Below are 110,441 nucleotides of genomic sequence, written 5' to 3'. Positions count from 1 at the left end.
AGAGACTAAAAAAAAAAAAAAAAAAAAAAAAAAAATCAACTCTTCTTGAGACCGTAAGAGATAGGAGGGACATGGGACAAATCACTAACCCCAGGACTGGAGAGAGTGACAGGCAAATACAGGGAGTCATGGCTCACTGGAGGGCAGACTCAGGAGCAGGAGCAGAAACCACTGTGGGAACTAGTGCTGGTATAGGTAAACCTGAGCTATCCTTGACAAATTGCTCGAGGCTCAGTATAGACAGCCTGAGAGTTAAAAACTCCAGGAGGACTAGTCATAGGGGGACCTCACACTTCTGTGAGATTTACCTCCTAGAGCTTAACTAGGTTTTCACAGTAAATACTAGAGAAAAAATCCCCTCATGCTTCTGGCAGAGAGAGGAGGAAAACAAGCCACTCTGAAATAAAACAGAATACTCTGCTCTTCACAACAAGGCCTGCCCTCAGGAGAAACTAATTTCTCCTAAGCCCAACCTACTGGGGTACTATCGGACCTAACTGAACTGGGGAAAAGGAAATATCCAACTCCAGACCTTCTAGCTATCCTGTCCCACCTGAGGGACAACTGAGGAGCACATGTGAAGGTCACAGTCCAGAGGCATTGTCTTATGACAAGATGAAGGTGGAATCATAGGACAGTAGAACACTTCTCCTCCCCCAACACCTCACTGCCATATTATTAAAGGCCTAATTGTAGTTTTTCCCTTAACCCAGTACATCATGTCCAGTTATCAAGAGAAAAATGACAAGGCATACTGAAAGACAAATATTAAATTTTAAGGGATGCCTGGGTGGCTCAGCAGTTAAGCGTCTGCCTTTTGCTCAGGGCGCCATCCTGAAGTCCCAGGATCGAGTCTCACATCGGGCTCCTGCATGGAGCCTGCTTCTCCCTCTGCCTGTGTCTCTACCTCTGTGTGTGTGTGTCTCTCATGAATAAATAAATAAAATCTTTTTAAAAACTTAAATTTTGGGCAGCCCCGGTGGCGCAGCAGTTTAGCGCCGCCTACAGCCCGGGGTTTGAACCTGGGGACCCTGGATCGAGTCCCACGTCGGGCTCCCTGCATGGAGCCTGCTTCTCCCTCTGCCTGTGCCTCTGCCTCTCTGTGTGTGTGTGTGTGTGTATGAATAAATAAAATAAATAAAATCTTTAAAAAACAACTTAAATTTTAAGAGACAGAGCAAGCATCAAAACTAGATATGGCAAGGATGTTAGAATTATCAGACCAAGAATTTAAAATAACCATGATTTATATGCTAAGGGCTCTTTGGATAAGTAGGCAGGGTGTAAGAACAGATGGGCCATGTAAGCAGAGGTGAAAAAGCCAAGAGAGAACCAAAAAGACAAGCTAAAGATTAAAATACTTCCATAGAAATGAAGAATGCCTTTGATGAGCTTATTTGTAAATTGACACTAGGGAAAGGATCTCAAAAAAAGTCCTTGGGGGGGAAAAAAGGGAAAGGATCTCAAAAAAAGTCCTTGGGGGGGAAAAAAATTTCCCTTGGAAATGGAAAGAGATATAGAGAATCTAAAAAGAATTGACCAAAAAAAAAAAAAAAAAACCCTCAGCTGGAACTAAGAACCTTAAAACAAGGTTGCAGGGTACAAGGTTAGTAAACAAACATCAATCGCTTTTCTGTATACCAGCAATAAACAAGTGGAATTTGAAATAAAAAACACAGCATCATTTGTATTAGCACCGAAAAAAATGAAATTCATATTTAATGAAATATGCGTATGATCTGTATAAGAAAAACCACAAAACTCTGATGAGTGGCATCAAAGAAAAACTAAATAAATGAAGAGGTATTCCATGATCATGGATAGAAAGCCAAGAGAGAACCAAAAAGACAAGCTAAAGATTAAAATACTTCCATAGAAATGAAGAATGCCTTTGATGAGCTTATTTGTAAATTGACACTAGGGAAAGGATCTCAAAAAAAGTCCTTGGGGGGGAAAAAAGGGAAAGGATCTCAAAAAAAGTCCTTGGGGGGAAAAAAAATTTCCCTTGGAAATGGAAAGAGATATAGAGAATCTAAAAAGAATTGACCAAAAAAAAAAAAAAAAAAAAAAAAACCCTCAGCTGGAACTAAGAACCTTAAAACAAGGTTGCAGGGTACAAGGTTAGTAAACAAAAATCAATCGCTTTTCTGTATACCAGCAATAAACAAGTGGAATTTGAAATAAAAAACACAGCATCATTTGTATTAGCACCGAAAAAAATGAAATTCATATTTAATGAAATATGCGTATGATCTGTATAAGGAAAACCACAAAACTCTGATGAGTGGCATCAAAGAAAAACTAAATAAATGAAGAGGTATTCCATGATCATGGATAGAAATACTCAAAACTGTCACAATTTCAGTTCTTTAGCTCATTGGTCCTAGCAATCTGTTCTATTGCACTAGAATGGTAGGTTGTCTGTTTATTTATCATTTTGTTCTACGGCTTTTGAGCTGCTCTGTGAAGCCCTTGGAAATGGAAAGGAAGGTAATGAATGAAATAATCTCAGGTCCCAGTCCCTGACTTCAACCAGAAGAGCATATCTCTAATTCTTCTGGGGACAGACTTAGGTATAAAATTTTCCTTCAAAAAAGAGAATACTGGGCAGCCCGGGTGGCTCAGAGGTTTAGCGCCACCTTCAGCCCAGGGCCTGATCCTGGAGACCTGGGATGGAGTCCCATATTGGGTCCCTGCATGGAGTCTGCTTCTCCCTCTGCCTGTGTCTCTGCCTCTCTCTCTGTGTCTCTCATGAATAAATAAATAAAATCTTTTTTAAAAAATGCAGTAAGATACTGATACACAGTGTTCATGGCAGATCTATTGCTAATAGCTTAAACTCTAGAAATTCCAATATCCAGTAGAATGGATATATAAATTGTAGAATAATCATAATAGAATACAAATCATATAGGAGAACAAAGGAACACCATTCTAAACAATCTATATGGATGAGTCTTTAAAAAATGTAATGTTGAATAAAAGAAGCCACACACAAAAGAATACATACTAATTGATTCTAATTACATAAAGTTTAAAAACAAATAAGCAAAATTAATCTAAGGTGATAAAAGTCAGGATAAAAGTTATATTTAGGAAAAAGATAGCGATTGGGAAGAGCAGAGAGGAGCTTCTGGGCTGCTGACAGTGATCTCTTTTCTGATCTAAGTTGTAGTTTCATGAGTGTGTCACTGTGTGACAGTTTATTGGGAATATACATATTTTTTTAACTAAAATATTTGGGGTATCTGGGTGGCTCAGTTAGTTAAGCATCTGCCTTTGGCTCAGGTCATGATCCCAAGGTCCTGGGATGGAGCCCCACATGGGGGGGTTTTCTGCCCAGTGAGGAGTCTGCTTCTCCCTCTACCCGTCCCTCATCTCATGTTCTCTCTTACACATGTTTTCTCTCTCAAATCAATAAAATCTTCAAAAAAATAGTTGACATCTTCTTCAGAAAATGTATATTCAGTTCCTCCACTCATTTTTAAACCAGATTGTTTTGGTTTTTGCTGTTGAGTGGTATGAGTTCCTTATATATGTTGGGTATTAACCCCTTATCTGATATATGTTTAAATTTATTCCTAAGTATTTTATTGTTTTTGGTATTATTATAAGTAGGATAGCTTTCCTTATTTCTTTGTCAGGTATTATGTTGTTAGTTAGTATATTATCGACAAATAACAATTCTGCTTCTTCCTTTCTAATTTGGATGTCTTTTATATCTTTGTCTTGCCTAATTACTCTACCTAGGACTTCCAGCCCAAGATTTATATACTTTGATACGTTTGTGTCATTCTCCAATAAAAAATTTACTTTAAGAATATCTGGTGGCACCTGGGTGGCTCAGCAGTTGAGCATCTGCCTTCGGCTCAGGTCATGATCTCAGAGTTCTGAGATCAGATCAAGTCCCACATCGGGCTCCCTGCAGGGAACCTGCTTCTCCTCTGCCCTGTCTCTGTGTGTCTCTCATGAATAAATAAATAAAATCTTTTTTAAAAAATCTAAAAATGCCATATGTTAGTGCAGATATAGAGCAAAGAGAAGTCCTGTAAGCTGCTGGTGAGAGCATAAACTGGTACAATGATTCTGGAAACAGTTTGGCATTTCCTAGTAAAGTTGAAGGTATGCATATGCTTTGACCCAACGTTTGCATCCCTAGTTACAGCCATAAATAAACTCATGTAAATGTGCACTGGGATACATGTCCAAGAATACTTTCACTGGCATTATCTATAATAAGCAAAAATTAGGAAAAAAGTAGTCCATAATCTTGTAAAATGGATATAGAACTTGTGATGTATTCATGCAATGGAAACAATGACCCAGAGCTACACACAACAACATGAACAAATCCCACGAACATAATTTTAAATGAAAGAAGCGAGTTACAAAAAAATACACACATGGGGCACCTGGGTGGCTCTGTCGATTAAGCACCCAAATCAATTTCAGCTCAGGTCATGGTCTCACAGTTGTGGGATCAAGCACCGCCATAGGGCTCTGCGCTTGGCATCAAGTCCGCTTGAGGTTCTCCCTCTCCTTCTGCCTCCGCCCCTCTCCACCCCCACTCACACCCTCTGTCAAAATAAATAAAATCCTTTTTAAAAACACATACGTGGGGATCCCTGGGTGGCTCAGCGGTTTGGCGCCTGCCTTTGGCCCCGGGCAGGATCCTGGAGTCCCAGGATCGAGTCCCGCATCGGCTCCCGGCATGGAGCCTGCTTCTCCCTCTGCCTGTGTCTCTGCCTCTCTCTGTGTGTGTCTACCATAAATAAATAAATAATAAATAAATCTTTAAAAAAAATAAAAAATAAAAATACATATGTAACATCCCATTTAAAGTTCAAAAAAAGTTCAACTAAATTCTATTGTCTAGAGGTACATACATAGGCAGTAAAATATGTTTATTCTTGTCGAAACTTAGGAAACAAGTAGATACAGGGGGGAAAAAAGAATAATTATCCCAGAAGTCAGGTTAGTGGTTACCTCTAGTGGGACTGGAAGGTTGTTATCAGAAAGCACACAGAGATTTTGGGTGCTGGCTATGTTCTATTTTTTGTTTAAGATTTTTTTATTTATTTATTCATGAGAGACACACAGAGAGGCAGAGACACAGGCAGAGGGAGAAGCAGGCCCCCTGCAGGGAGCCCAAGGTGGGACTTGATCCCGGGACTCCAGGATCACGCCCTGAGCCAAAGGCAGGCGCCAAACCGCTGAGCCACCCAGGCGTCCCTATGTTCTATTTTTTAATCTGGGTAATAGTTACATGAGCATCTGCTCTATAATTGTTCACTAAGTCATACATGTAAGTTATAAGCCCTACGTGTCTAGGTGATCAATTTCACAGTTAAAAAACAAAGAACAATCCAATAAGTGGAAGCAACCGAAATGTCCACTGTAGATGAATAGATAAAGAAAACAGGATAAATACATACAGTGAATATTATTTAGCTCCCAAAAAAGAAGGGAATCCTATTGTATGTTACAACATGGCTGAACCTGAGTGAAATAAGCTGGTCTCCAAAAGACAAATACTTCACTTATATGAAGTATCTAAAGTAGTCAAACTCTTAGAGACAAATAGATTAGTGATAGCCAGAAGCTGTGGGAAGGAGGAGAGGGCAGTTATTGTTCAATGGGTGTGAAGTTTCTGTTTTGCAAAAGGAGAAATTCCTAGTGAATATTGCACAATAATCTGCATATGATTAACATCACTGCTCTGGGACACCTGGGTAATTCAGTGGTTGAGCATCTGCCTTCAGCTCAGGTCATGATCCTGGGGTCCTGGGATCAAGTCCTGCATCAGGTTCCCAACAGGGAGCCTGCTTCTCCCTCTGCCTGTGTCTCTCATGAACAAATACACAAAATCTCAAAAAAAAAAACAAAAAAAAACAAAAAAACACCGTTCTCCACACTTAGAAATGGTGTGGAGATGGGTAAGTTTGACATTAATGTGCCTCTGACCACAATATTTTAACTGCTGACCTAGGGACAAACTCCACACTTGTGCAGCAGATGAGTCATTCCTAAACTGGCCCCTATCCAGCCTCCTCTTCCACCATTCCAGCCGTTTTTCCATTAACCTTATGCTTCAGAAATACTGAATGACTTGTAGTTCCCCCAGTCATCCAACCTTTTCTCTGGCCCTTTGGACATATTGCTACCTCTGCTAGAAAGCCCTGCCTCCAGGATGCCTGGGTAGCTCAGAGGTTGAGCATCTGCCTTTGGCTCAGGGCATAATCCTGGGGTCCAGGATCAAGTCCCACATCAGACTCCCTACAGGGAACCTGCTTCTCCCTCTGCCTGTGTCTCTGCCTCTCTCTGTGTGTCTCTCGTGAATAAATAAATAAAATCTTAAATAAATAAATAAATAAAAAGAAAGCCCTGTCTCAATTTGTCCAGTGACAAAATGTAACCTATCCTTGAGTTCTCAGGCGGAATGCAGCTGTCGCTACCTTCCCAGGATAGACTGGAGAGCTTCTCTTCCCATCGCACCACACTCCCTCTCTCCACTGCAGCCAAAGGCAGATGCTTAACCAACTGAGCCACCCAGGTGCCCCCTATCTTCTCCTTATGACAATCCTTTTTGAAGCACTAAAAAATCCGTCCTTCACAGGAGACGTTGATACTTAGGTCCCTCTACCATGGCGGTTTCAATATGCCAGCCAAATGTTCAAAATTATATCGATCATATATGGCACCTAGAGAACAAATGAACTTTGCTATTTGTGCTGTAATTATGAGACTACAGACTCATCTTGTATCACCAGGGTCTGGCATTTACCAAATGTCCATCAAACCATTTTTTGACTGATAAAGTGAGTAAATGGCATTTTATTTAGAAACCCAGAGCCTGAGAGAAATGGAGAATTTTGATATCCAGACAGAAACAAATATCATCACTGAAAGAGCTCACATGTAAGTAAGAGAAAATGAATGAATTTGGGATGAGAAAGATAGTGCCCATCATGTGTCATGTGATTATCAAGGGAGTAAGACTGGATAGAAAAGGCCATGAAATCAGAAAGGAGGGGCAACAGAGTGGCTCATTCGGTTGAGCATCTGCCTTTGGCTCAGGTCATGACCCAAGGGTCTGGGCTTGGAGCCCCGAGTAGGGCTCCTTGCTCAATGGAGTCTGCTTCTCCCTTGCCCTCCGCCTACCTCTCCCCCTGCTTGTTCCCTCCCCCCTTTCTTTCTTTCTTCTTTCTTTCTTTCTTTCTTTCTTTCTTTCTTTCTTTCTCTCTCTCTCTTTCTCTCTCTCTCTCTCTGTCAAATAAATAAATAAAATCTTTAAAAAAAAAAAAAGAAATCAGGAAGAAGTTGAGCAACTTGAAGAACGCACAGAAATAATAGCACATGAGTTCCCAGAACATAAAATGAAGATGCAACCAACTGCCCCAGCACTCAGCTCCCACAGCATAGCACAGACAAGAGGATAACATTCTCATGGGGCTGCGATACCCCAGAGCACAGAACCACCAGTCCTCTAAGAACCACCAGTCCTCTAGGCTGGTGGAGACTCTGTGGAGGGTCCCAGAATTGCTCAGATATTGTAATAGGATTGGGGCAGGTAGGATACTGCTCCCAAGTGCCCAAAGGTGCTTTTTATATCCATTGGCTTTTTAGAGTCCTGGCACAACTTAAAAGAAGACAATTCTGGTTCACAAAATCTTCGAAGAGGTATGTGATCTTAACCATCCTAATACTATTAATAACTAACTTTGGGTACTTACTGTACCTGATAGTTTACCCAAATAAACTCTCTTATTTCATCCTCACCATTCTTATGCCCATTTACAGATGAATTGCTGGGTGTGAGAGGCTAAGAGAGATGAAAAAACATGTCCAAAATCACAAAACTAGTAAAGGGTACTATGAGGATTCCACACAGTCTCTTTCCAGAACTCTTAACTATGTACCTACTCCACCTAGCTCCCAAATGCATGGTCTGAATAAGGTTTCTATAAGAAAAGGATAACCTGGGGCACCTGGGTGGCTCAGTTGGTTAAGTGTCTGCCTTCAGCTCAGGTCATAATCTTGAAGTCCAGGAATCAAGCCCCATGTCAGGCTCCTTGCTCGAAGGGGATTCTGCTTCTCCCTCTCCCTCTGCTCCTCCTCCTCTCTTGCATGTGCTCTCTCTCTCTGTCTCTCTCAATTAAATAAATAAAATCTTTAAAGAAAAGGATAACTCTTTCCCAGGCCTTCATAGTGAGATCTTTGCATTTAAATGAAAGATGTTTGCCCTAAGAGATGCACTCCTCTCTTCTTATTTTTTTTTTAAGATTTTATTAATTTATTTGACAGAGAAGGAGGGAGAGAGAGCAAGCACAAGCAGGGAGAGCGGCAGAGGGAGAGGGAGAAGCAGGTTCCCCACTGAGCAGGGAGCTCAATTTAGGGCTCAATCTCAGGACCCTGTGATCATGATCTGAGCCAAAGGCAGATGCTTAACCAACTGAGCCACCCAGGTGCCCCCTATCTTCTCCTTATGACAATCCTTTTTGGGTTTTTTTGTTGTTGTTGTTGTTGTTTTTTGTTTTTTGTTTTTTTTTTTTTTTTTGACAATCCTTTTTGAAGCACTAAAGAATCCGTCCTTCACAGGAGACGTTGATGCTTAGGTCCCTCCACCATGGCGGTTTCAATATGCCAGCCAAATGTTCAAAATTATATCGATCATATATGGCACCTAGAGAACAAATGAAGTTATACCTGGATGATTCTGTAAAGAGATAAAGAAATGCAAGAAGAAGGAGCAACCAAAAGGAAGAATGAGTACATGGGAAAACATCCTGGAAGGTTAAATGAAGAGCCCTGAGTAGCACCCCTTCATTTAATCAAATCCACAAGTGGGAGAGCATAAAAGATACCTTGAAGCTGTGTTCCTGTCCCTTGATCCTGTGATGGCTCAGAGCAGTTGCCCCACCCCATTCTTGGCAGCAACCACGAATCAAACTTCAAGTAGGCACGTGAAAAGGACAGTTAGTACAAATAGATCTCCAACAGCCATCAGATATGAGAGGACTACCATTGATAGACAGTGCTGATTGCTGATTGACCGGCAGCATTATAAGGTTTATGAAACAAGCATCCCAGATTTAAGGGACTACCCAAGCCCTTGGGAAGGGGATGGCTTGAGGACTGCCTAGCATGACTACCGGATAAATTTAGAGGCTATTGAAAGGAGATGAGGGATGCCTGGGTGGCTCAGCGGTTGAGCGTCTGCCTTTGGCTCAGGGCGTGATCGCATAGTCCTGGGATCGAGTCCCACATCGGGCTCCCTGCATGGAACCTGCTTCTCTTCTGTGTCTCTCATGAATAAATAAATAAAATCTTTTTAAAAAGAAGAAAGAAAGGTGATGAGACAGAGCAGAAAACAACACAAAGCCAACGGTTCTCAGGTCTGCAGTGAGCCTACAACAGAGGTGAGAAAGTAAAACAAAAAGCTCTCTTGCCATCTCTTACCCTAGAGGGTAAATTCTCCCCATGAGACATTACAATCCACCTCCCCCTCAACCTTTTACTCCCCTGGCTACTTTGTTCTCTAACACCTTCAAGCACCAGCACAATTTAAAAAACAAAAACGGGAGTTCCTCATACATAAGACAGAGAGCCCAGAAGCCCTTTAACTAAAGACCAAATAGACCAAACAAGTGATCCACATGGAGGTGTGGTAGGAATCATCACTCCTGCATCCTTCTATAATTTGGTGATTGCACTAATCTCTGATGTCTCTAGGAACATAATATTGCTCTTAGTTTGCTATCTTTGTAGCTATCTTTGTAGCAAAATTCTGGTGGCTCCACTAGGTCTTGTCTACCATAACAGCTCTTACTCCGTGAATCAGGCAACCATTTTTCTGCCACTTTTTAATACATCTATTCTACCTCTGCATTCTGGCACTTGGGAATTAGTCAAAGGTTGATTTGGGAACCCATTGGGCCCACTATGAGATGGACACATGCCGCAAAGTTGTTGATCACTCCATAAACCCCTCCTCTGACTGGTGATTCACATGGGCATTTTGGGTCTTTGAGAATTCATATCAGTTCAGAGCCAGGGCCCAGTAACAAAACACCAATAACCAAAGCATGATTAAGACTCAGTTTTGGTTTTTTTTTTCTAATTCAGTCACTGGTGATATATGGAAAGGCTGTGTGTGAGTGAAGTCAAACAGATATGTGTTTGACACCTAGTTCTGATATTTATTGGCTTTGATATCTTGTCAAGTGACTCAAATTCTCCAAGCCTCATTTTCCTCATTCATAAAGTGAAAATAATAATACTTTTCAGGGTTGTTGTGAGAGCGAATGGGACACTTGTAATATATCATATTTCATTGATTCCAAGATGCACAGTATTTTACATTTTAACTTCTTTACAACACAAATGAATCTTGTAACCAATGGCATGTTATTATTTAATTAAGAACAACATTTTCCTTTCTCAAGGCACATAAAAGAACAAGAGCCCAGATTAATATCTCAAATGACAAGGGCAGATAGCATTTGTCATAAGTGTGCCTCTCAATGCCCAAGTGAAAAACCCCAACACTCCCTAGAGAACACAACTATTCTCCTTTATGCATTCTATTCCTTTCTGTAATTATTGGACTAACCCTTCATCCCACATCCCTTGTCACTCAGATTAGTGGAATGGAAAAAGTACAAGTTTCAGAATCTGACACATTAAATTTTGGATCTTGCTGCCTTGTGATATCCTGAGCTTTGGTTGAGTGCCCCATAATTGTGTATAATGATACTTACCCAGAAGGACTATTACAAATAAGATGATGCATGTAAAGTCATATCAGTGCCAAACATATTGTGGGTAATCAGTAAATTCTCCATTTTTTCTTCTTTCTTTCACTGCCACATTCTGTTGTTCTATTGATTATTTAGAATGAAGGAAGGGCTGATCTTCTGTTGGCAAACTATGGCCCTCAAGCCATATCAGCCCACCACCTGTTTTTATAAGTAAAGTTTTGTTGGAACACAGTCATACCTACTTGTTTACATCTATAGCTGTTCTGTACTACAACAGAGTTGAATAGTTTACCACAGAGACAGTATGACTTGCAAAGCTGAAAACACTCACTACGCTGCTATTCACAGAAAAGGTTGGTGATCCCTATTCCAGATTCCTACATCACCTAAACAAACCACCCGTTGGCAAGGGTATGGAGAAAAGGGAACCCTCATGCACTGTTGGTAGGAATGTAAACCACTGTGGGGAAGAGAATGGAGTTTCCTCAGAAAATTAAAAATAGAAATATCATATGATCCAGTAATTCCACCATTGGGTGTTTACCCAAAGAAAATGAAAACACTAATTGAAAAAGATACATGCACCCCTATGTTTATTGCAGCAATATTTACAATAGCCAAGATTTGGAAGCAACTCAAGTGTCCATTGATAGATGAATGGATAAAGAAGCTGCAGTAGACATACACACACACAAGCATGCGCAATGGACTATTACACATCCATTAAAAAAGAATGACATCTTGCCATTTGCAACCACATGGATGAACTTAGAGAGCATTATACTAAGTGAAATAAGTAATACAGATATAGACACCATCTGATTTCACTTATGTGTGAAATCTAAAAAAAAAAAAAAAGAACAAATAAACAAACAAAAAACAAATTCCTATATACAGAGAACAAACTGGCAGTTGCCAGAAGGAAAATAGGTAAGGGAATGGGCAAAATAGGTGAAGGGAATTAAGAAGTATAAACTTCTTTATTTGGGAATCCTTGTGTGGCTCAGTGATTTAGCGCCTGCCTTCAGCCCAGGGGCATGATCCTGGAGTCCCAGGATCAAGTCCCACATCAGGCTCCTTGCATGGAACCTGCTTCTCCCTCTGCCTGTGTCTCTGCCTCTCTCTCTCCTCTGTATCTTTCATGAATAAATAAAATAAAATCTTTAAAAAATAAATAAATAAAAATAAACTTCCTTATTTATAAAATTTATATTTATATTTTATAGTTATATCTTGTTTATATATCCTTATATTTTATAAATATTTTCTATTTATACATCCCTATATTTCATAAATATATTTTACATATATTTATATATTCTTATTCATATTTTATAAAATAAATAAGTCATGAAATAGAAAGTACAGCATAGGGAAATTAGTCAACATTATAAAAACATTGTATGGTGATGGATGGTGAGTAATCATGGGGAGCACTAAGCAATGTATAGAATTGCTGAATCACTGCATTGTACACCTGAAACTAATGTAAGATGGTATGTAAACTATACTTCAATAATAAAAAATAAAGGGCCACCTGGGTGGCTCAGTTGGTTGAATGTCTGATTCCTGATTTTGGCTCAGGTCATGATCTCAGATTCCTGGGATCAAGTCCCACCTCTGGCTCCACACTCAGTGGCAAGTCTGCTTAAGGATTTCTCTCTCTCCTTCTGCCCTTCCCCTGCTCACTCTCTCTCTCTCTCTTACTCCCTCTCTCTCTCTCAAATAATCTTTTAAAAAATCAAAAATTAAATTTAAAAAAATTAAAATATATGCCCCAACTGTGTTACTATTCTGTCTGCCTCAAGAGAGCTACATCAGATGAGAAAGGTGCATGCCTTGTCCTAGTAAACAGGATTCTTGAGATCTAACCACAGCCTCAACATTAGCAGAGAAGACAGGAGGGTTGCGAGAATTTCTGATGAGGAAGATAGCCAGGTCAAAGTGAAAGACAAAGATGTGACTAGGTTGTTTCTGTGGTTCCCAGCCTTCCCTCTCTTCTACTTTTGGAATTATAAAAGCAGGGGCAAGGGAGGGCAGAGACAGAAGAAGTTCACCATGGACACCATCACTGGGAAAATGCAAGCCCTACTTCTTTTATTGGCCTGTCTCTTGCCTCCTGAAGCTGAAGCTGGTGAGTCTAGGGTGTAACTCCCTGTCAAAGAAGACTTCAAGTAAGAGTACAAGATCCCACAGCAAGCATTCTAGGAGGATATTCCTAACTGGAAGAGTCAGACTTTTTCCCTTTAATTGATGATAGTTTTCCTGGGATGAGAAGTCTTGGGTGGAGAAAGAATCAGAAAACTGGCTTTAGAAGCTCCTCCTAACCTGCTTTCTTCAAAATAGCCACCCTCTGGTTCACAGTTCTTGGTGCTTACTCTCAGGCAGAGGAAATCAGGACAGATACATGAAGAAAAGTTTAGGGGTACATGGGTGGCTCAGTCTGTTAAGTGTCTGTCTGCCTTTGGCTCAGGTCATGATCTCAGGATTCTAGGATAAGCCCTGAGTCTGGCTCTGTGCTCAGCAGGGAGTCTGCTTCTCCCTCTCTCTCTGCCCTTCCCCATGCTCAGGCACACTCTCTCTTATTCTCTCTCAAATAAATAAATAAAATCTTTAAGAAAAATAAAGAGAAGGGACACCTGGGTGGCTCAGTGGTTGAGCGTCTGTCTGCCTTTGGCTCAGGGCATGATCCTGGAGTCCCGAGATCGAGTCCCACATCGGGCTCTCCACATAGAGCCTGCTTCTCCCTCTGCCTGTGTCTCTGCCTCTGTGTGTGTGTGTCTTTCATGAATAAATAAATAAAATCTTTAAAACAAAATAAGAAGAAGAAAGAAAGAAAGAAAGAAAGAAAGAAAGAAAGAAAGAAAGAAAGAGAAAGAAAGAAAGAGAAAGAAAGAAAGAAAGAAAGAAAGAAAGAAAGAAAGAAAGAAAGAAAGAAAGAAAGAAGAAAGAAAAGACCTAAATGACAGCTCAGAATCAAGACTAACTATTGAGTTCTGAAGGGAGACTGAGAGTTGGTTAACCAGGTGGATTGGGGTTCTGAAGACTCATGGAGAACTGAGCTCCATTAGAAGTAAGAGAGAAGCTCTGTGGGCCCTCCACTTCCACCTCCTTTTCCTCATCTCTGTCTGAAGGCAAGTGAGCCTGTGTTTAAGGACCTGAGATTCTCTCTATTTCAGTGGAAATTATCAGTGGCATTGAGTCCAAGCCAATGCCACTCCCGCCCCTACATGGTCTATCTGGAAATCATCACTAACGAGGGTTATATTGCCAGCTGTGGCGGGTTTCTCATAAGTCAAGAATTTGTGATGACAGCTGCTCATTGTAAAGGAAGGTAAGAAAACTTTGACTTACTCTCTTTTCATGTGAGGAGCTATAAGAACCAGAGTTGTACACAACTTCAAAGTAGCCTGAGGAGGGATTCTTGTGCCCTACTCATCTCAAGACGGTCAGCAATGTATATTGGAAGGAACCAGTCCATTTTCATTTGCCATCTCCACCTCTAGAGCCCACAACTTTATCCAGGGCAGCCAGGTCACAGCAGGCCAACCCTTCCCCTCTCGTCCTGGTGCCAGCTGAGCTCTCTCGGCCCCCTGTAGCTGCCAGGGCCTGACCCTTGCTGAATTGGCTATGATCCCTGGGGAAACTTCTGTCCTGAGTAAGACCTGAGTTCCTCAGGTGGCCCTGCATTGGGGAAGAAGAGAGCTTAGTGTCTCCTTGCTCAGAATGGACCCTTTCCAGGAAACTAGCATCCTTTCCTGCTTTTTTCCTCCTTCTCAACAGGAAAATTACTGTCACCCTGGGAGCTCATGACATGAAACAGGAAGAATCCACATGGCAGAAGCTAGAAGTCTCAGAACAAATCATTCACCCAAATTATAACACTTACACCAAACTCAACGACATCATGTTACTGAAGGTGCCATTAACTTCCCAGGACATCTCCATCCCCCCTTCATGAAGACCTGTGCATTTCTCATTCTCTCTCTTCCAAACCATTTTCTTGGGACCCCCCCTCCCACTCTGTGTCATCACCACCCCACTGGGGAGCAACTCTTGGCCCTGCCCAGGGAGCATCTACCACAACACACCCCCACTTTCCCTGGGATGAGAGGTCCATCTACTGTCCCTCCCTCACAGCTACAAACAAAAGCCAAGCTGACCCACACCGTGGGAACAATCCCCCTGCCCACCTGGTCTAACTTTATCCCACCTGGGAGAATCTGCAGGGCTGCTGGCTGGGGAAAAACAGGAGCTGGTGTCAGATACGCCGAGGGAGGTCAAGTTGAGACTCATGGACACCGCGGCCTGCAACCACTATTCGTTTTACAACCATAATTTACAAATCTGTGTGGGCAATCCCAGGAAGACAAGATCAGCGTACAAGGTGACTGCACATCTACACTTCCTCCTCACAATTCAGTCCCTGGGAGACAGCTTCCTCCTGGGAGGGGGAGGGGTCAGGAAATCCCTGAGTATAGTGACTGGTGTCTGAGTTTGTGGGTTTCTAGCAACATGGAAACTAAATCCTGCCTCTGGGTTCCATCCTCACATACTCAAGCCCTGCCTCTAACCCTCCCTTCTAGTCAGCTGAACAGGGCTCCAGGAGAGAAAGGAAGAAATGGAAGGGACAAGATCTAGAGTTGTGGTTCTATGCCAGAGAGGAATAAGACAATCTCCTAACTTAGGACCCCATGAGGAGCCAGGGTTCCTGATTTGACTCTGGGGTATCTTAGAGCTGGCTGGGGTGCTGAGAGATAAGGATGAGGCAACAGCTGGGAGAGGACATTCTATGCTCATGATCTGCTTTCTCTAACCCACAGGGGGATTCTGGGGGCCCCCTGTTGTGTGCAGGTGTGGCCCAAGGCATTGTTTCTTATGGACGTGGAGATGCAAAGCCTCTTGCTGTCTTCACTCGAATCTCCCCATATGTGCCCTGGATTAATAAAATCTTAAAGAATATATAGCCACAGAAGGCTGGCCAGCCTGTGTGAGAAGCCCATAGCCAGAGGCCTCCCTGGGCCGGCCCCCGTTCCACAGAGCCTGGCCCCAGCTGGAGCCCCAAGGAGGCTGTCAGAGGCACACAAAACCCCTGTTGACTGTATCCCCAGCAAACTTCAATAAAGACGCTGCTTCAGCATGTGTGTGTCAGACTCCCTTCTCCCACGGAGCTGGTCTGCTCTAACAGAGGAACTCCCCCGTGACTGTTTCTAGAAATGGCCCCAGGCCTGGGCTGTTGTTATCTTGTGTCCTTACACCAACTTCTATCTTATCTTATCATCCCCCTCAATACTGGCTTTGCAGCCAGGGGAGCATGTGCCAAAGGGGAAGGAAGAAACCTTCCCAAGCAGCTCAGGAAGGAGAGAGGAGGGATGCCTCCTCCAAGTCCTCAGGATGAGTCTGTGTGTTGCAGCAGAATCGAGCCACATGTGGGGCAAGGCCATTCTAGCTGAGGGGAGAGCCCCAAGATTATCAGTGTCAGCCTAGCCTGTGAACTACATCAGAGCCATTCAAATTCAACTGTCATTTTCCTCCAGAAATGACACAGGGTCTCAGGCCTTCCAGAAGAAGAATATCTGAGTTAGGCCAAGTTCTCCAAAGTTTCCTTCTCCAAGTTATCTGCAACACTCTGAGCCCTATACCTCCCAGCATCTGATCTGGGTGAGCACACCATAACCACACCTGCCTGAACACAGGGAAACAGGGCATGAACTCCACCTAACTCTCAGGAGCCTGCAGTTCAAGGGCTTCCAAACAGGTCCCATCACAGTTCCCTAAATACCTAAGAAGATAGTCCGGGCCCGAGGCAGGGAAGAGCTACCATTGCTGGACACAGGGAACCCAGCACATCCATCTTCCCCACTGCCTGACCCACAAAGCAAGGCTTCCAGCTTTGCCATGATGAGACAGATGTAAAATAAAGCAAACATAACATATAAGACTGATAATAAATTCTATGTGTAAAACAGGCATAAGTGAGTAAATTGATACAGCCACTGCAGAAAAGAGTACAGAGGTTCTTCAGAAAATTAAAAATAGAAATACTGGGGGATCTCTGGGTGGCTCAGCGGTTTGGCACCTGCCCTCAGCCCAGGGTGTAATCCTGGAGACTCGGGATCAAGTCCCATGTCAGGCTTCCCACATGGAGCCTGCTTCTCCCTCTGCCTGTGTCTCTGCTTCTCTCTGTGTGTCTGTCATGAATAAATAAATATAAAATCTTTTTAAATTAATTAATTAATTAATTAATCAATTAAATTTAAAAATAAAAATAGAAATACCATATGATCCAGTAATTCCACCATTGGGTTTTTACCCAAAAAACCAAAAACACTAATTTGAAAAGACACATGCACCCTTATGTTTATTGCAGCATTATTTACAATAGCCAAGATATGGAAACAACCCAAATGTCCATCGATGGATGAATGGATAAAGAAGATATAGTATATATGCACACACACACACACATACACACACACACACACACACACACACACTCTAGAATATTACTCAGCCATAAAATAGAATGAGATCTTTCCATTTACAGCAACATGGATGGACCTAGAGTATATTATGCTAAGTGTAATAAGTCAGACAAAGACAAATATATGATTTCACTTATATGTGGAATCTAAAAAACAATAATAAACGAACAAAAGAAAGCAGAAACAGACTCATAAACACAGAAACCAAACTGACAGTTGCCAAAGGGGAGGCTGGTAGGGGGATGGGTGAAATAGGGGAAAGGCAGTGCAAGACACAGGCTTCCAGTTACAGAATGAATAAGTCATGAGGATGAAAGGCACAACCCAAGGAAGATAGTCAATGGTACTGTAATTGCCTTGCATGGCAACAGATGGCAGCTACACTGTGAGCCTAGCATAATCTATAGACTTGTCAGTTCACTCTATTATCCATCTGAAATGAATGTAGCATTATGTGTTAATTATACTTCAATTTTTTTTAAATCTGTAAATATAAAAAAAAACCTAGATGAAGCTCTTTTTCTTTTTTTTTTTAGATGAAGCTCTTGAAGGCTAAAATGAAAAGACAATAGACAGAAACTTGAAGAAATAAAAAGCACTGGTGAAAAGCACTCTAAATACAAAATTTAAAAGCAATAGCAAATATTATAGTTTTTATGATTTTAAAAAATTCATAAAAATAATAATAGATCTATGTTAATGGTCACACAACATATAAAATATAATTGTGATATATATTTGTGGTATGAATAAAACATGATTGTGAAAAAAAATTTAAATACCTCTTAAAAAAGAAAAAAACAGGGGCACCTGGGTAGCTAGGTTGGTTAAGTGGCCTACTCTTGGTTTCAGCTCAGGTCATGATCTCAGGGTCATGAGACCAAGCCCCAAGTCAGGCTCCACATGGAATCTGCTTAAGATTCTCTCTCTTCCTGTCTCTCTGTGCTTCCCCAGGGCACTTGCTCATGCATGTGCTCTCTCTAGATATATAATAAATAAATAAATTTTTTTTTAAAAGAAAATAAAGGGAAAAAACATGTAAATATCTCAAAAATAAAAAAACTTATGCTGAGAATGGTAATTAAAAGATGTGGTTTGGGGGGCACCCAGGTGGCTTAGTCGGTTAAGCACCTGACTCTTGATTTTGGCTCAGGTCATAATCTCAGGATTGGGAGACTGAGTACCTCCACTCCTCCTGTGGGCCCCTGTGGGACTCTGCACTCAGCACAGTCTCCTTGAGATTCGCTCTCTCTCTCTCTGCCCCTCCCCACCACTCGTGTGCTCTCTCTTTCTGCCTCTAAATAAATGAAATCTTTTTGAAAAGATGTGTTTTTTCTTTTAGCCCTAAATCTCCCTTTATATTTGTATAATTAAATAATAGTTTTAAAATATGAAAGATAAGGAACAGGGACGTTATACATAATGTTTTCTTAGGAGACCAGAGCACAAGCTGAATCAGTGCTAAGGCCCCACCCACTCCTGACCCCTTAGGACAGCACGTTTTCAGGGCAGCTTTTCTTCCCGGGAAGCTGGACCAGTGGAGAGGTGGAGAGTGTGGACACTCTATCCTCAGCCTGGCCTCCAAGAAGCCCTGGGGCCTGTGAAGACCACGGGCAGCTGGACTGAGTCTGCAGGCTGAATCGGCCCCCAGGGGTTGCCAGGCACTGACTCTGAGCATGGCCACCACACAGACCAAACAAGCTGCTACCAGAGCGCTTGGTGGCCCAGCCACACCCGGAAGTTAAGCACATGGTCATCCCTGAAGCATCAGTTCCACAGTAGGGACGATAGTGTCCAAGGAAGGAGCCTCCCTGGCTGCCACTGAGAGCCATAAGAGAGTCCCAGCCTCACAGGGTTAACAGGAGAAACCATCCGGATAAAATGGCCTTGCCCAAACTCATGGGAAGAGGGCCTCTGGAGAGCTGAGGATGGCCACAGGGAAGTGCTGAGGAACCAGATCCTCCAGGGCCACAGTTGTTGGGGCCCAGGTCCAAATGACCAGCAGGAAAATATTTGCCCCTCCACCCCCACCCTAGTGTTAGGCCCTCCCCTGAGAACCTGGGAATTGTCTCTCCTACACCCACAGTTCCTCTGGCACCTCTCACCCTCACGCAGTCATGCACAGGGTCATGGGCTGCCATGTGCACACACTGACACAGTTGTTACTGCACACGTAGTTCATGAAGAGGAGGCCATGCAGAACTCAGGTGAGCCCTTCATCCAATATGGCCCAAGTGCTCATGGCAGGAAAGACCCACATACAGGGAGAAGACCATGTGAAAACACAGACTGAACGAGGTATCTGCGGACAAAGCGACGCCAAGGACTGCCAGCTAGGGAGAGGCACAGGGCAGATTGTCCCTCACAGCCCTCGCAAGAACTCCACACTGCCCACACCTTCGTCTCAGACTTCTAGCCTCCACAACTGAGTGGATACATTTCTATTGTTTTTTTAAGCCACCTAGTTCATGGTACTTTGTTATAGTAACTCTAGAAAATTAATGCAAGAGTTAAGGCAGAGTTTTAGGAATTTGAAATTTTGCCAAAAGATCACCATTTACTTTATTTTTTTTCATGTTTTATCTAAATTCAATTTAATTAATATATACTGTATTCTTAATTTCAGGGGTAGAATTTAATGATTCATCAGTTGCATATAACAGAGTGCTCATGACCTCAAGGGCCCTCCTTAATGCCCATCACCCAGTTACCCCCTCCCTACTATTTAATAGACGTCTTATATTAGGAGTGGGCATTAAATTCATAAAAAGCTTTGCCATTCACACATAGCAAGGAAAGACTCTACAGTGAGTGGCATAAAGAGCTTGTTAAAACCAAATTTATAGAGTGTAGCTCCAGCCTGCTTCAGAAAATTCTTTTTTTCAGTTTTGTGTTTGTTGTGGGATTTTTTACAGTAATTAGAATACCAGGCCCAACACTTCACTCCCATCTTGTCCCCACAATCTACTGTTCCCTGCTCCTGAGCCCACCCCATGGGCTCCTCGATCTTTCAGGCCTTTCCCTGCAAGATGCTGCCACCCTGCAGGAAACCTGCCTCAGAGTGAGGCAAGAAAATCACCTGGCTGCAAAGTTTAAGGAGATAGTTGCATAGGAAGGCACTTGCAGGACTCTGAGAGTGAGCATCGCCTCCATAGTGTAACTTATGTGCCTCTCTTGCTGCAGCCTAGTCTGAGTCCTGGCCACCACATTTGAAAGTAGTCATGGCTCCTGGTTGGCCTCCTCTTGGCCTCTACATAGTTCAAATGAATTTTGACTCAAGGTCACTGTCATAGGGACATTTCTTTTTTTTTTTTAAGATTTTATTTTATTTGAGAAAGAAAGCTAGTGAGAAAGAGCATGAGTGGGGGGGAGGGACAGAAGGAGAAGCAGGCTCCCTGCTGAGTGGGGAGCCGGACACTAGGCTCCATTCCAGAACCCCAAGATCATGACCTGAGCTGAAATCAAATGCTCAACCAACTGAGCCACCCAGGCACCCCAAGGACATTTCTATTCCTCAATACCAAAGTGAGTGAGAGCCACAGTTACAGATGGAGGAAAATCTAGATCCTAAGGAAATACATTTATAAAAAGCTGGCAATGGGTGAAAGCTGATAACCATTCTGTGGACTTGTAATTCACCCAGAAGATCCAATAGAAATGTAAGGTGAGCTGTACCTCTGTCCTTGTAGGTCCACAGTCTCTAGGAGTCAGCACCATATCCATGAAGAGGTCATTTATCCCAAGGCCAAGCAAAATTCAAAGACAAAAACTAACTTCTATTGCTATTGTTTTACCTGCTTTTCTTCATTTAATTCTCATGACGCCATATGCAAAAAGAAAATCACAAAAACCCCACCTCAATCTAAGTATCATACCTTATACAAAAATTAACTCAAAATGGATCATTTTATGATAAATAAATGTAAATATAAATGTACCATAATGGAAACATAAATGTAAAACTATGAAACTGTTAGGAAAAAAATAGAGAATCTTCATGATCTGGAGTTAAGCAAAAAATTCTAAGGCATGACACCAGAAGCACAATCCATAAAAGAAGGTATCGACTTCTTTTGGGCTCATCGATATTTAGAAACTTTTGTACTACGGAAGGTATCTGTTAAGAGAGTGAAACGACAAGCTACAGACTGAAAGAAAATATTTGGAAATCACAAGGCTGACAAATGACTGGTATCCAGAATGTAAAAAGTACTGACAAAACTCACGGAGGAAAACAAAAACCCAGTTAGAATATGGGCAAAAGGCATGAGCACACTTCACCCAAGAGGATTTATGGGTGGCAAATAAACACTTGAAAATGTTCAACTTCATTAGCCATCAGAAAAATGCAAATTAGAAACACAATAACACACTGCTACACACCTATTAGAATGGCTAAAATTAAAAATACTGAGGGTGCGTGGGTGGCTCAGTAGGTTAAGTGTCTGCCTTCAGTTCAGGTCATGATCTCAGGGTCCTGGGATGGAGCCCCACATTGGACTCCTTGCTCAGCAAGGAGTCTGCTTCTCCCTCTCCCTCTGCCTCTTCCCCCTCCCCCACTCATGTGCATGAGCTCTCTCTCTCTCTAATAAACAGCCTTTTTAAAAATACTGAATACCCACCGCTTGCACAGATGTGGCCCAACACGAGCTCTCATCCATTGCTGGGGAGTGCAAAATGGTATGGCCACTTTAGAATATAGTTCAGCAGTTTCTTAGAAAATTAAATATACACTTATTATATGATCCAGAATCCTATGCCTGGCTATTTACCTTACAGAAATGAAAAGTTAAGTTCACATAAAAACCTGTCCACAAAAGTTGCTAAAAATAGCAACTCTATTCATAATTACAAAAACCTGGAAACAACCCAAACATCTTTCGGCAGAAACACCAGTGAAAACTCTCGGTGACACCTAGAGGGCTGGTCCTCCCCGGAGCCACCGGGACTGTACACCACCTGTCTTTAGTCTCACATAACTTCCCTTCACGCCTCCCCCAATAGCCTCACCAGAATCTGCCTGTAGCTGGGCAGCATTTGCCACTCAAGGAAAAAAGGAGGGGCCCCTGGGTGGCTCAGTCGGTTAAGCAACTGCCTTCGGCTCAAGTCATGATCCCCAGGTCTGGGATGGAGCCTCTCATCCGGCTCCCTACTCAGTGAGAAGTCTGCTTCTCCCTCTCCCTCTGTCAGCCCCTCCCCCTGCTTCTGTGCACTCTCTCTCTCTCTCTCTCCCCCTGTCAAATAAATAAATAAAATCTTTTCAAAAAATTAAATTAATAAAAGGAACTAAAGGAATCTCCTTGCAACTAAGAACATAGGATGTAGAGAAAAAACAAGACAAATGAGACATCCTCAACATAGAATGGCAATCCCGGTAGAAGGAGGATAGCAGGCCACTCTAGGACTATCAGAAGACAAGTCACTCCGAATCCAGGAATGATACCCCAACAGCATGGCCCACAGGAAGCAGCAGTAGAGACCGTGCAGAGCCTGGCGGAGCATGGCTGAGCCTCTAGGTGCTGACTCCCCCCCATCGGCAACAACCACAGAGCAAATGAGCATCGTGTGGACCCCTGGAATGGAAATAACTATTGTTGCCAGTCTCTCCCACAGCTCAACCAGAAAAGGTAAGGCCACCAGAGCCAGTATTAATTTGGAGATGCAGAAGACGATGGCCTACCTGACCGATGCTGAGAGCGATGGGGGAGTGGTAGCATCACAGGGACCAGGAGAAGCTGGCAGGGAAAGGGGGTTGCCCAAACTCATGAGAAGGGGCACTTCTCAAACCCCAGTCTGTCGCCAAAATGGTAAATGGAAAAGAGGCACAGCAGAAGGAAATCCAGAAAAAAAGCAACCTTGAGTGGGGAGTGGTTCTTGCTGAAGAGCCTGTATGAGGCCATGAGACATATTCTGGCAAATCCAAAACTTAGGGTCACCTCCCAGGACCTCTCCATTCATCATGCTCTGCCCACTAAAAAAGGTCATGATCATTCAAAAAGGAAGTAGCATGTTAGAGGAGTCAAGGTCAAGGTATAGTAGACTAAATCAGCTTATATCCTTGCAAATTACTTTGCAGATATTGAATGTAGGCTAGCAGCAGTTAAATTCAGAAAACCTTGGTTATTTGGAAACATCACCTAGAGAAGGAGGTAGGGCTTATTGCCAGAGCAAGTGCAGTGAGCTCCAGCCTGCTTCAGGAAAATGTGGCCATGCTATAAAGGATATACTACTTTTCCTGTCCCATGGCACTGCTAGTCAGTCGGATGCAAGACAGCACAAGCCCATACAATCAGTTGTCCCTCTCCATAGTATTTCTTATAAGAGGCATCAACAGGTGTGAAAATTTACAGCCATTGTATCCCTTCCTGGCAACTGGAGGGTTAAAACCACTCTTGGTCACATGCTCAATCAAGACAGACACAGCTAACACTCGAAGAACAAGGTTAAGAAACAACCTGGCGGGATCCCTGGGTGGCGCAGCGGTTTGGCGCCTGTCTTTGGCCCAGGGCGCGATCCTGGAGACCCGGGATCGAATCCCACATCGGGCTCCCGGTGCATGGAGCCTGCTTCTCCCTCTGCCTGTGTCTCTGCCTCTCTCTCTCTCTCTCTGTGACTATCATAAATAAATAAAAAAAAAAATTAAAAAAAAAAAAAAAGAAACAACCTGGCAGGGATCCCTGGGTGGCCCAGTGGTTTAGCGCCTGCCTTGGGCCTAGGGTGTGAACCTGGGGTCCCAGGATCGAGTCCCTTGCATGGAGCCTGCTTCTCCCTCTGCCTGTGTCTCTGCCTCTTTCTCTCTGTGTCTCTCATGAATAAATAAATAAGTAAAAACTTAAAGAAAGAAAGAAAGAAAGAAAGAAAGAAAGAAAGAAAGAAAGAAAGAAAGAAAGAAAGAAAAAGAAACAACTTGGCAGGGACACCCGGGTGGCTCAGTGGTTGAGCATTTGCCTTTGGCTAGGTCATGATCCCGAGGTCCTGGGATGGAGTCCAGCATCAGGCTCTCCAGAGGGAGCCTGCTTCTACCCTCAGCCTGTGTCTCTGCCTCTCTGTGTCTCTTGTGAATAAATAAAATCTTAAAAAAAAAAAAAAAAAAAAGAAAGAAAGAAAGAAAGAAAGAACATGGCAGCTGAAAGTTCAAAGAATAAAACAAGACTATACAAAGCAGAATGTGACTGAAGTCTGGTAAATCTGATTAACCTGTACTATGTTTAGGGGGATTTAGAGGAAAAGATAAATAACCTCCATGAGGACATTCACACCACCTACCCATCAAATGGCTACACGGCAGCACAAGATAATATAACACAAAGGAACAAAAATCAATGTTTCTTAAGGACCAACCATGTGGCATTTTTCATTTAACACCATATTTAATTCTCCCAAAACCCTGTTTCACATCATCCTTCATATTTTACAGGGGCATTTATTAAGTCTGAGAACTCCAGGAACTTTCCTAAGGTCAGACAGACACTTAAGTGGCAGAAGCTGGATTCAAGCTCTCCCATCGAACTGCAAAGCTGGTTGCATGCCTTGAATGTCAAAATGAATAATGGCACAGGTGATCAATGCTTCAGGAACTCAGAGAAGAGATGATCCCTCGGCCTCATAGTGGCTAAGGAACACTGCCATCATTAAATGCCAGTGCTTTTATATCATCCCCAATGCCTTCCCTCCCACTAACCGTGAATCTTAAGCAAGACTGTCCAACTTCTACTTTGTTATCCTTAGCAATAGGGAAATCACTTAATTCCAGTGCCCACACATTCATGTTGTAGCAACAGATTATTAGCAAATTCTTCCTTATACAAAGTCAACATTTTCCTCAGATGCTGTGGAATCAGATATGGAGTCCACATTGCCAGAAACAATGGCAAACCACACCACAGGATTGTTCAAGGAAGGCCTCACAGTCTATTGGCTTGACCCAGACCCTGTAGGCAGCACCAGACACATGAACCATAACTAATTTTTCCCCAAAAACCAAACCCTCGGCCACTCACACTCATTAGAAAAATTAATTCCAATGGTGCCTGCTCCCCCAGTTTACACCTTTATAAATCAAATTGTATACCTACTCATCTGATTGACAGAGTCTCAGTCACAAGATTGGGGCCTACATGCAAGAGAAAGGAAGTTTACAGAATCCACCTTAGTTAGGAAAGCAAGAATCATAGTTGGGAGTTCCCTAACATAAGAAGGATGTTCAAGACACTAAGGATCCACTACATACATGGCAAATGTCTGCTACACTCCATCACTTGGCTGCCCAACATGAATGCACACTCCTTCTCCATACTTCACCTTCCTAAAACAAAAGTGCTCCCATTGAACGTAATCCTATCTCTTGTACAAAGGAAAATGAGGTCAACTTCCTCCAGAACTGAAATAATCCAGTCTTAGCACCTACTGCTTTCAGCTCCAACTATAGGATCTCCAGGTGATACCCATTCCCCCTCTATTTAGTCAGCTCCCCCCACCAAATTGATATTCTATAGACCATGGGCTAACCTGAAGGTTCACCACCAACAGCATACTATATGTAAAATAGGGAGGAAGGTAGAGGAAGGAGAAAAAGGAAATTGGTTCGAATATTCAAATACACACAGGACAGAGCAAGGAAGAAAATATGGACAGAGAGTGGCCTCATTATTTCTGAAATTGGCCCTTGACCGGAGCTATACCTATTCCAGTCTCTTGCCCTCAGCCAATACAGGTGAAAGAGAAGTTGAATGTTAGTGAACCTGAGCCTTGGGAACACCGTGGAACTATCACACTAGCCCTAGACTACCTACCTCTCAAATTCTAACTCCAAGAGTGAAAACTAGAAATGCTTCATTTATTTACTCCTCTGATTTTGGGTGCAACTGATACAGGACTTCTCCAGGTCCAGATTCTCCTCTGTTCTGCTGATGGTAGAATGCCCAGAGTAAGGTTGCCATCTTTAGCAAATAAAAATGCAGGACTCCCAGATAAATCTGAATTTCAGATAAACAATTTATCTTATTTTGTCTCATTTCATATTGAGATATAACTTATACCAAAATAAATGGTTTCTTGTTCATCTGAAATACAAATTTAACTGGGTATTCTGTATTATTTAAAAGACTTTTATTTATTTGTTTGTTTGTTTGTTTGTTTGTTTGTTTGATAGAGACAGAGAACACAAGCAAAAGGAGTGGCAGTCAGGACAGGGAGAAGCAGCTTGATGCACGGGGAACCCAACACAGGGCTGAATCCTGGGATCATGACATGAGCCGAAGGCAGACGCTCAACCACTGAGCCACCAGGTGCCCCTTTGTATTTTTTTTAAAGATTCATTTATTTATTTGAGAGAGAGAGAACGTGAGTGTGATCAGGGGAAGGGGCAGAGGGAGAGAGAGAGAAAGTGAGAGAGAGAGAATCCTCAAGCAGACTTCCTGCTGAGCACAGAGCCTGATGCAGGGCTCTATTTCAGGACCTTTAGATCATGACCCAAGCAGAAACCAAGAATCAGGGATCCCTGGGTGGCTCAATGGTTGAGCATCTGCCTTTGGCTCAGGGTGTGATCCCAGTCCTGGGATCAAGTCCCGCATAGGGCTCCCTGTGAGGAGCCTGCTTCTCCCTATGTCTGTGTCTCTGCCTCTTTCTATCTTTCTGTGTTTCTCATGAATAAATAAAATCTTAAAAGAAAAAAAAGAAATAAGAAAGAAAGAAAGAAAGAAAGAAAGAAAGAAAGAAAGAAAGAGAAAGAAAGAAGGAAGAAAGAAAAAAAGAAAGGAAAGAAAGAAGAAAGGAAGAAAGAAAGAAAGAAAGAAAGAAAGAAAGAAAGAAAGAAAGAAAGAAACCAAGAGTCAGCCCCTCAACCAACTGAGCCACCCAGGCACCCCTGGGCATTCTATATTTTATCTGGCAGATAAAGAGAATGAAAAATTAGTACAGGGATTCATCAGACGTTACAGATAGGTGTAAATATAACTATCCTACAGAGAATCAGAGCTTGGGGCAACTGAGGACCTAACCAATACTTACTAAGGAAGAGATGCCCCCAGTCACAAGCTCAAGCTAAGACCAAGGGCATGGTAGGATGATTTAGGGAAGGTATGTTTTCCCTGTGATTCCTTATCTCTGAATTAAATGGCTTCTGAATCTCCAAAAGAGTGGCGCCTGGGTGGCTCAGTCAGTTAAGCATCTGCCTTTGACTCAAGTCATGATCCTGAGGTCCTGGGAGAAAGCTCCATGTCAGGCTCCCTGCTCAGCATGGAATCTGCTTCTCCCTCTTCCTCTGCAGCTCCTCATGATTGTTTCTCTCCCTCTCTCTCTCCCTCTCTCTCTCAAATAAATAAATAAAATATAATAAATCTTCAAGAGAAATGACACTCTGCCTGTTATCCATCTCTTCCCTGGACTCACTACTCCTCCAACCTGGGGAAAACAATAGATATGTACTTGAGACCTAGTTACGACAGTTATGAGTTATATGATCTTGTTCATGTTAATGTGTCTGAGCCTCAATCCTACATTTGTAAAGTGACAGTAATGGTACTTCTTGGGGGGGGGGGGGGAGGTCCCTGGGTGGCTCAGCAGTTTAGCCCCTGCCTTTGGCCCAGGGCGTGATCCTGGAGACCCGGGATCGAGTCCCACGTCAGGCTCCCTGCATGGAGCCTGCTTCTCCTTCTGCCTGTGTCTCTGCCTCTTTCTATCTTTCTGTGTCTCTCATGAATAAATAAACAAAATCTTTTTTTAAAAAGTACTTCTTGGGGTTACTGTGGAATAAAAGAGTAAAACCTCAGATACTGACATCTGTATACATTCTATTCCAGAAAAATAAGTTTGAATTATAATATGGGAGTAGAAAAGCCCAGGCTCCCAGAGCAAACCACTCTTCTACATGTACATCCCCACTAGTGGGACTCTGTTTCTCTTTGGCGGTAGAGCAGAGAGGGCTCTGGATTTGGAATCAGGAAAATCTATTTCTGAACATAATACTCAATAGCCAATCCATAAAACTGAGCTAATAATATCCATTTCACAGACACATTATGTAAATATATCTAAGAGTTGGGACAATAAATGATGCATAGGCTCTCAAAAAATGCTAATCCCAAGCCATTTACTCTTGTGATGATGTGTGTAAAGTCCTACCATAGGTTACGTTCCCTTCCTTCATCTACTCTCCAAGGATCTTTCTTATGCCAGTGAACATTGGTTCAGAAGAAGCAAGAGATCCAGATCAATGTTTTTAAAATTGCAGGTAATCATATCTGATAAAGGGCTAGTTTCCAAAATCTATAAAGAACTTATTAAACTCAACACCAAAGAAACAAACAATCCAATCATGAAGTGGGCAAAAGACATGAAGAGAAATATCACTGAGGAAGACATAGACATGGCCAACATGCACATGAGAAAATGCTCCGCATCACTTGCCATCAGGGAAATACAAATCAAAACCACAATGAGACACCACCTCACACCAGTGAGAATGGGGAAAATTAACAAGGCAGGAAACCACAAATGTTGGAGAGGATGCGGAGAAAAGGGAACCCTCTTGCACTGTTGGTGGGAATGTGAACTGGTGCAGCCACTCTGGAAAACTGTGTGGAGGTTCCTCAAAGAGTTAAAAATAGACCTGCCCTATGACCCAGCAATTGCACTGCTGGGGATTTACCCCAAAGATACAGATGCAGTGAAACGCCGGGACACCTGTACCCTGATGTTTCTAGCAGCAATGTCCACAATAGTCAAACTGTGGAAGGAGCCTCGGTGTCCATCGAGACATGAATGGATAAAGAAGATGTGGTTTATGTATACAATGGAATATTCCTCAGCCATTAGAAAGGACAAATACCCACCATTTGCTTCGACGTGGATGGACCTGGAAGGTATTATGCTGAGTGAAATAAGTCAATGAAGAAGGACAAACATTATATGTTCTCATTCATTTGGGGAATATAAATAATAGTGAAAGGGAATATAAGGGAAGGGAGAAGAAATGTGTGGGAAATATCAGAAAGGGAGACAGAACATAAAGACTCCTAACTCTGGGAAACGAACTAGGGGTGGTGGAAGGGGAGGAGGGCAGGGGGTGGGGGTGAATGGGTGACGGGCACTGAGGGGGACACTTGACGGGATGAGCACTGGGTGTTATTCTGTATGTTGGTAAATTGAACACCAATAAAAAATTAATTTATTAAAAAAAATTGCAGGTAATCATCCTTTAAGTGGGGTGCTGTTCATATTTTAACGTGGAGTGGGATGGAATGAAATAGAAACTGAAAGCACTGCACCTGACAAGGATAAATATTGTTTCCTGAAACTTGATTCATTTGTATGTGTGTACGTTTATGCTCATGTACTCACACAAACATATAAATGGACATTGGGTCCTTCTTCAAAATGCATTTCCTACTCTCGGCCATAAAAGTGCATATGTTTCGGGGCACCTGGGTGGCTCAGTGGTTGAGCATCTGCCTTTGGCTCAGGTCGTGATCCTGGAATCCTGGGATCGAGTCCCACATCTGGCTTCCTCTGAGAAGCCTGCCTTTCCCTCTGTCTATGTCTCTGCCTCTCTCTGTGTGTCTCTCATGAATAAATAAAATCTTTTTTAAAAAGTGCATATATTTCTGGATGCTCCACATAAGGACTCTCCCTACCCATATTTCTGAAGAGTCTTTAACAAGCTGCCCTAACTGGGAAAGACATGATCCTTCCACCCACTACATCCCAGATAAGGCACCATGGTTGAAAGCTCATCCTGGAAGCCAGAACTTCGGGGTCAGGACTCCACTTCACCTCCAGCAAAACAGAGCGTAACTTGGAAGAAACATCTGATCAGAAAGATAGCCTAATATGGGAGAAGAAAAACATGACCATATAGTTCCTGTGGTTACCAGCCCAGCCCTTGGCTCATTGCTGGAGTTATAAAACCCAAGACCAGAAAATAGAAGCAGCATCTGCCCAGGGCAGCCTCACTGAGAAGATGCATGGTCTTCCTCTCACCCTGCTGCTCCTTCTCCTATGTTCCAGAGCAGAAGCTGGTGAGTCTTGGGGTCCTTCCCCCTGGAAACGGCAGGATCAGCACCCCAAAACCAAGTTTAGTCTGAATATAGCTGACTCATAAGCAAGGTGGCAGGATCTCTCTGTAGGAGTCCAGAGTGAAGTTCCAATTGGGATATATCCACCCAATCTCTGTAGCCTGTGGTAGTTCCCAGGGACAAGGAACCCCACTGACTAGGGGAAAGCCCAGAACAGGTGAAAGGAAGAGGGATATCTTCTCACTGTGAGATACTGGGTAGAAGGCCCTAAGTTCTCTTTATCTTCTGAGCTTCAGGGCTACACTTTATCTGTGGCCATTCTGTGACGCTGCTCACACAACCTGTGGAGAAGGTCAAGACAAGAACCTGGGGAGCTTGCCCTACACGGGCAATGCTCCTTTGTAGGAGCATTAAGGCCTGGGCAATTTTGGAGTAGGAGAAATCTGAGGTAGAAAATGCCTGAATGGCAAGAGAGGCCAGATTGGCTGTTGTACCCAGAAGAAGGAATGAGAATTTATATGGGAGGTTGTGGGTGGGGAAACCAGATACTAGAGCCTCCTGAGGGGGATGATGGGCCGAGCACAGGGTGAGGATGAGATTCAGAAGAAGCCCTTCCCAACTCCAGCCCAGCCTACGCATTCTCTGTATTCAGGCCCAGGGGCTCTCTGTTCCAGAGGAGATCATCGGGGGCACAGAGTCCAAGCCACATTCCCGCCCTTACATGGCCCACCTGGAAATCCTCACTCTCCGGAATCACCTGGCATCCTGTGGTGGTTTCCTGATAAGGCGGAACTTCGTACTGACGGCTGCTCACTGTGCAGGAAGGTGACACAACAGGGTCCTGTATATCTCCAAAAGGGGGATAGGGTAGCAGGGTAGCAGTGAGGGATGCACACTTAGGCAGCCTGAGGAGGGGCTCCTGGGACCGGGAGAGGCAAGACTTGAATTTAAGGGAATTGGTCCCATAATTGATGGATGCCCTGATCTTCAATCACTGTGAGCTCAGCAACCTTACAAAGGAAAAGGAGCCCCTAACCAAGTGTCCCTCCTCTAAAAGTAACTCCCTTCTCCTCGACCCCAACATATGAGACATATGACTTTCAGGCCACTTCCTCTCTGCCCTTTCCAAGAACGCTGGCCTTTAGTTCTCAGGGACTTGACCCATCCTTTCCATGGGAGGCAGAGAACAGGGTCTACCAGGGAAACCCCACCACTTCCCCCTTTCCTCTGATATCTCTCAAAGGGCTGGCCCTCACATAAGGCCCCCTGAATTAGGAAGCACTAACCCTGCCCCTGGATCCCCCATGGCCGACTCAGTTCCCAGCAATTCCTGAGGGTCCTGGATATTGTCTCCATTTCCCTAGTGAAACCAAACACCCCAAAAGCCACATGTGGCCCAGGGAAAGGAGGGGTGGGTAGAGTCCAGTAACCCCTGTGATAGACTCCAGTCCTCAGTGGGCAGATCCCAAGGAGGAACCCTAGACCATCACTGTTTCTCCTTGTCCTTCCTTCTCTCTCTCAACAGGTTCATAATGGTCACCCTCGGAGCCCATAACATACAAAAGAAAGAAGACACGTGGCAGAAGCTTGAGGTCATAAAACAATTCCCTCACCCAAAATATGATGACCTTACTATTCGCCATGACATCATGCTACTGAAGGTGATGACTTCTTTCTCCCCCTCCTCCACTTCCCATTCTCTTAGCTTTCTCTTTCAGGTCCCCAGTGCCCTGAAGTTTCCTCAACCTGCCTATGGACTCCAACCCCACCAAGTCCCACCCCACCCCCGAGGGGCTAGTTTTAATGTGAAACAGTTTGCCCTGTCCTCCCCCGATTTCCTCCACCTACCCCATCAGCCCTTTCTGGCACTGACAGCCCCTCCTGCCCTTCACAGTTGAAGGAGAAGGCCAACCTGACCCTGGCCGTGGGGACCCTCCCCCTCTCACCCCAATTCAACTTCGTCCCACCTGGGAGAATGTGCCGGGTGGCTGGCTGGGGAAAAAGACAAGTGAATGGATCAGGCTCTGACACTCTGCAAGAGGTGAAGCTGAGGCTCATGGACCCCCAGGCCTGTAGACACTACATGGCTTTTGACCACAACCTCCAGCTGTGTGTTGGCAATCCCAGGAAGACAAAATCTGCATTTAAGGTAATCCTCCAACAAGGGTTCTTTTCCATAAATCACTGTTTGTTTGGGGTCCAGAATGTCTCCTGGAAGAAGAGGGGGTGGGCAGACTGTCAGGTGGCCACAGGGTTTCAGATCATAGGCCTAAGGAACTGGAATCACCCCTCTCCAGATCTATCCCCCCACCCATGCAGTCTCTAACCATCCCTCCAGGCTGCGGCACTGGGCACACAGGGTGGCAAGAAGGAAAGGGAGAAGGGGCATCACACTGAGACATATAACCCCATGAGGAGCCAGGGCTGCTGGGTCTGACCTGAGGTCTCACTGTGACTCGGAATTGGAACCCACAGGCAGAAGTGGATGACTTCTCTGCTGACCTTCTGTGCTCTCTCTCTCCCTCTTTCTCTCTCTGCCCCACAGGGAGATTCAGGGGGCCCTCTTCTGTGTGCTGGGGTAGCCCAGGGAATTGTGTCCTATGGGCAGAATGATGCAAAGCCCCCTGCTGTCTTCACCCGAATCTCCCACTACCGGCCCTGGATCAATAAGGTTCTGAAGCAGAATAAAGCCTGAATGGAGCCTGGGCAAGCCTGAGGGGAAATCTGGAACCAGACCTGAGCAGGCTCTCTGTGCCACTTACTCTGGAGCTGCCTCTAGTCTCTACTGAGGCCCCACTACATCCCTCAGTCCCAAGAGGGCTCCTCCGGGTCACAGAGTCCTCAGTAAACCTCAATAAAGATCCAGCTTCCAGACTTGAATGTGTGTCCTCTCTCTGACACTCCTTTCTCCTGGCACAAAGCAACCGGCCCCCAGCCTAAAGCAGCCTACAAGTTTGGAAGGAGTGAGAGTGGGGGTGGGTGGGGAATGTGAGAGACACAGAAACAGAGAGAAAACAATGAAGAAAAATTAGGGAAAGAGAGAGGGAATCCCTGAGGAGGCAGGATCCATATTTTCAACTTAAACAAGACATTACACCAGATCCTTGCTATAATCATCAACTCTATACTAATTCGGATTTATCTCTAGTAAGATTCAGAATCACTAAGGTCAATGTGAATCACAAGCAAAGATATTAGATGTTTAGAGCAGCCCTGACCTCTCCACACTAGGTACCAGGAGTAGCACCTCTCTGCACTAAGTTGTGCCAACCAGAAGTGTCTCAAGGCATCACCAAGTATTCCCCAAGGGCGCAGGGGAGCAGGAATCATCCTCAGTGAGAACCACTGGTTTATTTTATTTTATTTTATTTTATTTTATTTTATTTTATTTTATTTTATTTGAGAGGGAGAGCGTGAGTAGGGATTGGGGAGGGACACAGGGAGAGGAAGAAGCAGGCTCCCCACTGAGCAGGGAGCCCAATGTGGGGCTGGATCCCTGACTGAGATCATGACCCAAGCCAAAGGCAGATGCTTAACCAAATAAGCCACCCAGGAGCTCCAATACACGATAATGTTTAACTATGCGATATTGGGAAGGCAGTTGGTGCCACATAGAGCCCTCCTCACAGTCCATCTCGATAAGAGAAGATCTACCATCTGTGGAGCTTTGATCTGAGATGCAAAGAAGATTGTCTCTCACTCCCTGCTGCAAAACAGAGAGCTAGAGCAGATAAGATGAGGGACAGCATCACTAGTTCTGCATAAGCAACACCCAGCCCCAAGGGCTGCACCCAAACCAGTAGGCAGTCAAAAGCCTAGAGTCTACTCAGCACAAAGGCTTCCCTTTCGAGGGACTGGCTGGAGGAAAGAAACCAGGGCAGGAGGACAGGGATGGGTACAACAGAAGCTTGAGGCTGACAGCACTCCTGGCCTCTGAGGGTCTAGTTAGTCCCTGCCCTAAGTGAGTTCTCTCTAGCAATCGTCTTTAAGACATAATCAGAGGGCAGCCCCCGTGGCTCAGCGGTTTAGCGCCGCCTGCAGCCCAGGGCGTGATCCTGGAGACTTGGATGGAGTCCCACGTCAGGCTCTCTGCATGGAGCCTGCTTCTCCCTCTGCCTGTGTCTCTGCCTCTCTCTCTCTCTGCATCTCTATGAGTAAATAAATAAAATCTTAAAAAAAAAAAAAAAGACATAATCAGAGATAATGTCTTATACAAAAATTAATGAATAAAGATTTTAATCTCAGCATTGTTAATTATTGAAAAATTAGAATCCTGGCTGTGGAACAAAGTTTAAATGGTAAATTCGTAGATTGCATATTTTTAATTCATTAAAAATTTGTCTTCAAAAACAATCATGTGGGAAAATTCAAAACTTCAGTGTAATGTAATGCAGGATTTGTTTTTCCTGCGAAGACCCCAGACTTTTCCTCTTCTCACTGTAAAATATCCCTTGACTGAATATCCCTCTACGAGGCCAAGAGAGATTAAGAGGAAGCTAACAGATCTCTGCCTGAAATATGTGATTTGTGACTGGGGCCATTATTTACTGAGTCTACATTTTGTCTGCTTTTCTGTTTGTTTAAGATTGATTTATTTAGGGACACCTGGGTAGCTCAATGGTTAAGCGTCTAGCTTCAGCTCAAGCCGTGACCCTGGAGTCCCGGGATCGAGTCCCACATCGGGCTCCCTGCGTAGAGCCTGCTTCTCCCTCTGCCTGTGTCTCTGCCTCTCTCTCTCTCTATGTGTCTCTCATGAATAAATAAATAAAATATTTTTAAAAAGAAAAAAAGATTTATTTATTTGAGAAAATGAGCAAGGGAGGGGCAGAGGGAGAGGAAGAACCTCAAGCACACTCCCCACTGAGCATGGGCACCCTGCCCTGCTCCCCAACTCGGGGCTCAATCCCAAGACCCTGAGATCATGACCTGAGCCTAAACCAAGAGTCAGACGTTTATCAACTAAGCCACACAGGCGCCCCTACTGAGTCTATGTTTTTGATTAAATGATGAAAGGCTTCTGTCCTTACTCAACCTTTCAATATTTTCAATTTATTTGGATACTTTAAGCCTTTGGAGTTTGTGTTTTTGTTTCTCCTACATGGCTTTAGGGCTATGAAACACCATGGCTCCCCAGAAGAGTTGGCTATATTACCGTTAAGTTCATTTCATCACTTAGGAAATGTTGCAGGAGTAGCAACCAAAAAACTGAGATCTTTGCTAGTGTTCATGATGGTTTTCCTGATGACAATCGTCTCCGATATTCATCTCACACATGAGCTTATCTAGGTTGGGCTTGCGGGCTCTGAAAAGTGCAGCATGACCAACTGCAAGTTTTCCACTGCTGGCCCCACCTCTGGGCTGTGAAACAGCCACATCAACGTGTTCTTTTGGCCTTTATCCTCAAAGGGTCTGTCTGTTTGGTCCCAGCAGTGACAGATGGCACGGTCACCCAGGGTAATTTAGGAAAAGTTCAATGACAGCTCTATGTGCGAAGTGAATAGGAAACCCCCCCCCCCCCCCCCCAGAGTTGGCAACGGTACGAAGCCACCAGTATCCCTGTGGCATGAAGGGGGCTGGGGGAGGAGTGGTTACTGGAACACAGAAGGAGAGCTGAAGCTCCATCTCCACTAGCTGGATCTGGAGCTTCGGGACAGGAGCTATGGGCTGCAGAAGGGCCCACAGCCAACCAATTCGAAGTGGATTCCCATGGAAGGACTGTGTGAAAAACTTCTACCATTTCACTCTACTTCTGCTCCCCAATTCCTGCCAGGGCTCCCATTGGCCAATCCCAACTGAAGGACAGAGGACAAGGGGGCTTTTGAAGTAGCCCACAAAGGTTTGCCCCAGAACAGGATGGAGAGTAAATCTAACAGATCAGAGAGGATCTGCATAATCCCAAAAGGAAGCTTCCATCGAGTCCTTTGACCTCTTCCCTGTCCCATGTCTTTGGTTGAAAGTTCTAAAGCCATCCCCCATTCTATTCACAGCAGCCTCCTTAACTCTTCCTCTCCAGAAACAGAAGGAAAAGCCAAAGGTCACATTACCAAACCAAAAGTAGCTTTCAATGCCAGAGAGCAGCAGGCCCAGGAGGGACACTGCTATGATTCAATTCTGTGTGAGACGCAGGAACTGCGAGTTTTTTAAGGCAAACCCTCAAGAGACTTCTGGTCCCTAGGTGACAGAAGGCCACCAATGGGGTCAGAGCTGTTGTAGGAGACAAAAAGACATCTTTTGATTACTGGATGACAATGAATTGCCAACAATGGCTCCTAGAAACAGAGATACAACCTGGATCCCACCATTCCATCCCAGAGAGGGGATACACTCCTGTGCTAGGAAACATAAGCAGTACCCCCCCCCCGCCCTTGATTGGACTTTCAGATGTTCCTCTAATCCTTGGCCAATGGAACCCACAAAATATCCAGCACTTCTTTTTTAAGATTTTATGATTTTATCTATTTATTCATGAGAGACACACAGAAAGAGAGGCAGAGACACAAGCAGAGGAAGAAGCAGGCTCCATGCAGGGAGCCTGATGTGAGATTCAATCCCAGAACTCCAGGATCACGACCTGAGCCAAAGGCAGACACTCAACCGCTAAGCTACCCAGGCATCCCAATATCCAGCACTTTTGAGGTCTCTTGCATATAGAATATGGCTGAGAGTAATACTTGGGAACCCAATATGCAATCATGGCTCATCTATTAGAGTTGAGAGCTACATGCCAAGTGACAAATGAAGTACTCATCCATGTCCATCTCACAGTAGGTCATCTGAGTTCTTGACCTCACCCTGTGGTCAACTCCTTGGTCTCTGAACGCATACTTGGAATGTATATATGGCACTTAGAAGTGGACAGAACTTTCATAATGATACCCTGATTTATGAAATAAGGTTCATTTTGGTAAGAAAGGCTAAAAGGAAGCCTGTATAGCTGCCTCCCCACCTCTAGCCAAATGATAAATCAGAAACAATACAACATCCCAGATGAAATGGCATAGTGTAATGGCACTCTTTTTGCTTGTTTGTTTTGAGAGAGAGAGAGACCATGTGAGCCAGTGGAAGTGGTACAGGAGAGAGAAGGAGAGAGAGAGAATCTTAAGCAGGCTCCATGCTCACTCTGATCTCACAACCCAAAGATCATGACTTAAGCTGAAATCAAGAGTGCTTAACCGACTGAGCCACCCAGGTGTCCCTGTGGTGACACTCTTAAAGACTTAAAGGATGAAAAAACAAACAAACAAACAAACAAACAAACAAAAAGACTTAAAGGATGGAGAAGATAGTATCCTGGAAAGCCAGATATACCATGGCAGATGGCAATGGACTCCCATAAACTTCAAGTGGTAGCCCCACTGCTGCTGCTATTTTGCATATGTCATATCTTTGCTAGAATAGTTTAACACAGACTCTAGCATTTTACGTGTGACCTTGGATCAGGCAAATGTGTTCTCTCAGTCCACATCAAGAAGAAGGATTGCAACAGTCCACACTCACCTGAGAAGGAAAGTGGTCTGCATTCACTATCTTGCCTCAGGATTATGTTAACTCTTCAGTTCTCTCAGGATACCCCAAAGGGGCCTTTATGTCTGGACATTGCACGGAACATCAAACAAGCCCACTATACTAAAGGCATAGAGCACTAAGAGGAGCAGAGCTTGGTAGGCCTCTTTGGATTTGGGAGATAACATATAAACACTTGGGAATACTGCTCTGCTCATTTATTGGGTGTCTCAGAGAGCTGATGACAGTGTTGAGAGAAAGCATCCCAAAGCCAGAGAGGAATCTGCTGCAGGTTCAGGCCCAAAGAATCCCAACTGACCCCATGGGTGTTATAAGCTTTCCTGATAGATAAGAGTGAGCATTTATGAAGTGACTGACAAGGCCTGACTGGTGAATTACCGCCAGCCCTCTGAGCCTCCCTGTCGTGAAGCCACACCTTCTGAAGCAGAGAGTTATTTACCATATGACAAGTAACTCCTGGAAAGCTGTTGGGCCCTAATAGTCACAGAGTATCTGATCTTGGGACGTGAGTGACTGCGATCAGACCAACTGAATTAAAAACCCTGGTTCCCAGGCATTAACTGGAGGATTAGTCCACCAGGACTGAGGACATAGTAAGGGCTCCACTAGTTACGGCTGCCAGCTGTCACGTCAAGCTTGTCTCGATAGTGCAAATCCCTAGGCAACAGTGAACTTACCTCACTGGCAGGGGTAACTCACCCTTATTATTATACAAAAATGGAGTCGTTGCCACATAGTAAGAGCAGGAAGGAGGAGGAGGCACTCCTTGAGGCTTCTATGCCTGGTGATAACTTAAACACATAGCTGTAACCACCCTACCCTGAAGAAAAGGACAGTAAGCTCAGAGATAAAGGTCTGGGTTACCCTACTGGTTAAACAATTTAAACCAACAGAAGACTTGCCAACAAGTGGAGCAGAGGGGGGTGGGGGATAGGTGCCCAAGGAGGAAGACAACTACCAATGATGACCCTAGGACCAGCTGCAACCAGAGGGCTCTGGCCTGTCCTTACAAAGTGATTACCATTTACATCAGTAGACTTTGTGAGGCATCTGTGTGGCTTAGTGGGTTAAGCGTGCCTGACTCTTGGTTTCTGCTTAGATTGTGATCTCACAGTCCTGAAATGGAGCCTGGCCTCGGACTTCCTGCTTGGTAGGGAGTCTGCTTCTCCCTCTCCCTCTGCTCGCAGGCTCTCTCTCCCTAAAATAAATATTTTTTTTTAAAGAATTTATTTATTTATTCATGAGAGACATGGAGAGACAAAGGCAGAGACACAGGCAGAGGGAGAAACAGGCTCCATGCAAGGAGCCTGATGTGGCACTCAATCCTGGGACTCCAGGATCACAACCTAGGCCGAAGGCAGGTGCTCAACTGCTAAGTCACCCAGGTGTCCCAAAAAGCACTTTCACTGTTTTTGTTTGTTTGTTTGTCTGTTTTTTAAAGATTTTATTTATTTATTCATGAGAGACACACAGAGAGAGACTCCATGCAGGGAGCATGTGGGACTCGATGTCGATGTGGGACTGCATGTGGGACTTGATCCCAGGTCTTCAGGATCACACCCTGGGCCGAAGGTGGCGCTAAACCACTGAGCCACCCAGGCTGCCCCTGTTTGTTTGTTTTGTTTTGTTTTTTTAAGATTTTATTTGTTTATTTGAAAGAGAATGAGCATGAAGCAGACTCCCCACTGAGCAGGGAGCCCCATGCAGGGCTTGATCCCAGGACCCTGGGATCATGACCTGAGTTGAAAGCAGACACTTAACCAACTGTGCCACCCAGGCACCCCTCCCTAAAACAAATAAATAAAACCTTAAAAAAAAAAGTCTTTCAAATCGATAGACTTTAAGTAAACCTCTATAAGGCGAGGGGGCTTCAGACAATCAGGTGATGGCCTTACGAGCAAAGACAGGTTGCCTGACATAGAAGAATTCTTAAGACATAGAAAACCTGTCCGTTTCCAGATGGCTGCCCTAAGGAATTCAGATTCAAGACTGCAACATCAACTCTTATCTGAATTTTGAGCCTCCTGATGTGACCTACAGATTTCAAACTTGCCAGTTCCTATGGTGGTGTGAGCCTGTTCCTTATATCTCTTATACAGGGCACTGGGGTGGTACAGTCAGTTAAGCAACTGACTCTTGGTCTCCCCTCAAGTCATGATTTCAGTCATGATCTGAGTAGTGGGGTTGAGCCCCATGTCCAGGTCCCCACTAAGCCCAGAGTCTGCTTGGGATTCTCTGTTTCCCTCTCTCTCTCTCTCTCTGCCCCTCCTGTTCACTCTCCTCTCTCTCTCTCTCTCTCTAAAATAAATAAATAAAAAATTTAAAATAACAATAATTATATCTCTTACAGATAGATTGTTGTGCCCAAGATTGCAAATCCGAGAAACCACCAAGGAGCCGATACCGATGCAAGCACACGAGGGTTTATTTGCAAGCTCAAGCTTGGGTCCAAGTATACCTGACACAGCAGAGCAGGGACTTGGACCCCGAAGTGGGTTACAGCTGGGTTTTTTATAGACTGGTCTAGGGGATTTTCAGAAGGGATGGAGGAATTTCTCAAGTTCTGTTTAATTTTGATATGGGGCTTTCAAGGGCATTGAGCTCTGTTCCCATTCTAATATGGGACTTTCTACCACAGGTGTGGGCTCTGTTGTCTTTCTGATATGGGATTACCTGCCGAGGACATTGAGGACATTCTGCATTCTGTTTTTCCTATAAAGTTCAACTCTTATTCACAGGGGCCTAAGATGGCTGTACTTGTGCTAATGCTAAACTTTAGGTGGGATGGCCTTAATTTTTCTCAGCCTCCACATTTCCCCCTCTCAGAGGAACCTAAAGAAGGACCCAATCATGGGTCCAGGTTGGTCTCAGAGTGAGACAGTAGGAATGATTAAATCATGATTCAAACCAACCTTGTTGCTGTTCTTGCTCCTGTTTGCATCTAGCCAAACCTTTTCTGACTTTTGCCATAGATTCCCGGACTATTCCTGAGTGGTCAGTAAGGAAGCAACACTCCTCATTTGGGGCAACACATAACCCCCCCTTGCTTGCAAAAGCCTCTCTACAGTTAAGATGCTCCCATCTTTTTAACCCTCAAAAGACTTTAAAAGCAAGGCTGAATTGGGTGCACATTTTTATTTTTATTTTTTTTATTTTTTTAACAGAGTATTTATTCAAGTTGTTTACTGTATAATTTCTCATGTGCCATTTTGGAAGTTTTTTATTGTAAAGACTATTCTTTTGTCTGATGACAAACAGCAGCCACACTGTCAGTGATTATTCTGGACCTCCACGTTGGATAAATTCAATTTCTTCTTGAGACACAGGTTTCCTTCTGTATTTCTGAGGTAATGTTTTTATTATTTCTGCAGTATCTGGTGGACCATGATGCATCAGCAAATCTGGTGATTTACTTCCCTTAGAATGCTGTGAAATTGAAGAAGAATGAGACAGTAGTCCTGCTGATCTCAAAACTTCTGATACATTAGGTTTAGGATTGTCTCTTCTGTCAGGGAACCTTATTAATGGTGTATGTGACTTGACTACCTGAACGACCCTGCTGGCGGACACCATCTTGCTGCCCATCATGACCCGGGTGCACATTTTTAAATGGCTAATGGGGAAGCAACATTAGTGGGGTAAGTGAGAATGGCACAGTCTTAGCTTTAGGGGATTGTCCTTGTCTGGTTGGCCTTTCCATTCTGGAACAAAGTCCTTGAGAACAGCATGTGGGTCAGCTGGCCGGACGTGGGTGTAGTGGACCCAGGGAGTAATCCCGTCAACCTTGAGAGAGGTGGGAGTGGTCAGGATCACAATGTAGGGTCCCTTCCAGCAAGGTTGAAGTGTCTGGTGTTGGTATCTCTGGACGTACACCCAGTCACCCGGCCGATATCGACGGGAGTCCGGGGGTAGCCCAGTCTCATAGAGGGCCCTCAGCTTAGGCCACACCTGCTCATGGGTTCGTTGTAACATTTGGAGGGAGAAAAAGAGTTGGTGATCAAATTCAGCAAGCACCTCGGGTTTTAAATTGGTCTTAAATTGGTTTTAATTGGTGGAGGAAAACCGAACATGGCCTCGTAGGGAGTCAGTCCCATCTTATATGGGGAGTTCCTCACCCTACCTATATAGGGCGAAGGGGAGGAGAGTCACCCAGTCCCTGCCAGTCTCCAGGGCTAATTTAGTTAAGGTCTCCCTTAATGTTCTGTTCATCCTCTCTACCTGTCCTGAGCTTTGGGGCCTATATGCACAATATAATTTCCAATCTGCCCCAAGTACTAGTGCCACTTCCCGTGTTACCTTAGAGACGAATCCTGGGCCGTTGTCTGATCCAATTCTAACAGGAAAACCATACCTCGGTAAGATGTCTTCCAGCAGTTTCTTGGTCACGGTCTGTGCTGCATGTTTGGTGGGAAATGCCTCTGTCCATCCTGGAGGACAGTTTGTGGCTGTGGGATCCTTAAGACGGTTTCCTTCCATGCATCCGTCAACCATCTTTATCCATCCTTAATTTGTACCCAAGGTAGCTCACCTTTGCTCTGCAGATCTAGGCTTTTTTAGCTGAGGCCCAGTATCCTAGAGCCGCTATGGTTTGGAGCAAGTCCCTGGTGCTTCGTAGGCATGTGTCCTGGTCCTCCACCGCCAACAGGGTATCAAATGAGCGTGCTCGGAACGGAACTCACCCAAGTCTTCATGTAAGGCCTCATCGAAGATGGTCGGTGAATTTTTGAATCCTTGTGGTAGTCGAGTCCAGGTGAGCTGGCCATTGATGCCTTTCTCAGGGTCCATCCATTCAAAGGCGAAGAGGTCTTGGCTCTTGGGTGCTAAAGGCAGGCTGAAAAAGGCATCTTTTAAATAGAAGAGGTGTATGGGTTTGGGACCTTACGGTGCATATCCTCTACTCGCCGGTTGACTTCCCTTAAGTCCTGGGGTGGCCTGTAATCGTTACAGTGTGGTTTCCGAACCGGCAGCAAGGGAGTGTTCCACGCCAATTGGCAAGGCCTCAATATGCCCGAATCCAGTAGTCGCCGTATGTGGGGTGTGATTCCCCTACGCGCTACGAGCGGCATGGGGTACTGGCAGACCCTGACAGGGTCTGCCCCCCGCTTTAGTTCTATGTATATGGCCGGTCAGTGCCAGGCCAGCCCAATTCCCCCAGTTTCTGCCCACGCTTGGGGAAATTCCCGCAGCGAATGGTCAATGTCAGTCATTGGGGCTGAGGGCATTTGGTGGAGACGATATTTGTCTTCTAAACTCAGGACAAGCACCTGAATAGGGTGCCCCTCCTTGTTTAGGAGGGTGCATAGGGTGCCCCTCCTTGTTTTTGCCCCTTTGGGGTGGAAGCGAATTTGTGCCCCCATCTTGGTGAGCAAATCCTGACCTAACAATGGGTAGGGACACTCAGGGATGACCATGAAGGAATGGGATACCCGGCCCATGCCGAGATCCACAGTTCTTCAGGTAGTCCATGAGTACTGCTTGGTGCCTGTGGCCCCTTGCACCCATGAAGTCTTGTTTGCCAATTTCCCTTGGGGTTGTAATAAAACCAAATCTTGTGCTCCAATGTCGACTAGGAATTCAACAGGTTGCCCCTCCATTCTGAGAGTTACCCTGGGCTTGGGGAGGGGTGCCGAACCCCGGCTCCCCTAGTCGTCCAGGTCCTCCATCTCCAAGATCTTGTCAGGGGCCTGAGGTCTTTTGTTAAGACAGTCTTTCACGCAGTGGCCCTCTTCTTTGCAATAAGAACATTGGTTTTTGTTCAGCTTAGGGTGCTCCCGACAGGGACCAGGGCCATCCTCCTTACCTGTCCCTGAAGCCAGCTTCTTGGGGTGCCTCCATCTTTCCTGTGGGTCGTCCATGGTTGTGGCCAGTAGGATCTTGGCCAGGTTTCGGGTCTGCCGGTCACTTAGTTTGGTTTGTTGCTCTTCCGGACTTTATTATTATAGACTCTTTCTGCTACTATAAGTCCTGCAAGCTCTTCTCTCCTAGTATTCTCTCTAGGAAGGCTGCTGGACTCTCATCCTTACCCTGTCTTACATAACCATACCTCGGCCAGATTGGGAGGCTTGCACACGACAGCCTGGAGACCTGCCATTAGAGTCTGGCAGTGGACCCGGAGTCTCTCCTTACCTTCAGCCGAGTTGTGTGCTTTGGGGAGTAAAAATGGTTTTAGCCAAGGAGGGGGATTCTCGCTTATGTCCTGCCAGACCAGGATGTAGGGCACCTGGTCAGAGTGGCCGTCCGGTTTGTCCCTGAAGATCGCGGCCTTAACCTGTAAGATAATAGGTAGGTGAAAAGTACCTTCTCGGGGCCATCCTGGAATCTCTCTCTCCATATGTCTATGCTCAGAATACAAGCTCTTTCCCTAGCATCCGAGAAGTGGGAGAACATAAGAGACAGGGGAGTGGTTTCTGTCTCCCCCATTATGTCCCCAATCCACACCAAGACACAGACAGTAAAGACGATTAACAAGGACCCAACAACACAGACAAATGCACAAACAGTTAACAAGGACATAGTAACACAGACCAGCCCACAAACAGTTAACAAGAACATGGTAACAGACAAACGTTCCTGTGCGGCTGCGGAGGCAAAACAGAAAGCAACCCGAAGGGCTGGCAGCCAGCCCTCCTTACAGATGAGGACCCCCGTCTTCCTTTACAGATGAGGACCCCATCCTCCTTACAGATGAGGACCCCGTCCTCCAGGCAGGGGCGAGGACATCTCCTCAAGACCCCCAGTTGATGGCCCACCAGCGCGCTGCCTAAGCCAAAGCTGACCCAATACACATTGGAATTCCTACAGGTAGAAGTACAGTTTAGAGCTCTCAGAGAATATGTGCGCAAAAGGTGGAAAAAGTTGAATGCACTCACCATGCGTGAAAGTCTCCAGATAGGGTCCTGGAGGTCTCTCGGATCCCGGACAAGCCCCCATATGTTGTACCCAAGACTGCGAATCCAAGAAACCACCAAGGAGCCGACGCCGACACCGATGCAAGCGCACAAGGGTTTATTTGCAAGCTCAAGCTTGGGTCCAAGTAAACCTGACACAGCAGAGCAGGGACTTGGACCCCGAAGTGGGTTACAGCTGGGTTTTTTATAGGCTGGTCTAGGGGATTTTCAGAAGGGATGGAGGAATTTCTCAAGTTCTGTTTACATTTTGATATGGGGCTTTCAAGGGCATTGAGCTCTGTTCTCTTTCTAATATGAGACTTTCTACCACGGGTGTGGGCTCTGTTGTCTTTCTGATATGGGATTACCTGCCGAGGACATTGAGGACATTCTGCAGTTTTTCCCATAAAGTTCAGCTCTTATTCATAGGGGCCTAAGATGGCTGTACTTGTGCTAATGCTAAACTTTAGGTGGGATGGCCTTAATTTTTCTCAGCCTCCATAAGATACCCAAAATATATATATGTGTGTGTACATTTTATGTAAATTGAAATGACCGCTACCTTGAAGAATCAATGACAAGGCAAAATGAACTCAGTGTAAGGCAGGAGTGGACCTGACCATTTCAGAGGGAAGAGATGATCTGACTCTGTCCCTACTCCGTCCCTGCTCACTGAAGGGTGCTTCCACAGAAGGTTTCTTACTCTAGTCATCCACAACTCTTTCCCTAAAAGCTTTCCCTGGAATAGGTGCATGTTTAGCCAATGCACACAGCAGAAGAGAAGTGGCCCCTAAAGTAGCCTCAACCCATAAGGGATGGAAACTGGTGTTTAATTAACCCAGTGTCATCACTCGGCTGATGAGACAACTCTGAGGCATGTCTTACACCATCTCCCCAAAGTCCCAGGTGAGATGAAGCCCCAGGTGTCCACAGCAGTTATCTGCTCAGTAACATACCCTGTATTTTCTTTCCCTCTTTCCTTTCCTACTCTACTTCTCCTCTCCACTCCTCTGTTGATGCTTCCAGGCATCACATCACAGATAAACTACTTGCACTCAAATCTTTGTATCATGGTGTGTTCTGGGAAAATCCAATCTGAAATATTCCCAGAAACCAAGATTTATTAAATCTGTTGTAATTAGCGCAATGAGATGTTGATGCAAAGACAATTAATTAGAGCAATGAAACAGAATTGACTCTAGAAAGAGACACATTCATCTATGGACACTTGGTCTAAACAAAGGAACAACTGCAGGATAGTGGGAAAGGACAGTCCTTTCAGAACGCACTGCTGGGCCAAGTGAATATCCATGAGGAAAATGAAATTTGACCTCATCTCACACACAAAAATCAATTCCAGGTGGTCCACACATGACAGGTAAAACAATGAAACCCCCAGACAATGTGACAAGAAAGTATCTTTTTACCTTGTGCTTTGGAACGATCTCTTCCAGGCACACAAAAAACCACTAAAGTAAAGCAAGTTTCTCAATCTTGCACTACTGACATTTTGAACTGGATAAATTTTTGTTATGGGGGCTGTCCTGTGCATTGTAAGATGTTCAACAGCATCCCCAGCTTCCCACTAGATGCCAGTACCACTGCCAATACTACCCCAATTATGACAACCAAAAATGTCGCCAAGACATTGTCAAATGTCCCCGGGGGTACAGCTGCCAGATTTAGGGAGAAAACAGAACACCCAGTTAAACTTGAATCTTAGATAAACAACAGCAAAATAGGGATCCCTGGATAGCTCAGTGGTTTAGCACCTGTCTTGGGCTCAGGGCATGATCCTGAAGTCCCAGGATCAAGTCTGACGTTGGGCTCCCTGCATGGAGCCTGCTTCTCCCTCTGCCTGTGTCTCTGCCTCTGTGTGTGTGTGTGTGTGTGTCTCATGAATAAATAAATAAAATCTTTTTAAAAAACCAGCAAAAAAAAAAATAAATAAATAAAAAAAATAAAAAACCAGCAAAATAGTATGTGTACCAAATATTATCTAGGAAATATTTCAATTAAATTTGTTTCATTGTTTATCTGACATTCAGATTTAACTAGATGTCCTGTATTTTATCTGAAAGTCACCTCTAGTAAAGAACTACTGTCTCAAAAGAAAAATGATTTGATATATTGGACAACAAGAATGACCTTTATTTATCAAAAGACATCTTTTAGAGAGTGAAAAAGCAAGCTACCAAGTGGAAGAAGATCACATATGCCCAGCTAAGGGCTCACACGCAGAATTTATAAATAATGTTTTATGAGCAATAAGAAAAAAGTCAGACCATGCAATAGAAATGCAGACAAGAGACAAGAAATTCACAAAACAAGATATCCAAATAGCCAATAAACATGTGAAAGGCACTCAACCTCATTTGCAATCAGGAAAATACAAATTGAAACGACAATGCAATACCACTACACACTCACCAGAATGGCTACAAGATTAATAATATCAGTACCTGCAAGGAGAGCAACAGGAACTCGTCTAAACAGTGCGGGAGGGGCAGCCCCGGTGGCGCAGCGGTTTAGCGCCGCCTGCAGCCAGGGGTGTGATCCTGCATGGAGCCGGCTTCTCCCTCTGCCTGTGTCTCTGTCTCTGTCTGTCTCTCTCTCTGAATAAATAAATAAATAAATAAATAAATAAATAAATAAATAAATATTAAAAAAAATATGGTCGAATTGGCTGGGTAAGGAAAAAGAGAGGTCACTGGATGGCAAGAGTTAGATATCAACTAGAAATAAGGTAACCAAAACACTGAGAGGGACTGGGAACAACTTAAAAATAAATAAATAAATAAATAAATAAATAAATAAATAAATAAATAAATAAATATATTTAAACAGTGCGGGAGGGCCTGTAAACAGACTCGACCACTTTGACAGTATCAGTTGAGAAGCAGAAAACATGCACATCCTCTGACCTCTCAATTCCACTTCTAGGAATATACTCAAAAGGAAGACCTGCATCATAAAGCATGAACAAGAATGCTCATAAGAACATGATACTTGGAAACAATCCAAAAGTCCATCCACAGTAGAATGAATGAATACAACTGCACTACGGTATACTACAGGGGATACTCAGGTAACCCGTGGCAATTAAACATTTGGGCTCCCTGTATGGAGCCTGCTTCTCCCTCTGCCTGTGTCTCTGCCTCTCTCTCTCTCTCTCTCTCAGTCTGTCTCTGTGTGTGTGTGTATATATGTGTGTGTGTGTCTCTCATGAATAAATAAATAAAATCTTTTTTAAAAATAATTAATTAATTGATTGATTGATTAATGTTTGGATTTTGCGGGCACCTGGATGGCTAAGTTGGTTGAGGCCTGCCTTCAGATCAGGTCATGAGCCCAGGATCCGAGGATTGAGCCCTGAGTCGGGCTCCCTGATCATCAGGGAACCTTCTTTTCCTTCTCCCTCAGCCCCTTGTCCTGCTCGTGCATGCGTGTATGTTCTCTGTTCCATTAAATAAAATCTTAAAAAAAAAAAAAAAGTTTGGATTTTTTGTTGTTAAGTTGTTCCCAGTCCCTCTCAGTGTTTTGGTTACCTTATTTCTAGTTGACATCTAACTCTTGCCATCCAGTGACCTCTCTTTTTCCTTACCCAGCCAATTCGACCATATTTTTTTAAGTTTTTATTTATTCATTTGAGAGAGACAGAGAGTATAAGAGAGAACACACACATAGGAGCAGGGGAAGGGCAGAGGGAGAGGGAGAGGGAGAGGGAGAAGCAGACTCCCCTCTGAGCAGGGAGCCCGATGCGGGACTTGATCCCCAGGCTGGGGTCACAACCGCTGAGCCACCCAGATGTCCTTCGACCATTGTTTTCTTTCTTTTTTTTTTTTTTTTTTTTTTTAAATTTAGTCATGAGAAACCCAGAGAGAGAAGCAGAGATACAGGCAGAAGAAGAAGCAGACTCCCTGCAGGGGCTCCATGTGGGACTCGATCCTGGGACTCCAGGATCACACCCTGAGCCAAAGGCAGATGCTCAACTGGTGAGCCCCCCAGGTGTCCCGACCATAGTTTTCTTAAAGATTTATTTATTTGTTTGAGAGAGAGACAGCATGAGCGGGAGGGGCAGAAGGTAAGGGAGAGAATCTCAAGCAGACTCCATGCTGAACCAAGAGCCCCATGAGGGCTCGATCCCACAACCCTGAGATCAGGATCTGAGCCAAAACAAGGAGTCAGGTGCCCAACCAACTGCACCACCCAGGCACCCCTGACCATATTTTTTAAAGACTTATTTTTACCTGTACCAGCCTCTTTGACTATGCTGGTTAATCACCAATGAGGATTTTTTTTTTCCCTAAATGCCTGAAAACATTAATGCAGACATTTTCTTTCTTAATTTACAGGGTGGTTACCTTTAATATTTTACCTTTCAGTTTGTCATTAATTAATTTTCCTACTGTATCTGTGATCTCCCTTCTCCCACAAGGATGCTGGATATAATTGGGCATAAATGCTACTACTAAAGGAAGTGCCGCTCACACCCTGCCTGCCTGCCTGCGGCCTCATCCCAAACCCAAGGTAAAAACAGCAGCTCTAATTCTACCCTAACAAAACCTATTCCACCCCTTCCTCAAGCAGCACAGTTTGCATGAAAGTAATGGCTGCTCTAACCTCTCTGTTTACTCCTTGGACTGGTCAGGTGATCCCTGGTGGAGAGAGCTCTGCTGTTTTAGATTCATGTTTCATTCTTTCGTCCATTCCATCTAGAATAATAGAAGCATCCTTTGGCTTCTCACCACCTCACCCCCGCCTTTGAGAGTTTCCCTAAATGGGTGCCAAATAGTACTAACAGGCCAATGAATAAATAACAGAACACTGGTAACAGTCTGCCGACCATGGCATCCCTCTGAGAGGGCAGGAAATGGAATTTCTGGACTAGTGAGGCCTCTGGTGGTACAAGAAGAGCTGTCGTTCATACTGAACATTTCCCTTCAGCCTGACAAGAGTCTAATCTCTGTGGGTGTGTCTCTGTCTCTTTCTGTCTCTGTCTCGCTCTCGCTCTTTTTCACACACACACACACACACACACACACACACACACACACACACTCCAGCACTGGCAGAGTCCATAGGAGGGCAATCCTCGGCTCATTTCATTTCTCATTCACTGCTCTGGAAACTAGACTCAGAGAGATCTCAGGAAGCACTTGGTCTTCACAGCAGGTCCAGACCAAGGACAGAAGGAGATGGGGCTGATGCTGGAGGTAAGAAGGTATCAACTCCTGAGTAAGGCCTCAATGGGAACAGATCCCTGGATAGAGGTCTGACAGGAGAGGGTGGCATCTAGAACTCTCATGGAGAAGAGAGGAGAGAAGAGAAGATGGCCCCCCCACACACCCCGGGGGAAAAGCTGGCATTCCCACAGAGGGTGAGACTCCAGGAACTCTGCTTTTTTCACCACAAAACGCTGGGGTCAAAGGAAACTATCTTTAAAGGGAGGGAAGGGGTTCTAAGATCCTTAATCTTCTATGTCTCCAGTATTAGGATTTTGATTGGATGGTCAGCGGCTTCTACCATATTTTAATAAGAAACTATGTGAAATGATAACGTGAATGCAGTTAGCAAGTAACATCCCAGAGCCTAAGAGAAGTTGCAAAAATCTGCCCAAACAAAATGAAGCAGGAGACATTCACACACCTAGAAGCAGCATAGGGGAAGGGCAGAGGTGCCTGTCACCAGCAGAGCCATCCTGCCCTGCCCCTGCCCAAGCTGAGGGAGCAGCCAGGACGCCCCCTAAGTCTTGGCTCCCTGGTGTGCCCTGGGATGATGGCCTCACCACGCAGAGGGACCATGCTTATTATTGACCACCTCTTCATTCTCTCCTGGCTTTGTCTTTTACAGTGAGCTGGGGACTGGGCAGAGGGAGGGGAGGTCCTGTTAAACCAGATGCCTTTAGACCATGGATTCAGGACAGTGGAGTTTCATCAATAACTTCACGGCGGTAAGGCAGGAGTTCCTTCCAGAGCTTTGTGTCCTCCGTGGGAGGGGATATAGACAGGGACAGTGCTAGCTCCCAGCAACCACTTCTCTCCCGGGGGCTGGTGAGGAACAGGTCCTGGCTGACCATACTCAAACTTCTTAAAGTCTTTCTTTGTCTGGGTCCTGGGGATGAGTGAGTTGACTTCTTTCTTAGCCTCTCCTCTTACAGCTGAACTAGTTACGTTGAACTGTTTGCAGCTCTCACAGTCTACCTGACTGACCCTTCAGCAGCTAAAATATTCAAAGCTAAAAGCCAGACAACAAGACATGAGACATTTCTGCCTGTATCTGGGTGTTGGTGCAAATGCAGCTGGTTTGCCCTTCAGGAAGCAAGGGTCTCTTCTGAGTCTGTAGCAATCACAAGGATTTCACTCACCAAAACGGGACAGCTTCCCCCACAGCTGCTTCCTGAAACAGCAAAAGTTGCTGAGCACGGTACCCACCACTTTACCTAAAAAATAAGAAGTCAGGTCCCCCAGTGCTCCTCCTTGACTGCTTTCCTGCTGGCCCCCACAGGTAAATGCTATCCTGGGATTTTTTCCACTTTCACTCCTATGTATTTCTTTTACTTTAACCACAAACCTGTCTCCTCAATAAAAAGTGCATTATTTTGCCTATATTTAATCTTAAAATAAATAGTATCATACTGTGAACACTTTCCTGCAACTTCCTTTTCGCTTTAACATTATAGTTGTAAGATCCATCCATGGTGAAATCTGTAACTCCAGTGCATCTAGTTATTTCAATTTCTTAGTCTGTTAAATCTATAGATACTGATTATCCCTATTATCTTACTTTGAGCTTTCCTATTTTGTCTAAGCTTTCGTTTTTTATTATTTCTTGATAACTCTTTTGAATTGATTCGATTATTCTCTTGTTTCTACTGACTTGGAAGTGCACATTTTATTTCTAATATGTAATAGTTGCCTTCATTTTTCAAATGTATATGTCACAAAGTTTAATATTATTCAGTATTGTTATTCTTCCCCAGCAACTCAGCTCCAGTTCCATTATTGGTGACTCATATTTTAGTTCTGTTTCAATTTTTACCCACAAATCAAATATTATTGTATTGCTTTATATGGCCAATATTTGCTTATATTTACACATTTGTTTACAAATTTTTTGAACATTATTCTTTTGCATCTCACACCCTCCTTTTGAGATCATGCTCTTTTTTCCTGCAAAGCTTATAAGTCTGATGATAGTAAATGCTCTCTTTCTTGGCTTGTCTAATAGTACCCTTGGTGTACCTTCATTCTTAAATTCCAGTTTGTAAACAGTTCTAGGGTGGCAATTATTTTCTCTTCGCATTTGAAGCCTTTATTTTATTACTCCACTGGCTCCTATTGCTTCAGCAAAGGTGTCTGTTGCCCATCTAACTGTTATTTCTTTTTTTTTTTTTTTTTTTAGATTTTATTTATTTATTCATGAGAGACACACAGAGAGAGAGGCAGAGACATAGGCAGAGGGAGAAGCAGGCTCCATGCAGGGTGCCCCATGCTGGACTCGATGCCAGGACCCTGGGATCACAGCCTGAGCCAAAGGCCGACACTCAACCACTGAGCCACCCAGGCACCCCTAACTGTTATTTCTTTATAGATAATCTGTCTTTTATTTCTGTCCTCTTTTAATACTTGTTTGTCTGTTTTTATAGTTTTATTGTGGTAAATAATCTATGGATTTATTTTTATTTATTCTACTTGAGATTCATTTTGCCTATTTAATCTGAATATTCATATATTTCATTAATTTGGAAAAATAATCAGCTATTAGCTCTTTAAATATTTTCTGTGTCCCCTCCCCTGTCTCCTTTCTTCTGAGTCTGCCAATAGAAGAGTTTGAATCTCTCGTTTTATCTTCTTTGTCTCTTACGCCCTCTTTTATATTTTTTACCTCTTTGACTCTCTGCTGCATTCTGGGTAATGTCTTCAAATCTAATTAACTTGGGTGCCTGGGTGGCCTAGTCAATTGTCTGCTTTCAGCTCAGGTCATGATCCCAGAGCTCTGGGATCAAGCCCCACATCAGGCTCCCTGCTCAGCAGGAATTCTGCTTCTCCCTCTCCCTGTGCCCCTCCCTGATGCTCACCCACTTTATCTCTCTCAAATAAATAATTTTTTAAAAATCGAATTAATCATTTCTTAACCAATACCAAACTTATTCACTCCATTTTTAATTTTCATTTTATTTTTAATTTTTTATTAACTTTTTATAAATTTTTATCAATTCCACTGGAATTTTTTAATAGTATGTTGTCTCTATCTCATGTTTTTAATGTCTTCTCTGGAAACATTTTAGATTTGGTAGGTTTTTTTGTTTTGTCTTTTATTTTTTATAGATTTTATTTATTTATTCATGAGTGACACAGACAGAGGCAGAGACACAGAGGGAGAAGCAGGCTCCTTGCAGGGAGCCTGATGTGGGATTTGATCCCCAGACCCAGGATCACCCCTGAGCCAAACCGCCCAACTCCGTCTGCCCAACCGCTGAGCCACCCAGGCGTCCCTTCACAATGCATTTAAATGGGAATGTGTTAAATTGTATCCAGCATATCCAGGAAATGCAATGCGAGATTTTTTAGGAGTACAGCCAACATAATGTTCTTCCAGAGGGTTTTAAATCATTCTGTTTGCAATGTGGAACAGTTTGGAGAGGAGAAACCCTTAGAAGCAGAGAGACCTACTAGGAGCCTACAGCAGAAATTTACACGAAAGAGGATAACGACTTGAAGACTAGCGGTGGCAGAGATAAACAGAAATAGATGGATCTTGGAGATATTTAGTAAGTAAAATCAGCAAGGTTTCAGACATCCAAGAAGACATGTCTAGTAGGAAGGTTTTGTTTGTTTATTTATTTATGATAGTCACAGACAAAGGCAGAGGGAGAAGCAGGCTCCATGCAATGGGAGCCCGACGTGGGATTCGATCCCGGGTCTCCAGGATCACGCCCTGGGCCAAAGGCAGGCGCTAAACCGCTGAGCCACCCAGGGATCCCTAGTAGGAAGTTTTAATAGGGGTCAAGAGGCCAGAGGAGAAGGCAGCTCAGGTGGCGCAGCGGTTTAGCACTGCCTGCAGTCCTGGAGACCCGGGATCCAGTCCCACGTCAGGTTCCCTGCATGGAGCCTGCTTCTCCCTCTGCCTGTGTCTCTGCCTCTCTCTCTCTCTCTGAATAAATAAATTTAAAATATATATATATATATTATATATATATATATATATATATATAATAAATAAAAAAGAGGTCAGAGGAGAGATTTCCCCTGCATAAGATCTTGGGAAGTCTCTGAAAAACTGGTAACTGAATTTGTTACAGAACTGACACCTGTTGGTGCACCCTAAGTCAATGTCTGAGACAGTTTTGAAGCAAAGAAAGTTTTTATTATCAGACGGGAAGGCAGGGGGTCACTCCCAAAGCTGCCTTGTTCTTTTGAGCCTAGGGACAGCTTACTATGTATGTTTGGGGAGAGAGGGAGTACTTAAGAGGAAGGTGAGGGGTTTCTTGAAACTCTGAAAGGGGGCAAACTGGAGGTATGCGTTTTTCCAGAGAATGAGAGGTTGATCAGGATCTGGTATACCAGGTACATCAGGTAACTTCAAGACAAATGTTACTGTCCAGTCCTCATTAGTTTTCTACAATCAGCGGTAAACAGGGAGTAGGGTTGAAAAAAGCAAAGTTAATGGTTGATAAGAGGTGCTAAGACAATGAAGTAGGGAACAAAACAGAAAGTAGACCTAAGTCAGTAATGCAACTAACATAACTATAGCTCTGCAGGTCCAGGAACCAGGTGTCTGGACTCAAACTGACCAACGTAGATAACTTGGGAGAAAGTGCAGGGGGAAGAAAGGAAGGTCCTAGGACCCAGCTTCCAGAAATACCAACATTTTAAGACCTGAGAGGAGGCAGGAGACTGAAAACAGACGGAGAAAGACCCAGAAGAGAGTTGCGGCTTTAGCTGACGCCAAGAGAGGAGCATTTCCAAAGGAAGCTGAAGAAACCCCACACCCCCGCCCCCGTGAGTGGGCCCAGGCCTAACCCAGAGGCAGCCCATCCAGGCGCCTCCCATGAATTCAAGCAACAAAAACATTGTTTTTCCGAGATAAGAAAACTATCCCCCCCCCCTCGCCCTGACTGGAAAAGTCCCTGAACATGGTCCTCTTGACCTTCAAAGAAATCAATCATGTCATAACCCGAATGCTATGCTACTCCCGCGGTTTTTTGCCTTTAAAAGATGCCTGTAATTGCTAATCGGGGCTCTGCCACCTCGGAGGCCGAGAGCCCCGATTAGCAAACGTCCAATAAACCCTCTTGCTTGTTGCATCTGCCTGTCTGGGGTCTGAGTCTCTGGGGCGTCCACCGGGACGCGTTGGCACCCGTGAGCCAGGGTCCAACAAAGCAAGTGTCCAGTGAAACAGAGGACAAGAGAAGTGACTGAAAACCGGGCATTTTGGTGACACGCGAAAGGCGATCTTGGCGAGAGTCAATGAACGATGAAGGCCCAAGACGGGGGCGGCGCTCACTTTAGCAACACAAATACTAAAACTGGAGCTTTACAGAGATTAGCATGTCCCCTACAAAAGGACGACCCGCACATTCGCAAAGCGTTCTATGCTTTAAAAAAAAAAAAAAAAAAGGAGTGACTTGGGGAGCTGAAAATGGACACCGCTCCTTTGAGAGGTTTGGCCACGCAGACAGACAAAGGGAGGGCATTAGCGTTCGAAGAGAAGGGCTGGAGCTGTATTTCAGAGGAGGGGAACTTTAGAAGACGGGAAGGAACCGACGAGGGAGAAGAAGCGATAAACTAAGAGGCCGGGGCGAAAGAAATCCGCAGCACGGGCCGCCGAATTCTCTGGCATCGCTACTGACCGACCCAGATTCCGACGCTTTGAGCCGACAGGCTGCGGGTCCGCGGGCGGGTCGCCGTCGCTGTTTTGTTTTGTTTCTCCACTAAAACTTTCCCTCCCCGGCCCGCCTCCCTCCCTCCCTCCCTCATCCGCCCACTCGGCCGCCCCCGCCGGCCCGGTGAGACACCGCGGCCTCCTCCAGGAATTCTTCCGGGTCGCCGGGCGGGGCCACGCCCAGTCCCAATCCCGCCCGCCCCCTCCCTCCCTGGAGCGCGCTTCCCACAGACGCATGCGCACAGAGGTCGCCATCGCCGCCACGCTTGGGGGCTCCCCCTCCCCTCCCTCCACGTCTTGCGCAGGCGCGTTGGGTCCTGGTCGCGATGCGGGTGCTTGTGGGTGAGGGAGGGCGGAAAGAGCCGGGGGCGGCTTCGCGGAAAGGTTGAGACAAAGGTTGGGAGGTGGGAGGCGGGTTCCGAGGGCGGGCGCTGACTCGCGCACGGGCGATCGTGCACCAGCCTTGGCCTCCTACCTCAAGACGCCGAATCTCCCCAGTGCCAGGGACCCGTGTCTCCTCAGCAGCGCGAGGGGGGCGAGAAGGGGCGGAGCAGAGGAGGGGGCCGGATGCGGGGACGGAGGGCGACCCCGAGACAATAAACACTTTGTATTTCCTGGCCAGGTGGCGGGACGGGCTTCATTGGGGCAGCCCTAACCCAGCTGCTGAAAGCCCGGGGCCACGAAGTGACTTTGGTCTCCCGAAAGCCCGGGCCCGGCCGCATCACGTGGGTATGTCGGTCCTCCGGAAGCCGTGGGCCAGGTCTGCCTTGGCGACGCCCCCGCCCACGGAAAAGCACTGTGTTTTCTCTAACAGGATGAGCTCGCCACGTCGGGGCTGCCCCGCTGCGATGCCGCTGTCAACCTGGCTGGAGAGAACATCCTCAACCCCCTCCGAAGGTCAGCCAGGGCCCTGGAGCGGATCCCCTTCAGAGCAGAGGGAGGACGGTGTGACCCTGATGAGAACCGGGAGCCCTGGAGAATGTCAGATTGAGAACTGAACTATTGCGAACTACTCATCGCTCCCCACTCCTCCCTCCACACCCACCTGCCCTTCTGCCCTCAGCTGTTGACTTTCATCCTCACTTATACTCAGGATGCCCAAAATGTATGCCTTTTCTTTCTTCAGGAGAGATGGACCATTTCTCTAAGCCACAAGGCAGGGGTTTGCTAGAAATGGGTCTGGATGAGCCCCAGGGAAAGAGGAAGGGATATGTTCAAGAATGTATTTAGTGGCTTATTTCCCTCTTGTTTCTCCTGCAGATGGAATGAAACCTTCCAAAAAGAGGTTCTCAGCAGCCGCTTGGAGACCACCCAGATACTGGCTAGAGCCATCAACAAGGCCCCTCAACCCCCTCAGGCCTGGGTCTTAGTCACTGGTGTAGGTATGTCCCAAATCACCACCCTTTATATTAGCCAGAGGAAGAGAGGTTGCACAGTGAGGGGCTAGCTCAGGCTCTTCTAGCTATGCATATCCCAGAGCGCTGGTCTTATCCAAGCATAGGAATTTCCTAGGCCCTCAATCCATGCATATTTCTCCAGGCCTTTGCATACTTTCGCTGAGAAACAGGGATCTCTAGAGGAAGAGGGGATAGTGGCACTGCTCCCGATGCCTGAAAAAGTCCCAACTGCTGCCAAGTCCCTGCACAGGAGGACTTGTCACACCACAGTTCTCCAGGAACAGAACTCCTGATTCTTGTATTTCACCATTGAGACTAGATAATTACAAACAATTTTAGAATATATATCAGCCACTATTCTAAGTGTTTTACACCTATAACAGCGTTTAATCCTCACAAGAATCCTATGAGATAGCCACTGTTATTATTCCCTTTTTAAAGATGCAAATAGGTTATATAACTTGCCTGAAGTCACAGGCTTAATAAATGGTGGAGCTAAGTAAATCTCAGGCAGCCTGGCCCCCAAGTCTTTACTCTTAACCACTACACTCTAGCAGCCCCTCAGCTTAGCCCTGCAACTAAAGATAAGTTACCCCAGGGCAAGAACAGGTCAACCCATGGAGTAGCTCAAAGGGAAAAATAAGGCACTGTCTTCCCATGGGAAGATCCCGGGGGGGGGGGGGGGGGGGGGGGGGGGGGGGAGCACGAGGAACATCGGGTGCAAAAAGCCAGCCAGGACCAAGGACACTGGGGCAAACCAGTGCTGTTCCACCGGCAGCTTACTACCAGCCCAGCCTGACTGCGGAGTATGATGAGGACAGCCCAGGAGGGGATTTTGACTTTTTCTCCAACCTGGTAACCAAATGGGAAGCTGCAGCCAGGCTTCCTGGGGAGTCTACACGCCAGGTGGTGGTGCGCTCCGGTGAGAACCAGGGGGCCTGGTTGGAATGTCTTCCCTGGGCTGGGGGAGTGGGGGAGTGGGGGAGCTGAGCTTTCAGAGAATGATTAGAGGCTGCCATTTCTGGCCAGCCTGCAGGTGGGAGGACCAAAAGCCCCAGAGAGCCACAGCCCTCAGCTGCTACAGAGCTAAGTTGGCATCGAAAGTGGGAAGGAACAGTGGAACTGCCTAGAGGCTGAGGAGCCTCCTGCATCCTCCCTCTTGCCTGCTCTAGGGGTTGTGCTGGGCCGTGGGGGTGGTGCCATCCATCACATGCTGCTGCCCTTCCGCCTGGGCCTAGGGGGCCCCATCGGCTCAGGCCACCAGTTCTTCCCCTGGATTCACATCCAGGACCTGGCAGGAATCCTGGTCCATGCACTTGAAGCAAGCCACGTGCAAGGGGTCCTGAATGGAGTGGCTCCAGCCCCCACCACTACAAATGCTGAGTTTGCCAAGGCCTTGGGTGCCGCCCTGGGCTGCCCAGCCTTCATTCCTCTCCCCGGCATGGTGGTACAAGCTGTCTTTGGGCGAGAGCGTGCCATCATGCTGCTGGAGGGCCAGAAGGTGGTCCCACGGAAGACACTCGCCTCTGGCTACCGGTATTCCTTCCCAGAGTTGGGGGCTGCTTTGAAGGAAGTCGTAGCCTAAGTGGGGAGGCTCCTGGCAGGGCCTGCAGCCTGTCCTACAGAGGCTTGCTGGTTACAGACTGAATAGGCTCAGGTATTCCTCTGAGACCTGAAACTATCTGGTTCTTAGGGGTTCCTCTCCCTGCCCTCCTCCTCATTGCTCTGTTGCTCCACCTTATTTAACTGATTGTCCACTGTCTCAAAGTTGCAGTCTCCTCAGATTGGGTCCTTAACCTCTTGACTCCTTTTAAAAGAATTTCCAAGTTTGGTTTCCCTTCCCTACATGTCCCATTACTATCCCAGTTATTCTTTGTGTTGTGTAGAAAATGTTCTGCGACTGAGACAATAAAGATAAATTATCTCACAGGCTTCAGTTCACCTCTCTGGCCTAGATTCTCCTGGAATTTATGTCCAAGAAAATGCCAGATGACTCTACATGGGATTTTGAATGTTCTAATGGACAACATCTCTCTCTCTCTTGGTCCCTCCATTGCCAAGAGCTGGTAATAAATCCAGGGCATGAGGTTATAAAGGTGGAGACTAGAAAATGAGAGAAATGATGATCCATTTCCAGTAGGTTCTCTTGTCACCCTGCATACTTATCCACACAGTGTCATTAGGGTACCATCAGAGGAAGAGACAAGGCCCCAGTCTAGAACAGCCTTCAATCTCACTGAACAGCAGTGAATTAATAAAGCAATCACACGCTGGTCTCCTAGATCATCAAGCTGCGGTAGGACAAAGCCAACATCCCTGTCTATAAGATGCTTAGGACTTGCCTCTCATCTGATTGAGGCCACTTAGGCATTCAGGGTCCCTAGGACAAAAGGGCAGAGGATACCCTGGCCTACTGCCCTGGTTACCTGCCATAACTTAACCAGCAGTTTCCCTAGCCCAAATTTGGGCCATATTAGCCCATCTCCTTTTGTCCCAGAGGACTATGGGCTCTTTGAGTCATTGTCACTTCCTAACTAGCTTCTTCCCAACACACTTGCCCCCAGCTCAGGTCAGTACAGGCTAGTGGTGTAAAACACCAATGGGGAGGAAGGGTGAAGACACTGGGACCCTGAGACTCTCTCCATCATCATCCAGCTCCCCACATTAGTTGCTAGAGTGAAGAACTGAGGTGGCAGTACTCAACTTGCTGTGCCACCCAGGGAGAAGTCACAGCCCGAAAAGGATCATGTCCAGGGACCTACCGCAGAGCCCAGACAGTACAGAATCCAGGGGCACCTGTCCTACTTCTTTATCTGATCTTCTACTCTTCAGGAAATTGGTGGGCTCTGCATTGTTCCTGAGGGAAGGACTGGCCTCAAAGGTAGAGGCCACAGAAAAGTACAGTGGGGGGCTGTGCTAAAGGAAGGTCTACTGGGCAGCCCCAGTGGCGCAGCGGTTTAGCGCCGCCTGCGGCTCAGGGTGTGATCCTGGAGACCGGGGATCGAGTCCCACATCTGGCTCCCTGCATGGAGCCTGCTTCTCCCTCTGCCTGGGTCTCTGCCTCTGTGTGTGTGTGTCTCTTTTGAATAAATAAATAAATAAAATCTTTTAAAAAATAAAAAAGGTCTACTGACCAATACTGTCCACAGATGAAATATACAACTTGGAGGTAGTCAGTTTCCTGGCACAGGACTTTAAGCAGATAAAGGACAGGATGTAGGAATCAGGATGGAGAGGCAAAGTCCTTCTGTGACAGTGGTTGATCTGGTGGCCAGTCAGGTACCTTCCAACTTGGGATACTTTGGTTTTCACTTTCCAGATAATTGGTTCATCTCCATATACCTCTATAAGCCCTCCCACCCCCAAACACACACACACAAAGGAGAAGTGGGGCTCAGTTTATGGAACATGTGTTCTGTAAAGAAAATGCTGGGGTCAGATCACATTAACATTGTCATTGCAGAGCATGGCTTCATCAGTTTGGTGAACACTCAACACTTCAGCAAGTGCATCTAACCAGGGACTTTCTGACACATTCGTTCATCTGTAAACACTTGAATGCAACAGGAGAGCTGCCATTTATAGGTACCCTGAGAGTATTTTGGTAATGCAAACAGTCACCCCTAATTAACCGTTTTGTAAATGTGGATTTGGGGGATTGCCCAAAAGGGACGCAGCCATTATAGGGCACGTTATACTGAGGACGCAGTGTTAAAATCTAGGGCCTGGGCCCTGGGGACAGAGGATCCTCAGCTCTGGGAAAGAGGTTTTGGTTAGGCAGCCTGTACAGCCACAGACAGACACACCTGAGACTTGATGCAAGTACCTTTCCTCCAAGGAGCTTTCTTCTATGTTATTTCTCTTCCCAGCCGCCACTTCTACCCCTGATTTACAGGCAGAAGTAAAGGCCAAGCAGCTCCATCAAGGTCACAGACAGACATAGCTGAGACCGGAAACCAAGTCTCCCTCCCTCTGCCTTCTCCACCAGCTCCCTGCTGCCCCACTGTGACCCAGACCCCATAACACTACCCTCCCTGGGGCCCAGCATCCCATTCAATGCACGCAGGAGCCCAGCCAGGCCTGGGAAGAAACCTGTCCCCGTGGCCATCCAGAGCCACAGCCAGGGGAAGGAAAGGCTTAGCTTCCTTGCCACCTGCTCTTCGTTCGCTACCCACCTCAGCCTCCATTCCAAATTCAGTCTGAAGGAGGAGCTGGTGGTCCCCATCTCCAGAACCTGCTCTTCCCAGTGGGCCCCCACTCCCTACAGAAACTCTGTACGGCAAGGTCAACAAGTTAAGGCTGAGCAGAACCTCCTGAGAGCTATCTGAGGTCCCAACTCAAGATGAAATCAAGTCACACCAACTCCGAGTGAGTCTAGGTCAGGGTCTGAGCAGCACAAGGACCCTCACAGAAAGAGCTGAGCTGGGCCAGGCTAGAGCTGATGGGGTGGCAGCCACTCGGGCAGGTGAGGCTCAAAAGTTGAGGCTCAGCAAGGCCTCTGAGAGCTGGTTGATGTCCCGGCAGTATGGCTCCCGCTGCAGGATGAAGTCCACCTTGTGGTCCTGGCCCCAAAACACCTCCAGCAGCTGACGCCGGAGCCGCTCTGTCTCCCGGGTCTTGCGAATACCACCACTGCCTTTTTCCTCCTCCTCTCTCCCTTGCTGCTGCTGATGACCGTGATCTGTGAAGCCCCTGGAAGGATGCTGAGCCTTAGAAGCCCCCTGTGCCCTGGGAAGAAGCAGAGGGAACAAGAGCGGATGAGCATCCTGAAGGGCTCAGCTGGGCGATTCCTGGCTTGGGAGCAGGGGCTGGGGACACCAAAACACCTGAAGTTCCCCCGGCTGACCACTGAGTGGCAGTATCAACCCACTTCTCCACTGAAGGGAAGCCCTGTCACTATTAGGATCTAGCTCTAGTCTAAAACATTGATTGCTTACTTAATGGTCCAGCAGACGGTGTGCTATATTCAACTGACTGTAAGTAAAAGCAACCCTCTTCCAAATAATCCACCAAAACTACAGATTAGGGGAAGCTTCCCTCCCAGCCAAGAGGGCCTACATGAGGATTTCCTGAAAAGCGGTTAAAGGCCAAGCCCACGGCAATTGGAACCACTACAGAATTAGTGGCCCAGATGAAGTCACACTGCCTCCAAGTCTCCAGGTCTGCAAGGAACCTGCAGACAGAGGGCCAGGGCTGGGGGCTGCCTAGGAGAACCTGGGGCATTACCTGACTGGCTTCTTCAGGAACTCATCCAGCGTGGGGCCATTTCGCCCTAATGGGTCATCAGGAACCATGAAGAGGTTTCCCACAAAAGTGAAGGGCAGCAGGCTGGGTGCAGAGAGACAGTGTATGATCACAGAGGGGCCCTTATGAGCCTCCCAGACAGCTGCCACCAGCACCACCAGCCGTCTACTGGCCACCATCCTTCCAGATAATATCGAGCCCCTTCCCAGTCTTCACCCAGTGGCAGAGCAGAACCGGTTTAGAGAAAGATCTGACTATGCGCCCTGTCCTCAGGGGAGGGCTCCCTCACCGCTCCCTGATGATCGCCATCCACTTCTCAGACTCCTCCGCAAGGTCCCGGAACTGATCATTGGAAACAATGACCCCATCGGTCTCTTCAGCCAGCTTCACCATGAACCTGTCTCAAAAATCACAGTAGCCATTTGGGATTCTCCAAGGGCCCAACCCCAAAGAATATTATCAGCTCCCATAACCTACTTCTGAGGATGGAGATCTGCCCCCTCCCACCTCACCTTGACCCAACCACCACGTGACTGCCAGACTCGGGTGCCACAGGTTAAAGAGGAAACAAAGACGAATCCAGTGTTGTGTCCCGATGGCATCCCCTCCACCCACCACAATCCTCCACCCAACACTTTGTGCCTCATTAGTGAGAGACAATGAGATCTGGCCCCAGCTCTGTCTTCCACTCTGCCCCACCAGTCAGTCACAAGTCCATCATGTTCTCCCTCTGAAAAGCCTTCCACTCTACCCTTTCTTCTCCATTCCTACCATTACTCAGAGCTATTTAAACACTGCAGCTGAGACACTGCAGAGTCTCCTGAGAAGGGGGTCCCCTGACCCCAACCATTTACCACCCTCCAGTCTTTCCTGACTTCCCCTAAACAAACCTCTGCCCTGCTTGCCCTTTATTTGCCAAACAAAGTCCACATGCCCAGGCCTGGAAGCTGAGGCCTTCTAGAACCTAGCTGGAGCCACCCTTACAGCCTTTTCTCTCCTGATATTCCTAATGTACTCTCAACTCTGCCAAGATCAATGATCAGATAACACCCCGTTCTCCAAACATGTCCTGTGCTGACTGCTACCATGTTTCTCAAACTATTCCCTCTATCTGGAGGGGTTTCCCTAACCTCACTGATGAACAGAATCATCCAGGGAGCTCTTAAATCATCCAGGGAGAGATGCCTAGACCCCGCTTTAGTAATTCTAATTCCACAAAACTGGGATAGGACTTATGAGGCAGTGGATGGGGGTCTTTGTTTTTTTTTTTAACACGTTCAGAAACCAAAAGATGGGGGCACCTGGGTGGCTCAGTACTTGAGTATCTGCCTTTGCCTCAGGGCATGATCCCGGGGTGGGGTCCTGGGATGGAGTCCCACATCAGGCTCCCCGCAGGGAGCCTACTTCTCCCTCTGCCTCTGTCTCTCATGAATAAATTAAAATCTTAAAAAAAAAAAAAAAAGAATCCAGTCCATCAATCAACAATCATCAATGATGATTGTTGTCGTCAATCAACAAAAACAATCCCTCTCTTCCCACAAAACCAGAAGGGGTGCTCTATGTCCTCCAAGTTGCCACTGTGTTTGGTTCAGGGTTTGTGTGGGCTCTGAAGTCGATGATCAGGCCCTCCCTAATTCCCAGCATCCCCACCTCCTGCTGCAGGCCATGTGCCTACTGCTAGCTGCTAAGTGAGCAAGTGGTATTTGAAAGATAGTGTGGCATACAGGAGACTAGTGATCAGGATTCAGGGTAACAGATGTCTGGTTCTGAGTTTCTGTCTGGGAAACAAATGAAGGACATGACATATAAATGTACATGGTATCATACAATATACAAAAGGCATTTGCAGGTTAAGGGTATTTTGCTATCGTGTTATTTCATCTGTTGCTCAGCAGTACTCTTTCAGTGAGCCTATGCCACGCACCACTGTGTTACCCATTGTAACCAGACAAAATTCCAAATTCACATTGTGCTGTCTGCCTACTGGGACCTACATAACTGTACAGACACGTGCCTTTAAAATTCATTACAACTGACTCGCTCTTCAGTTTCAATTCTGTGTCAGTGCTGGTGTGGAAAGGTTCCATATCTTGGATAATCTGTGAAATCTAGACATAAAACAGAAGAGCAGTGGGAGAAAGTGAACTGCCTTTTTATAGAATACCATTTGCTTGTTAGGGAGAAAAAGTTAAGTATTCAAAAATGATAAAATACATCATCACTACAGTTTGAAAACTAGTCTCTTCTTTAACACTGAAAATCCTACAGAATAAAGAACTTGTAGTTGTAAAAGATTTTAACTTGTTAATTAGGTTTTAAAATCTGCCCATGTCTGGGGTGCCTAGCTCAGTCGGCTAAGTGTCCAACTCTTGATTTCGGCTCAGGTCATGATCTCAGGGTCATGGGACAGAGCCCCGCATCAGGCTCTGCACTCAGCATGGAGTCTTCTCCCTCTCCCTCTGCTCCCCCACCCTACCCCCCCAACTCCCCACTCTCCCTATCTCTAAAATAAACAAATAAAATCTTTAAATTCTGCTCATTCCCCACACTGGGTGTGTACCCAGCGGAGGGAATGTGCCCTGTATTTTTCATTTAAACAATTTGACATCTTTAAGTTCTCACTTTTCCTTTGCCACGTAACAACCTTGGTCAAGAGAGTAAACTCTCTTACCCTGTATCTCTAATTCTGTATGAGATGCAACTCACTACCACACTTGATTGGTAAGTGAAGAGTTAAGAATTATCACTGTACTCTTTAAAAAAAAAAGGAAAGAAAGAAAGAAAGAAAGAAAGAAAGAAAGAAAGAAAGAAAGAAAGAAAGAAATATCACTCTACCTTTGCCTAGCACCTTGAGTGAGGCAAGCTCTTTGGCTTGCTCCTTTTGATATTCACAAGGAGGGTGACTGCATGAAGAGGACCCAGAGATAAAAAAGTTAGCCCACTAAGAGACTGGTGTCCACAGGCCAAGCCATTGAATAGTACAATATGGGGCTCAAATTCAGATCTTCCTACGATCTAAGTCTTAGGAAGTCTAAGTCCAGTGATCTTTCTATTAGAACATGTTTTGTACAGTCTTAGCATGCATGGCTTATGTCTCTTCATTTGACTTGTGATTTTGAACGTTTACGCTGGTGCTGCCAGAATGTTGTGGAATTTCTCTTCATGTTTGGAAATCTGTTGTAAGAAGGTACCTGTCAGTTACTTACGTCACCAGCTAACATAAATACAAGACATCACTCAGTTTGATGAATGAAAAATGAATGAATGGGCCAACACAGTTGTCTACCACCTGCCTCATCGCGCCTGCAGGGCAGGTTTACCAGCCCATTCCTACAGGCACACGGAGGAATAACTGGCCATTTTCCCGTTACCGAGGCTTAGACACAGCACAGACAGGAGCTTCTGTCTCTCCCCCAGGCCCCCACGGTGGGAGGGGCCTTGAATCTCAAGACTGGGGCCAGGAGAGAAGCAAGTACCTATCGTCATAGGAGGAGATCCTCTTGCCATCCATGACTCGGGAGGGAGTGAGGGAGAGCAGACTGAGCGAGTACAGCTTTTGCAGGAAGTGGCCCTCTAGAGAAACAGAGGAGCACAACGGGGTTATCCTCAAGCTGAAGCGGGGCCTCTCCCAGGTTACAAAAGATCAGGCCCAACTCACCTCTGACCTTGGCATCCTTACTGAAGCGCCACTGAGGCACAAAGACAGTTATGTCACGGTGACCCCGGTCCCAGAAGTACTGCACAGCAATGGCAATGCCGCGGCTGGAGAAGTAGTGCTGGAGGCCATGCCTGCGGTGGGAAGGGGTCAGCACTCTAGGGCCCCAGAGCAGGGGCCTCTCGGCCCATGTCCCCAAGGTCAGCAACACTGCTCGTAGCATTTCCCCCTCCCCAGGATCCTCAGGCCCACCGGGGTACTCACACCATGGCCACATTGCTGCCATCGATGACAATGTGACGGAGGTCCGGCTGGCCAGGGACATTGGCGAGGCACAGGGTGAAAGGGTCCTGCAGGGCCTCCTGGAAACGCTGAGTGCCAGTCACCAAGTTGCCCCCGCGAGTGCCTCGTTTCCATGGAGACCCACGACCTCGAGCCACCACCTGCTGCTTGTCTCCCCTGTCTCCTCGGTCCCCACAGTGCCATGGGGGTTCGGGTGCGGGCGGAGGGCTAGGCACCCTTGGGGGTGAGGCTCTCCCATTGTGTAGCCGCTGGAGGAGGGAGGCTCCCCGGGGCTGAGCTGCCCTCTGATAGGGGCCCTGGGCACCAGAAGGCTCACCCTGGACACAGAACGAACTTCCTCTGTCCTGAGGCATCCCCTCTTGCCCGAGGGCCTTTGCTGCCAGGGGTCCTACCTGTCCTGGCACTCCTCCTTCTGACTGTGATCTGAAAGCCCCTTCTTTCTCCCAGGCCCCTTCCCCAGGCAGCTCCTTCCACCCCAAATCCATCGCCCTGGGAGGACCCTGCTTCCCTCCCTCCTTCTCCATAACATGTCTCTCTCCCTTTGACTCTCGCCACCCCATAGGTCCAGGGTCCACGGACTCCCTGCCTTCACTCGAGAGAGCTCTGACTCCCTGGTACTGAGCACCCAGTGGGCCTGGGCTCGCCCTATCCCAGAGGGGTGGTGCATGGGGCCCCTGCCCCCTGGATGCCTCCCGCACCAGGCTCAACAATTCCTCCTGGACAGCCGGGGGCAGCTGTAGCAGGGCCTCTCTGTGGGCATCCCCACAGGGCTGCAGCAGGGCAGAGAAGTCTCTCAGCACACCAGCACCCTGAGAGGCTCCAGGGGCTCGCCCTGGCCGAAAGTCCCAGCTCAGCCGCTCCACCAGCTCCTCCACTCTGCTCTGAGCCATGACAAAAGCCTCGGTCAGGCCACTGACCATCAGCGAGCCGGGCGGCCCTGGCACCAGGTGAGCTGTTGTGCTCCAGACCAGACAGTCAAGGAAGAAGCCCTGGGCTCCCAGGAAGATGCAGTGCAATTTGGGTGGGTAGTGGACTTCATCCTGCAGCTCCGGGCTGCAAAGACCCTTCAGGAATTCCTAGGGGAGCAATGGAGGAGGGGGGGGGGCGGGGAGAACGAAAGGAAAAAAGGAGATTACTGGAATTCTACATGGCCCAGTAGCCTCTTTAAGCCCATTGCACCCCCGCCCCCAACCAAGTTCCAGGAAGCCTGGACAAAGCAATGGAGCCCCACAGATCCTGAAAAAGGTAAGGATTAAAAAAGGGATCAAGAATCTACTTTTCATTTTTAGCTGATAGTCTATGGTTCATACTTCCATTTAAAACTTGACTCAATTTGAGATACTATTATAGTTAACTGAATATAATTAACAAGGCTGTCTCTCTAAATATTTATGCATATATGTATTGTTTATTTCCACCATAATGATTGTCATTGCTAACTTTTGCTGAACTCATGCTTTACCCCGTTCACAGTAAGCCTAATGAGGTGGACATTGCTATTATTCACATTTCATAGATAAGGAAATGGGAGACGCCCCCACAGGGCTGGTAGGTGGTGGAGCTGTACTGGAACCTCTGGTGGAAGGAAGCAATGTGGCCTGGCCTCCCATCCCCCAGTGAATTCCTTGGTAGGGCCTGCTTGCCCAACTGGATTATCTCCAATCTCCCAAACAGCACAGCTGATTTGAGTGGAATCACCTGTCTAAGTCTTGGCAGAACCTGGCTCAACACGGCTGAAATGAAACCAAAACTCCAGATAAATACAGATTTGCAAAGTCCCTCAAAGCTCAGAGCCACTGAGGTTGCCAGTAAGACAACCAAGGAGTGGAGAGATCCTCCCCAGCAGCCCCTCCTCTCCTCTGGCTCTGTGTAGGGGAGGGAGTCATTGTTCCCCGAAGGGTCAGAGAGGGGTGTTCACCTTGGCTCTGCTGGCGTTCTCCTTGGGGCCCTCCAGCTGCAGCCAGATGTGAGGGTTCTCGGGACAGTCCTTCGGTAGGACACTCATCCCCACGCTGAAGATACGCTCCACGTAGTGTTGCTGCTCCCGCACCTTGTCCTCAGCCTCCGCAGACACGGCAAAGCGATCAGGGGACGGGGAGCCGGCCCCCCAGGTAGGCATGGCTGCTTGGCCGCCCGGCCCTGGAAGGAGGGAAGCCAGCTCAGTGCCTCCTCGTCCCCTCAGACCAAATTTTGCTCTCCCGGCCTACACCAGCTATCAACAGGTCGCACCTAGTCACCAACCTAGTAAACAACCTGGGTCCGTCTAGGAAGGGAATGTCAGATTATCCAGAACCGAGTCTTCTCTCCGGAGAGGAAGTCTTGAGCACACAAGGCTGCCTACTAGGGATGGGCATCTGGCCTTTGGAAAAGGCTGACCACAGCCCCAAGCGGGAAGAGTGGGGGGCTCCAGCTCGGTGCGGAGGCCAGAAGTGCACAGACGACAAAACTGTTCCTCTCCTCGGGGTCTCTGCAGTCTCCGGGTCCGGCGCGGCCTCCTACGGACGGATCTGGGGCTTGACTTGGCAAGTCCTCCGGAGCCCCCGGTCTGCCATTTCCAGGGCTCTAGCCCCTCCCGCCTCCCCCTCCCTCCGCGGCCCGCAGCCCGTCTCGGTGGCGCTCCGGGCCCGCCCACAGCCGCCGCCCCCGGCCGCCCCTCCCCCCGGCCGCTCGGCCCTGGGGCGGCGGGCTCGGCTCCCGGGGCCCCGGCGCGGCGAGAGCGCGCCTACCCGGCTCGGCCGCCCGCTCGGGCCTCGGGCCTCGGTCCCGCTGGCGCCGCCCGGTGCCTGCAGGCCCCGCGGAGAAGGGCGGGACGGGGCAGGATCTGGGCGGGCCCTCCCGGAGTCCTCCCCCAACGGGGACCGGTCTTCGCCTCGCGAACAGCTTTTTGAGTCACTTCCTGGCCCGGGGTGGAGTCAGCCAGACCCACCCCCCCGCCCCCCGCCCCCCGCCCCGGGCCGGCTCCGGGCCCTAGCGCGCGCCAGCCTCCGGGCTCCGCCCCCCCCGCCCCCGGCTCCGGCCCCGCCCCCGGCCCCGCCCCCGGCTCCGGCCCCGCCCACTCGCCTGCAGTACCCTCGGGCTCCACCTCCCAGCCTGCCTGAGGGGCTCGCCTCTGCCTGTCAGGCCGGTTTCTCGTGCCTTCGGAGAAAAGAACCACTCGTTGAGAGCTGGAGGCGAAGAGGGCCTTAAAGGGCCTAATCCTGTACCCTCAGATGAAGACGTGGAAGACCAAAGAGAGAAAGAGACTGGCCCACAGTCACAAGATACGGATACCGTTGGCCCAAGCACTTTCCACCCAGACAGTTGTAGGGAAGAGACAAGGGCGCCCACTTTCTTCCAGCCGCAGAGAGGGGCCACGCAGAGGGCTGTTGACTAGTGAGGGATTTTGAAGACAGGAGGAACAAGGAGAAAGAAGGGGCTGTAGGGCTGTCTTGTGCACACGTGCACACTCACACACACATTCTCACAGGCACATGTACACTGTTAGATGCGTAGCAAGTTCTCTCTTGTTCTCTCTTGCAGCCTTCAGTGCCCTCCAGAAGGGCTGCCCTGGGCTCTGGCTGTAGCCCTCCTGCATGGCTGCTTCATCCCTCCTCTCCCTCCTAGAGCCCAACTGCTGCTGTCACTTCATACCCTGCCAAGGAGGAGGGAACTGCAGTGACAGCAGGAGAGAGAAGCAGGACAGACAGAGTCGTGGGGCACAGAGAGGTATGGAGAGAGATGCTGAGCCCAGGGAACACTGAGACCCAGAGAGAGGGCTGAGGGGCGGAGCTAAGGTAGTGAGAGTCTGAGCGAAGTGGGAACTGAAAGGAACAGCAAGAAGGGGCAGGAGACAAGAGGATTTGTGGGTCACAGAGCCCCTCAGCCATGCTGGGAGCAAAGCAACACTGGTTACCAGGTCTCCTACTCAGCCCCAGGGTGCCCTTGGCACTGATGCTCCTGACCTTAGGGTGTGGATGGGCCCAAGAGGGGGCAGAGCCTGTCCTGCTGGAGGGCGAGTGTCTGGTGGTCTGTGAGCCTGGCCGAGCAGCTGCAGGAGGGCCTGGGGGAGCAGCCCTGGGAGAGGCACCCCCCGGAAGAGTGGCATTTGCTGCAGTCCGCAGCCACCACCATGAGCCAGCAGGAGAGATCAGCAATGGCACCAGTGGAGCCATCTACTTTGACCAGGTAATCCCCTTGCCCTTGTCCAGACAACCTATAAGGACCTGGAATCCACCGCCCAAAACCACTTTGCTCTTAAGGAAAAGCCCCCTTCTGCAACCAGCTGCCCCTCAACCCTACTGCCTGGCTCCCTTCCCTACACTCCCACCCACATCCCACCTTGTCCTTTCTCACTATTTCGTTTGAATCTGTGCATTCCTCCCTGTTCTTATCTCCTTGCCACCCTTTCTTTTCCTTACTCACTGCCCCACCCCACAACCCAGTGGTTTCCTGAACCCTACTCAGCAAAGTCTGCTTCCCACAGGTCCTGGTAAATGAGGGTGGTGGCTTTGACCGCGCCTCAGGCTCCTTCGTGGCCCCTGTCCGTGGTGTCTATAGCTTCCGGTTCCATGTGGTGAAGGTGTACAACCGCCAAACTGTCCAGGTGACCTGTGTGCTGGGGCCCTGTTGTGGGTCAGGAGGGGAGGAGAGGGAGGGGGAATAAGTGGAGTCCAGCTGACTCATAGGTAGACCCTCCATTGATGGGGTGGGGAGGAAGCAGGCAGGAACAAGGGAGGAAAGGGCCAGGCTAGCAGCGAGGGTGGAGGAAGTAGAGTCCAACAGTGACCACCTCTCAGCCCTCCTACCAGATTGCACTGAGCCCTTGGGAACTGGAGAAAAGAAGAAGCCCTTGGGAAAGTGGGGTCTTGGGAAGAGGACTGCGGGGAAGAGCTAACTGGACTCACCTCCCCAGGTGAGCCTGATGCTGAACACATGGCCTGTCATCTCAGCCTTTGCCAACGACCCTGATGTGACTCGAGAGGCAGCCACAAGCTCCGTGTTACTGCCCCTGGACCCCGGGGACCGGGTGTCCCTGCGCCTGCGTCGGGGGAACCTACTGGGTGGCTGGAAATATTCAAGCTTCTCTGGCTTCCTCATTTTCCCACTCTAAAGGTTCAAGCCTTTCAAGGACCAGAATCTAACCCCTGACCTCTGACTTCTGTCCTCTCCTGCCCCTAAAGCAGCATCTTTGGGGAAGAAGAGAGGTTCCCTCTGACTGCCTATATTCAACCTTCTTGCATGGGACCCTGTGCCTAACACCCAAGATGAAGACTAGAGCTGTGGTGTCTGGGGACCTGGCCCCTCTTACCTCCCCTCCCACCCCCAGGCTCCCACTGCATCTCTTTGTGCCTGCAGGGTTTGGCAGGTAGGGAGGCCTGTGCTACTTTGCAGACTCTGCTCTTCCTGTTCCTCCACCCCCAGCTTTCTGCTCAGTGCTATTTGGGGACAGGTGGCACAGGTGAGCCTGACAGGCCCCCACAGGGGCCCAGATGGACCAGCCTCAGTTGTAGCCTGCAGGCTCCTTCCTATGAGGTGTGCCAAGCATCACAGATCTTGGCCAGCACAATCAGAAGCTGAGCCAGCACCATTGGGCTAAGGCAGCAGAAGAGTGGGGAGGGCCACAGAGTGGCCCAGAGCCTGTGGCCAGTGGGGCAGGAAGAGCTTGTGCCCAGCCTGAACACAGTATACGTGTTTCATTGACATTGGGGCAGCCAGCAGGCAGTGAAGCCAGGTATCTATCTGTTCTAGGTTCCAGATGGACTCTGGCCCTCCCCTCCCCATCCACGACATGGGGTGTGTATGTTTGCTCTAGCCAAGAGTGGGTGTACTGAGCTTCCTTAGACAGCTGGGGGTAGGGGTAGAAAGTCATACATGAGCAAGTGTAGATCTCCAGGCATGGAACATGTCAGTGACAAGGCCACCACCCAGAACTGCTCCACCTTTGTGATCTGAATTTAAGCCACTCCATACGCTGACAGCCACCTCCGTTCCCCCAGCTCTTTCAGGTACCTTCACTGTACCTGCTCCAGACTATCCCTCAGACTCTCTTCTTTCTCCTGATTTGTGCTGCCTTGTCCTCCTTCTTAAACTTCCCACCATCTTGGATGTGACTCATCCCTTCAAATGCTCTCCTGCCAGTATTATAAAATTTCTCTGTCTTACCACGCTGTCCCATTCTCCCAGTATGGATGAACCTATCAGTAAAGCAACTAGAGAATGATGGTCAATGGGAAACTGCGGGATCACTGAAGAGACAAGATGCCATTACAATTTGGATCAGGGGTTACAGGATACAAGCAGGTATGTTGTTGAGAAGATAAATGTAAACTTGCATATTCAAGTCAAATAAAAAAGGAAATTAGTAATGCTTGCATTAAATAGGAAATACCAATGTGAATTTGTGGTTTTCAAAAGAAATAATTCTCTCAAATGTTGTCGCTAAAGCAGCCTGGAAACAACATCAGGAAAAATCTGATATGCATTCTTAGCACCTAGATCTTAGCACCTCAAATATTATTCACCCTTAAAATAACTCAGGGGGCAGAGCTCCTGGCTGGCTCCGTCAGTGGAACATAGGATCCTTGATCTCAGGGTTGTAGGTTCATACCCCACATTGGGTGTAGAGATTACTTAAAACTAAAAATCTTTAATAAGCAAGCAAACAAATGAATAAAAAGAACTCCGTGTTCCTTGGAGAATAGTTCCATGTCTTAAATAACTCTAGGTTTGGAACATGTTGTTAGGGTGCCTCGGTGGCTCAGTCCATTTAGCATCTGCCTTCAGCTCAGATTGTGATCCCAGGGTCCTGGGATGGAGCCCCGCATCAGGCTCTCAGCTCCATGGGGAGCCTGCTTCTCCCTGCCTTGGTCTCCCTTCTCTCTCTCTCACTCTCTTTCTCTCTCTCTCTCTCTCTCTCTCTCACTCTCTCTCTCTCTCATGAATAAATAAATAAAATCTTAAAAAGAAAAAAGGAACATGTCAATGACAGAAAGCAAGCATACTTTTTAAACTATATAAGGGAGAGCTGAAAAGACAGGAATCCGTTTTAAAATGCTCCCACCTGACATGTTTTGACAATTTGATCATCAAAAGAAAATAATAGGGGTGCCTGGGTGGCTCAGTTGGGTATGCTCCAGCCTTCAGCTCAGGTCATGGTGTTGGGTTGCTGGGATCAAGCCCCACCTCAGGCTCCCCACTCTATGGGGAGTCTGCTCCTGCCCTCTTCCCCTCCTTCTGCCCCAACCCTGCTTGAGCTCGCATGCACTCTCTCTCTCAAATAAATAAATATAATCTTAAAAAATAAAAAATAAAGGAAATAATATAATTAATTGGAACAAGTGAATTTTTAAAATCCATACTCTGTAGCGATATTCAAAAAGAAAAAAATCACTATAAAGTGTGCAAAAAGATAGTTAATATACCAAGTGGAAAAGAACAAATAGTGTATTTTTAGTTAATTCTGATAAGTAGAAGAGTATAAATATAGTAGGTATTTTATCTCTTCATAAGGCACACTCATTTCTCTTATCTGTTTAAGTAGCAAGGGGTGAACATAGAGCTGTGAGTAATTCCAGAGAAAGTTGGAACTGTATCAAGAATGAAGAAGACTGATTGGCACCATCTGGTCATATATTACAACTAGGAAGAAAGGGAGTCCAACAGTGTGTTGCAAGATGATGAATTAGCCAAACATCCAAAAGATAACTGGTCATAGCTCAAACTTGACCCATCATCTCCTGGGAAAGGGAGCCTCTATAGTACAATACTAATTACAATGAGATTGCAGTAACAGTAAACGCAAAATAATAACGGCTTAACCAAGAAAGATTGTTTCTGTCTCACATAGAAGAATTTGCAAATAAAGAGTCTAGGGCTGGCTCGCAGTTTATGATGATCACAGCTGAGTTTCCCTTCTTGCCGTTTTACCATCTTTAGCATGCTGTCTCATGGCCCAAGATGATTCCTTGCACTCCAGCCATTACATCAGCCTTCCAGCCCCCCAGGAAGGAGGAAGGAAGAAAGGGCACACCACTCTCCTTTATAGAAGCCTTCTGAAAGGTGTATCCCTCTCACTGCCTAGAATTTAGTCACATCTGGCCACACCAGGCTAGAAAGACAGGCTAGGAAGTAGAGTCTATTCCAGGCAGCCATGCTCAGCTGAACATCAGGAGGTTTGGGGGGTTTTTTTGTTTTTGTTTTTGTTTTTGTTTTTTTTTTCATCAGGAGTTTTATAATGAGGAAGAAGAAGAAACTGCATATTGAGGGGAAAACAACTAGATGTTTTTGAAAGTGCAAATGGGCTACATAAATTTGTAAATAATGACAATGACGTTGTATTGTTTTTCCATTGCTGTGTAACAAATCACCCACACATTAGCTGCTTAACACAACACGTAGCAATTATCTCACAGTTTTCTGTAGGTCAGAAGTCCAGCAGAGTATGACTGGATTCTCTACTTGCGATTTCATAAGGTCAAAAGCAAGGGCTGCCTTCCTTGCTGAAGGGGAAGAACCCACTTTCAAGCTCATTTACAGTTTAGTTCCTTATGGCCAGAGGACTAAGGTCCCTGGTACCCACCATCTTTGAGCCAACGGTGTTGGGCCAAGTCCTTTGTACACTTTGAATTTCCCTGTCCTATCCACGTCTCTGACTTCAGTGGAGAACGTTCTCTGATTTTATGTGATCATGTGATTAGATTGGGCTCACCTAGATAATCCGGGATAGTCTCCCTATTTTAACCTTAATTACATATGAAAATGTCCCTTTTACTGTGAAACATAATTCAAGTTTCCAGAGATCAGGGCATGGACATTTTTGGAATATCCTAGTCATTAAACTTTTAGATGGAATCATCTAAAGGAAAGGCATCCAGCTACAACACACTAATCACATGGAGGGACACCCGGGTGGTTCAGTGGTTGAGCAACTGCCTTTGGCTCAGGTCGTGATCCCAGGGTCCTGGGATCGAGTCCCGCATCAGGCTCCCCACAGAGAGCCTGCTTCTCCCTCTGCCTATGTCTTTTTTTTTTTTTTAATATTTTATTTATTCATGAGAGACAGAGAGAGAGAGAGAGAGAGAGGCAGAGACACAGGAAAAGGGAGGAGAAGTAGGCTCCCGGCAAGAAGCCCGATGCGGGACTCGATCCTGGACCCCAGGATCACATCCTGAGTCTAAGGCAGATGCTCAACCAGAGCCACAGAGGCATCCCCCTTCTGTCTATGTCTCTGCCTCTCTCTGTGTCTCTCATGAATGAATGAATGAAATCTAAAAAAAAAAAAAAAAAAAAAAAAAAACAAAAAAAACAAAAAAAACAAAACCACTAATCACATGGAAAAAGTGTGGGCTTGAGAAATCTCCACACTACACAAGGTAAGCACTAGCTCAGACTTTAGTCATTTTATGTGATCTGATTGTGATCCCAACCAGGTATTTGTTGATTAGTAATACAAAACTTCATTTGCACTGAGATAATGTTCTTTTTTGTATATCTATCTAAACTGAAATAGTGTCCATCTCTTGAGTCTACAGACACATTTTTATGATAAGTGTAAGTATAGGTGTGATAAATGTCATGGTCCTTGTAAGATGTGTGTGCTTTACCAAAATCATGCTTTTAGAGCAGTTAATACATTATACTGGTGATCTTATCTAAATATATACAAAGATTTAAGTTTACAATCAAAGTTTAAATAATTTAATTTGTAAAATATGTCTATTTTGATTTATTGGGCATATCAATCAGGTTTAAATGTTTAGACAATTTTGCTAAAGTAGGTATGTGAGGTAAATAAACAACAAATAAAGCACAGATGGTGGTTAGTGTTTCTCTCCAGGTTCAAAAACTCCTCAGACTTTAAGGATCCTAATAGAATCCAGCTATCCTACTTCCCTGTGCCCACATCCCAGCAACTGATTGCAGCAGAGAAAATCCCACCACTGAAAGATATGCTGTAGATCTAAATTCATGGTGTCCAGCCACCCCTCAAGCCTCCAAGCAAGTCTTCTGTGGTTTCCTCTACCAGGTATTTCTCTTTATCCTCCTCTGCATCCAACTGAAGACTTCTGTTCTCTCCTTAAACCTTTTACACCTCCCAGCTCTGCCCTCACTGTCAGCAGCAGACAGCCCCTCTTTCTACTTCACAGAAGAAGCAGAAACCCCAAACAGGAACTCTTCCCACCACCATATCTAGAAACTCACCATTCTCCTCTCTGCTTTCTCCTATCTGGCTCTGTAGAAGACGTGTGTGTCTTCTTGTCAGGGCAGCCATCTGTATGCACCAGTCATGGAACTTGCTTCCTCCAAACATCCTCTCTTCTTTTCCTCACTTCTCTCTTGCAGGTGCGACTTCTCCCTTTCTCCCCCTACCTGGCAGTTGTTAAAGAGCCTCAAGTATCTTAAATCTGAAAGAGAAAAAGACGGGTATGGAAATAAGTGGAGGTCTATAGTTATCCTTGGCTCTATATGCCCCTCAATTGGTTGGCGTCATCTCTCCTCCCCTTTAAAGTCGGAGTCAACTATGCTCACCAGTTTCTCACCTCTTAAGTCAACTGTGGCCTTCCTGCTCCACCTAAACTGCTCTCTGCTGGTCACTCACAACATCCATGTCACTAAAGTAAATGGACACGTCCTCGTCTCTTCTGTTACTCAGGCTTTCCCTAACATTTGCCCTTGTTGACCACACCCTACTACTAAAACTCTGCACCAGTCTCCCTGACTATCCACGCCTTCTGGGCTTGCCCTCTATTCTCTACCTGGTCTCCAGTTTCTTTTTCAGGCTCCTCTACCTCTGCCCATGTCTTAAATGTTGGTTTTCCTCAAGATTCTGCCCTAAGATCCCTTCTGTCCTGACACATCCCCAAAAGTTTGAATTCCCATCCATGTGCTGATGGCTTCCACATTCATTATCTCTACCCCATCTCCCTCCTAAATCTCAGACTTATACATTGAACATCCCACCATAAAGTCAACCTAAAATTATCAACTTTCCTCCCTAGATCTGTCCTCTCGGTGTGTCCATTCTCTGTAAATGGAATCTCCCTGTTGCCCTAACCCAGCCCTAACCACTGTCTTCCCTTCTTCCCTCTCCCTTTCCCCAGTAGCCAATCACGTACACCCATGGGTTCCATCCATTGTTTTCCATTCACCCTGGCTCAAACTACCAATCTCCCAGGTAGAGTTTCCCAAAAGCTTGCTTGCTTGTTTTTTGTTTTGTTTTGTTTTGTTTTGTTTTTTAGGTGAGGGAGAGGGAGAGAGAAGATCTTAAGCAGGCTCCACACCCAGCATGGAGCCTGATGCAGGGCTCAATCTCCTGATCCTGAGATCATGACCTGAGCCAAAATCAAGAGTCGGATGCTTAACGGGCTGCACCACTCAGATGCCCTAGCTCCCCAAAGCCTTTCTCCAGTTTCACCTCCCTCCACCCATTCTCCACACTGGGACTGCCATAGTGATCTATCTAAATGAACTTCACTGCTCACAGCCCTGTACGGGATGGGGGCGGTGAGTCTCAGAAGACTTTCTTAGCGTGGGTTTTGAGATGCTTGGCAACACAGCCACTGCAAACTCTCCTGCTTCATTTTCACCATCTCCAATAATGTGGAGGCTTACAAAGTAGCACCAGGTACTAGCTGAGGGAAAGTGGTACCATCCTCTGTTGGGGGACCTGGAGCTGGTGTATTAATTAAAAATATGCAGCTTATGACTTGCTGAATGAGGAGGCACAAGCCACCCACATAGGCATCCTAGGCAGGTAGCTAGCCCCTTCCCTGTCTGAGCTCTCACCCGAGGTAAGTGAAAACCCCAGGGCCATTTTCACTGAAGGTGTGATTTCAGCACAGGACACACAAAGGAAGTAAAGACACAAGATTTATGACTTTCAAATCCCAGAATTGGGGGGCCTGGGTAGCTCAGTCAATTGAGTGTCTACCTTCAGCTCAGGTCATAATCCTGGAGTTTCAGGATCGAGTCCTGCATCAGGTTCCCTGATCAGCAGGAATCTGCTTCTCCCTCTTCCCCTCACTCCACTCATTCTCTCCCTCTCCCTCTCTCTCTATATATATATGTCTGAAATAAAAATCTTTTTTAAAAAAATCCCAGAATTGGGCAAGGGGGCACACAATGAAGCAAGGGAAGAGTAATTGTCTGTCCCTGGTCCTGAGTGAATGAGCAGAAGGTAGAGAGCAGGGTAATAAACCCCTATTATTCACAAGGTGGTTGGCACAGAAGTCACTAAAATGTTTGTGGGCTCAACTCTAAGTGGTTATTTTCATAGGTGTCCCAGGAAAAGCAAAGCAGGAACTTGGGGAGGCGGCATCTTCTAAGCCCTGATCCTTGAAAATGGCCGAGCCTCTGGGCATGAGCAGGGTGGTCATACAGTGAAATGCCCAAGCAACAATTCAAAATTGCTGTTTTTCTCATCACACCTCAGATTTTTTCAAGTCAAAATTTGTCACGACCGCATACCTGGGTGGCTCAGTGGTTAAGTGTCTGCCTTTGGCAGACACGTTATGATCGTGGGGTCTGGGATCGAGTCCACGTCCAGCTCCCAGGAGGAACCTGCTTCTCCCTCTGCCTATGTTTCTGCCCCGATGTGTCTCTTGTGAATGAATGAATGAATGAATGAATGAATGAATAAATATCTTAAAAAGTCGTTCTTAGACCCACCCAAGGGAAATCGGGACCTATTTTAGTTTGTAAAGCGTCTTAATCTGCACCAACCTGAATTGGAGAAATCTTAACTGACACTATAACACATTAATGCAAGATGGGGAGGCCACAGATTGAAGGCAGATAGAGGCGATTAACTCTAGCAACCAAGTGAGTATGCTCGCGTGAGAAGCAGTGAGCATAGTTGTTAAGATGGTGGCACAAGAGCCTCTCACTTAGTAGCCACACCGTGACCTTCCATGACTTAACTTCTCTGTGCCTCATTTTCTTCCTCTGTACAATGGAAAAAATAATTGTATCTACTCCACAGGGTTTGGAAACACTGAGACCAGTGCCTGGCACAAAGCAAGTACTTGGTACCTGTAAGTTACTGTTATCATTTGGATTTAGTAGCTAAGCTAAAACTGGTGCATGTCCCAAAGATTCTTGGGCAATCTTTAAAAAGCAGGTAGGAGGGGTGCCTGGGTGGCTCAGCAGTTGAGCGTCTGCCTTTGACTCGGTGTTACCCTGGTCCAGGGATCGAGTTCCACATCCGGCTGCCTGTGAGGATCGTGCTTCTCCCTCTATGTCTCTGTGTCTCTTAGGAATAAATAAATAGATAATTTTTTTAAAGAGGCGCTGAGATCCCAGGCGCCTGAGCCACAAGCTCCTCTCACATTCTCTCTTACTGCCCTGTATTTGCTTGTTGAATCGTCACCCTCACTGAGTGTGGATACCAAAGGGGCAGAGATTCATTACCTGCTACCCACACCACACCTGGACAGGGCCTGGCACATAGTAGGTGCCCCATGGATAATGAATGACAGTGTACACACGAACTGCAGAGTTCTCCGGGAAGACATTTCCTTCTTGCCACTCCATACCCCTGCCAGTGCTGAACAGAAGTTTGGGCAGGTGAGGGGCACCTGGGTGGCACAGTCAGTTAAGCATCTGCTTCTTGCTTTTGGCTCAGGTCGTGATTTCAGGGTCCTAGGATGAAGCCCCACACACTCAGTATGGAGTCTGCTTGAGATTCTCCCCTCCCCCCGCCACACACACGCGCTCTCTCTAAAATAAAGAAGTAGGGGATCCCTGGGTGGCTCAGCAGTTTGGCGTCTGTCTTCGGCCCCAGGCGTGATCCTGGAGTCCCAGGATCGAGTCCCATATCGGGTTCCCTGCATGGAGCCTGCTTCTCCCTCTGCCTGTGTCTCTGGCTCTCTCTCCCTCTGTCTCTCATGGATAAATAAATAAAATCTTTAAAAGAAAAATAAATAACTAAAAATAAATTGATAGATAAATAAAATCTTAAAAAAAAATAAGTTTGGGCAGGTGAAAAAGGCAGCAAGGAGCAAAGTCCCAATGTTGGGAAGTTTGGCCACCGTTAGGAAAGTCTCTGAGCCTGAAGGGCAAAAGCAGCAATAGTCCAGGAGCAGGAAGAGAAATGTTAGCTGGCATGTAATTGGTGTAGTCAGCTTAGGCTATTACAAAATGCCATAGACTAGGGGGCTTACACAACAGGCATTTATTTCCCATAGTCCTGGAGGCTGGAAATTCAAGATCAAGGGGCTGACAGATCCAGGGTCTGCTGAGAGCCCACTTCCTGGCTTGCACATGGCCGTCTTCTCACTGTACCCCACATGGTGGAGATAGAGCAAGCTCTAGCCTATTTCTCTTCTTATAAGGACACTAATCCCACCATGGAGGCTCCACCCCAATGACCTCAACTAACTCTGGTTATCTCCTGTGGGCCCTTCTAATAATACCTCTAATATCTAATAACCTCCTAATAGCATCCTACTAGGGTTTAGGGTTTCAACATATGAATTTGGGGGGACTCAAACATGGAGTCTGTAACAGTGATGAATGCTTATGCCATACTCGGCACCACAGTAGCCTTTTGGCAGATTATTTCATGTAACCCTCTCACCGTCCCATAACTTGGGAATCGTTACCCTGCAGCAGATAGATGGGAAAACTGAGGCTTAAGGAAACAAGGCACACAGTAGCAGACACCGAGTCAACATCCAAACCTAATTCTATCATGTTTCCAATACAACTAAGCTGGGCCGGCACTGACGCCATTCTCTCAGGCCAGCCTTCATTCATCCAGTTCTTCCAAGACAAGAACTGGAAAGAGCACCGGCATGGAAGTACATGGCCTGGGCTCCCCTCCCACCCTGGTTCCACCTGGGTGCCAGTCTCCTCATCTGTAAAATAAGAGCATAAGCTCAGAATGGTGATGCCTGGAAACTGAGTGGCAAAAAAATTAGAGAGGAAAACAAACCATGAGACTTCTAACTCTGGGAAACAAACGGTTGCAGAGGGGAAGCAGGTGGGGGGGGTAACTGGAGGGCATTAAGGAGGGCATGTGCTGTGATAAGCACTGGGTGTTATACTATATGATGGCAAATTGAATTTAAATAAATTTTTAAAAAGAGAAGGAAGAAAGGAAAGAAAGAAAGAAAAAGAAGAAAGAAAGAAGAAAGAGAAAGAAAGAAAGAAAGAAAGAAAGAAAGAAAGAAAGAAAGAAAGAAAGAAAGATTGATTCCTGGTTGGCTCAGTGGTTGAACGTCTGCCTTTGGCTCAGGGCATGATCCTGGAGTCCCAGGATCGAGTCCCGCATCAGGCTCCCTGCGTGGAGCCTGCTTCTCCTCTCTCTGCCTGTGTCTCTGCCTCTCTCTCTGTGTCTCATGAATAAATAAACAAAATCTTTTAAAGGGAAGGAAGGAAAGAAGAAAAGAAAGAAAAAGAAAGAAGAAAGAAAGAAAGAAAGAAAGAAAGAAAGAAAAGAAAAGAAAAAAGAAAGAAAAGAAAAAAAGAAAAAAAGAAAAGAAAAGAAAAGAAAGAAAAGAAAAGAAAAGAAAAGAAAAGAAAAGAAAAGAAAAGAAAAGAAAAGAAAAGAAAAGAAAAGAAAAGAAAAAAGTGCCCGGGCCTTCAATTCTGCCAGTCAGCCTGGGAAACCTGCAGCAGCCATACCCCACAACTGCCCCCACCCTCCCCTCTCCCAGAATTGAGTCTGCAGCTAAAAAGAACTGGACATTGGCTCCGTTTGGATCCATTTATTGACAAATCGAATGAAAAAAAATCATATAAAAGGGTATAAGGTCATAAACGTGGTTAACAGTTGCGGTAGGGGAAGGGGAGAGGGAGGAGGTGGCATACAATTGCAGGGAGGAGCTTAGAGAAGCTGGGGAGCCGAGGGAAAAGAAAAAAGAAGGTACCTGCTAACAATCCCACAGCTCACTTTTCCATCTCTCAGCTGTCACCCAATCATTCTCTCCGGGACAGAATGAATAGCTGGAAATGGTTTAAGGGCAACATCGAAGCAGTTTGTCTACAAGAGTTGGGAGGTGGGGAATTGGGAGGGGATTCTGAAGGATTCTCTCCCTTGAGTGTGTTGCCAGAACCCTGTTTAAAGTGAACTTAGTCAGGAAGCTTAAACCTGGTTCCAACTCAGCCACCAACTAGCTGTGACTTTGGGCACATCACTTCCTCCTCTGGGCCTCTTCCCTTGGCTGCAAAACACGCAGATTGAACACAATGGAAGGCTACGCCTAGCTCTAGCAATGCCCAGTTCGTTGGCAGCCCGGGCTGGGCCAGCAGACTGGCTCCACTTTGAAGAAATCAACTACTTAGAGGCCCCGCCAGAGTGACCCGGTGTGCCAGCCTCCACCTGGAACTACTCTGTCGGTGGCAGCATCAGCAACTCACAGGAGTAAGCATAACCACACATGCCTGTGAGAAATTCACTCTCCCTACAAGATAACCTCTGCAGAGACTGGCTCTGAGGGAGCTGGGTCTTGCTCTACGCAGAAGGCAGGTGCAGGGGATGGGGTGATCCAACAGAAGCAGTCACACACTGTGCAGGGTCTGGGGATGCAGGTTACAGTAGACACGGGGAGAAAAGAGGGCTGTGGGCTTTGGGGTGGGGTTGGGAGGTAGAGCCATGCCAGACTGTTCATTTTAGATGCCCTGTCCCCTTGAAACAGAGGCCTGGGCCCCTTGGTCCAGCTGAAGTAGCTTGTTAAGATGCCATGCTCGGCATCGAGATCCTTGATTTCTGTATGGTTGATGCCACTGAAGCAGGGGATGGGGACTTGTCTCCATTGGCTGGAGCCAACTGAGGTAGGCTGTCTCCCCTTGCCCTTCCCCTGCTGACAAGCAGGATGCTCTATGTGGCAGGCCCTACTCCTACCCCAGCTACAAGCTTCACGCCCAGAACTGCCAGCCCCTCTTTGGCAGCAGGGCAGGCCAACCCTGGCCTGAGGACTGCAGCTACAGGATGCAGGATGGGCTGTGACAAACTCATGAATTTGTGTCAGCTGTGACACCTTGAAGGGCAAAAGGTCCCCCAATGAACAGTTCAGGTAGAGTCCACATTGAAGGAGGGAATGTAGTTCCAACTTTGAGGCCCAGAGCCACACCAGAAGTAAAGTTTTGGGAAGTATGTGTAAGATACCTCCACCCGTGTGACAGGACGAAGGGGATGCTTGGGGAAAGACACTGAGCCTGGACTACCCTTACCCCAAGGTGGAACTGCCAGAGGCCTGTATCTCACAGCCTTTGACAGATGCTCCCAATACCCCCAACTGGGGATGTCTCTGTAGGGACACTGCCCCCCCCCACACTTCAAGGCAATTCAGCAAAGCTTTGTGAACTAACTTCTCCACAGAAGGCACAACCAAGGCTCTCAGGGGACCGTGAGACCACTTCCCGGGGATGGCGTAGGCCTAGCAGCAAAAGCCCAGGACCTCGGACCAGGTCATTGCTCCAAGACCTTGAAGGACAGAGGCGTGCCACTCTTGGCGAAGGCCTTCATCAGACTGCTGGGGTAGATGCACCCAAGCTTCTCCGGAGTTGGGAAGCCCCAGACTCTGTAGAGGGACAGGCTCAGCCGGTCCCCAATGTAGAAGGGGCCCACCCACTTGGCACTGCTGCCATTCCTGGGGAGGGACAGCAAAAGGACCTGATCACCCACATTCCACTCCTTCTCCTGACTCTCCCGCTTGAAACGCCTGTTCTCTGCCTTGTCACTAGCCTTTTCGGCCACCCGCCAGTGCAGCTCCAGCAGCTCCCCGAGCAGCCGCAGCAGGAACACGTCCATCTTGAGCCCTTCAATATTGGCGCTGCTCATCTCCCACCACAGGGGCTCGCTCAGCCTCACGTCGCCCCCCGTCAGGATCTGGACCGGCGTGGCCTGGGTGGAGGAGGCCCTAAAGGCCAGGTGCAGCAAGGGCAAGGACGCAGCCCACCTCTTGCCATGCAGGAAGATGAACTCCTTGAGGGCCCTCTTGAATTCCCAGTAGGCGTCTGAGCTGGTCAAGCAGGGGAACTGAAGGTCCCGGCTCAGGGACGCCGCCTGGGCTCCCAGGGCCAGCCCGCAGCTCACCAACACGTGCCGCGCGAACTGGGGGCCCTGGGCCGCCTCCAGCCTCACGGGAACGCCCCACCTGGCAAACACGTGCTGCAGCAGCACCTGTGCCACCGCTGTGTGCGTGTAGGGCTTCAGTGGGAACGCCTCCACCCACCTGGTGTGGGGGTCAGCCACGATCAGCACATGCTTGTGGCCCTCCTCGCTTACGGTGATCGGGCCCACCACCTCGATCTGCAGGGTGGACCAGGGGGCAGTGGACCGGAGGGGCCACGGGGACTCGATCACCTTCAACTCGCCGCCTGTGACGTTTCGGGGGATGCAGAACAGGCAGCTCCGGCAGTAGTCCCTCACGTGCTCCTGCATCCCAGGCCACCACCCCAGCAGACGCAGCTTCCGGTAGGTCTCCTCGGGCCTCTGGTGGGCGCCCAGGGGAAGGTCGTGCACAGAGAAAATCAGGTCCCTCCGGAGTTGCCTTGGGACCACCCAGACCCGGGGCCTCTTCTCCCCCTTGAACATGAGCAAGCCGCTCTCCTGGTCGAGGCTGAGTGAGTTAAAGACGGAGCTGAAGGGGGAGGAGCCAGGCAATTTCTGCCCGGACCGCAGCTTGGCAATAATCTCAGCCAGTGTGCTGTCACTGCATTGTAACGCCAGCAAGTCGGGCCGCTGGCCCGTGGTGTGGGGGGACACTGCGGGGACGGGCACATCCTTTGGCAGGTTCCACCACTGCCCGCCGCCCTGCGCACCCTGCTTGGCCAATGTGTCCACCGTCACAGCAAACAGGGAGCCCCGGTAGGAGGTTCGGTAGATAAACGGGAGGGACGAGAGGCCAGAGGTGAGCGATATGATGTAGGAGAGCAGGCCTGGGTGAGGTAGCGGGGCGCCGTCCGAGGAGAGGAAGCCTCGAGCCTGCCACAGGGGCAGGAGCTCCCACAGGAGGCTGAAGATCCAGTTGCAGTGTGTGAGGAAAACCACGGGGAGGGGGGACTGCCCAAAGCGCTCCAGGCCACAGGCCACGGCCGCCAGGTGGGCGTAGGTTGGTGTGTAAGGGGAGCAAGAGAAGGAGAGGGAGACGGGGGCACTGGTGGGGGACAGCACATAGAGGCCGAAGCCCGCGCACCACTCGTCCTCCCGGTAAAAGCAATAGCCCGACATGTGGATGCAGACGAAAGTGGACAGGTCGGAAAAAGGAGGCAGAACCTGGAAAAAGCGAGGCATGGAGGAGGCGGGCGTCAGCAGTCGGTTTTCTCCCAGCAGGCCCTGGAGGAGGGTCAATTCCAGCGCCCTCTTGCCTTTGTCCTGCACCAGAAGGGACCATCGGATCAACCACGCTTTGGAAACCCTGCGGCCCTCCCGCATCTCGGGACCTACAGCGGTCCTAGAGGCGTAGGAAAGGTCCAGGACCACGGGGGTGTCTCCAATGCAGCGGGAAAAATGTTTCAGGGCCCAGGCCACAGCGTAAGGGCTGTCTCCCCCCGACTGGGGGCCCTCACTCTCCTCGTCAGGGAGGAGGGGTTTTGAGGTATAGGCTATGGGGTGCTTCCTCCCTGAGTGCTCCTGATAGACAACAGCCGTTAGGGCCACCTGGCTCACGGTCACCTCCAAGCGGAAGGGCAGCTGGGCGTTGGGGGCCGTCAGACAGAGGGCAGACACGAGGGCTCGCTTCAGAGCCAGGAAGGCCTTCTCATGCTCCCAGTCCCACTGCCAGTCTGGCTTCTGCTTGAGGAGGCTGTGCAGGGGCCCCACGAGAGCTTCATAGTCAGGGATGACATCCCGGTGGGAGTCCATGAACCCCACAAAGAAGGAGAGCGCAGTGAAGTTGCTGGGGATGGTCAGCTGGGCCAGCTGGGCCAGCACCTGCTGGCAGGGAGCCTTCCCGTCCCAGGGGATGCCCAGATAGGGGGAAGCCGGCGCCGGCAGGAGATCAATATCCAGGGCCCCGTCGGGGGGATCCTGGAGGCTGAGGCACCGGAGAATTTCCTCTGATAGGGAAGGGCACTCGGCCCTGAACACTGATGCCAGGGAGGAGTCCAGGGCATCTTCTTCAGGTGGCTCCCGCACCCCCTGCCCCTCCCTCTGCTCCCCGTCCTGCTGCCTCTCCTCCTTCTCCTCCCTGACTTCCTCTGTGTTCTGCAGACTCTCCACAGGTACAGGGTCAGCACCATCACTCGGCTCAGAGGCGCTGGCCAAACTGGGAGGAAGCGTCTTCCACACCTTCAGGAAGTTGCCAACATCGGTGTCTAGCCTACACCGGAAGGGCAGAGGAAGAGCAGAGGAGAGGCACTAAGGGGCCGAGTGGAGGAGGAAGGGGGCCCCTGAGGGAGAAAGCACATCTGCAGAGCCTTGCCCCATGGCCATGCATCCCTGAGCCTGGCCAGGTGCCAGCCTGCAGCACAGCAGAGCCTGCATCAGGACCCTGCCCGCAGGTACCTCCTCTAGCTCCAGCACCTGCCAGGCCTCCATATTAGAGATTCAGCTATGACTTGGACGCTCATCTGATCAAAACTTCATTATCCAAGTAACATTTTCAACCAGTTCTAAGCCAATGATTTGGTAAGAGGTAAATGACTGACACTTCCATCTGGCCCCTCCGATGAGCAAGCCAGGGGAAGGCCAAAACAGGGAACGAGGCCCGACAAGGGGCATGGGAGGGCACAGCAGACAAACGTCCTCCACATCACTTTCTCCCAAACCAGGGAAATGAGACTGAGGGACCTGGCCCAGGACGCAGTGGCCCTGACCACAGTCCCTGGCTGGGCCCTGGGAGCTGTGGAGTGGGCAGTGAGGCTGCTCAGAGCAGGTGGATGCCAGGTCCAGGATAATGGTCATACATGTCTAACTCAAGTTGTGAGTTTGAGAATCAAAGATAATAGATATGGAAAAAATTCACCCGTATGTACTCTAGCACAGCTCCCCCTGTTCACCATGAAATAAGAATGACGCTGTCCACTGCAGCACTGATGCCAACAGCATAATATGGGAAATGTCAAATGGCCCACAACAAAAAGTTCAGTAAGTCCATTGGATACTTATGGAATGGAATATCACAACGCCATTAAAATGAGCCACGTGCATTAAGATGGCATATATCTGGGGGAAAAAATAAAACGTAGAGTAGTCCAGATGCCAACTGTGGAAGGGTCCATGCAATATTCAAACATGTGTGCAAAACTGTAAAACTAAAAAAAACCATACCACAAGTGGCTTATGGAGGCATCAATATGTGGTAGAAGTGCAAAGAGCTGAAAAATCAAATCACTCTGCTCTTTGCTAAGCACTACTAGACAGACTTTGGCTAGCACTAAGCTTCTGATCAGCCCCAGGAGGGCCTCGGAGGCAGTGGAGGCCCGGCCCATTACCTGTTTGGCTTCTTCAGAAACTCGTCTAAGGTGGGGCCGTCACGGCCCAGGGGGTCATCTGGCACCATGAAAAGATTCCCCGCAAAGGTGAAGGGCAGCAGGCTGGAGCCAAGAGAGAAGAAATATGGTCATAGAGGAGGCCCTGACTCATCTACAGCCCATTGCCCTCGGGGTGTCTGTACAGGGCATTGAGACCCGTATCTCCTCCCAGGAGGTGCTGGTGGGCATGGCTCCAGGGCACCTCTCTCCAACCCAGCACCCCCTTGCCAGAGACTGCCTGACATCAGCAGAGAAGGAAAAGCTCAAGTCCCTGAGATCGCCTCACCGATCTTTGACCATCAGTTTCTTGGAATTATTCATCAGGATATGGAGCTGCTCATTGGTGACGATGATGCCATCCGTCTCCTCTGCCAGCTTTACCATGAACCTGCAGGAGGAGGGGTGCTGCTCACCACCCAAAAACCCTCACTCGCGGGGCCCTCTGGGGGAAATGAACTTGCAGTGACACGTTGAGGTGTGCTGACCAAAAATGCTGCCCTTGGTGGTTGGGGAGCCAGATCAGGAGCCCATCCCCTCGTCTCTGCAGCCATCCAGGGTCACCACAAGCCCCCGGGAGTGTGAAGTTGGATGCACACCCCCAAATGTACACACAAACGCAGACCCCTGTTTAACAGGCAGACATACGCATGCACAGACACGCGTATGAGAAACTGCATACTCATCCATGTTCACGCATGCATTTTTGCAGCTTCAGTTTCCACATCTGTAAAATGGACAGAAGATACCTACCCTGGATTGCTGTGAGGATTAAACTGATGAGACAGCACATTGACGTGTCTGCCTCAGGGCCTGCCACGCAGCGTGCACAGATATTCCATTATCCTTCTTCACCAAGGCACAACATTCCCCATACGTGCCAAGAGACATACATACATGTACGTACACACGCGGCACATACACACGTGTACTATGTATGTATGTATATACACCTAAACATATATAAAAACACATACCTGAATAAACAAATCCACTTTTCCAAGGACCACCTCTCCTTGAAAGAGGGCTGTGACCAGGAAAGAAAGCAAAGGCCACCTACTTCTCGGCATTCCCTGAAGGTTGCCATCCTGGCGGCCCCAAGCATGCCATTCCACAAGTGCCCAGCAGAGGGCCCTATGCGGATGAGCCATCTTCCCTCAAAGCCAGCCCAGAAATTAGAGGCACTTAAAGACCTTACCAACCCGTCTAGCTCTCAAAGGGAGGATGCCTGGGTGACCATGCCCAGCCCCTGTAAGATGCCAGGTCTTGGGAAAAGTGGGGAGGGACAGAACTTCTCAATACCCAGCCCAAGAAGTGCCTCGGTGCAGCAAGACCCACATGTGCCCACCAAGACCCACATGTGCCCAGCATCATCTCCGGCCTCGGACCGGTGACTATGTATGGCAGGGCCTTCTCTGCCCAAACAGGGGCAGCATCACAGGCTCCCCCTGTGTGTACTAGTCCTGCAGCCATGCTGGGCACTGGGTGCTTAGGACTGCCAAGTAGGTAGGCACTGGGGCTTTAGCAAGGAGATAGGGCCAGCCTAACTCCATTTTCAGAGCCCACCAGGGCTCCGACCACATACAGTCACACGCACATACCTCCTCCCAGTGCCAGGGCTGAGGGGAGGAAAAGACTGTGAAGCAGTTCCTTGAGACATGAACTTTAGCCCAAACTGTACCAAGACAGACAGACAGACATCTTGGGCAACAGCTCACTGGAAGTACAGAAGTCACCTGGGCTAGTCCTATCCAAAGTGCGTCTCAGGCCATAGGTAATGGGGGAGGAAAGCCTGTTTACCAAGGGAGTAGAGCTGCAGAGTCTCAAAGTCAGGACTCCCCCTTGGTGTTGGGAAGAGCCGATCTCGGAGCCCTGTCCACACTGTCTCCCTCCCTCTCCCTACAGAGGGCCTGTGCACCAAGCGGTCCTCTCCGACATGCCCCTCTGACATCTGGCCTCCATCTCTCCGGAGTGGGAGAGGCAGGATTCCACATGACACACCCCAGCCCCTGGAGCCCTGCAGAAAGAAGGCCTGGGACTGGCACACCTATAATCGTAGGTGGTGATCTTCTTGCCATTCTCAAGCTGGGAGGGGGTAATGGAAAGCATCTTGAGGGAGTGCAGCTTCGTCAGGAAGTGGCTCTCTGGAGGTGAAAAGCAGAAGACCGGTGCTCAGAAGAAGGGCTACAAGACACCATGGTAGGGACAGAGGCAGGGAAGAAAAAGCATGGTGACACTAGAGGGGCCGGGGCGGGGGGAGGCCGGCAGTGGGCAGTGGACAGCTCACCTCTCACCCTCCGGTTCTTCTTCAGCTGCCAGGTAGGTACGAACACAGTGACCTCTCGGTGGCCCCGGTTCCAGAAATACTGAACCGCCATGGCAATGCCACGGCAGGAGAAGAAGTGCTGGAGGCCATGCCTGTGGGGGTGGTGGGAAGTGAGGGAACAACCTCCCCCTGAGGAACAGCCTGGCATCTCTCCCACTCCCTCAGAGCCAAGCCCGGCAGTTCAGCAGGCAGTGCCACACACCCGCACCAGCACCAACGATGCCCTTCTCCCTTTCCTCCATCATCGAACATTCTGTGAACACCTACCGGGCTCACTCACCCCTGTGTGTGTTCATGTGCACTTGCGGGGTGGGGCACATATGTATGTGTGTAGGGACCTCCAGGGCAAAAGGAAAAAGAAGGCAACTTAATTTCTACACAAAGAAGTCAATTCAGGGCTGGAAGCGAACAGTCATTGCCACTTACTGTGCGCCGGGAGTGTGCTCAGCACAGATCACTACCATCGTGTGTGGGAAAAGACCACAGGCCTTCCATACGTTTATGCTAACACGTGTACAGCAGTAAGCGCCGTGCCGGAAGGATCGTCTCTACAGGCTGATCGGCACGGTCAGGAAAAACCGCATAAAGGACACTGTGCTGGGCCATAAGGTGCGGGCTCAACACTGAGAGCCAGCCGGGGGTTGACAGACGCCATGCCATGTCAGGTGGGCTGCAGCAGCAAGAGTGTAGGCCTTGGCAGTGGACAGATCAGAAGCCAATCTATAGGCTGGCCAGGCCCCTTAGTAGACTCTAGAATCTCAGACAAGATTCATCACCTCTTTGAGCCTGTTTCTGCTTCTATCAAAGAAAACAAAAATCTCCCTTCGCAGGGCTGTCTTAACAACTCCGCCCAGACTCCTAGCATGCCGCTCACCATTGCCACCTCCCTCCCACAGTTTCCTCACTGGTTCCTCTCATCACCCATACCCAGAGGTCAAGAGCAGACATCCACCCCACGTCTGTGGGTACTCACACCATGGCCACACTGCTGCCATCAATGACCACTCGCCGCAACCCCTGGTTCCCAGGTTCCCCCGACAGGTTCAGCTCAAAAGGTGTGTTCAGGGCCTCGTGGTACCTCTGGAAGCTGGTCACTGTGCTGTTTGCCTGTGGGTGGCGAGGCTGCTGCCTTGCGGTCCCCTCTCGAGCCCCCAGGAGCCCCTCCATCTGAGGTGGGTGCTTACTACTGGGAGCAAAGGTGCTGCCAGAATGGGGACCCTGCCTCTCAGCCTCCCCCTGGCCCTTTGGGAAGGAGGTACCACCCCTTGACGAAGGCTGGCCCTCGCTCAGTTTGGCTGCATCCAAGACTGGCCCTGGATCTGTGGGAGTCTTCTGAGCTGCAGGTGTTTTGGGAGCTTTGGAGGCCTTGGGGGCAGCTGGTGCTTTGGGGGCAGCAGGTGCTTTGGGGGTGGCAGGTGCTTTGGGGGTGGCAGGTGCTTTGGGGGCGGCAGGTGCTTTGGGGGCAACAGACCCTGTTTTGGCTGCAGGCCCAGTTTGAGCTTTGGGTGTTTGGGGCCCTACAGGTAATGATTTCGCCGCAGACATTTTCTGAGCTGCGGAAGCTTTTGGAGTTGCAGGTACCACGGGAGCTGCTGATACCGGCAGACCCTCGGCTGCCTTCTGAGTTGTGGGCACCCCTTGAGCTGCTGGCTTTATTGTAGCCGAAGGCACTTCGAGAGCTGCAGGTTCTGTGTGGACTGCCAGCGTCATCTGAGCTGTAGGCACTTTGGGGACTGCAGACAGCCCTTGATCTGTGGGTGGGGTTTGAGCTGTGGGCACTGCTGCAGCCATGGGCACTTCGAGAGTTTCAGGCACTGTTTGAGCATCGGGTACTGACTGAGGGGTCAGCCCCCCTTGAGCCATGGGCCTCCCCTGAGGTGTAGACACTCCTTGCTCAATTGGCAGTGCTGGAAAGGGCCCCTCTTCTGGCCCCTTACAATCCCACTGCAGGCTTCCTTGATCCCCTGGCTCACTTCCAGCTTGCAGCTGGGGTACAGAGGTCAAGGGTGGCCCTATCTGTGGAAGTCCTGGGCTGGTCTTGTCCTTTACTGAGGCCCCTGAGACCACCAATAAACTCATGACCTTCTTGGGGGTCTCTGGCCTTGGGCAACTCTGTAGAGCTGCATCTCCTCCTGGTCCCCCATCTGGTCTGCAGTCTGGGCTTTCCATGCTGGGCAAAGGAACCAGCTCCTTCTGCTTCCACTCGAGATTTAAGGGCAAAGGGTTCTGGCCTGGCAGCTTGAACTGAATGGGGCCCAGTGGCCTCTGCCAGAAGGGGAAACTGAAGCACGCCTGGGACAGCAGCCAAGCCAGGTGGAGGGAGTGCAGCTCATTGATCCTCCAGAAGGTGGCGGCAATGGCACCCGGCCACAAGGGCCCAAAGGCTGGCCCTGGGGTCCAGGCCTTCCAGGGTGGGCACACACCCAGGGCTGACACAGGAGGCTGGAAGGGGAGTTTGTCTTCCACTCTCTGGCCCTGCCTTGGCTGGGACAGGGCCTGTGTGTGGTTTGCAGAGTCCTGGCTGCCGGTGGCACGCGCTGGGCCTTCCTCTCGAGCGCTGTCCGTACCACCATGGCTGTTGGAATCGACTCTGGAAGAAGCCAAGTTTGTTGGAAAGGTGGTTAGACCGCTTAAGTCCCCAACTACTTCCTTGGGGTGGGGAGCACAAACAGGATTGGAAAAGCCAGACAGATTCTTCAGAACTTACCGTACCAGCTGGTTGGTTGTTTCCTGCTGTATGTTCTGGCCTGGGGTGCCCGAGACCAGGGCCCTGGTGGCTCCCAGGCTGGTCAATCTCTTTGAGTGTTCTAGACTCTTGTTCTGGAAGGCCCCCACCTCCAGGAAGGGCCCAGGACCATCTCCCACAGACACCATAGCCGGGCCTTCCTTCTGCTGGTGGGGAGGGCAGATCAGGACCTCGGGGTCAGAGCGAGACTCAGAGGTGCCAATGCGGCCAAGCCACTCGATGATGTCCTCCTTGCCCGCAGCATCCCGCACCAGGCTCAGCAGCAGCTCTTGGACCGCTGGGGGAAGCTGCAGCAAATCCCCTGCGTACTGGTCACCACGGATCCAGACCAGGGCCCCAAAGGCCCTGGTCACCTCAGCCTCCCAGATCCCCCGAGGGGTGAGCAGAGCAGCAGGGCCCCAGCGCAGCCTCCCCACCAGCTCTTCCAGCCAGTTCTGGGTCATGATGAAAGACTCCGTCAGCCCCCCGACCATCAGGGAGCCGGGGGGACCAGGCACCAGGTAGGCCAGGGTGCTCCAGCAGAGACAGTCGAGAAAGAGGCCCTGGGCCCCAAGGAAGGCGCAGTGCAGGGCCTGCGGGTAGCGAACCTCCTTCCACAGCTCCGGACTGCACAGGCCCTTCAGATACTCCTAAAGCCACAGTGAGGAGAGCAAACACAAAGAAGTCATCCCTTTATGGGCCTGCACTCACTGGCTGGCACTGCCCACTCCCAAGGCCGGCCCTTCAGCAAGAACACGCCCTCCCCTTGCCTACCATAATCCAAATGCCACCCCTCTCTGCTGGTCCTGCCTCCTCACACATTCGTTTCTTCCCAGGGAACTCTGACAGAATGAGACAGGCACCCAGGGAAAGGGGAAACCATCTAGGCTTACAGTCGAGGGCCCCGCTTCTAGTTCCAACTTGACTACAACAGGTTAGGTAGGTTAACTGTGGGAAATGTACCTTCTTCTCAGGACCTCTGTCCCTTCCTTTGTAAGATGGCAGGTTAATTGAGATATCTCTAAGGTCCAGCCCTACCTTGGTGTTCTAGAAACGTGAGCTAGCAGAGAAAGAGAACTGCACACTACTGAGTATCCTCCATGTGCCAGGGACTTATGTGACCTGAGGCAAGTTATGTGTCTTCCCTGTGCCTGCGACTCATCTGTAAAATAGGGGTAACAGGTTCCCCCCTCCTCAGGCTATTATGAAGCTTCAATGAGTTAATACAAAGGAAGTGCTTAGCCTAGGGTCCGGCATCGCACCACCCATCCCCATTCTGCATGCTCAGAAGGGATACACCACTTGCCCAATGACACACAGCTAGAGGGTGATGAACCAGGACCACAATCCACATCCGACTCTGAAACCAGAGCTCTTTCCACCTCCTCAGATCGCACAGTGACTACAGGGTAATCTTGTGGGATTCTGGCTTAATCCCCCTCTAGAAGGTCTCTAAGCACAACCTGTACCTGTAACCATGGTAACTCTGTTGCCCAGAGGGAACAGAGGAGGTAAGTCACTGGGCCAACATCCAGGGGAACCCCGCAGATATGCACAATGGCTGAACCAGAACGAAGGCCTCTGGCTCTCCAGGCAGACCAAGTCCTCATGTTTACGGGGCTCACACACTCAGTCTTCAGCAGTCACTGGGATGGGAGAAATTGGGTTTCTCCTCTATACAGCTGAGTTGTACCAGCATGGCCCCATGAACTCCATGCGAGCATGGGCTCTCGCTTGTCATCAGCCAACCCATGTTGATTGCATTCACCCTCATGTCCTCCTGTCTCTCCATATCCCCACATCCATGACAGTCATACCTCTTCCTGTTTTTCCCTAACAGTTGCATAAGGGAACAGAGGCTCCATTTCAGATCTCCAGCAGCCATCCTAAAGCCCACTCCAGCCCCCTGCTCAGGCCTATGCTTACCTCTTCCACCTGGATCAGGCCACAGACCTCCAACCCCTTCCCCAAAGGGCCTAAAATACACCTAGGCACTTAGGCCCAGGTCTGAGCCCTTTTGGATCAGTCCAAAACCAGCTCAAAACCTGATAGACATCCTGAACCAACCCCTCCCGCACAGAACCTTAGCAGGTCCCACTGTCCGGCAAGGGTGAATCTGACCAAGGGTAGGGTAACAGTCATAGGCCTTAACAAATGCCCATCCCAGTCCCCCTGCATTCCAATTACTTGAATACAATATATAAAAATGAAGAGATGTGCTGGAGAAGATTGCGGGTGGCTTCTTTCTCTTTGTGCAAAGAGCTTAAAATAGTTATTATTCCATTAACTGTTTAATACTTTTTAACTAAAAGATATTTAAAAACTAAGATTTTTTTCCAAATAATAAATGTGAACTAATATTCACTGAACACTATCTTTGTTTTGGGCTCTTTATACACATGATCACATTTATTCCTCCCTCAGTCCTATAAGGAAATTACTACCATCCCCCTTTCAGATGAGCAAGCAAGGGTACAGGTTCAAGGTTACACAGATTGTAGGCTGGGATACTCAGGCACTCTGACTCCAAAGGCTGGGGTCTTAATTACAGTGTCATCTATACCTTACAGAAAAAAAAAAAGTAAAGAAATAACAGGCAAGCAGCACCTGGGTGGCTCAGTGGTTGAGCATCTGCCTTTGGCTCAGGTCATGATCCCAGGGTCCTGGGATCAAGTCCCACATCGGGCTCCCTGCAGGAAGCCCGCTTCTCCCTCTGCCTATATCTCTGCCTCTCTCTGTGTCTGTCATGAATAAATCAATAAAATTTTAAAAGAACAAGAAGAGGAACAAGAAGAAGAACAAGAAGAACAATAAATAGGCAATTACATCCAGAAAATACCTGGAACAATTTTCCTGCTTAAAGCCCACCCAAAAAAAAAAAAAAAAAAAAAAAGCCCACCCAGACCTTTTTCCTCCTCCAGAAGGTGACAAAGTAAAGAAGAGGTAGGAACAAAATAAGCACAGAAAAAGAGTGGTGTATTTGTAAAAACACATTGCCCAGTGTCCCACAGGTCTTCTGTCAACTTGTAGGTTAAAGAAAAACAGCAACACCAAATAGTTTAATGTCAGTCTATACTCAACCAAGGTGTTTTATTATTTAACACCTGACTTAAGATTTGCTTTTTTCCTAAGTCAGCTGCCATTCATTAGGTGCCTTCCAGAATCACCCTCAAATAACCCTGCAGAATACTCAAAAGGCTCAGAAAATGATAGCACCAAGAAACTCTGGAATTGAGAGTGAGGGGAACACTTAAAAAGGCAGACAGGGGGGTGGGGGTGGGGTGCCAGGCTGGCTGAGCCAGTAAAGCATGAAACTCTTGATCTCAGGGTTGTAAGCCTAAACCCTACACTGGTTATAGAGGTTACTTAAAAATTAAAATAAATTAAATTAAATTAAAATTTAAAATATAGGGGCGGCCCCAGTGGCGCAGCGGTTTAGCACCGCCTGCAGCCCAGGGTGTGATCCTGGAGATCCGGGATCGAGTCCCACATCAGGCTCCTTGTATGGAGCCTGCTTCTCCCTCTGCCTGTGTCTCTGCCTCTGTGTATGTGTGTGTGTGTGTGTGTGTGTGTGTGTCTCATGAATAAACAAATAAAATCTTTAAAAAAATAAATAAATAGGTAAATAAATAAAATTTAAAATATAAATAAATAAATATAAAGGCAGACCCAGTGGGGCACCTGAGTGGCTCAGTTAGTTGAGCATCTGACTCTTTTTTTTTTTTTTTTAAGATTTTATTTACTTATTCACGAGAGACACAGAGAGGGAGGCAAAGAAACAGGCAGAGGGAGAAGCAGGCTCCATGCAGGAGCCCGGCCCGACGTGGGGCTCGATCCTGGGTCTCCAGGATCACACCCTGGGCTGCAGGTGGTGCTTAACCGCTGCGCCACCGGGGCTGCCCAAGCGTCTGACTCTTAATTTCAGCTCAGGTCATGCTCTTAGGGTTGTGGGGTTGACCTGGGTCAGGCTCTGTGCTCAGTGGAGGGTCTGCTTGAGATTCTCTCCCTCTGCCTGTGCCCCCCCCATACATAAATAAAATCTTTTTTTTCCCAATCTTTTAAAAAATTCAAAAATAAAAAGGTTGGAAAAGAAACTTCAGGAGATCTCCAGAAAACAGAGCAAAGTCAGAATTAGAGAATGGGAGAAAAAATAAGAAAAAGTACAACCAGACCAGAAAGCTCAATGTCTGCTGAGGAGTTCTAGAAAAAGAGAGAACACAGGGGTGAAAATCATCAACAAAATAGTTCCAGAAAATGTTCTAGATCTGAAGAACATGAGCCCACAGAGTACAGCAGGAGTAACCCAAGATGGATGAAGACAAACCCACACAAAGGGGTCTCACTGAGCCCTTTCCCCACTCTCAAAACAGTGGGGAAAACCTCAAACTTCCAGAGAGAAAACTCTTCACACACAAAGGACCTGGTACCCGAAGAGCTTCAGCCATCTCAAAAGCAAAACTTTAATGGCATAATGCCTCCATACTTCTGAAGGAAAATCATTTTCCAGGGCGCCTGGGTGGCTCAGCGATTGAGCATCTGCCTTCGACTCAGGTCAGGAATCCCCAGGTACCGGGATCGAGTCCCACATCAGGTTCCCCACAGGAAGCCTGCTTCTCCCTCTACCTATGTCTCTGCCTCTCTCTCTGTGTCTCTCATGAATAAATAAATAAAAATCTTAAAAAAAAAAAAAAGGCAAAAGAAAATAATTTCCCATTGATAATTCAATACCAAACTATCAATCAAGTGACCTTCATATGTGCAATGTAGATATGCAAAGACACATCATTTTACCTCCTCCAACATTTTACCTCCTACAAAATCTTTCTGGGGTAAGGATGGGGGGGACCTTTCTCAGGAAGGTGCTGGGGAGCATCTTCCAGCTAATCAATAAAGGAAACCCGACATAGGAAAAAAGCAAAGACCATCCAGGATGATGGTGAAGAGAAATCTTAGAATAGATTGATCCATTCAACAAATTGTCACTGAGCACCTACCATATGCTAGACATTGTTTTAAGACCACCAGCACCAAGAGGCATGGGGTCTGCTAGTTCATACTGGAGGGTAGAACAAAAGACAAGCACGTTGAGAGCAATCAGCAGCATACTCTATAGCACTGTACCATCTTTCTCACTTGATGCGACCAATGGATGTGCTCCACCAACCCAAGAAAGAGAAAGACAGAAAGACATGTGGTCCAGGAAATAAGACATTGGACAAAGAAAAAAGACAAAGGGATGCCAAGCATGACAGCAAACTGAAGTCTCGGATGACAGCTGCGCAGTCATGGCTAGACAGAAAGAAAGATGTCTCCAAGAAAAAAGCTGGAACTGCAAAGACACCCAGAACCCATAGATTGACCTAGAAAACTGGAGTGAGAGACTACTAAAGTTGTAAGAATCAGCTACAAATAAAAACAAGCAAATTTAAAAACGAGTTCCTAGTCTTAGTGAAATAAAAAAAGTAAGAAAAGAAAACATAAGCAGAGTCCATGGCAATGCCCAGATGTGAATGATACATGCACAGGCATAATGATGGCAAAAGTAACTGCAAGTTTGACAGAAAATGGAAATATAACTATACTGGGGGAAAAAAAGGGATGGTCATGTAAAGGGACTAAATCCCCACCTACAACACAGGAAATAAAAAGATATCTAGGGCAGCCCCCATGGCGCAGCGGTTTGGTGCTGCCTGCTGCCTGGGGTGTGATCCTGAAGACCCGGGATCGAGTCCCACATCGGGCTCCCTGCATGGAGCCTGCTTCTCCCTCTGTCTGTGTCTCTGCTTCTCTGTGTGTGTGTGTGTGTGTCTATGAATAAATAAATAAAATATTTTTTTTTAAAAAAAGATATCTAAAACTGGGGCACCTAACTGGCTCAGTCGGTAGAGCATGTGACTCTTGATTTCGGAAGTGGGAGTTCAAGCCCAATGTTGGGTGTAGATTACTTAAAATCTTAAAGAGAGAGATGTAAAATCAATTAATCAAAAGATAAGCAGTACCTATACATATATATGTTTAGGAATGTGGAGATGAGGAAATGCCAAAGGGAATACTGTCTAGGAGGAAGAGCACCAAAGATGAAGTTGGGAGGGACAAGGCAGGTAGTCACAGTGTCCTGTTGTGTGCTTTTTTAAAACGACTGGACTGGGCAGCCCGGGTGGCTCAGCGGTTTGGCGCTGCCTTCAGCCCAGGGCGTGATCCTGGAGACCGAGATCGAGTCCCACATCAGGCTCCCTGCATGGAGCCTGCTTCTCCCTCTGCCTCTCTCTCTGTCTCTGTGTCTCTCATGAATGAATGAATGAATGAATGAATAAATAAATAAATAAATAAATAAAGTGATTGGACTTTTTAATTGTGCATTACCTTGACAGAATAAAAAATTAAATTTAAAAAAAGAGAGAAAGATTAATTGCCCAAAACACAATTAGGTGTGCTGGTAAGTATTCATCAATCAGCCTGGGGTGGGGGGAGGGGAACAGAGCCCTGATTTGCGGCATTCGACAATTTCTATGGCACAAATACTCCCACAATGGCTGATTTCAAACTACCAATGGGACTCCACTGGTTTTGCAAGCTTCCTGACATTTTAACAGGGGGTCAGTAGCAGCCAGCTCCAGCATATCCTCAGCCACCAATTTCCATGTTAGTGCTCACAGTGTGGAGCAAGGGGGACAGATCAGCTTCCATCTGACAAGCCAAGTCAAAAGTCAGCCAACTACACCCTGTGCCACAGCTCCCTGAACCCAGTCTCTGGCTCCCCCTTCACCTCCCTCCATCATCTCTAAAAAAGGAGAAGAGCGAAATGTCTCTCTGTGCTCAACCCTCCCCCACATGGTGGCCAAGCACAGAGGGTGAGCAAGGCTTGTCCATGGGTAACTCTGATCATTATGAAAACCCTCCTTTACGCTTGCTGATTTCACCTCAGAGGCCAGGCCACCCCACTATTTGTTTTTGCTGCCCGGAGAAGGTGATTTCCAGTAAATATCTTCATTATTGTTTAAATCCCACCACAAGATAACAATTTAAAGGCACTCTTGAGTTCTACAGAAATCTTCCTGGAAAGCTGGTGCATGTAATTTAGAAACATACCCAGGCCTCTCTCAAGATGAGCCTGCTTCCCCACCGACCTCACAATCCAGCCACCCCCATGCTCACCCCTTTCCCATACTTCAGTTTCTGGTCTCACTAGGTCCTCTCTGCCATTGACCTGTATATCATGGGATGTTATCAAAGTGCAAGATTCTGTGTCCCTACAGCTGGGAATAGTCAGCCACAGCACGTCCACAGGGAAGCCACAGACATCCTTATACTTGAGAAATTGTCACATATCAGATTGTTGGACGCTAGAGAGCATTTAATCTTACTTTATTTTTTTGAATATAGTGAATTTTATTTTTTTAAGATTTTATTTATTTATTCTTCATAGAGACACACACAGAGAGAGAGAGAGAGAGGCAGAGACACAGGCAGAGGGAGAAGCAGGCTCCATGCAGAGAGCCCGACGTGGGACTGATCCAGGGTCTCCAGGATCACGCCCTGGGCTGCAGGCGGCGCTAAACCGCTGCGCCACCAGGGCTGCCCTAATCTTACTTTAAGCTTTTCACTTTATAAATAAGGAGACTGAAAATCAGAGACAAAAGCACTCCTTCAAAGTTACACAGAAATAGGGATGCCTGGGTGGCTCAGCCATTGAGGGTCTGCCTTCGGCTCAGGGTGTGATCCCGGAGTTCCAGGATCGAGTCTCACACTGGGCTCCCTGCATGGAGCCTGCTTCTCCCTCTCCCTGTCTCTGCCTCTCTCTCTGTATTTCTCATGAATAAATAAATAAAATCTTAAACAAAAAAAAAAAACAAAGTTATACAGAAATAAGTGACATCTGGGCAGCCCTGGTGGCGCAGCAGTTTAGCGCCGCTTGCAGCCCAGGGCGTGATCCTGGAGACCCTGGATCGAGTCCCAGGTCGGGCTCTCTGCATGGAGTCTGCTTCTCCCTCTGCCTGTGTCTCGGCCTCTCTCTCTCTCTCTCTCTCTCTCTCTCTCTGCATCTCTATCAATAAATAAATAAAATCTTTAAAAAAAAAAAAAAAGAAAGAAAGAACTGACATGTATGGGGCGCGCCTGAGTGGCTGGTTGAGTTGAGCATCTGGCTCTTGGTTTCAGCTCAGGTCACCATCTCAGGGTCCTGGGAACTGGAGATGGAGGCACTCCCCCACTCACATGGAGCCCTCAGTGGGGAGTCTGCTTGAGGATTCCCTCCCTCTTTCTCAGCCCCTCTCCTCCTCTAAAATAAATAAATCTTTTAAAAATAATAATAACTGACATCTATACCCCCATAGTTCTCCAATTTGCGAGGGTACTTAAGAATGCATTATTTCAGCTGACTCACAACCCTTCCATGATGTGAGTGTCATATTTTATAGATGAGAAAATAGGCTCAAGGGAGAGTAAATTATTTGACCCAGGTCACCCAGTTAAAGGGTAGCAAACCCAGATCTCAAACTCTCGCTGCCACACCCCTCTGTCCCAGACACAGCTTGGTGACAACAGGTTGAGCCCAGATCTCCTAACTCCTGGGACAAAGCCTTATCCTCCCACCTTCCCTAATCTTCTGCTCCAAACCTCCAACCATCTCTTCTTTCTGCTCATTCTGTGCAATAAGAGAGGGACTTATCCAGAAGCCCCTCAAGCTGTGTTTCTATTTTAAACAGGGCCCTTCCGCGAGGGAAGACAAAAGGAAATGAGGTGACAGGGTAGGGGAATTGAGGGAGCCACTGGTTACATTAGTAGGGCCTGGGGTTACTGGTGAAGGAGGGATCAATGGCCCAAGGAACCCTGAGGCAGCAGTGGGAACAGGAGCAGAAAGGCCTGGAGAAGCTGATCTGGGATTTAAAGCAGGGGGCAGGGCGCTGGGCACCTCTTAGAGTGCAAATCCCATAAAAAGGTGAGTTGTTCTATTTCAAATTAATGAAAAGATTAAGAACCCAAAACAACTCCAAAGGCTGCTCTTGTTAACTGCTTCCCCCCCCTCCCAGCTACTGAAAAGTCGGAATCACAGAGGCTCCTGCCCATCCATTCTCTAAGCAGGCACCCCCTTCCCTCCCCCAGCACCTCTGTCAGAATTGGAAAAACTGCTGACCAAGCAGCTCAGTGGAGGGGCCAAGGGAGGAACTTTCCAGCCTGCCTGCCTGCCTGCTGCTGGCGGGTGTATTCTGGGCTCCCCCACCCATGGCCTTGACCAATTAGGATACTGGTACAGACCCAGCTAGGGAAGCAGTATGTGTGTTGGGGAGTGGGGGGGGAGGGAGATGGTGCACAAGGAGTGGGTAGCCTGGGACCCAGGGAAACTGTAGCATTTCTACCAGGAAAAGATAAGGGAATCTGGGGGAAGAGGGAGACCTCGGCCATGACTGGGGGGTCAGAGGGAATCTGAGAGGCCCAAGTGGAGGAAAAGCTTGTGAGAGAAGCCAGGGAGAATGCAAGAGAGGTGCACTGTGACCAGGCCCGTCTGGTGCCCAGCCCCACACAGCAGGCCCTTTCATCTGAAAGCCCACGGCCTTCCTCCAAGATTCCCACCCATCCCCAAGGGCTGCTGCCTTCCAGAGCAGCTGCATACACACACACACACACACACACTCACACACACTCACACACACACACACACTCACATACATCAGGCCCTGCAAGAGGCTGCCTGGGGCATCAAGAGTGTGGGGCAGGTAGCCCAGATCCCTGGGTTCTGGTCCTAGCACTTGCCACCCACCCACCCCCCACCTGACACTGTGCGCTCAGGCAAGCCCCTTAACCCTCTCCGGTCCCCAATACCTCATCTGCAAAATGCCAGCACTGCTCTAGAAGCATCTCTAAGGGCCCCTCCAGCCTAGCCCTCCCAGAGGCTCCAAGGGGCAGCTCAGGATTTAAGGAGACTTAAAAGGAGACCGAAGGACCTGAGCCTTCCAGAGTCTTGCTGAAGAACAAAGAGGTGTTGCAGAGGCCATAGAAATGCAGGACCTTAAGTTGTTCCCCAGATGGAGGCGCAAGCGCCGGACGCTGGGGTCCCGGCCATGGAAGGCTCACGGGGGAACACACACCATGGAGGCTCTCTCAGCGCACTTTAAAGACAGGAGTGACACGCCAGAGGGGGGTGAGGCAGAAAAGAAAAAGGGAACCGGAGGGAAAGAAGTGGGATGTGAAAAGGCAGGGGATCGGCCCTGTACCTGCCCGCCCTAGCGCCCAATCCAGGTCGAGGGACCTCCGGGGACCCGCGTCCCCGGGGCAGGGGAGCGTGACAGGGGTCTGGCTGGGGGAGGAGGCTGGGGGTGGGGACAAGCTGTTTACCTTGGCCTTGCTCATGTTCTCCTTGGGCCCCTCGAGCTGCAGCCAGAAGTAGGGGGTGTCTGGGCGGCTCTGGAAGGCGTTCAGCTTGACCCTGAAGATGCGCTGCACTTGCAGCCGCTGCCGCTGCACCCGGGGCTTGGACTTGGTCTGCACCATGAACCATTCCTGCGCCGGGGGCTCGCCCCGGGACAGGAGCATGGCGGCCCCGCCCGCCCTGGAAGCAGGGCGCCGCAGGGTCACCCGGGTCCCCGCGCCGCAGGCGCCCGGCCACGCCCCCGTCGCAGCGGCGCGCCCCCCGCCCGGGACGCGTCCTCCCGGCTCGCGGACCCGCCCGCCGCCGCCGAGCCCCGTCCCCGCCGGCCGCGGCGCCCGCTTCGCTCCCTTCCTGCCGGGGGCCGCGGGGAGGCGCCGGGGGCGCTCGAAACCTCCGCCTTCCCCCCGAGTTCCAGGCCCCGAGCCAGAATCAGGGGTCAAAGTTAATTTCCTTCCACGTTCCCCTTTCCTGGGTGGAAGGAAGAGGAGGGGGAAGGAGGGGCGCTCGGGTGCGGGAGAGGGGCTTGGCTTGGAGGACTCTCCGCCGGCTCCTCCCCCCGCGCCCTCCCCGCGCTCCCCGGAGCAGCGGGCCGCGGCCACTCCTTCCCCCGAGGAAGGGGTTAAGGGAGAGCAGGGGGGAGCCGGGGAGGCCGGGGCCTGAGGAAACTCCGGGCTGGAAACCCAGCAGGAAGCCGAGGGCGACGGCGCCGCCGCCCCACCCCCTGCCGCCCCCTGCCACCCCCTGCCGCCCCCTGCGCACCCCCTGCGCACCCCCTGCGCACCCCCTGCCGCCCCCTGCCGCCCCCTGCGCACCCCCTGCCGCCCCCTGCCGCCCCCTGCCGCCCCCTGCCACCCCCTGCCGCCCCCTGCCGCCCCCTGCGCACCCCCTGCCGCCCCCTGCCGCCCCCTGCCGCCCCCTGCCACCCCCTGCCACCCCCTGCGCACCCCCTGCCGCCCCCTGCCGCCCCCTGCGCACCCCCTGCCGCCCCCTGCCGCCCCCTGCGCACCCCCTGCGCACCGCCTGCCGCCCCCTGCGCACCCCCTGCCACCTCCTGCCACTCCCTGCGCACCCCCTGCCGCCCCCTGCGCACCCCCTGCCACCTCCTGCCGCCCCCTGCCGCCCCCTGCCACCCCCTGCCACCCCCTGCGCACCCCCTGCCGCCCCCTGCCGCCCCCTGCGCACCCCCTGCCGCCCCCTGCCGCCCCCTGCGCACCCCCTGCGCACCGCCTGCCGCCCCCTGCGCACCCCCTGCCACCTCCTGCCACTCCCTGCGCACCCCCTGCCGCCCCCTGCGCACCCCCTGCCACCCCCTGCCACCCCCTGCCGCCCCCTGCCCCGTCTGGGGACCGCCGGGGCTGGCGGGCAGCCCGGACCCTCCCGAAGCCCCCAGGGCCGGGGGGCGGGCAGAGCCGCCCGAGTTTTCGGACTCGCGTTGTTTCTGCAATGGCCGGAGGGGAGGCTCTCGGGATGGGAGGGGGCTCTGGTCTGTAACACGGCCTTGGGGGTTCCCTCAACCCAGGACCCACCCGCAGCCAGCCGCGCGGCCTCAGCGGTCAGGGAGCTCTGGGCGGGCACCCCCCTCCCCACACCCTGCCCCGGAGTCCTCTTCAGCCCAGACAACGCCTAATGCAGCGCTGCCCCTGAACCTGAACCTGAACGGAAGGGCCCAGTCTGGGTCCTGGGCCGCAGTGACCCTTGTTTTACACACACACGCAAAAGGAGCCCCGCATTCTACCAGGCACAGCTGTGCCTATGGGGACAAAGTGCAGTGGACCTTAACTTGGGGCCGGCCCTGGAACATCTGGCCTGCCCGGCGGTGGAGCGTTTGGGTCCACGCAGGCAAGGAGCCGGGAACACCCCACTGCAAGGAGAGGGCCCAGCTGGGGAGACGAGGGTGTTGGCTACTCCTGGTCTCCCCTGGGCTCAGCCCACCCCCATTCCTGCTGCTCCTCCTAGACTGGAATCCAGAAAAGGAAAAAGTGATCTGTGTGGCCTCTGGCGCCATGGCCTTCTGCTGTGCTCCATCTGATGTCCCTGTCCTGCCTCTTTATAGCACCTTGAAGCAGACCCTCAGGGTGAACTTTGGGTCCTCTCCACTCTTCCTACTTCAATCTGCAACCCCTTTATCAGAAGCTTGCTGCTCAAGATTCAGGTTCTCCTCTGAAGCAAGGTGAGAGGCACCTACCCCTGCTCCTCACTCTTCCCTGAGTAAGTGCATAACTGCATAACTGTCTGTTAGTTGACCTTTTCTTTTTTTTTAATTTATGATAGTCACAGAGAGAGAGAGAGAGAGAGAGAGAGAGAGGCAGAGACACAGGCAGAGGGAGAAGCAGGCTCCATGCACTGGGAGCCTGACATGGGATTCGATCCCGGGTCTCCAGGATCACGCCCTGGGCCAAAGGCAGGAGCTAAACCGCTGCGCCACCCAGGGATCCCCTGTCGCTGACCTTTTCTAACTGACAGTAGACCCCATACACAGTGGCATCTTCAAGGAAAACTCTTTGAAGATCAAGGTTTGTTCTCAAGTTCAAAGGGGCCTTGTGGAGGATGGAAAGAGGTCAAGTTTGGGAGTCAGGTACTTGATAAATGGATAAAAGAGGGTAATTTATTTAAACTCCTGTGACTCCATTTCTTCAGCTCATAAAAATACCTACAGCACAGGTCGTAAATCAGACCGCACAGGTTGTAAATCAGACCGCACAGGTTAGCACATTTTCTGGCACAGAACAGATACCCAATACATTTTAATTTTCCCCTTCCTAGATCTCATCTTTTGTTCCCACCTCACCTCTGGCCAATATATCACCACGCTTTCCCAGAGATCCCCTCTTTCCCACTGTCACCAGCCAGGATCCGGCTCTCCTCACCCTCCCTGCTAACCCATTCCCCTCCTCTTGCCTCTCCTCCTGGATATAGTGGATTTAGTTAAATAGTCTGGCTCTGGTGCCGACTGCCCATGATGAGTTGCACACGATTAAGCAGGTAGCTGAATCCTTGATCTCTTTGGGCCTCCTCATCTAAATTCATTCACGGGGCCAAATTCATTCACTCATTCAACAAATTCAACACATATTTATCGTTTACTATAAGCCAGGCCCTGGGAGTATAATATTGACGAAGATAACTCTTGGCCTTCGTGGGCTGGGAGAAGAAGAAAACAGCTGTGATTTCAGAGGACAATAAATATTCTACTGGAGGGATCCCTGGGTGGCGCAGCGGTTTGGCGCCTGCCTTTGGCCCAGGGCGCGATCCTGGAGACCCAGGATCGAATCCCACGACCCAGGATCGAATCCCACGTCGGGCTCCCTGCATGGAGCCTGCTTCTCCCTCTACCTGTGTCTCTGCCTCTCTCTCTGTGTGTGTGACTATCATGAATAAATAAATAAAATCTTTAAAAAAAATATTCTACTGGATATAAAGCAAAGTGTGATAATGAAGGGGGCCCCGATGGGGCCTCTCTGGTGAAGTGATCGTTCAGCGAGAGGGAAAGCAGGAATGGGCACTCATGATGATGTGCAAATCTCTCTCTCTCTTTTTTTTTTTTTTTTTTTTTTTGATGTGCAAAGCTCTTAATTTTTGAAGCAAGCCTCTCCCAGAATGAATATGTTTAGTGATCCCTTGCCTATAGCATTAGGTTAAACTTGTTTGATTGTGTCAGAGGCTTTCCTTGCCCTAGCCTAAGTCTACCTTCCCAACCTTGTATAGAAGGATCTCAGCTCAAGTCTAAGGAGAATTCGATCTGTCTCGGCAAGTCTGGCAACAGGGTAGCACACCCTGCCGGGAGCCTGTTTGCATAAGGAATGAGAAGCCTCCAAGAGAACGCTCTTGGTGATTAAAGGAGGGGCCAGCCCTGGAAGCCTGACAGACAAGCCAATTCCAGTTCCTGGAGATGGGGGTGGGGAGCCCTGGGATCTAGGCAGCCTACTTGGGACCTTTGTGTGGGAGTAACTCAGAGGGGAGACAGGCTTCTCCCTGACTTTGCCAGAATCCCGAGCAACTTGCCCTGGAGGGCTCCCACTGGAATGAAAGCAGCTTCCCAGAGGCACATAGAATGGTCAGGACATGAGGTGATTCCAAATAAGCAAGTGTAGGCAAGAACCAAGGAAACTGGAGTTACTCTGGGGGAGAGTGATGGCTCTCCATATTGGCCAGGATCTCAGTAGGAAGCACATGGTTCCCTCTAAAGAAATGGCTGAAGGAAGTTTAAAGAATGGATCTTTATGAGGATGGGCAGAGTGAAGGAAAACCAGTGAGAGACTCTGGGGTAAGTGTGGGGGAAACTGTTACCACCGTATGCCTGAAAGGAAAAGGGGAAGAACTAAGGGACTAGAGCCAGAGCAGTAGAGGGTCACAAGACAAGAGCTATGGCCTTAGGTAAAGATGCACAGCCACTAACAAGTTGCCACCCAGTGTGGAGGGACCAGACTTCCAACTAGCTGCCAGTGACTGGCATTGGCCAAACCTGGACAGAAGCTAAAGGGCAAGGAAGAAAGGTTGAGGCAGGCCATTGAGATCAGCCTCCTGAACACTGGGCAGGGTGCTGGTGAGCAAAGAGGAGAACTGGAAGGAACACAGAATGGCCAGCATACCTCTTTGTCTATAACACAGATAGGCTGATGAGGCCCAAGGAAATTGAGGATACACTCATTTCCTCACATAGTCTCTCAGCAACAGGGATGAATGCATATCCTGGCTCCCACTCAGAATATAGGGCTCAGGCTCGCACTCAGATCACCTTCATTTTTTTTTTTTTAATTTATTCACTTGAGAGAGAGACAGAGCATGAGCATGAGCATGAGCACAAGCAGGAGAGGAGGCAGAGAGAGAGGGAGAAGCAGGCTCCCAGATGAGCAGGGAGCCTGATGTGAGGCTCTATCCCAGGACCCTGAGATCATGACCAGAACTGAAGACAGATGCTCAACTGACTGAGCCACCCAGGCACCCCTCAGACTCGCCTGCAAATCCCAGTTCTGTCCCTGTATTAGCATTACAAGTTACCACAAAGGTGGGAGGAGGTGCTTGAAACAACAGAAATGTATTCTCTCACAGTTCAGGAAGCTAAAGGTTTGAAATCAAAACATATAAAGCTACATTAGCAACTTGGTGCATGAATAGACAAACTGTTGCGTGGAACAGACCAACAATGTAGGAAAGAAGAGCAACTGAACCCTGAAATTCAGAATATGACAAAGATAGCCTTTCAGTCAGTGAACATATATTTTTCAATAAAGATCTTGGGACAATGGAGTGATCTTCTGAGCTAAAATAAAATATCCACATCTCACCTCATATACCAAAACAAATTCCTGAAAAATCAAATATTTAAATATTAAAAATGAAATCAGGGATCCCTGAGTGGCGCAGCGGTTTGGCGCCTGCCTTTGGCCCAGGGCGCGATCCTGGAGACCCGGGATCGAATCCCACGTCGGGCTTCCGGTGCATGGAGCCTGCTTCTCCCTCTGCCTGTGTCTCTGCCCCCCTCTCTCTCTCTCTGTGTGACTATCGTAGATAAATAAAAAAAAATTTTTAAATAAATAAATAAATAAATAAATAAAAATGAAATCATAAAAATACTATAACCATGGGAGGATTTTTTTATTATTATACTTGGAAGAATCAGGCCTTTCTAAGAACAACACCAGACCAGAAGTCATTAAAATCTTGTTTAATACATTCAATTAACATTGAGCCTAGCTGGCTCAGTCAGTGGGGCGTGTGACTCTTGAACTCCAGATTGTGAGTTTGAGTCCCAAGTTGGGTGTAGAGATTACTTAAAAATAAAGTCTTGGGCAGCCCAGGTGGCTCAGAGGTTTAGCACCACCTTCAGCCTAGGGCCTGATCCTGGAGACTGGGGATGAGGTCCCATGTTGGGCTCCCCGCAAGGAGCCTGCTTCTCCCTCTGCCTCTCTCTCCCTCTCTCTCTGTGTCTCTCATGAATAAATAAATAAAATATTTTAAAAAATAAAATAGGGATCCCTGGGTGGCGCAGCAGTTTAGCGCCTGCCTTTGGCCCAGGGCGCGATCCTGGAGACCCGGGATCGAATCCCACGTCAGGCTCCCGGTGCATGGAGCCTGCTTCTCCCTCTGCCTGTGTCTCTGTCTCTCTCTCTCTCTCTGTATGTGACTATCATAAATAAATAAAAATTTTTAAAAAAATAAAAAATAAAATAATAAAAATAAAGTCTTTAAGAAAAATAATACATTCAGTTACATAAATGCAGGGTTTTTTTCCCATGGGGGGAAAAAAAACAAAGAAAAGCCAACAGACAAATGAAAAGCTGAGAAAACCGATTTGCCAATTATATCACAGACCAAGAGCTGATTTCCTGGATATTTAAACAGCTCTTACAAATCAATAAGAAACAGAATAACTCAATAGAAAAATGGACAAAGGATATAAACAATCCACAAAGGAGGAGATATAAGTTGTTCCCAAACATATGAAAAGATACTCTTTCATTCTTTTTTTTTAAGATTTTTTATTTATTTATTCATGAGAGACAGAGAGAGAGAGAGAGAGAGAGGCAGAGACACAGGCAGAGGGAGAAGCAGGCTCCATGCAGGGAGCCTGACATGGGACTCAATCCCGGGTCTCCAGGATCAGGCCTTGGGCTGAAGGTGGCACTAAACCGCTGAGCCACCCGGGCTGCTCCTCTTTTTTTTTTTTTTTTTAAGATTTTATTTATTTATTCGTAGAGACACAGAGAGAAAGAGGCAGAGACACAGGCAGAGGGAGAAGCAAGCTCCATGCAGGGAGCCTGACATGGGACTCCGTCCCTGGTCTCCAGGATCACACCCTGGACTGAAGGCGGTGCTAAACCGCTGAGCCACCCCCCCCAACCCCCCACCCCAGGGCTGCCCTTCCTTTCATTCTTAATAAGAGAAATGCAAATCAAAACTATAGCAAGATTTTTCACCTACAGAGTGGCAAAAATCAGCAATGTTTGCCAATACACAGCGTTGGCCATGCTCAGGCCCTGCTGGCATGTCCTCACAACCTCCAAGGACAGCAATTAGCAGTATCCATTAAATCTTAATTGGATATACTCTGGAGTCCAGCAATAGTGCTCTAAGAATGTATTTTACGAATATATTCTCACGTGCACTTAAAAAAATATGAGCGACTGGGATGCCTGGGTGGCTCAGCGGTTGAACATCTGCCTTCGGCTCAGGGCATGATCCCGGAATCCCAGGATCCAGTCCCACATCGGGCTCCCTTCATGGAGCCTGCTTATCCCTCTACTGTGTCTCTGCCTCTCTCTGTGTGTCTCTCGTGAATAAATAAATAAATAAATAAATAAATAAATAAATAAATAAATTTTGTTTAAATGAGCAAGGGTATTCTTTGCAGCATTGTTTGCCGCAGCAAAATGTGGATGTTCATTCATGCAATGGGATACTATCGTTCAAAAAATGTTGGGGGTAGAATTGTCCTAATATGGAACTAGGTCAAGACATATAAAAGTGAACTTTGGG

At 48.1% G+C, this 110,441-nt stretch overlaps 6 protein-coding genes, 1 non-coding gene and 1 pseudogene across 18 annotated transcripts; 5 read left to right on the top strand and 3 right to left on the bottom strand.

Annotated features, from left to right (window-relative positions):
• The first annotated feature begins 12,839 nt into the window (after positions 1-12,839).
• LOC112926474 (mast cell protease 4-like) lies at positions 12,840-15,727 on the top strand. The gene is given in 7 exon segments (XM_026007485.1): positions 12,840-12,894; positions 13,940-13,974; positions 13,976-14,094; positions 14,544-14,679; positions 14,901-15,016; positions 15,018-15,147; positions 15,584-15,727. Coding segments are annotated over 7 exon segments (735 nt in total).
• A 14,411-nt stretch (positions 15,728-30,138) lies between these two features.
• LOC112926566 (chymase) lies at positions 30,139-33,138 on the top strand. Of its 2 annotated transcripts, none has more exons than XM_026007639.2 (5): positions 30,139-30,261; positions 30,933-31,083; positions 31,784-31,919; positions 32,153-32,407; positions 32,804-33,138. In XM_026007639.2, exons 1-5 carry the CDS (start codon positions 30,204-30,206, stop codon positions 32,951-32,953), a joined length of 750 nt encoding a protein of 249 aa, XP_025863424.2. In that variant the 5' UTR covers positions 30,139-30,203; the 3' UTR covers positions 32,954-33,138. The 2 variants fall into 2 exon arrangements, with proteins under 2 accessions (XP_025863424.2, XP_072616543.1); XM_072760442.1 differs by having other exon boundaries at positions 30,187-30,261; positions 30,911-31,083.
• Positions 33,139-40,902: 7,764 nt separating this feature from the next.
• Positions 40,903-56,283, bottom strand: LOC140599343 (alpha-ketoglutarate dehydrogenase component 4 pseudogene; annotated as a pseudogene).
• Positions 55,171-55,274, top strand: LOC112926622 (U6 spliceosomal RNA). The gene has a single exon (XR_003236374.1). It is a non-coding gene; the product is annotated as a U6 spliceosomal RNA (small nuclear RNA).
• Positions 55,777-58,882, top strand: SDR39U1 (short chain dehydrogenase/reductase family 39U member 1). 3 transcript variants are annotated; one of them, XM_072761293.1, is made up of 6 exons: positions 55,777-55,888; positions 56,179-56,285; positions 56,371-56,453; positions 56,817-56,938; positions 57,732-57,875; positions 58,126-58,882. In XM_072761293.1, exons 1-6 carry the CDS (start codon positions 55,792-55,794, stop codon positions 58,536-58,538), a joined length of 966 nt encoding a protein of 321 aa, XP_072617394.1. In that variant the 5' UTR covers positions 55,777-55,791; the 3' UTR covers positions 58,539-58,882. The 3 variants fall into 3 exon arrangements, with proteins under 3 accessions (XP_072617394.1, XP_025863421.1, XP_025863422.1); XM_026007636.2 differs by having other exon boundaries at positions 55,813-55,898; XM_026007637.2 differs by lacking the exon at positions 55,777-55,888 and having other exon boundaries at positions 56,371-56,661.
• A 1,453-nt stretch (positions 58,883-60,335) lies between these two features.
• Positions 60,336-69,038, bottom strand: KHNYN (KH and NYN domain containing). Of its 4 annotated transcripts, none has more exons than XM_072761291.1 (9): positions 68,882-69,038; positions 68,385-68,650; positions 68,074-68,294; positions 66,117-67,231; positions 65,856-65,986; positions 65,674-65,770; positions 62,487-62,594; positions 62,180-62,281; positions 60,336-61,681 (listed from the first exon to the last, which is right to left on the bottom strand). In XM_072761291.1, exons 3-9 carry the CDS (start codon positions 68,272-68,274, stop codon positions 61,426-61,428), a joined length of 2,010 nt encoding a protein of 669 aa, XP_072617392.1. In that variant the 5' UTR covers positions 68,275-68,294; positions 68,385-68,650; positions 68,882-69,038; the 3' UTR covers positions 60,336-61,425. The 4 variants fall into 4 exon arrangements, with proteins under 4 accessions (XP_072617392.1, XP_072617391.1, XP_072617393.1 ...); XM_072761290.1 differs by having other exon boundaries at positions 68,397-68,650; XM_072761292.1 differs by lacking the exon at positions 68,385-68,650.
• A 181-nt stretch (positions 69,039-69,219) lies between these two features.
• CBLN3 (cerebellin 3 precursor) lies at positions 69,220-78,787 on the top strand. 6 transcript variants are annotated; one of them, XR_012002112.1, is made up of 5 exons: positions 69,220-70,319; positions 70,618-70,737; positions 71,047-72,434; positions 75,970-76,158; positions 77,372-78,787. XR_012002112.1 is itself a non-coding variant. In XM_026007633.2 (3 exons), the coding sequence occupies exons 1-3, from the start codon at positions 70,020-70,022 to the stop codon at positions 71,242-71,244; spliced, it is 618 nt and encodes a 205-aa protein (XP_025863418.2). In that variant the 5' UTR covers positions 69,220-70,019; the 3' UTR covers positions 71,245-73,104. The 6 variants fall into 6 exon arrangements, 1 of the variants encoding a protein (XP_025863418.2); XR_012002115.1 differs by having other exon boundaries at positions 75,957-76,158; XR_012002114.1 differs by having other exon boundaries at positions 75,957-76,158; positions 76,476-78,787.
• Positions 78,788-81,826: 3,039 nt separating this feature from the next.
• Positions 81,827-103,658, bottom strand: NYNRIN (NYN domain and retroviral integrase containing). Its single transcript, XM_026007632.2, has 8 exons — positions 102,932-103,658; positions 92,582-93,249; positions 90,848-92,464; positions 89,836-89,966; positions 89,596-89,692; positions 87,838-87,939; positions 87,513-87,614; positions 81,827-86,398 (listed from the first exon to the last, which is right to left on the bottom strand). The coding sequence occupies exons 1-8, from the start codon at positions 103,127-103,129 to the stop codon at positions 83,545-83,547; spliced, it is 5,769 nt and encodes a 1,922-aa protein (XP_025863417.2). The 5' UTR covers positions 103,130-103,658; the 3' UTR covers positions 81,827-83,544.
• Between the last annotated feature and the right edge of the window lie 6,783 nt (positions 103,659-110,441).

The sequence above is a fragment of the Vulpes vulpes genome, chromosome 6, assembly GCF_048418805.1.
Source record: "Vulpes vulpes isolate BD-2025 chromosome 6, VulVul3, whole genome shotgun sequence".
NCBI classification, from domain to species: Eukaryota; Metazoa; Chordata; class Mammalia; order Carnivora; family Canidae; genus Vulpes; species Vulpes vulpes.
Note: the sequence above shows the minus strand (reverse complement) of the source record. Positions and strands in the feature narration are given on the sequence as shown.

What these genes read in the sequence shown, in the direction of transcription:
- NYNRIN (XM_026007632.2), bottom strand. Translation starts at nt 103,129, where the DNA reads ATGCTCCTGTCCCGGGGCGAGCCCCCGGCGCAGGAATGGTTCATGGTG. An exon ending in AGAACATGAGCAAGGCCAAG is followed by an intron (nt 93,250 to 102,931) that starts GTAAACAGCTTG and finishes CTGTGGCTTTAG; the next exon opens with GAGTATCTGAAGGGCCTGTG. An exon ending in ATCACCACCTACGATTATAG is followed by an intron (nt 87,940 to 89,595) that starts GTGTGCCAGTCC and finishes CTCCTCCTGCAG; the next exon opens with GTTCATGGTAAAGCTGGCAG.
- LOC112926566 (XM_072760442.1), top strand. Translation starts at nt 30,208, where the DNA reads ATGGTCTTCCTCTCACCCTGCTGCTCCTTCTCCTATGTTCCAGAGCAG. An exon ending in ATGTTCCAGAGCAGAAGCTG is followed by an intron (nt 30,262 to 30,910) that starts GTGAGTCTTGGG and finishes CTCTGTATTCAG; the next exon opens with GCCCAGGGGCTCTCTGTTCC. An exon ending in AGACAAAATCTGCATTTAAG is followed by an intron (nt 32,408 to 32,803) that starts GTAATCCTCCAA and finishes TCTGCCCCACAG; the next exon opens with GGAGATTCAGGGGGCCCTCT.
- KHNYN (XM_072761291.1), bottom strand. Translation starts at nt 68,274, where the DNA reads ATGCCTACCTGGGGGGCCGGCTCCCCGTCCCCTGATCGCTTTGCCGTG. An exon ending in AGAACGCCAGCAGAGCCAAG is followed by an intron (nt 67,232 to 68,073) that starts GTGAACACCCCT and finishes TTGCTCCCCTAG; the next exon opens with GAATTCCTGAAGGGTCTTTG. An exon ending in TTCCTGAAGAAGCCAGTCAG is followed by an intron (nt 61,682 to 62,179) that starts GTAATGCCCCAG and finishes GCTTCTTCCCAG; the next exon opens with GGCACAGGGGGCTTCTAAGG.
- CBLN3 (XM_026007633.2), top strand. Translation starts at nt 70,020, where the DNA reads ATGCTGGGAGCAAAGCAACACTGGTTACCAGGTCTCCTACTCAGCCCC. An exon ending in GAGCCATCTACTTTGACCAG is followed by an intron (nt 70,320 to 70,617) that starts GTAATCCCCTTG and finishes TGCTTCCCACAG; the next exon opens with GTCCTGGTAAATGAGGGTGG. An exon ending in ACAACCGCCAAACTGTCCAG is followed by an intron (nt 70,738 to 71,046) that starts GTGACCTGTGTG and finishes TCACCTCCCCAG; the next exon opens with GTGAGCCTGATGCTGAACAC.
- SDR39U1 (XM_072761293.1), top strand. Translation starts at nt 55,792, where the DNA reads ATGCGCACAGAGGTCGCCATCGCCGCCACGCTTGGGGGCTCCCCCTCC. An exon ending in GGCCCGGCCGCATCACGTGG is followed by an intron (nt 56,286 to 56,370) that starts GTATGTCGGTCC and finishes TTTCTCTAACAG; the next exon opens with GATGAGCTCGCCACGTCGGG. An exon ending in ATCCTCAACCCCCTCCGAAG is followed by an intron (nt 56,454 to 56,816) that starts GTCAGCCAGGGC and finishes TTTCTCCTGCAG; the next exon opens with ATGGAATGAAACCTTCCAAA.